Source organism: Ornithodoros turicata, chromosome 5 (genome assembly GCF_037126465.1).
Source record: "Ornithodoros turicata isolate Travis chromosome 5, ASM3712646v1, whole genome shotgun sequence".
NCBI classification, from domain to species: Eukaryota; Metazoa; Arthropoda; class Arachnida; order Ixodida; family Argasidae; genus Ornithodoros; species Ornithodoros turicata.
Genome location: NC_088205.1, coordinates 42,313,265 through 42,435,160, shown reverse-complemented (window position 1 = coordinate 42,435,160; position 121,896 = coordinate 42,313,265). Strand labels below are relative to the sequence as shown.

At 45.4% G+C, this 121,896-nt stretch overlaps 1 protein-coding gene and 1 long non-coding RNA gene across 3 annotated transcripts; both read left to right on the top strand.

Annotated features, from left to right (window-relative positions):
* The first annotated feature begins 1,690 nt into the window (after positions 1-1,690).
* LOC135395590 (uncharacterized) lies at positions 1,691-3,180 on the top strand. Its single transcript, XR_010423197.1, has 2 exons — positions 1,691-1,927; positions 2,625-3,180. It is a non-coding gene; the product is annotated as an uncharacterized LOC135395590 (long non-coding RNA).
* A 9,348-nt stretch (positions 3,181-12,528) lies between these two features.
* On the top strand, positions 12,529-84,485 carry LOC135395589 (uncharacterized). 2 transcript variants are annotated; one of them, XR_010423196.1, is made up of 7 exons: positions 12,529-12,718; positions 33,880-34,017; positions 35,984-36,061; positions 36,217-36,350; positions 67,867-68,080; positions 79,763-79,842; positions 84,141-84,485. XR_010423196.1 is itself a non-coding variant. In XM_064626703.1 (6 exons), the coding sequence occupies exons 1-6, from the start codon at positions 12,686-12,688 to the stop codon at positions 84,243-84,245; spliced, it is 702 nt and encodes a 233-aa protein (XP_064482773.1). In that variant the 5' UTR covers positions 12,529-12,685; the 3' UTR covers positions 84,246-84,485. The 2 variants fall into 2 exon arrangements, 1 of the variants encoding a protein (XP_064482773.1); XM_064626703.1 differs by lacking the exon at positions 79,763-79,842.
* The last annotated feature ends 37,411 nt before the right edge of the window (positions 84,486-121,896 follow it).

The window sequence follows — 121,896 nt, the reverse complement described above, 5'->3', positions numbered from 1 at the left end:
CAGCTGTAGGACTCGAACCCACAACTGGATTATCTTTCATCGTAAATTGGGCAGTTCTTGGATTAAAATGGAAGGGAAAATCTGTATAGTACAGCAGGACGTCTCATGCAGACTAGTACCATTGCGTCGCAAGCACACTTGCGCACGTTACTCGAAAAAGGTAATTATTTACCGTCACTATTATTTTGGTAGCAAAAGTAATTTTTTACCGTTACAAATTACTCGGCCAAAATTGTAATAAAGTAACGGCTAAAAAGTAACGCGTTACTTTGACCGTTACTTTCGATAATAATAAGTAATTTATTTAGTGATTGTTGATTATATTTGCTCGAGATGCTCCGGACTGCTTTTGTGCGTCAATCGTAAAATCTGATGGTACCCCAATGCGGCCATGGTTAAACATGATATTCACATTTAGCGAATTTCAGTTTTTTTACAACATGTTACGAAAGTTCCATGTTATGAGTCTCTAGGAATTCATGGAACAACTTATTTTTCCTCTTGTTATTTTTATATAGTGAAGGATTACCCAATGCTTTCGTATTCTTCAAGTACGTGGTCCTTCGGTGGCAAGAGGGAAGGTCTTGTCATGACACTCAAACACATGTATATAAAGGGTTTATGTAGGATATTTGGATCATGCTCTGAGTAAAAGTCATCCCATCTTAAATGATATATTTTTGCGTGAAAATCATTCTTCATTTACGATTCTGAATGTTCCAGGGCGCACATGATGTCTTATTCACTACAGATTGTGACCATACCCAGAAAACAGGCAACTGATCACTTTAAGTGTGGAAAATACAAGGGAGTAAAGCACACGTGTCATCTCATCGTCGGGTTCTTCACTTGTTCATGGACTTCCATGGCTCCGGACGCTTTAATTCTTTCTCGTATTTTCATCCTTCCTTCATCATCTAGATATACTGTCCCACGTGCAATGGGGTAGGGTGCCGCACCACCGCGGTAAAACACCCCATCTCATCATCATCTACCGTTGTTGTTGTGCGCATCTCACCATCGTCTTTTTATGTGTGTGTGTGTGTGTGCAGTTAGGAATGCACTAGTCTTGCAAAGTATTGGACTCTGGCCGGGTTGGTAGATTAATCAAACTAAAGCTACCAAACGATACAATAATTTATAAAATATTCGGAGCTTTCAAAACAGGTTTATATCCAAGTCACCTAAAATGAAAGGCGGATATATAGTATTGGCTATATGACCTGATATATATCTGATATGTCATATCTGAAGTTCGTTGGTTAACTACGTAAAACCCGAAAGTTAGCCGTACGCAACTTCTGTTTTTAGTAATAATAAGGCGCTAAAGTAAACATTACAAACCGCTATATACGCCAGTATCAATTCGTCCTATTTATTAGTCGACTTAAACGTAACTAGAAATTAATTTACTAGACACCCATCGAGCGAAGTTTAATAGGCCAACATTTCCGCGCACATCGTGTGTGACTTCTACTTTGAACAAACCGAGCACTTCCGTTGGTCCGTTAAAGTGAATGATTAAAAGCTCACGCAGACGGGATTTGGTTCCACGCTCTTGCAATTATTATTGTATACGCATAACAAGGAAAAGGCAACTAAACAATGGTAGGCTTATCGGTGGCCAGGGTGTCCAATGTATCTGTTAGCGCCGTTTATCAGACAACTTTATCACACGGACTAAGTAAGCCCTGTTAACTCACTCTGGCGTCCTTGTGAGTCAAGCGTATGACATCAGAACACATTGCTCATGTTTATCTCGCAAAGAGTTGTCAAATTATCAAGACAGACTTTCCGTTGCGCCGTGTGATGCTCCACTGACCAAGTTAGTGATCTTCGGCCAGCTATATAACATCATCTGACTTGCGAATACGAAGCACATACGAACCTTGAGCGGGAACCGGGCCGAGGAATCATGGCTCGACTGGTACGTACTTTCACTCCGCACGCAAATTATTTCATTATTTTAGGAAGGAAGGTTTATCTGCCCTAACGGCTGATTGAGGAGGCTAACCATGTCGTAATTTATTTGTGAACCTTATAAAGCAGACGAGGTAGAAGGAAGTGATAACTAGGAAAATGTAACGCTATGTCACGGAGATAAATATACTGCGAAAATAATCTATTCTTGGGATATTTGAGACGTTTCTGTATTCTTGTCGGTCCTGTCTCCCCCATAGGCGTTGCGTCCATCTAATTTTCACAAGGCAAAGCAGTTCTATTGCAACAACGCACAAAAGTAGGAAAATAGAAGGAAAGCGCGTCCTCAACGCACAGAAAATAAACTTGTGATATAGATTAAAAAGGGACTGCGAAACTCAGCCGTTTTATTCGTTACGGGCAACGAGTTCTGTCCAAATCACCGAAACTACTGTTATCGTCAACGTGACTCAAATGCAAGCTATTTCTGAATCTCCACGTAGGAACTGAACTATGAGTACAATTTGACGCATTATTAGGGGAAGGAGCATGTCTGCAGACATGCTTGCGATTTCTTATTTGCGACAACTAGGGTACGTTAATTTTTATGCTGCTTATCGGGTATTGAGCTGTATATTAATGAATCGGACACCAGTTATACATTTCTGACAAAGCTCACTGCTTTCTCAACTTATTTTGCTCAGCTTCATCCGAGCGCCTTCCTGGCTTGCCTCCTTGCATACTTGATCGCCCCAGCATCCAGTCAGCGGTTGAATCTTCAGGACACGCTTCGTGGTTTGTTTTCGAAGCCTGGTGGTAACCCAGACAACGACGTGATCGGTGGAAGAGCGAAAGTTCACGACGACCACCTGCCAGATATCGTGCCTCGTAACCATATGCCGTCGTCGTCGAGGGGTATGCTGCCGGCTCATCTGAGTGCATACCCCAGGAGCAACACGTATCCTCGTAACCTTCCCTTTGGATATTACAACTACGGGTACCCTCTCGGAATGCCGGTTTATTTGGATGCTCCACAACTTGTTTACAGACGGGAACAAAACCACAGAGGTTTTCGGGAACATCATTATTCGGACGCCATGAACAGAGCTCCTCATTCGACGAGCATACCACCCAAAGGACGTTTAAGTGGAGAGGATCGGGTTATTGAAGCATTGGATTTGTTCAAGACGCTGAGGACCATCGCAAGTGCTTAAATATACGGACCACGGGGTTTAAATAAATTTGTACGTAATAAATGCAGTTGCTGTTACCTTGCATGTATAGCATGTGACAATCAGAAATAGAAATAATGGAGTTATGCAATTGGGAGAATTTTCCTTCTCTGCACTTGAGACTTGGCATATGATACGAAGCGGACGGCTGTATTGTTGATGTGCGAGGCATAAAAAAAAGAAGTAAAAAAAAGAAGAGCAAAGGAGACCGCATGCCTAGAAGCGGCACGTTTGGCATGCTACTTTTTGGTGTGCGTCCTATAATTAACAATTTTGGAGGACATTATGCAATATTAAATTGCCTATTCGAAGGCCACTTTGCTCCCTGTTGCGTATCTCAAATGATTCCTGAGAGTAGACTTGCAGGTGGGTGAGTCAGCCTACATATCGAACTTGAAAAAGCACGCCATCAACTGAGCGGTCACTAAGGGCCAGTTCTCACTTGGCGACGCCCGATGCGACGTCGTGAGCGGGCGGTGGAAGTAGAGGCGCATTTCCGCCGCCCCGTCAGAGCGCACGATTTTCATGTTCACACCACAGTGGCATTCCGTTGTCAAAAGCAGACGAAAAATCAGGAGGCGTGGCATTTCTGTGTCACCTGACTGGTCGCCGGTATGTCGTCCTCGGCAGCTCTCGCCGACGTCGTGAAAGAAGTTCGGCATGGCAATTTGTTTGGCTCTCGTCTCTCCTGTCTCAACGCCGGAAATGCACATCTATTTCCGCCGTCGTGAGCTGGCGGCGGAAATAGACGCGCATTTCCGGCGTTGGGAGAAGAGAGACGAGAGCCAAAAAAATTAAAATGCCGGTCTCTTTCTTTGTCGTGCCTTGACGGAGCGGCGGAAATGCGCCTCTACCTCCGCCGTCCGTTCACGACGTGGCGTCGGGCGTTGCCAAGTGAGAGCTGACCCTAAAGCGACATCTATGTATATAGCCCCAAAATATTGCTACGTGCTTGTCTCGACTGCAGGGGCCGTTTGCATAAAACAAAAGGGAGATGAGTGCGATCTCGCGGTGAGTTCGTATACTCATGTGAGTAAAATCTCAGAACCATTTTGAGACAGTTCTCGTCTCTATACACACATGTCACTGTTTTCATTTTCCACACATAGTACTTTCTTCGGGTAGCACTCCTATCCCAGTTCGTGAAGTCGTTGTGAAGTCGTTCTCCAAGTGCCACGTACATATGCTACGTACAAAGTTAGAGTATTGGACTATAGCATGTCGGTGAGGTGCAGCCTGGTTATGTCTGAAGCGCGACTCAGTGCAATGTATACTAATTTTTGCGGATGCCTCTTGGCATAGAAGTACAAGACTTTTCATATGTGCCTCCCTGTGATTTGTGAATGGTGATGGCGCTCGACTGCACAACGGGTGGCATGTGACTCTGCGCCTTTCGATAAGTATCCAGTTTCCCTGAATATCTCTGTTGAGCGCCCGTAACTGCCGCAATTCCAGGTAAAACCAGGTTCCAGGTTACATTCCAGGCGCAAGTTTGGAGCCAAGCTCATCGAACTGCAACCAGATGCATTCCAGCTTTCCTAGCGTGCCCTTCTTCTTCGCTTTCCTCCTCGCGCCCTCTTTACTCTCGCATTACGCATCCCCGCTGCTTTCCTCCTGACGCTCTCCCGTACTTTCATCCTGCGCCTCGCTCCTCGTTCGCTGTGCCGGTTACAACGCAGACGCTACTCAACGTAGGAACGGGTGCCTAAAGGCTGATTCACACTGCTGCGTTTACGGTGGCGGTGGTGCTCGTGAAAGGTGCGTGTTACGTCCGCTGACAGCGAATCATAGCAGCGGAATATCCTTGCGGATGGAACGAAGGTACACGTAAGACGCTGTACACAGCCATAAACGCAGTAATGTGAATCAGCCTTAAGAGCTGCGCTGAAAGAGATCCTATCAATAAATCACCAGATGCGAGTTTGCAGTCGTCCGTGTCACTATAAATTGCTCGTCCTAACCACCCTGTTGTCGTCGTCTATTCTGCTGCAAAAATGTCTAAATATCTATCCAGGAAGAGGAGTTTGGTAAATCTGCCCTTGGCACAGAGACGGGTAAGGTAGATGAATTTGCAGTTATCAGTAGCAGCGTGGATTTGTTTGTAACAAATGGGTTCAGTTAGTCAATAAGAAGCTTTACTACTTGGTTCACAAAGTATCAAAAAACCAGCGGCATGGCCGAGTGGGCTAAGGCGTCCGCTCGTTGGTGGTAACCAAGGTCGTGCTGTAGACTGGGAGGTGGTGGGTTCGAATCCTACCGCCGGCTGTGCTGTCTGAGGTTTTTCCTGGGTTTTCCGAATACTTTCCAGACGAATGTCGGCACAGTTCCCCCTGAAGTCGGCCCAGGACGCATAATAATCCCCCTGTCCCCCACTCCTTCCTGCTATCCTCTCTCCGTCTGTTCACATCTGTACGCCGCTCATAGCCACAGTTGCTTCGCGGCGCTAACACGCAATCAAAAAAAAAGTATCAAAAGGTAGCTGAACCCTCCGCACGGACACGGTACTGCTGTCACCGTGTTTGTACCTCGCTGTTTATTTGTTGTTGTTAGTCAATCGTAGTGCGTCAGAATTAAAACTTGCTTTCTATGCCGCAGGCAACGGGAGAACTGTTGCATGCAACGATACTCATCATGATTCATCATGATATTCATCTGGTGACACATCACATCTCGTGGCCCCAGGGAGCTCTCTTCTTGCCCAGAATTACTTTTCACAGACTCAATATACAGTAGATTGAATATCAGCAGTATGTTCCCAGCAAACCATCAATATCCCACAGACCTCCCAAATTCGTCTGACACGTCACAGATGTCACGTGTATCCTCACAACGTCCGCTGTATATCCACAATGAGACGTCACAAATATCCCCTAGTGAATATTCTGTGGATATACTACGAATATCACAACTGTGACATTTATTTACATTACAGTAAAGATTTCTTGTGTCAATAGCAACCATTTCCATCATTCCATCAGAATTTCATTCCTTTTCCATCAAAATGTTATAAACTATCTTTAACTAAATAACTTCTCACTTCAGACATGTCTAACACAACAAATAAAAAGCTCTCACAGAATAAGCTGCCAGTCAACAGCGACTGTTGATTTAACGTAAAATATACGTTGTGTAGTGTTGACTAATGTTGAACAAAATTGTATGTAGATAGATAGTACTGAATCAACGCTGTTTCAACTGTACCTGGTCAATGGTGGATTGTGAACATAGAGAACAACGTTGATTTTCCAAGAGCCACTCTAGTTACGCAGCAAATATTTGCGTGGATTCTACATTGTACCCTCAACATCTTGTCAAACTTTATCACGAATGGGGATTATTATGATTATTATCATCTTATTACGCGTCTTATCAGTGTCACCCTGTATTGTTAATTATCAGCCTATTTATCATATATCATATTTTGTACTATTAGAAACAGTTTTTTTTTTACAGTGCACGTAACATCGGTGTACTTGGTTTGTGTTCAATAAACAAGAGTTCGTTGATACGATTGTTCTCTATTGCAGTGTACTATTTCCCTAGAATAAGTAAAAATTGCAAAAAAGCAACAAAATACAATAATAATAATAATACGTCCTGTATATGTCCTCTATATGACCAAATATCCCTGAGAGACATTCCTGGAACCTTGCCAGGACCAGCAAATGCGGAAGACATACGGGTTTTCTGTCTGTCCCAGAGACGTCAACGGGCTATTCAGCCTAGTCCCTGGGATATCCTAAAACCCCAAGTGGGATATCTTGTGGACGTTTCTGAGACATATATTTTTTACTGGGTTAAGTCTAGAGTCATTGTATGCTCGTCCTAACCCTGTTAGGCCGCAGAGGAGCCACTTTATCATTTACTGCAATGTGATTTTAACTACTTGTCCAAACGTGCACAAAAATATTTTTTCCACCTTGTGCTTAATTGATAATCTAGTCATCCTATGTTGCTCCTGTATATGTTTGTGTGTCTGCTGTGCTAGTCCTAAGTTGCTATTGCCATATTAACTTTCTGTCAATATTGCTATTTGGACTCTCTGTATTGAACTCTGGTCTGTGTTGTTGTGAACTGAGTGCCTGTAATAAACTAAATTTCGCGGAACTTTTGCATTTAGTATGGATTTAGCGACTGCGCTAGGCAGAAGCAAACCGAGGGGAGGTGAGGTGAGAAAGGGCAGGTGAGGAGGGTGGCGAGGGTAGACCCCGAAGAGGGGAAGGAGGCTAAAATAGACGTCACGCAAAGCGCAGCTGCGTGGCGTCTACCGAGCCATGTATGACGTCATGCTTCATGTTACGTCACGCGTGTCTTCTAGAGTGGTTTCTAAGCAGAGGCATCGAATTTGCCACTTGGAGGCTTCTATTAAAGGGACAACAGAAGACACATTTTTAAGAGATAGGCTCTTTCTTGGAACGTGATTATTTCCACGTAGCTCGTTAGACGATGAAGAAAGCACATAGTTCCAGGTTGGCTAGCATAGCTCCACCCACGGAGATGCTTAGGGATATATCGGATATTCATGTTCATATCACGGGATATGATATGTTATGGCAACAAATGAAGCATGCTGGCAACTTCATGTCCGAGACGTGCATACTTCAGTGGTTTCAACTCTATATAGGCCAGTTCCATCTCAAATCGAACAATCCGGTACACTTGATGTCTCGAATGAACCGGAAAAAATATATGTTGAAGCCATCGGTGAGTTAGGAGAAATAAACGCTCTCGGAATTCTCTGCGCTGCGCGGTTCGGGAAATAGGAGAGAAGGAAAAAACTGCCTCTCATCAGACGATGTCGTCGCGCGCATGTTTGAGCGTTCCCTACAAGGCTATTTCTTGTCGCATTGTAGTAATATCTTGCTCTGGCTTTAGATCACTTAGGGCACTATAGGCTCCTGCGTCGGCAGTGCTGTGTCGCTTTTTGTTTCTCTGCAAAAAAATATCAAAGTTGACTCAAAGCGCCGAAAAGCACTATATTGACTGCAACTTCGCGGTCGATGTGAAAAACGGATAAGATTGAGCTTTATGCCGTTCCATTTGTCATTCATGCGGCTGTCGAATTATATATAATTTGTTGCTCTACTCTGTCAGGAACGTAAGCGATACTTCTTTATGTAGCACCATACCACCAAAAAATGACGAATTTCGGAAGCCTTTATCTAAAAAACGCCACCAAAATCTTGCCTCGAAAATGTTATATGTCGTAGATAGTCCCTTAGACTATGCACAGAAGAAAAATCAGAAGTCGGACTTGATCGGTAGGCGCACTGTGAATTTTTTGCCGGCACTATACGCGGAGCACATCCAAGCGGTGGCACCGTGTCCCGCGTTGCAAAATCGAATTTTCCAAAGGGACTTTCAACTTCTGTCTTTACATAAAAATTAAGCCGTTCTGAGCGTTTCCGTTCATAACAGTGTTGTATTCGCTGAATGTAGACTGTGGAACAGCCAGATGTGCTCACATTTTTTGCGGGATGACACACATGCATCGCAAGTGCTGGGAGCCCGTGAAGAACAGAATACTTTTACACCTTTGTAAGAGGTATATCTATTCAGGGTGATTATAAACAAGCATATTTACTGTACACGTTATGTCAGGAGAGACGCAGCTACTTCCAGCATTGTTTAAAACATTTCCTTTCCTACGGCCCCATGACCTCGGACGGCGGAGATCGCACAGAAGAAAGTGTCGTTGTGTAGTATCACACTCAAGGCTAATTCATGGTGTCTTTTGTGAAGCTTGCCGAAACAATCCGACTGGCGCCGCTGTCCAATATGTTCTTCGGTTCGACATGCTGCGACCATGGGAAGGTCCTAATCGGATTTATTCCCGGAAGATACCTTGCACAAAGTTTCGCATCATCCTCGACTACAGAAGCGCACGCGGTGCCCCTATACAGAGTATGTGAATACATCTGCATTACTGTACTGTGTCGTCCTGGCATCACACCTACCTCAATGGCCTCTTCGTTGTACAGCGCTGACCGAGTGTATTGCGCTGACTACCGCCTCCTACACAAGAAAAAAGTGCTTCGGACAAAGGACTTTCGCTTTGTTTCGGAGATCGGCGTGGCTGCCATAAAGAATGTGGTTCCAGCGGATCAAGCCGAAGGCGTAACAGAATTGGCGCAACTGTGCAGAAGCTGCTTCAAATACTTCGCAGCAAAAGTGGCTGAACCACGGCACGCAGCAATGTCGCCCACATTTGAAGGAAGCTCAGAGGGTGAGCAGTTTGTGCACCACCCCGACGTGGTCGAAGAAATCAATGTCTATATATCATCTGAAGCCATTAACGTCACACCGCTAAAGCCAAGAAGGAAGTCGGTGGAGGCGTATGCACAGCGTAAACTCTCCGAAATACGTGAAGAAGTGGGCAGAAAGACAGGCCGTAACCTGGGGGCCGCTTTCGGTGTCGCCTTGCCAGGAACATCTAGGTATGTATGTATGTGTGTATGTATGTAAGGTGTATGTCAACTAAGGTGTGAAGTAGGAGTTCTTATTCTGAGTTTAATATATTTTCTTTTAACAACATCCAGGAGTAACTGCGAGGATTGCAGCGAGTTAGCACGTAACGTGAGAAGAGCCTATCAAGAAAGCGCGTCGTTTCAAGAGCGTTGCCGCATTTTGACGCTGCTGCCCACATCCTGGCCTGACATGAAAATCCTGGACGCCATCCCAGAAGCTACACGGTACATGGTGCTCAAGTCTAAGAAGCTTCGCTTGGGCAAGCACGTATGGGCGTCACCTGACCCGTACCAAGGGCACCCACTCAGCGAGGAGAACTTGAGCGCGGCTGTTGAGTTCTTTACGAACGATGAGCTCGACTGCTCTGTTCAGAGCCCCCGACCCAGGGATGTAGTGCAAGTGCGCGAAGGAGGAACGAAAGTAAGCAAAACAAAGCGCTACATGACTCGTTCTAGCCGTGAGACCTACCAACTCTTTCAAGCAGCCCATCCGGACATCAAGCTAAGCAGAACAAAATTCTATTCTTTGCGCCCCAAATGGGTTAGCACTAGCCATGCAGAGAGGAATGTGTTTGTACGTACTGTACTAACTTTGATATGTGCGTGGTGGTAATAAACAACGCTTCTGATGCCGTGATAACGGCGGACTACCTCATGAGACTGTGCCTATGTCCAGCGCCTCGCAGCTGTTACTTCGTCAGTGAGTGTAAAGCATGTCCTGGCAAGGAAGCCCTTACCGCCGACAGCGTACAACTTGCCGACAAATTTGATCACTTTGAGGTGGCGGTTTGGGAGTCCGGAGGGCTTCTTAAGAAACTTCTGCCCGTCGAGGGCTTTGTGGATCTAATTAGACGCTGTACAATGTGTTACATAGGCCAGGATTATGTAAGAGGATTACAGTGCCAAGCTATTCGGAAAGAGAAATTGTGCGTGAAGCCAAGAAGCCTTGTCTTCCACTTCGACTTCGCCGAAAACTGGACTGTTATCCTGCCCAACGAGGTCCAGAGCTACCATTGGAAGAAAACTCAAATATCTATATTCACATGCGTAGTCACGGCTTCAACGGGAGGCACTCATAGCTACGCAGTTGTCAGCGACGACACACACCACGATACCGCAGCAGCTTTGCTTGCAATACGAAGGATTGACAGCTTCATGGACGAGACCGGCCCCATTTAAGGTAGCGTAGTCTACGTCACCGATGGAGCCAGCGCGCACTTCAAGAATCGCTTTCAGCTGCACGAAATGACGAATAATACTGCACTCACAAGATGGCTATTTTCAGCACCGGGCCATGGAAAGAATGCGTGCGATGGCATTGGAGGAGTCGTTAAGCATGCCGCAACCATTCATAACCTGCGTTCACCGGCGACCCAGGCGATTCAAAATGCGTCTGACTTGGTGCGCGTCTTGTCGGCGAAGCTGCACAGGGTATCCCTCCTTCACCTGCCGCGCGGCGACGTAGAGAAGTTCAGAAGGACTAAAGAAAAGCAATGGAAATCCGTGCCAGAAATCCTGTGAGAGGGCTCCGTTCGTCTTTCCTTTGGGAAAAATCTGACAAGAACCTGCCATCAAAAGTATAACATTAAGGAAAGTGGCACCTACAACAGCCTAAAGCAGTTCATGACACGAGCGCTCTCATCCACCTGGAATGCTCTGCATATCTTACGTTACCTTTTAACCTTCGTTACCTTGTCTTCTTCGCAGTCAATTTGCTTTTATTCTGTGTGCTGTAAATATGATTCTATATGATCACCGTGGACAAATATACCTCTTACAAAGACGCAAAAGTATTCAAAAACATTCTGTTCTTCACGGGCTCCCAGCACTTGCAATGCATGTGTGTCATCCCACAAAAAATGTGAGCACATCTGGCTGCTCCACAATCTACATTCAGGGTATACAACACTGTTATGAATGGAAACGCTCAGAACGGCTTTAAACGATAGCAATTAATTTCCATGTAAAGGCAGAAGTTGAAAGTCCGTTTGGAAAATTCGATTTTGCAACGCGAGACACGGTGCCACCGCTTGGATGTGCTCCGTGTATAGTGCCGGCAAAAAATTCAAAGTGCGCCTACTGATCAAGTCCGACCTCTGATTTTTCTTCTGTGCATAGTCTAAGGGACTATCTACGACATATAACATTTTCGAGGAAAGTTTTTGGTGGGATTTTTTAGATAAAGGCTTCCGAAATTCGTCATTTTTCGGTGGTATGGTGCTACATAAAGAAGTATCGCTTACGTTCCTGACAGAGTAGAGCAACAAATTATATATAATTCGATAGCCGTATGAATGACAAATTGAACGGCATAAAGCTCAATCTTATCCGTTTTTCACATCGGCCGCAAAGTTGCAGTGAATATGGTGCTTTTCGGCGCTTTGAGTCAACTTTGATATCTTTTTGCAGAGAAACAAAAAGCGACACAGCACTGCCGACGCAGGAGCCTATTGTGCCCTAGGTGGTCTAAAGCCAGAGCAAGATATTACTACAATGCGACAAGAAATAGCCTTGTAGGGAACGCTCAAACATGTGCGCGACGACATCGTCTGATGAGAAGCATTTTTTTCCTCCTCTCCTATTTCCCGAACCGCGCAGCGCAGATAATTTCGAAACCGTTTATTTCTCCTAACTCACCGATGGCTTCAACATATATTTTTTTCTCGTTCATTCGAGACATCAAGTGTACCGGATTGTTCGATTTGAGATGGAACTAGCCTATACTGAGTGGAGTGTTGAACCCCTCTGCCTGGTCACACAGCTATTTGAAGGATTGTTCGCGGCCCCACTCATTCATATGTGGTAGTTGCTTTGTTATGCAATACAGACGTCTGTGTTTCACTTCGTCAGTATGTTGATCTGGCTACAGAAGAAAGACGACGAGGTAAATAGGTCAATAGTGAACACAATCGATATCGCCGCATATATTGAGGGTGATGCCGGTGATCAGGTAGGGGCAGGGGCGACGATGCTCGATGACAGCTCAGACACTGACGGCTTCGAGGACATCGAGCTGCACACCCCACGGGACACCGAGCTATCTATGCCTTCACCCATTGCAATGCCATGGCTGTCCAAGTGCATGGGCGTCTTTCACAGGTGGGTAACGATTTAATGGTGGGTGTGCAGTGTTGCCAACAGTAACATGTACAAGAGGGAAAAAAAAAACTAAAGGGCATAAGCCAGTCATACTGAAGGAAAGAGTAAAGTGGAGTAGTGAGACTGCTGAAGAGGATGCTGACAAGGATAAGCGTATCTTAAAGCAGCATGGAAGTGCTCGTTAGAGATACCTAAGCTCCTGTGTCTAGGATACATATACGTACAAAAAACGCGATCCTGGCATTCAAGAAAATATTCTTTCTCACGGGTCAGAAAAGCCATTCCCTCAGCATATCCATTTATGACGTCATCTGATGCGCCCAACAGTGAGACGCACGCGTTCTTTTGTCTTGTAGTTTTATCCGGTCAATGTACGTAGCTCCCCGTGGGCAGGTCCCGTTGCTCTCTCATTGCAGTTGAAGTCGTTGGAGAGGGGAAAGTACCGCGATCGTTTTCACGTTACCATCGCCGTCGTCCAGTGTTCAGTTTAGAGAGTTTAGAGTCTCTAAATCTCGGAAAGTGCCGCAATCGCCGGACTCACGCAGGCAAACCCATGCTGCCACAGCCATACTTGGTCCACACTGGAAAGGGAAAACGATTGCACCATCCAATAAAAGTGCTCACATCAGTCTACGTCCCGCACGCAAGCATGGAGTTCCCAACCGCTGTGCGCACTCTTCTAGACTATTTTTATCACGAAGTACTCGCTCCTCCTCCAAAGGAAATATTTTGCGTGAGTGTTCTTGATGTTAGTAACAACAACAACAACAACTTTATTGTGAGGTGATGGATGGGGAGTTTCATCGCCAGGGGGAATATACCTTACCCCATTGCTGGTGGTATATTATATTTATATATATTATTATATGGTGGTATATTGCTGGTGGTTAGTATATTTACATCATGTATGTATGTTTATGTATACGTATATGTTGGAAGTGCGCTCTAGGCTTCTCTAAGGTGCTTTAAGTTCATGGCCATTCAGTCGGCCTGGAGCAGTGGAGGGGATGTCTGCATGTAGCGAAGACCATAAAAACGGAGGAAGGAATACTGTAAGTCATGCATAGCCAGTACGTGAGGCTGAAGAATAGTCACAACAGGAATCCAAGAAAGAAGGATTACTCAATGAGCTCCTATTAGGATGGATGAGACAGGTTAGATCAGGGGCCTCATTCAAACTCAAACCGACTTGGGTGCCTTTGCGTGCCGCATTGACCTTAGACTACATCATGGAGGGCCAAACAAAGAAGAAATGATCGTCCTGATATCATATAATACCATAAAATCCAATGTATAGTAAGGACAAGTATTTCTTGACTGATTATGATGTCTTATAGGCTCTTGGAGCATCTGTGTGGTGTGTTTGTTCTTAGATGGCGCTCGCCTCGGCTCATTTGCCTATCTGTACAACCGACGGCTCGCTAAGGTTGTTTCACGAAGCTTGGTCAAGGCTACTGGTAACCTGCGCTTGCTGCATGAAGACGGGCACTGAAAAAAAAAGAAAAAAAAACGAGCTCGATGTTCTGCGGCATTGAAATTATCAATTTACGCACTGTGTTATCGCCATTTAATTATAGCTCAACCTGAAAAGGACATACAAAAAGCACATTTGGAATATTTCAAAGGCAATTTTCGATACGTAGGAAGCCATAGCAAATATGCAAATTAAGCAACATCGCGCGAATCAAAATTATCAAATGCATATCAGATATCGCAACTTTACATCATTATTAGGAAAACTTTTGGTGCTAGGAAAAAGTTTCTCCCGGGCCCCTCCATGTGGGTGAACAGTGTGAGAGCAACATGTGGATCAAGCTGCTACCAGTCATCTGTTCGATGCTATTCCAAGTGGCTGTCCTCAAAGTGCACCTAAAATGATGCACATTACTTGTAAGCCAAGCACGCAACAGCTTTCACTTACAAACACGAAGAAAGAAAAGCCCCATCGGTTGAAATATTTCCAACAAGCGTCCAGGCTATCGGTGTCTACGCTGTTGTTTCACTGTTTCACATATAGTCAGGAAATTACCTTTCCTTTACATTACCTTACAAAGCCGGCTTTTCTCGTTTGATCAGCAAGGCGCGAACCACACTATTAGTAGTATGGGATGGACTCTCACAGTCCACAACTGACAACTGGCCTTAAACACGATTTAATTAGCAATTAGAGCAAATTGGGACCCCCCACAGTAATTGGGATCATCCTGTGAGTCATCACACTAATTTGGGAGCATCTAACTCGTGTTCAGGCCAGTTGTGAGTAGTGGGCAATGAGAGTCCATAAAAAAAGAAAAAAACAATAGATAGAGATAGAGTGGAGGGAAGGAGTTTAGTTGAAGATCAACGACGCCATCTTGAAGAAAGTGGTCCGGAACGGCCGCTGACCATCGCTGGGTGACGGAGCACAGAGGCAGGTTGGAAAGCATCACAGCTGTGACCACTGGTTCTGGACATCCTGTGACGTCAGCTGTGACGTCATCATGGCATGTCTGGGCAGGTTAGGACAGCTCTGGGATGCAAGGAGAGAAACACTCATAATACAGATGCTGTGAAAGCAAGAGTAAATATGCTAACCATCAATAGCTAACAACAAAAAGAATTAGTTACACAACAAATGAGCCCACCACAACAGCAGTCACGGGGAGCGCAGAAGGATGCGACTGCTCCATCCGACAGCCAGGCACAGAACTGAATCGCAGTGTTTTTTTCTCCTCTATAAAGTCACGCATCTGCACCCCCCTAGCTTAGAGTGAGCACCTCCACTTTCTCAACAAATTTCATGACAAAATTATTAAGAATCACGCTAGTGCTACTATCGTTCCCAAGGCAGCTTTTACGGAAGATAGAAAATGGCGGGGATGCCTGGACAACAGCAACCAGCGCCCGACATACATGGGCATGAAAGCCGCAAACAAAGCGGAGACAAAGTTATCATGTGCGAAAAAATTGGTTACACAACAAATCAGCCCACCACAACAGCAGTCACAGGAGCGCAGAACGATACGTCCATTTCATCCGAGAGCCATGCACAGAACTGAATTGTAATGCTTTTTTCTCCTCTATAAAGTCATGCATCTGTCCCTCTTGCGGTTACTTTCTGAACTGATTTAACCGCAAAATTATTAAGAATCGTTCTAGCACTATTTCCATCCAAATCAAGGGTGCGGCTGCACTAGCTTATCGTCAAGACAAGAACGATCAACATAAATCTTTCTCATCCAAAAAAGAAAAAATACAAAGCTAGATGCGTCAACAGAGGAAAGCATGCAGGTCGGGGCATGTCAGGAGATTGGTCAGCGAGCGCTGTTACACGAGGAAAACTCGCACGAGCGCTGGGCAGCAGAGGAAAGCAAACACAAAAAAACACTTGAACAGAGTGAAAAAGACACTCACCATCATCGGAGGATATTCACGTACACTGCATTCCCTCATTGTAAATCCACTCGTCACAAAATCTACCACAATCGTCACACACCATTCACCAGTGACGAACCACACATCCGCACCTCATCCGAGGCAAACGGAACCCCACCGAAGCTACGCTCTTCCACTAACGGCCAACGCAATTGCTAGGAACAGAATTAACGCTTCCACACCCGCCAGTGTCCAAGAGAGAAGTGAATCCTTGTGCCCTCTGCAGGCTTTGCTCATTGGTCGTGACGTCATCCTATTGTCTCAGGGCTACACTGTTTTTTCCACTAATGTCCAACCCATCTTCTCTGGACAGGGTCCACCTGAAACAATAGAGTCGCGGTATGACGTCATCACCCAGGCATGCAGTTGCGTGGCTCAAGGATGCGTACGCTCTAGACAGGGGACCTGTTATTTATTGAATCACTATCCCACAATTATTTCCTTTATTCTACTATAATGATTGCATAAGAAAGAGAAAAAGTATTGCAGAAAAACACCACACATGAGAGGTGATTGTAGGACTTAAGCATTTCGTTCCCAAAGTCTTACTAAATGAGACTTACGAATACTGGAAAAAACAAAATATCCTGTCAAGTAACACCATCAATGGCTACATACAACGAGCTAATCGAGACATGTCTGTCCCATCCGAGAGCCAGGCAGATAACTGAATAATGACGCTTTGTTCCTCCTGAATAAAGCCACACACCTGTCCCCCTTGCGGCTACTCTCTGAACTAAACGAATAGCAAAATTATTAAGAATCGTTCTAGCTCTACTCCCATTCATGGCAGCGCTATCGACGTGACAGTGCTTCAACTAGAATGTTCCTTGTCAAAAAGAAAAAAAATACAGCACTACATGTAGAAGGAAAGCATGACAGAACAGGTCTGGGCATGTCAGGACATTGCTTAACGACCACTGTCACGCCAGAAAAAATCGCATGTTTGTCAGACAAAAAAAGGGAAAAGCGCAGAGAAACACTTGAACAAAGCAGAAAACCAGCATCAAACTATTTCTAAACACACACACACACACTTCTCTTGTTCAAAAACAATGCTCATCGTAAATTCGTCCAGGAAAAAGCACTCCATCGACCAACTTCCCATTTTTCTATTGCTACACTTTTTCTCCACTAACGGGCAATGCATTGCTACAGATACCTGAAACACTGCGTGATGTCATCACATCGTGTCTGAAGAAGGCAGTGGCAAAGACAAACCCTCCTATTATATATTGAATCACAAGATTATTTCCTTTGTCCAACTCTTAATGATATTCACTCTTTCATTAAAATTCAATAAAAAAGCACTATGGATGAATCTTGATCTTCGCGATTTTCACTCAAAGGCTTATCATGTACTTTCAATCATTAGAATCACAACACAGTAAACTACCACTGCTATTTAAAATAATAATTGTGACCCTGGACCACTCAACATTATCACCAGGCTTATGTAATACATGACGCGCAACCTTTTCTACGCTCATATACTCGTTATCTGAGGCAACACCTGCGAGCAAAAAGGCGCGAAAGCCTGGCGGCAAAGTTCCATTCGCGCACGACAGAGCACAAGACAGAACGCCTTTATGGGAACAGATATATGACATGATTGCATTCCTACTATAATAATTATTTTCATTCTTGCTAGTTTAGAAAAACTATTACAAAACTATAATTTTAGGAGTCTTAAAATTCTACTTTCTATGCAAACTAGAATTGCCCTATTAATTGGATCACTATCAATCAAGCGCTCCAAGTCTTTCTCTCTCCCCATTTTAGCCTACCGGATCCTGTTATGCAGTGAAACAGCCTCTTATCCAAAATAATTAATTTACACTGAGGGTGGTGTGCTAGGAATTTCTGTCCTGCACTCAGATGCAAGCATTTCTGCATGCAAACAGCTTACTTCTTCAACATACCGAGGTCCTAATGACATCTAACAAACTCACTTCTCATGAATTCATCTTTACAAAGCGGCTTTCTTCTGCATAAAAGCAGTGAAATGAGGAAAGAGCAGCGAAAAATTGCACGCACTTGTGCTGGAATTGCTATGGCTTCAAAAACCAAAGCATATGCTAATAAACTAAGGAAAGACACTCATTTCTGGTATCAGCTAATTCTTGCATAATGCTACATACGTAGCCGCATTGTCCCTTCGTAAAGAAAGCACAGGACAAGGGTATACAAATTTCCTTAAGCAAGCAGGGAAAAGGCTTAAGACCTCAGGAATAATCGCAGAGTCACCGTACATCACTACGAAACTCAACGGCTACCACAAGACAACAACAAGATACTAGCGGCGGGTAAAATTGCAACACTGCTAAACAAGTTCAGACAAGCCATGATGACGTCACAAATCAAGAAAAAAGCACACACACACACACAGACAGCAGCTCAGGAATGCACAAGGAGATGAGCTTTATAGGAATTTCTACTCCACACTCAGATACCACCATTTCTGCACAAATACTTATAAATGCAAACAGCTTACTCCATCAACATATCGAGCAAAGTGAATTCTGACACTCAACAACATATAACAAAAAACAAACAAATTCAATTCTCATGAACTCTCCTTTGCCAAGCGGCTTTCTTCTGCTCTACCTGGGTGCTGACTGTTTACCTAATCTACATTCTGAGTAAAAGCAGTGAAAGAAGAAAAGAGCCGCGAAAAATTACACGCAATTGTGCTCCAATAGCTGTAACTGTAAGAAACCGTAGTGCACGCTAATAAACTGAGAAAAAGGCACTCACTTCTGCTATCAGAAAATTATTGCATAATGGGATACACACAGCTGCGTTGTCCCTGCGTAAAGAAAGCACAGGACAAAGGTATATAGGTACACAAAACGAACAGGGAAAGTCGCTTCTACTGGGGCAGCATAATGCGATATACGCTGAATTTTTACGAGTGAAAATTGCAAGGCACTGCTAAGCAATTACACACACACATAGGACAGCGCATACAACACACGATGGGGAAAATGCTTAACACAGAGCGCTCAGGAATAATCACAGCGTTACTGCACATCGCTATGAAGCTCAACGGCTAACACAAGACAATAACAACAAGATATTAGCGAAGGGTAGAAACTGCAAAAAGAAAGACACTACTGAACAAGTCTAGACATGCGACATCGAATGCGAAACACTGGTCATCAAGGGAAAAGGTCTGTGCCTGCGGCAGGAAATCATAGAGCATACACAAGTTCATTTTTCTATTTCGCGTAAGCTAAACGCGGTCTGCTTGGAAAACGACACACACATTTTCTTAGGGAGAGGAATTTCTAATCCGTGCTCAGGTACCAGCGTTTTTGCTCAAATACTCATAACTGCAAAATTAAGCACTGCTTACTTCATCAACATATCGAGCACCCAATGAAATCTAACAAACAAACAGCCCCACTTCCACTGATAGAACACTATTCAGCTTTACCAAGCCAAAGCACTCCTACACTTCTACTGATAGAATAGGAGCTAAAGACTTGAACCACACGATAAGAACGAAGCACACCGCTTCAGGAAGGCATGTGCACTCAGCAACAATCAACGCTCAGCAACTCAACGCAATCAGCAGCCACTGCACGCAATCAGCAACCACTCAAGCATCCAAGCACTCAACATTCACATCTCATCACTGGAACCCGCCTGGATCGCAGCGCTCTTGTTCCCGCCATCCCGCTGCTGCTGCATCAACAGCCGCAAGCACAAGCCGTGTGTCCAGTCATCCACCGTCCACGAGTCGTCCTCATTCTCCTCTTCATGGTATCGACGCGAGCTTCAATCCCATGCACCGCTCCGCGTCTGGGGGGGGGAGTGATGTGGCGGCCCGTGGACGACGATGTCGACGTGCCTCTGCTGCCACGCGCTACGACGCTGGCACGGCAGTTCTACCGGCACCGTCCTAGCGTGAGGCCACGTCCATCTGCCCGCTGGGACATTCCATCATCGCCGGTCAGGACTCATGTAGGGGAACACCACCTCCTCTACAGGCATATCAAATGCAGCGCAACAGGATCCGCATGCAGAACTCATAAAATAGCCTGCCCAAAACAAGCTATAACTTCACCAGGGTCGCGTGGCCATTCCATTAAAAACGCTCGTCATATCCATGAGATTACAATGCAAATGCAATAACAATTATTTTTTAAACCACTATTTCACGCAATAGTACATAAATGTATCACTCGTGTCACACGAAAAGGCAAACACAAAGCACTTACTTGTCAAGTGGGATCCCTGGTTCAGAAAAGTGCGTGCGTGCACACACACAGACACACACTCACATTTTTTGTTTAGACTTTGTTTAGACCTTGTGTTTGCGTTTGTTGTGCCAACTAAAAATGTGAGTATGCAGTGCTTAATTTTGCAGTTATGGCTATTTGAGCAAAAACGCTGGTACCTGAGCACGGATTAGAAATTCATATATTTCTCTGCTCCCTAAGATAATTTGTGCATCGTTTTCCAAGCAGACAGCGTTTAGTTTACGCGAAACAGAAAAATGAACTTGTGTATGCTCTATGATTTCCTGCCGCAGGCTTAGGCCTTTTGCCCGATGACGAGTGTTTCGCATTCGATGTCGCATGTCTAGACTTGTTCAGTAGTGTCTTTCTTGCTGCAGTTTCTAGCCTTCGCTAATATCTTGCTGTTGTCGTCTTGTGTTAGCCGTTGAGCTTCGCAGAATGTGCGGTAACGCTGCGATTATTCCTGAGCGCTCCATCTTAAGCCTTTTCGCCGTCGTGTGTTGTATGCGCTGTCCTATGTGTGTGTGTGTAATTGCTTAGCAGTATCTTGCAATTTTCACGCGTAAAAATTCAGCGTATATCGCATTATGCTGCCCCAGTAGAAGCGATTTTCCCTGTTCGTTTTCTGTATACCTTTCTCCTGTGCTTTCTTTACGCAGGGACAATGCAGATGTGTGTATCGCATTATGCAATAATTTTCTGATAGCAGAAGTGAGTGCCTTTTTCTCAGTTTTTTAGCGTGCGGTACGGTTTCTTGCAGTTACAGCTATTGGAGCACAAATGCGTGTAATTTTTCGCGGCTCTTTTCTTCTTTCACTGCTTTTACTCAGAATGTAGATGAGGGGAAACAGTCAGCACCTAGGTAGAGCAGAAGAAAGCCGCTTGGCAAAGGAGAGTTCATGAGAATTGAATTTGTTTGTTTTTTGTTATGTGTTGTTGAGTGTCAGTATTCACTTCCTCGATATGTTGATGGAGTAAGCTGTTTACATTTATAAGTATTTGTGCAGAAATGCTGGTATCTGAGTGTGGAGTAGAAATTCCTATAAAGCACGTCTCCTTGTGCATTCCTGAGCTGCTGTCTGTGTGTGTGCTTTTTTTTCTGATTTGTGACGTCATCATGGCATGTAGGAGCATGTTTATGGAGGAGAAAAAAGCATTACGATTCAGTTCTGTGCCTGGCTGTCGGATGGAGCTGACGCATCGTTCTGCGCTCCCTGTGACTCCTGTTGTGGTGGGCTGATTTGTTGTGTAACTAATTCTTTTGCACATGGTAACTTTGTCCCCCCCTTTTTTACGATTTTCATGCCCGTGCATGTCGGACGCTGGTTGCTGTTGTCCAGGCATCCACGCCATTTTATATCTTCTGCAAAAGCCGCCTTGAAAACGAGAGTAGCGCTGGCGTGATTCTTAATAATTTTGTCATGAGATTAGTTGAGAAAGTAACCGCTAGGGGGTGCAGATGCGGGACTTTATAGAGGAGAAAACAGCATTACGAGTCAGTTCTCTGCCTGGCTGTCGGATGGAGCAGTTGCATCATTCTGCGCTCCCCGTGACTGCTGTTGTGGTGGGCTGCTTTGCTTCCGTGCCTGATTCTTCTTGTTTTAGCTATTGATGGTTAGCATATTTACTCTTGCTTTCACACTAGTCCTCTGTATTATGAGTGTTTTCTCCTTGCATGTCCTGAGCTGTCCTAACCTGCCCAGACATGCCATGATGACATCACAGCTGACGTCACAGGATGTCCGGATGTGCTGGTCACTGTGTTGCTTTGCAACCTGCCTCTGTGCTCCGTCGCCCAGCGATGATCAGCGGCCGTCCTGGACAGCTTTCTTCAAGATGAGCGTCATCTATCTTAAACTAAACTCTTTCTCTCCGCTCTATTTCTATATATTTCTTTTATTTTCTACCTATTTTTTTATTTTTTATGGACTGTCTCGCTTATCCGGAGTTCAGATATTCGGAAACCTCGTTATCCGGACTACATTATCGGGAACGAACCTGCTACCATTGGATTTTGTCTCGGTTATCTGGAATTCATTATCCTGATCCAGACAGCAAGTACGGGGAACAATCCTCCAGGACCCATGTTATTCTGATTCGCTTATCCGGAAAACTGTCAACGTCCTCTGTCCCTGGTATGTGCTGTGTTCGAATTATTCCGGAAAAGGGTCACATCTCACAGGGCCATTCTGTAGTGTTTGACCTTCTTTTCTTCTGAGGTCACTCCTTTTTGGTGCGTGCGGGCACAAGGAGATAGTAGACGATAAGCGAAAGAGGTGTGCTGCACCCATGGAGCGCAAGAAATCCACACGTGAATGTGAACGTCAAAGTCCAGGCCGTCTGAAAGCATCGCCTGTCTTTTTGCCTCTGCCAAGGGCATTTGCAAGAAGACAAAAACATATGCGCAGGACCAACTTTCTCAGACATCGCCCTTTATTGAACAGCGGGGTGACGCAGCTGGTGCCGTGGCTGTGACGAAAATAGTGTCACACGCGTGCCTGCTAATTTCAAGAAGCTCACTACGCACGAATTTTTCAAGTACCGATCTTTTCCTTGTTTTCTTTCCTGGAGCTATAAAGAGCTGTCCCAAATTTTTCGGGTTTCCCCGGAAGTATGCTTGGTCCGGTTATCCGGAAATTCGTTATCCGGACGAAAAGGGACGACTCCCGAGGTGTCCGGATAATCGAGACATGACTGTAGATGCTCCTCAATTAGTGTGATGACTCACTGGATGATCCTAATTACTGTGGGGAGTCCCAAATTGCTCTAATTGCTAATTAAATCGTGGTTAAGGCCAGTTGTAAGTTGTGTGCTGTGAGAGTCCATCCCATACTACTATACTATTAACTCGGTACCCTTTATTGTAACCAGGGTGTCGAACCGCAAAAAATACGGGTTCGGTTCCAGTTCGCATTGCTTGGATTTCGTTTCGGTTCAGTTCCGGTTTGGCCGCGCAAAAAATCGAACCGGTTTGCAAACCTTAAATCTTAAACCTGTTTGCAAACCGGTTCGCAGCCCGGAACCGGTTCAACGCTCCCGTTTTATATCTCCCATAAGACTGCTTTTATCAAGAAATGCATGGCTAGTTGCTTATTGCCGTTGTCTGTATTGACGTTTTTAGTGGCCAGATACTCCGTTTAGCGAGAGGAAGGAGAAATGACTGAACACTTGCAAATAGCGTCCAAGTTGATGAAGCGCTGTCTTGCTACTATCTGTTCCCAAAATCGCTTTTTTACACGACAGCGCCAGCAAGATATACTTAAAGGAAGCCAAATACGATAGACAGCATTTTACATAGACGACGATACTCAGCCGGCACACTGCCTTCGCAGTGTGAATCGATGTGAAACCCTACTGAAGGATGTCGAAAATAAGTTTGCCAGCTTCGCTCTGTCCGAGCTCACAGCAGTGTACCGTTAATCCACAACACAAATGCAATGTGTCACAACACAATTGCACTACCAGTAAGCAGGACTATATTTATTTTTCAAACCACCACCAATCATAAAGGCACCGTTCTGTATATGCTCCTTCGCCACGTCTCATGCTTCTGGCTTGTTTAATATTGACTGCTCACGTGTAAAGAAAAATCTTGAGCGTATTCGTCCTATAGAGCTACGCAACTGCAAACCACTAATATCCCATGGATGTCCAGAATAGGTCGCGAACGTCTCGAATATCGCAATGTTGTCCGCACGTCCAGTGGACATCCATGATATGATCGCAAATCCGTCGCAGACGTTCCAAAATTTCAACATCCTATGAATTCACTGTTTTAATCATGAATAAAAGAATTCTTTATTTAGCATTACGTACAGTGAATTTCTTCCTCGATCCTTGTGTTATGCGTGAGTACATGTGCAGCAGTAGTGATAGAATTCTGTGTTGGAACATAGATATTTCTGGACGTTTCTGTGGTCGAGAAAGGGAATGTGCATCACACACTCTTCTGAGAATCGCCGATATATTCCTGACAACTTTTTCAGACCAACTCTCTGATCGTTTTGTACACAAAATGACTCCGTAAGTCCAGTCTTCGTTCGTAAAAGTCCCATTTGCACTTAACCACTAAAACCTTGAGTTCATTCGGGTTTGCTTTACTATGAAGACGTCGATAGTGCCATATGCGTCGATTATGTGATCGCAGAATGTGTTGGTAGGTTTATTACATACGAGTGCACAAAAAATGTTATCAGTTTCCACCGCTTACCTAACGCTTTATTAAGCAAGGAGGCGCAAGCTACGGCCACCACAATCCACTCTACCGCTTTGGAGCGGGATGTACGATGTGCATACATTGGTGCTCGTGGTTGTGCTTCTTGAAGAATCCATCTCCGTTTGTGCCAAACAAGAATGAATCCTGCAGCAAACAATGTTCTTCTCGCAGTTGTGTGTAAAACAAACTAGGAATTGTAATCCGAAACTTTGGGCCTAATGAACGTCCCCGCAATCCTGCTTCCATATTTTCAAAATGCTTACGTGAAGCATAGTGTGTTATTTGTTGTCCCAGGCGAAAATCTGGACTGGTCCCAGAATGGTTCCAGTTGAATCTGGACTGGTTCCAGTTGGATGTTTGGTGGTCCCGGAATGGTTCCAGTTGAATGTTGATGGTCCCAGCTGGATTCCCAAGTGGGGTGGCTGGTTCCACTTTGGTGACATCAGTGGTACCACTCTGGTCTCAGATGGTTCCAGAAGTTCCAGCTGGAGCCTCACAGGTACCATTTTGTTCCCAGAATGGTCGCTGAGACTCCAAGTTGGGCAGCTTCCCAGCTTCCCCCTTTGAGATTTCATCTTGTCCACACTTGCCATGTTTTGTTTGATATATTACTCTGATCTATTTTAGCACAGGCATGGTCTCTTTTTATTGCTGTTTATCCAGGTGCGCGCGTCTGCGAATGTTGTAACTCCAATTCGTGCACATTCTCATCTGAGGTGAATATCACAACATATTAAGTACCAGGGAAATGTAAAAAAATACATCTCAACAACAACAAAAATTAAGCTAAATATTAGAAGAAAGACAACAACAAAAAAAGAAAATGTAATTGCAGAGGCTGATGCAATGTGAAGACGCCACGGCAATTCAAACTTGAAACGGCGAGAGCCGAGAGGGAGAGGAGAGAGCGAGAGGCGAGCGACGGAGCGAGAGTGGCAGGTGGCAGTTAGAACCGGTTAGAACTTTGAACTTGGACGCGTCGCGGCAAGTTGGTTTTGTCTTCAGTAACGGTCGCAAGGATGGTGATGGTGTATCTCCTGTGCAGTATTTACGTGTGTTTCAGTGCGCTTTGTAAGACAATGCGATGATAATGGCTCCTGTGCAACACAATGTCGATTTCCTGGAAGAGTTTTGACGCCAAAGAATACGTAAACGGCGTAGAGGCAAGAACGCACTGTGAAACGCCAATCGGACCGCACGTCGCGAATGTTTGCAGGTATGAGTGATCACCGTGATGTTTTGATTACTATTAATTAGATGTTTCATTTTAGAAACTTCGGAGGAACTTGAAGAGAAACAGGATAAGAAGATTCCGAACGTACGGTGAAGAGGAATGGGGTGTATGTCGCGACCTGCATGGAAAACAGGAGTGTTGTGTCATCTTCTCTAAGAAAATACAAGATGTGAGGTGGCCAACGAACGAAAGCTCCCTGTGGTCCGTGAGTGCATCGCACTGTCAGGCATATGCTTTGTCTAGACACAGTGAGTGATCAGACTTATACTACGTGGTATGTAAATGTAGAGATGTATTGATTATTTCTTTCTGCTCAGTGTATGCTTTTAGCAGAATAAACGGTAATTACTTGAGCAATATGTGCATTTCTACGCATTATTTTCGGTCATGCATTCAGTGGTCCCAGCTGCTAAGTGGCCGGATCCCGGACCACTTAGCAGAGGGGACCATTGGGTCAATTCCACTGGTTCCACTTCAAGTGGGACCATCGTGAAGCTGGTTCCACTTTCAACTGGTCCCAGTCACTAAGTGGTCCCACACTCAAAGTGGGACCTGTCCAATAAACCACTTTGAAGTGGTCCCACTCCAGATATTTTCCTGGGGTGTTATTGCAACACAACGCTTTATTGCAACAAAAGTGGACGGGAACGGGAAGTGAATCGGGAACAGGGCCATTCTCGTTCCGAGCGGACAGTGAGAAGCATTTCACATGACAGGATTTGAGTTTGTGCACCCCCAGCCCAGCAAACCAGAGACGTCCCCTGAACATCAATGTGATATCCTGACTCGGAGGTTGGAACGTCCCAGGGAACACGCCAGAAATCCCATAGACATCATCTGTACGTCCAGGGGACAAAAAAAATCTTCCCCTGTTGCACATTCCACGGACATCCCACAAACGTACAGTAGACGTCCGTGGGATATTGACAGCTTTGAGATCGAGACGACGCATGGATGTTTATTGGGAGCTTGAAGTTGCTTTTATCATCTTCAAACCATATTTTGAAACATTTTGCGAGAGTTGGGGGTGTGTGTGTGCGTAGGGGGCTGGTGTCGGCACCATTAACGGCCCCGTAACTATAGAGAGTGGCCACCACATAACTATTTCATTCCCTGTTGCCCCACTGTACCCGTTTCTGGTAATTCCCATAACCGACACAGAGCGCGGTGGTTTAAATAAAGCAAACAGAGAAATGGAAAAGCTCACAGTCCAAAAAGCTTCAAAAGGTACTAGCATTCCCTTTCCAAGAGAAAACAAATACTATATTGCTTGTCGCGCGAACTTCCGCGAATTCGAGGGTACTCCTCGCCTCTGAAACAAAACGGATGGTGAGCTGTCTAAGTATAATCCGATTATGCACAAAAACAACAGTGAAGTGACGAGTTGCGTGGTGTATTAACTCTGCAACAAGGTAACGTCTGTGTTTCTTACTGCTCTTGGTCTGAGACACTCAGTATAGGTTCATCGAAAGTCAAATTTGAGAGTGCCACAGAATTCCGCATCTCTGCATGCGGAATTCTGTGGCACTCTCAAATTTGACTTTCGATTATACTTAGACAGCTCACCATCCGTTTTGTTTCAGAGGCGAGGAGTACCCTCGAATTCGCGGAAGTTCGCGCGACAAGCAATATAGTATTTGTTTTCTCTTGGAAAGGGAATGCTAGTACCTTTTGAAGCTTTTTGGACTGTGAGCTTTTCCATTTCTCTGTTTGCTTTATTTAAACCACCGCGCTCTGTGTCGGTTATGGGAATTACCAGAAACGGGTACAGTGGGGCAACAGGGAATGAAATAGTTATGTGGTGGCCAGTCTCTATAGTTACGAGTCCGTTAATGGTGCCGACACCAGCCCCCTACACACACACACACACACACACCAACGCTCGCAAAATGTTTCAAAATATGATTTGAAGATGATAAAAGCAACTTCAAGCTCCCAATAAACATCCATGCGTCGTTTCGATCTCAAAGCTGCCAATATCCCACGGACGTCCACTGTACGTTTGTGGGATGTCTGTGGAATGTGCAACAGGGGGAGATTTTTTTGTCCCCTGGACGTACAGATGATGTCTATGGGATTTGTGGCGTGTTCCCTGGGACGTTCCAACCTCCGAGACAGGATATGACATGGATTTTCAGGGGACGTCCTGGAGACGTCCAAAATGTGTCGCAGACGTCGAGACATCTTATGTACGTCCCATGGATATTTTTGATTGGATTAAAACTATGTCGCAGATGTCACAACTGTAGCTATGTTCCATGGACGTCACATAGACGTCCAGAATGTCTCCTCAAAATATTTTAGTTGTTGGGGATATCCAATACATCGAGATTTGGATATTCTGAGGCGATCGCATCACGAACCAAAAAGTATGTGCAAACCGGGGCTGAATTACGTTTATCGGAAACAAAGAGCGGTCCTGTGCAAGATTGCAAGATTTCGTTCCTTCCAGAACTGACCGTCTATGTTACGTTGAGCACTCATTGAGAAAGAGGCAGAGATACGGAATTCTGTGGCACTCTCCAAATTTGACTTTGGATGAACCTACTGAGTGTCTCATACCAAGAGCAGTAAGAAACAGAGTCATTACCTTGTTGCAGAATTAATACACCACGCAACTCCTCACTTGACTGCTGTTTTTGTACGTAATCGCATTATACTTAGGCAGCTCACCCTCCGTCTTGTTTCGGAAGTGAGCAGTACCTTCGCATTCGCGGAAGTTCGCGCGACAAGCAATATATAGTATTTGCTTGCTCTTGGAAAGAAAATGCTAGTACCTTTCGAAGATTTTTGGACTGTGAGCTTTTCCATTTCTCTGTTTGCTTTATTTAAACCGCCGCGCTTTGTGTTCTTTATGGGAAAATTTCAGAAACAGGCATATAGGAGAAACGGGGAACGAAATAGTTATGTGGTGGCCACTCTCTATATTTACGGGTCCGTTAATGGTGCCGACACCAGCCCACCCAAGACTCCTACAAAATGTTTCAAGATATCCATGCTTCAGTATATTGTATTAGTAGGAAATTTGAGTAAGGCTCTGCAGCTAGTTAGCTTTGAAGATGATGAATGCAACTTCAAGCTTCCAATAAACGTCCATGCGGCGTCTCGATCTCAAAGCTGTCAATATCCCATGGGCGTCTACTGTACGTTTGCGGGATGTTCGTGGAATGTGCAACAGGGGAAGATTTTTTTGTCCCCTGGACGTACAGCTGATGTCTATGGGATTTCTGACATGCTCCCTGGGACGTTCAGACCTCCGAGTCAGGACATCACATGGATGTTCAGTGGACGTCTCTGGTTTACTGGGCCGTAACTATGTTAGAAAATGTTATACGATACACTGCAAAAAATCATGTGTGTGGTAGAATAAAAGATATGTTACAGCATATTCTTGTTGCATTTTGGGTGAATGTCAGCATAAACCACTATAAATATTCCAAACGATATTAACAAGAAACATGCAAACGGGGATATCCTCTGAACGTCCGAATATCCCGTCGCGATATTTATAGGACGTTCCTGAGACGTACAAAAGCGAGTTTTTTGCTAGTCCTATGGATGTACAAAAGACTTCTACGGGCTCTCTGGGCAAATCCCCTGGATATCCGAACCTCCACGCCGGGATGTTACTGGGATATCGCTGGGATATCTGTGGTTTGATGCCTTTCAGAAAAAAGACCAGTTCCTAGCAGAGGACGGCCATATCGTCTGCTTGGAAACAAAGCGTTTGACAAGCTTACTCATAGCACCTCCTCTCTGAAGAGCAGACATCGCAGCGCGTACGTGGGTCTCTATCCGCGGCGCTCACAAGGACAACTGCGCTTCAAGGTGTTGAAAAAGACGCTGAAGGCATACTTACTTTACGTCCTCATTTGTCTGCTAGGTGAGGATTGCTAAATCCATTTTATGGAGTCCAGTGTGTCCTCGTTTGGGGGTTAAGACACTTGAACTCTTATGCTGACGTTTATGTCCGAACCGTGTCGTTGCGAGCCGGTTACCGATGTTGTTGTTTTTTCGGTTCTATTCCGGTTCGGGTTCAACAGTGTCATGAAAAATTTCGGTTCGGGTTCAGTTCTGGCAAAAATAACGGTTCGGGTTCGGTTCGACACCCTGATTGTGACTTTTAGCGACGTGTAACCTCTATATGGACGTAGATTTTAAATTATCATAGAGGTTACACGTTCGACCTCTATTTAGAGGTTAAAAACGACCTCTAACTTGACATTGTAGAAGCAATAGAACTTACTTCTGAGTTCAACCCAAATCCAATCGTCGTAACTTATAAATGTACCCTTTATGCACTCTTAATCTGGTTCCCTCTAACATTACTTTCAAACGCAAGTTGTAAAATACAAGTTATTAATGCGTTAGCATTAAAGTCCTCGCTAGGCAAGAATCGCCTCGGGGTCTGTCTGTGGCCACGGCGCGGCGCGCGTGCGCGGTGAGTGCAGAGTGAAGGAGAGGGCGCGACGTCGCACGTGGCGCCGGCGCGTCTGCAGTGCTATGCAGTGCCAGTGTTGCTACATCTATAGATTTGTATGGAGATCTCCGGATTTTCGGCAACATCTACCGATCTACAGAGTATTTTTGAAATCTACAGATTTTTTGACTCCATAATATAACAAGCTTGAGCATGGGCTACACAAAATACATGAACATACACAACGATCGTTGTGCATGTTCCTGTATGTTCCCATGCTGAGGCTTGTTTCATCAAGGATTTCATGCACCATGCAGCTAGCCTGCGTTTACGGTATGTCGTCAGATTTTTGAACAATCGTTAAAAAGTTGTGAGGAGAAGCCCAATTCACGATGCGCAACTCTTTTAATTTTAATTTCTTATTTTTAATTTCATATTTGCTGCATGGTGTGCGTGTTAATAAATGATTATCAGTATTATCTTTTATAGTTTGTATCACTCGTGGCACGGAAGCTGTTCGTACTTAATCACACGATGTAGATAGTAATCATCATGGTTCGATCGCTTATGCATTGATTTGTCTGATGATGATGTTTTTTTTCTTATTCTTGCTGCCTCCACTGGAAGCAAATCGATCTCGCGCATTCGGCGCGCATTGGCGCCGACCAGCACCGACGAACAGATAGTGGTGGTATGCTATTTCAGAGCGGTTTGCCTGCCGATTTGTTGCTCGGTTCTTCCCACAGAGCAGAGCCGGCGCCGGGATTTGAACCCGGTAGAGCCAATCCATTCTGCGCAGCTCCAAAATAACTTTTACCCCCATATTATTTGTTGTTTCGATGCAAAAAGCGAAATAGAAAATGGCAGACGATGAAATGCACGAACTCCTGGCCTAAAATCGATGTTAATTAAGCAAATTATATGTTTTACTGCCATCTACAGATTTTTGCGGAAATCTCCATACTTTTGAATAAGTGATCTCCATAACTTTCCTCCGACGGGTGTGGCAACAGTGAGTGCAACTGTGGTTGTCGACTGGTTTGGACGTGTCTGCGTGGGCACGCCATTGGTTATGAAAGCTGTGCGAAGGAATAACCCCTACTAAGCAAGCTAGCAAGCAAGCGGCAGCAAAAGAAGACTGACGCTGCGAGACGGCGCCGCCAAGCTGAATCGGAGGAAGCCCGAAAGCTCGTTTAGCTGCGAATGCTGTCTTGCGTTAGCGTTGTGTAGGATCGTGTGAACGGTTGTGTAGCGTTTGTGAAGGGTCGTTGAAGGGTTTTGTAGCGTTGTGAAGGGGAGTTCCCAAAGGGGTTTTCAAGTTTTAATGGTAATGCATTTCCGTCGAATCCACCAATGGATCGACCATGTTTTTTGTGCTCGATGTAAAAGTTACAGCCCATTCAAAGGTTACGTACGTGTGCTGCCTTCTTATAGGTTACATTGTGAGAGAAACAAACAGTGGCACAACCCATAAGGACGGCGTTACACTTTGGAAAATTTATTAGCGTTACTTATAAAAGCGAAAGTCCGACTGTCCGAGACGGGAAGAACTGGTCCGTCGTTTAGGAAGAAAATCTACTAAGTTGCTTCCCACAGAACCAGTAACTGCCCCTGGACATCCGACAAGGATCCGAGCATCCGCAGCCTAACGTGAACATACATTGAAGGCCTCCTGGACGCGTTAGTTGGGATGGTCCAAGGCGTATACGCAGCAGACGTCCCACATATATCACCCTGTGGACACCATGCGCACCCCATCCGCACTGTGTCTATAAAGAGCCGTTTGAGCACCCCTTTTCGCTCTTCACCCTCCGCCTCTTTCTTCTCTCCCGCTCTGCCGTCTGACTGCGTCGCCGCCAAAGGAGAAATCTGCGCAGAAGGCTTGTTTTTTCGCAACGCGCGGAAGAGAAAGTCACGTGATGCCATAGCCCATTGTGCGGATGATTTCAAACGCCGCTGGAGAGGCTGGAGGAACATGGCGGCTCTGCAATGGCGTGGAGTAATACGGTAATTTTCAAGGCGAACAGCACCAGTACAGCTTGAATTTTGTGAAGAGTTAGGTGCATATACCTTGCAAGTAACGGATTATCCATCGGAGGCCACTATCTATGGCCGAAACAGGTAAATGACCTTAGTTTGTTAGCGCTCGCGTTTTAGACTCCTTTGTTTTTCAAGTCGCTTTAGCCCACTGTCCAGTGAAAAAAAATCTAACGATCCTAGCTGAGCTTGTGATACAGGAATATTAGCGCGTGCGTGCTAGTTTTATTTTGTGATCCACTCACTGTGTTCTTGATGTTCTTTCAGACTTAAACGGCTATACCGCTCACATCGGCCATTCATTGCTGTGTGCGTCTCAGCGTCTCCCAGAGAGTGTGGGATGTTTTTTCTGTGAGCAGTCTTGGAATTATATACGGTCTTATGCGTTACAGGTAAGAATGCTAGGTAAACGGGAAGTATTGCCGAACGGTCGTATGCGTACGTGCAAAAGGCACAGACCGATGACGCTTGTATTATTTCTGTCGTTTCTATCAGTGTGCCTCAGCGGCAGAACTTGGCCAGTGAGTTCCAAAGGCCGGAAGACACAGAAAGGAACAATATAAAGAGACCGGTAGCCATTCATAAGCCATGATGGAGCGTGATTATACAGTTGCGTCGATTCCATGCAAGATTCCAACTAACGTTACGGCGAGCAACATGGACGTTTTTTTTTCTTGTTTACATGACATGGCGATATTGTAATCACGATCTGTATGAACGTGAATGATTTGGATATGGCACCTTGTCACGTTCTTTCATTATTTATACTGCTTATGTGCCGACAGGCATGTGCGAATGCACATGTAAATAAAGTCCACATAGAAATAAAGTATTTTGGGTGCACACTTGAGTCCTTGTGTTTATCTCATGATTACAATTACGATATTTCCATAGGCGCGCGATACCTATGGGGCCGGAATAGAGATCCTCCACAGGTCCCTCGAAGATCCGCATCGGCGGTCCTGCGACGTCCATTTCGCATAATTTTCTCTTGATTAGCACGGTAGTACGGGCGTACTTAAAACGTTGCCGGGAGCAAATGTGTACGTTCGGGAGACGTACCCAACATCCACAACCCGACGTTCGCTGGATGTTGGTGGGCGGTTAATGGTTCTGTGGGTTAGTGCATGCATTAATAATTTCCATGTGATTAATAACTCATAGTCCTTTCATGGTTTAATAAGATAAATGTGTAACAGGTCAATAAGGAAACAGAGTGAACTCAAATAGACGAGTTCAGAAAATCCCAGTGCTCTTTGCGCACGCATTGCATCCTGGGCGCTTGCTGAGCGGGGGAACAAAGAATAATCCTTCACATTTCGCTTTCGCTGACCTTGACACGTCGTGGACAATGGACCGGCAGGGGAGAAATCGGAACAGTTTGGAGGCCACCTGTTTCTTTGGTATTAGTAAACTCCCACAGTTCAAAGCGGCGCTAAGGGACTAACTCTGGGATTTTCTGAACTCATCTATGGAGTGCAGTGATTACAAAATATACGCTCTACAACCATTTTAAACTGCATAAGTATAGTGATCCACGCGAGGGTTCAACTTGCTAATTATCACGTCATTTACCTGGCGTATGGAGGTCAGCAGGCGGCGGTTGAACGGCAGGTGGCGGTTGGCAACAGCGTGTATCAGAAAAAGCGGGAGGAGTGTTTCGCTTGCTGCGCGGTGTCTCGCCGCCTTGACATCCGTTGCATTGGAAACAACGGAATTGAAAGTGGCATTGTAAGTAACTTTTCGTATTTACTAGTAGTTTCTTGCGTAGATTGCTCTCATGTTAGCGTAATGTTGCATGGATGAATCATGCAGGTGCATATGATGTCACTGACGTACACCGACATTCGAAGTGTCACACGGGGGCCAGTACCGTGTATGGCAGAGGGAGTATGGCCATTAGGAGGAGCCTAAAAAAGAGGCTCGACCTGTCAATCAATCTTAGGTGCATTTCATTGGTTACCGTTTTCCATGGGAGCTGCCATGACACAAAATTTTATCCAAGATGGAGGATGGTGCGTGGAACGGCGAAGCGGAGATTTCGTGACAAAAAATGTTCACAGACTACTTTAATTTCATACTGTGAGTATATATCCTCATGTACGCATCTGCAAAATCATTCTCAACTTTCGCTCCGCCGTCATTATTTACGCGAAAATGGGATGTTTCGTCGCTAACGTTAGGCCTAGTTAAGACCGTGATACCAAGAAAATAGCAAGAAGGACGACCCTTATACGTAGGATTTTGCATTATATAATTGCATTTTATTTATACGTACATCTCTGCTCATTTTTGATTCGATCTACTTACATTACATGGTTTAAAACTTCATACCGGCAGTTGTACGAAGAAGCGGTTGTACCGCTCTCCTGGCCAATCACTTCTGCCAGCAACCATTTCTGCAATTCTGAGCCTTCCCAACATGCCTCTCTCCATGCAGATGGCGTTGATAAAACTGGGCGCAAAATCCATTGTTTTGGTCTGTCACCAGTGATATCCGTTTCAATCCGAATCAAACGAGTTTCTCCAAAACGGTGGCACCCAGTAAATAAGGGTGAGGTATAAGTACTGGATGGATGTAATAATAGGCAACTGTATTTCGACCTGTGATTGGCTAGATACCTCAAAAAGTGGGTGGAGCCTCAGGTATAGGCAGGTCCCAGTAATTGCCAGACTCCCTTTGGCATATACGGCACTGACGGGAGCGTATGCATGAACGACGCCTGTGATTGTCATGCATTTATGGAAGAAATGGACGAAAATGGGCATGCACTGAAAGTATCTTGTCATTGTGACCAAAGGCGCCGACTGCGGGGGGGGGGGGCTTTGGGGGCCTGAGCGCCCCCGACACTTTCCCAAGGGGGTCCAGGCCCCCTCCGGGAAGTCTACCCAGCTGACACTCAAGACGAGAGTTTCGTGGAATATCTTAAGAATCGTGTGTTTCATGCGAGTGATCATGAAAATCCTGTAAAAATTTGCCTCACAACGTCGCAACACGGAATTCCCAACACCCTGCCTGACCTCTGTGCATGAAAGGGGGGGGGGAGGGACGTTGTACCCCGGCCCCCTCCGGCAGATTGAAAACTCTCCGCCTATGATTGTGACCAAGCACCAGCCAAGCATGTAGCACTGACTGAAATAGGTTTGTAACGCGAGGAACGCGTATCAGCAGTTAGCTTTATGTATGCGTTGAGCAGGTGTTGACGTTTGATTAGGAAACTTCTGCATGCATTCGCTTTAATGATCCCAAAGGCACATCATAATTGCGGCTCCTTCTTCCTCATCCTGGACTAGACGTTCGTTCTTTTCCCTGTCGCCATTGTTTAAGTCGATTCCTAACCAGTTATTTTAACGGTCGCTTATTTGTCGTTTTTTTTTGCGAAGTTTGCTGTATCATTGCACTGAAATATAGGTTATTATCACTTGGTTTCCTGTCCCTACATGACAGAATCCCGGAAGGGAGGATAAGCGAGGTGCGCGTTCCACATGAGACTTGTGTAACTGTTAACATGTGGCGCTTCGCAGGTCGTTGTGAATTTGAAACGTCAAGAGCAAAGTATTTTTAACGTTACAATTGCATTTGGTGCAGTAGCACAGAAAGTGGATATACCAAAAGCACCCGATATATTCAAAGCCCTGCACCTTGTGCAGAATATTGCCGTAAAAAAGAAAAAAAGAAAAAGTTAATTCATCGCAGGTGACCCACAGCGCAGCTCCACTGGTTCCAACTTCGATGGACACAGCCATGAGTTTCCTGACAATATTGTGGCAGATGGTAAGGAAATAGTGTGCGCGCGTGTAGAAATAAAAAATCTGCGTGCCCCCTTTTCACGCTGGGGTTTATATTTGGGCATCTTGTGCCGCACAAGTACATACGAACAGTCCAGAACAAAAGACAGCAGCAACCCAGGTCCTGCCTATATTCCACAGAAGCTCAGCGAGACAGCAGCAGTCCAGTTCCAGTCCATGACTCTGCAGGGGCTCAGAGAGAAAGCAGCAACCCACGTCCTTCCCACGACTCTTCGGAAGCTCGGGATTCATCACAAACCCAGACAGCCAGCCATGTACGAACCCATATTTGCCAACATTTCCAGCGCTTACGTGATGTGCTACTCAATGTGCTGAGTCTAGCTTTCTCCCTTGTGGAGAAACATTTGAAACCATCCAAAGATACATACACCATTTTAATTTTTGTATTCAGTTAAGCACATGAGTACAGGATGACGACAGCCAGCCAACGGAATGTATAAGTGAGCTTCCTGAGGAGATGGAAAGAGCAGATCAAAGTCCGTACAGTTCATTGAAAAAGTTTGGTTATTTATGCCGAAAACTAGAGGGCCGCCACAGGTGCTTTAAGGTGGTTGTCAGACTGTGTCAGCTCGGCGCAAACGTAAAATCGGTTTCCCTTGGACCTTGGTGCACCGATGCCACTGCCGTCGTCAAAAGGAGGCTGGAGACGCTGGAGGCTGGAGGAGGCTGGAGACGATTATAACGCGAGGATATGGCCTCGAAATAACAGCAATGTCATGGTAATTCTTGTCGCTCGGTCTCGGGAGACTCTCTTCGGCTGTAGTTCGAGACACACGAGCTGCGCTTCACGGTGAACGTCATATGTCACGTGAGCAGTTCGCTCGCCTGCATCTCTTCTGCGCGCTGGGTATTCTCCTATAGCTACGGAGAGATGTGGATATGTGCTCGTAGTTTTATACGCGTAGTATGGCAAGGCATACGGGAATGTACTGTGCTGCTTGCACTTGGCGTGTCTGGACAACCATTGAATTTGATCGTATCTTCACGAATCCTGTATTTTCTTCTCATCTTATTTTGCATTTCCGGATGTTTCAGACTGACGTCAGATGGCGAATTAAATGTCATTTAGTAAAGTAATATTTGTGTTACATAATTATCATTTACGGTTGACACATGCCAAACGAGCATTAACTGACATTCCTGGCCAGTGACGTTCATACCAATAACCACAATCATTTCGCATACCATAGGGTGGATGACAGGTCACATAATACCCCAACAATACACAAGCAGTTCTCTACGTCAAGAGAAGACGTTACTCAGGCCATCGTTCAATCCTTGTTCCCCTGTATCGCAGCAGGATGGAGATCGCTTCGGCTCTTCCGAGATCGCGCTCGCTCGCTTCAGGGTGCCGCAACCAGGGTGTCGAACCGAAACGTTTTTCGTTCCGGTTTTCCTTCCGGTTACATCATAAACGATCCGGTACCGGTTCAGCTCCGGAGCAAAAAAATAACGTTTCATACCGGTTTTTAACCGGTTCCGCTTCTGCTGGGAATATTCATCCCCACAAATAAAAAATCAACGTTACAAAATGTAAACGCGTTTATTCCGCATACATGGTATTTAATATTAATAGACAGCTGTGAAATTGGTAGCTCCTGGTTCCTGTAGGCTACTGTCTGTTCAAATGGGCTTTCTCCTTTCTTGAAGCGCATGCTACAGACGGGCTTGTTTGTCGTGATGTCATACGTACTTTCGAAAGTACTTAGTACATAGTACTTTCTTGCTGGGTTGGAGCGATCGCGTCCCATCCGAATGTCTGTTGCTACTGTCTAGCCAGCAGGCACCACCGCACGAGTACGACGCAAATCGAGGAACACCCACTCTCACAAACGCCCTCGACGGCTCCGTTTTATTTTCTTCGTGTTCAGTCCACAAAAGAGTTGCCACTTCGCACGGGCTTGCCCTCGCGTATACGTAAATGTATTCAACTTAGCTTCTCTCAAACAAGGGACGCGTTGCGCGACATTACCGATGAAGAAGCCGTTATGCAGCCCCCTTGGGTCGCTGTTTAGTTGAGGAAAGTTTGGGGGATCAAATTAAAACGAACACTACGGCACATTGCTAGAGAGTCACATGTACCTCTAAGTCTGTGTGCGTGCGCGAACGATAAACCATTACAAGAGGAGCCTAAGGGTCATAGTATGCCGACATACATTCCACCGTAACCGTAACCCTCGTATAGTATCCATGACATGACTTCAGAGCACACGACGTCTGTTTCATTCGCCTATCCGTAGTCCAAACCGACGTTTTTTCTTTGACCGAAAACCGTTAAATATATTTTTCGGTTTCCCTCCTGAGCGAAAAAAACGTATACGGTTTCAATTCCGTTCCGGTTCGCACCAAAATAGCGGTTTTTTTCGGTTTTCGGTTCCGGTTTTCGGTTCGCTCCGACTCCCTGGCCGCAACCATGAACAGCCTTATCATGCTTATGAAACAATTACTTGTGAACACTAGCAAATAATACTTACAGTATACCAGAAAATAATATCTACAGAAACGTAAAACAGTGAATAAAGCTAAGCGAACGTAGAGCGGAAGCAAAATACAATGCGATCCTCCTTGCTACAGGCTGCCATTCCTTAGAATGGACGCGCTGTTCCCCCTTTACTTAAAAATATACTGCTGCGATGGAGGTGAAGAAGAATTTAAAAAAAATTACAAATTAAAAAGAAAGAAAAAAATTTAAAGAAGGATTGCTCTGAGTAACATTTTCACTTGACGCAGAGAGCTGCTTCTGTATTGTTGGGGTATCATGTAACTTGTCTCCCACCTTTTTTGTGATAGGATGATTACCGGTATGAACATCACTGGCCAGGAATGTCAGTTAGTGCTCGTCTGACATGTGTCAACCATAACGGACAGTTATGTAACACAAATATCAGTTTACTAAATGACATTTAATTCGCCATCTGACAGGGGTAGCAGCCAGCCGAAAATTCCAAATAAGATGAGAAGAAAATACAGTATTCGTGACCCAGATAACACACAACTTTGTAGGGACATCCCAAACATGTCCCAACATCCGCAGTCCCAGAGTCCCAGAGGCGATGTATCTCGTACATTGGTAGGATGTGCGTTTGAAACGCAGCATTTGAAATCCGCGAAATCGCCCTGTGGATGCCAAATTTGGACGTTCGGCGATGAGCAGTACGGAAAGCAGTGGGAAGGAGGCCACTCGGGCGTCCATTGTGATGCGTGTCTGTGAGACTGCTACGGAACTGTCGTTAGCAATGGCAAGCAAAAGTAAGTATATTTAAACTTTCCGCACTCTTGAACTGCATTGTTATGTGACTACTTTTGCTGGTGCAGGCTCATCGTGACCACGTCAGTCAGATGCAGCTGAAACACAAAGCGCGTCTCCCGCTTTGCTCTTTGCAGACGAGGTGACGTGTTCGGATTATATGTGCCCAGGCTGCATAGTCTTGAGAGGTACTTCACTATGAAGAAATGTAGACAAACATTTCACCGTCACTTACGGAAGGCGGTGCAAGGAAACTTATCAGAAATTAATGTGCCCTCACTTGCTGCTTTTACTTCCTCCAAAACGTGCCCTTCCAACATGAAATGCGTTCTGTGTCCGTTGAGAACACAGCTGCGCCAGATAACATTTTCGCGGTTTCTAGTCTATTACCCTTTCACAACGTTGACACCGTGTTGAGTGAAACATCTACGGAATCGATTTGTCAGAACCAAGAATACGAGGGAGACGCTTCCCCACCCAGTGTTCCTCCGCAAGCTAACTTTGAATAGCAGTAGTAAAGGGCCTTGTCGAGGCTACGGCCGGTCCACTCAGCAACCTGGACCCCTGACCCCTGCCCTGAGACCTGCGCGTATTTTTCCCTGCGCGGCGCGTGTGCGGAGGGTTGTCCACATGATTATCGGCGGGGGAGGGCTGCGTTCGCGCTTACAATCTCACATTTTTCAGCCTGGGCAGACTTCTTTGGCCGACTTTACATATTTTTCCGATACAACAGGTGAGCGGTTTACATGCAGAGACATGCAAAGAAGGGCCATACACAAAAAAAGGACAAGTGAAAATATATTTATTAATGCCATTCAAGTTGAGATATATTTATTAAAGCCAATAGTGCTGGGAATTGTACCAATTGTTTTGCCAATCAGGTGAAGGAGAAAAACCCAGCCGAAAAACATTCACCACCTGTAACAGGGCGGTGCTCGGGTGGAGGGTTGCTGTGGTGGGCGGAGCGTGACCGGAGGGCTGCGTGCGCGCTTACCATTCACCCTGGGCTGACTTCTTCCACCATTTTCCTACTTGGACCGAATTCCTTCCCGCGACAGGTGGGCGGTGCTCGGGTGGAGGGCTGCTGTGGTGGCCGGAGCGTGACCGGGCTGCGTGCGCGTGGGGCGTGAGGGCTGCGTGCGCGCTTACCCTTCACCCTGGGCTGACTTCTTTCACCATTTTCCTACTTGGGCCGACTTCCTTCCCGCGACAGGTGGGCGGCGCTCGAGTGGAGGGCTGCTGTTGTGGGCGTCGCGTGGCCGGAGGACTGCGTGCGCATTTACCATTCAGCCTGGGCCGCCGACTTTCGTCATTTTTCAGCCTGAGTCGACTTGAATTTTAACTTTTCCAGCTACAACAGGTGTGCAGTAGGCTGTTTACATGCAAAGGATAGCCATACACAAAAGTACAAGTGAAGATATATTTATTAAAGTCATTAGGTATTATGTTATGACTCTGCGTGAATGGGAAAAACTTAGCCAAAAATATGAAATAGAAGGAACACAATACACGGAGCAAAGAATATACTTATTACAGGTATCCCAAACATGTCCCAACATCCTCAGTCCCAGAGTCCCAGAGGCGATGTATCTCGTACATTGGTAGGATGTGCGTTTGAAACGCAGCATTTGAAATCCGCGAAATCGCCCTGTGGATGCCAAATTTGGACGTTCGGCGATGAGCAGTACGGAAAGCAGTGGGAAGGAGGCCACTCGGGCGTCCATTGTGATGCGTGTCTGTGAGACTGCTACGGAACTGTCGTTAGCAGTGGCAAGCAAAAGTAAGTATATTTAAACTTTCCGCACTCTTGAACTGCATTGTTATGTGACTACTTTTGCTGGTGCAGGCTCATCGTGACCACGTCAGTCAGATGCAGCTGAAACACAAAGCGCGTCTCCCGCTTTACTCTTTGCAGACGATGTGACGTGTTCGGATTATATGTGCCCAGGCTGCATAGTCTTGAGAGGTACTTCACTATGAAGAAATGTAGACAAACATTTCACCGTCACTTACTGTGGTGGCGCTGGTGCATGGGAGCGCGGAAGAAGGACGAAGAGAAGCGGCGGAGGCAGTTCCTTGCAGGTGCAGCTCGAGAGAGGGTGCAGACTGGCTTCGCTGGAAAAGAACTGGACCGAAACTTCTGGCTCGAACCGCAGACCTGGCAGACACCGGCCCTTGGTGGACTACAACCTACACTGCACTTCCCACTCTATCCCAGCTGCCGCCTCACTGTCACGTCGTACGAGGGTTCTCCATCATCCCGGGCAGGTCGGACGACATCCCTGGCCGCCAATACCTCCAAGGGAGTAAAATCACGTTTGAAACCCTCTGTTGTGCCTGTGTCTCGATTTTTCCCACTATGCTCCCCACACCAGGTGTAGGCCAGCTCACCGCGAGGTGAACGGGCTCATTCACCACACTTACGGAAGGCGGTGCAAGGAAACTTATCAGCAATTAATGTGCCCTCACTTGCTGCTTTTACTTCCTCCAAGACGTGCCCTTCCAACATGAAATGCGTTCTGTGTTCGTTGAGAACACAGCTGCGCCAGATAACATTTTCGCGGTTTCTAGTCCATTACCCTTTCACAACGTTGACACCGTGTTGAGTGAAACACCTACGGAATCGATTTGTCAGAACCAAGAATACGAGGGAGACGCTTCCCCACCCAGTGTTCCTCCGCAAGCTAACTTTGAAGAGCAGTAGTAAAGGGCCTTGTCGAGGCTACGGCCGGTCCACTCAGCAACCTGGACCCCTGACCCCTGCCCTGAGACCTGCGCGTATTTTTCCCTGCGCGGCGCGTGTGCGGAGGGTTGTCCACGTGATTATCGGCGGGGGAGGGCTGCGTGCGCGCTTACAATCTCACATTTTTCAGCCTGGGCAGACTTCTTTGGCCGACTGTACACATTTTACCGATACAACAGGTGAGCGGTTTACATGCAGAGGCATGCAAAGAAGGGTCATACACAAAAAAAGGACAAGTGAAAATATATTTATTAATGCCATTCAAGTTGAGATATATTTATTAAAGCCAATAGTGCTGGGAATTGTACCAATTGTTTTGCCAATCAGGTGAAAGAGAAAAACCCAGCCGAAAAACATTCACCACCTGTAACAGGGCGGTGCTCGGGTGGAGGGTTGCTGTGGTGGGCGGAGCGTGACCGGAGAGCTGCGTGCGCGCTTACCATTCACCCAGGGCTGACTTCTTCCACCATTTTCCTACTTCGGCCGAATTCCTTCCCGCGACAGGTGGGCGGTGCTCAGGTGGAGGGCTGCTGTGGTGGGCGGAGCGTGATCGGAGGGCTGCGTGCGCGCTTACACTTCACCCTGGGCTGACTTCTTTCACCATTTTCCTACTTGGGCCGACTTCCTTCCCGCGACAGGTGGGCGGCGCTCGAGTGGAGGGCTGCTGTTGTGGACGTCGCGTGGCCGGAGGACTGCGTGCGCATTTACCATTCAGCCTGGGCCGCCGACTTTCGTCATTTTTCAGCCTGAGTCGACTTGAATCGTAACTTTTCCAGCTACAACAGGTGTGCAGTAGGCTGTTTACATGCAAAGGATAGCCATACACAAAAGCACAAGTGAAGATATATTTATTAAAGTCATTAGGTATTATGTTATGACTCTGCGTGAATGGGAAAAACTTAGCCAAAAATATAAAATAGAAGGAACACAATACACGGAACAAAGAATATACTTATTACAGGTATGATACATTAGCATTGAATAGGTATCACAAATCAAACACAATATTTTTATTAACAGTAATCACAAGTTTTCAATGAATCAGAAGTGATAACACACTTAATCAAAGAAGATATTCTTAATCAATATGATTATAAAGAAAATTACAAATTGTATTATAAAACGTCTAATATTCCTCTACGTGAGAACCATCAGTGCAATAGCGGGAAGTTCTGATAGTTGTATGCAGTTAAATGTGAACAGCACAGACCCTGGAAGACTATGGGACACGAACACAAAAGGAAATAAAATCTATACCACCATAAAGAAGATATTCCTAATCAAACAACAGAGTAACCTATCATTCAGAAAATCAGAAGAAAAAATCAAACTCATCAGAAAATAGATATGTTAAAGATGAACTTCACCACATAGCACGCTCCTAGCCAACAAACAGAACAAAGAACGACGCGAACACAAGAGGAAATAAAATCTATACAACTACAAAGAAGATATTCCAAATCAAAACAACAGAGTGATCTATCATTCAGAAAATCAGAAGAACAAATCAAACTCATCAGAAAATAGACATGTTAAAAATGAACTTCACCACATAGCACGCTCCTAGCCAACAAACAGAACAAAGAACGACACGAACACAAGAGGAAATAAAATCTATACCACCACAAAGAAGATATTCCTAATCAAAACAACAGATTAATCTATCATTCAGAAAATCAGAAGAAAAAATCAAACTCATCAGAAAATAGACATGTTAAAGTGAACTTCAACACATAGCACACTCCTAGCCAACAAACAGAACAAAGAACGACGCGAACACAAGAGGAAATAAAATCTATACAATTACAAAGAAGATATTCCAAATCAAAACAACAGAGTAATCTATCATTCAGAAAATCAGAAGAAAAAATCAAACTCATCAGAAAATAGACATGTTAAAAATGAACTTTACCACATAGCACGCTCCTAGCCAACAAACAGAACTAATGATATCTGCCCTGATTTGTTGAAGACGGGTGCCAATAGATGTATGGAAGAACACGGAACACGAACGACAAGAACGACACGAGGAAATAAAATCTATACCACTACAAAGAAGATATTCTTAATCAATACGATTACAATCAAATTACAAGTTATATTATAAAAAGTCTGAGACGTGAGAACCATCTTTGCAATAGCGTGAATATCTGTCATAACATTTCGAGCGCAATAGGGAATCTCAGTTTCATATTCCAACATTACTCAACTTTTAGTTTCTTATTAAGTGAACAGCATAGACGTGAGGAAATAACGAGAAACAACACAATCAACAGCTACAATTAATAGAGAGCCAAAACCTGCGCACCATCCAACACATACAGGGTTATTCTAGCAAACGTTACACATTTCAATCGCACCGTAAAAATAGAAGACTAGGTTTGGCCCATCCCAAACTTTGCAGACTGATAGCCATTTATCTGAAGTTTCATTCGAATTTTTTGTAAGCGCTATAGTCATGTAGAAATAAAATTAAAAATAAAGCAAAATCTCGCCCCATGCATTTTCAATGGCCTATCCCACACAAACACCGCCATTTTGCTTGTGTCTGCTCCACGTTCACATCACTTCACACAGGTAGCGCTGCCTACAACGATCTGACAGGCTAATTCTGACGCTATGCACCAATCCTCATGTTCCAGTCTTGTTCCATATGCTGGTGCCACCTGTGTGTGGTGAAATGAAAATGAAGCGCACACAGCAGAAAATGTCGGCTTTTGAGTGAGATAGGCCATAGAAAATGCATGGAGTGAAATTTTGCTTGATTTTTAATTTTTCTTCTACAGGACCATAATGCCCACAAAAAATTCCAACAAAACTTCAGACAAATGGCTACGAGTCTGCAAAGTTTGGTGTTGGATAAACCCAGTCTTCTATTTTTACGATGCGATCAAAATGTGTAACGTTTGTGAGACTAACCCTGTAGAGAAATAATAGCTAATCAAACCATCAAAGGCGAAATAGCACAGATTTAACAATATAGCACAGACTTAACGCTGAAGAATAGAGGAACACGCGGCGACACGTAAACAACAACAGAGGAAAATAATCTATCATTGAACCATCATAAAATCGACCAATATACAATTTTCATTCTAACAAACACTACGAACCTTGATGGAGGTATCCAAGACGTATAAAATATGCACTGTTTTCACTCTTTTCCTCAAAGCCAGGAGACTTTATGTCTCTATCTATGTGACCATAGCACCGCACATGCTTTATCACTCAAAGGGTTAGGGGCTTTATTACTTCGTCCAGCAAACGGGACGCTCTAGAGGTCAGATAAGAGAGTTCAAAGGCGATATATTTTATTGTGCAGCGCAAATAGATGTCGATATCAATCGCTGGGGTCACTATCTTTTCGCATCCGTTCCCTGAAACGGAAATCTTTCGACAAAGTGGTTGACAAGTCGGCTAAGTTTGTAGAGATGCGATATTGTTATTGAAGATGTAGAGAAAGTCCAAATTATTAATTAGTAGCAACGATTTAATTACATCAATTTTCGTAATATCTTGCAATAGAAATTTCTAATGAACCACACAGAAATATCAAATGTGAAATGCAACTCAGAGTTATGAGGCATTCCAATCTTAGAGATACTTACTTATGTCAATCCAGTGGACAACTGAAGCAAATGCAAGACAATAATTATTTCAGGCAGTAAGTTCACAACTCATAGAGTATCAGATGAGTGAATACTTGAAACAAAGTCAAAACAATAATTCTCACGACAGGTGGAGATTATAGCATTCTAAACCAGATAATAAAATTTTAATCAATAAAATAAACATAGATATGCTTTTAATTAAGTGTAGATGTGCACTTGAAAACTGAAGAGACAATTGCTCTACATTGAAAAGATGGACCGATTTTGTACTCGATACCATAAGTCATGGGAAGATGTGATAAAAAACTACTTCGAAAAGGAGGAGCCGCGAAACGATTTCATTATCGCTGCATTTCAATACGTCCTAGACATGGTTGTATATTCGGGGATATGGTACAAACTACAGAACTGAAGGTGCAAGAATTTATATGCCGAATCTACAATACTTATAAAAATATCTGCACATCAGCGTCGGAAGGGCCACTAGGATTGATGGCGGAGTTTTTGAGATTTGCTAACGAAGAATTGAAATACACTAGACCAGATGTAATTGTAATCATTGCAATGGGCATTGCATTCATCAAGAAAGCAGTCGGATCAAATTATCATATACAAGCGGTCTATATCGCACGTTTCATTACGGATTTGATGAAATTACACATATCTGAGATGGAAAGTACATAAAATCTTATCACGTGATATGTTCCAATACCACGGCAACGCAATTATTTTCTTCTACCAGTCTCTGCAACGATGTCGAATCAACAGAAGTTCAATATTGTCGTGCAAGGTCTGATGTATTATCACCTGTTGAAACTCAACAAACATATCAATTGTGGTGGACCACCGGACGATTTTCATCTAATACTCTCTTGTACGCCATTCAAGAATCTTCATACAAAGAAAGGAAACATCAATAAGAGACTGTGCAAGTTCATCGCGACAAAGTGCAAGTTGTTGAAGCAATACAAACAAGGCGACAACATAGCGCCTGCGTTAATCAACGCTGGATTCAAGCGCCCAATAATCAGAATAAACTATTTAATGTCTTCGGAATTCATCAAAGAAGACAACAAACGAAAACTTCAGAGTTTGAAATAGAACTATAATTTATAAGAAATAAACAAGTGTATAACTGAAACAATAAATATAATATTTGTCATCATTATAATGAATTCTGCGCATCACAATGAAAACATCATTATAATGAATTCTGCGCATCACAATGAAAACACCTTATGATTAGATTGAAGATCGCTAAGGAAACGAATATTCCACAATTTGTGTAAGAATTCTCATATGGAATGAGACCTGACGACCAAATAGGTTTTACTCGACTACACTCTGTAAAAGTTTATCACCCAAAGGATAGAATTGCCGGAGATGGATCGGTCATTGAAATTTAGAGACATGATACATCAGTCTATGATTACAAAAAAAAAAGATCACGAATCTCATGTGAAAACTTATCATATTTCTCAATCAGTTGCATTAGCCTAGACATAGTAAAAGAAGAAGAAAAGGCGTCTTTGACAAGCAACTCGATTGGAGTACGGAACAAATAAATAAATATTTTTGTCAGCACAGTTGTCCATTTGTATGACTGGATAGGAAAAAAATGAGCCGTCCAAGATATGGCAAAACGGGAAATAAGGCAAGATAACTGATCGCGGCGGGATAACTCAAAGCGTTCGCGACACACTGTCATAGACTTTTACAATCGCATTCGGGTTCAGTGCCTGGGAGATAATACGAAGCCTTCGCGAAAAGCGAATCTATTATCAGATGCCACAATGCAAGCGAAAGATTTTACGAGCATGACGTGCAGGCCAAGTCTACATTTCTAATCACATAGTCTTCGTAACACACGGCACACAAACGTATATGAAATAATTTCCAAGTGGCAGTCAGATCGAAGTCGTCGAAGACGTTTCGGCAACACGCCGGGCCGCGTTTCCCTAATGCCGTACCCGAAACCGAACGCGATTCTGCGCCCGACGCGTTAACGCGGTACCGTACGCGAGCGTGTTGCTTTTTCCGGAAACGGATTCGTCGACGCGGGTGACCCTTTCTTCGAGTCTTAAGTAAATTTTCGTTCGGAAAATATTCGTAACTTTTAATATCCACGACATAAAGAATTCGCATTATGTTATAGTGTATACAGAAAATATCAATCCATTCGATTAAATTCTCTGTCATCATGAAAGAGTGCTCGTCAAAGTGAGCGACCTAAAGCTTGCGTATTGTGAAATTACACATTCTACAACACTGATCATAACTCGCAACATCCGTTCAAATTGTAATTAAACTCTTACTGATGTGTGGTAGTCACCACATCTCCTGAATGTGAACCGATAAATTTTAGCAATTAATCCACAATCAAATATCTTGTATAATATGTGTGAGTATATGCACAACTTTTTAATCTATATCCTTAGAAAAATGCAAGAAATAGCGTGCAGTTTCGACTTTGAAAATTTAAATAAGAAAATGATCTTTAGTGTGGAATTTGCGTTTTACAATGTTATGAGCTAAAGACTTATAAAATTAAAGTATGGCCTTTCCATTTGTAGTGCCCGGATGCTATGACACTATGATAGTTTTTCTGTATGGTTACGGGAAATCTCTAGTATATTTTGTGAATTGGATCTACGTTTATGTGTGACCTGCGCGATCTGTTTATTATAATTAATATAACATATCTTCCATTGTGTTTATGCATAACGCTCGTGTTCATTGTATATTGGTTAAGCACTTCTGATGGCTGTTGTGTGATCCGCTGCTCCCAAAATCTGATTGCCACTTGGAAATTATTTCATATACGTTTGTGTGCCGTGTGTTACGAAGACTATGTGATTAGAAATGTAGACTTGGCCTGCACGTCATGCTCGTAAAATCTTTGGCTTGCATTGTGGCATCTGATAATAGATTCGCTTTTCGCGAAGGCTTCGTATTATCTCCCAGGCACTGAACCCGAATGCGATTGTAAATGTCTATGACAGTGTGTCGCGAACGCTTTGAGTTATCCCGCCGCGATCAGTTATCTTGCCTTATTTCCCGTTTTGCCATATCTTGGACGGCTCATTTTTTTCCTATCCAGTCATACAAATGGACAACTGTGCTGACAAAAATATTTATTTATTTGTTCCGTACTCCAATCGAGTTGCTTGTCAAAGACGCCTTTTCTTCTTCTTTTACTATGTCTAGGCTAGTGCAACTGATTGAGAAATATGATAAGTTTCCACATGAGATTAGTGATCCTTTTTTTTTTGTAATCATAGACTGATGTATCATGTCTCTAAATTTCAATGACCGATCCATCTCCGGCAATTCTATCCTTCGGGTGATGAACTTGTACAGAGTGTAGTCGAGTAAAACCTATTTGGTGGTCGGGTCTCATTCCATATGAGAATTCTTACACAAATTGTGGAATATTCGTTTCCTTAGCGATCTTCAATCTAATCATAAGGTGTTTTCATTGTGATGCGCAGAATTCATTATAATGATGACAAAGATTACATTTATTGTTTCAGTTATACACTTGTTTATTTCGATAAATTATAGTTCTATTTCAAACTCTGAAGTTTTCGTTTGTTGTCTTCTTTGATAAATTCCGAAGACATTAAATAGTTTATTCTGATTATTGGGCGCTTGAATCCAGCGTTGATTAACGCAGGCGCTATGTTGTCGCCTTGTTTGTATTGCTTCAACAACTTGCACTTTGTCGCGATGAACTTACACAGTCTCTTATTTATGTTTCCTTTCTTTGTATGAAGATTCTTGAATGGCGCACAAGACAGTATTAGATGAAAATCGTCAGGTGGTCCACCACAATTGATATGTTTGTTGTGTTTCAACAGGTGATAATACATCAGACCTTGCACGACAATATTGAACTTCTGTTGATTCGACATCGTTGCAGAGACTGGTAGAAGAAAATAATTGCGTTGCCGTGGTATTGGAACATACCACGTGTAAAGATTTTATGTACTTTCCATCTCAGATATGTGTAATTTCAACAAATCCGTAATGAAACGTGCGATATAGACCGCTTGTATATGATAATTTATCCGACTGCTTTCTTGATGAATGCAATGCCCATTGCAATGATTACAACTACATCTGGTCTAGTGTATGTCAATTCTTCGTTAGCAAATCTCAAAACCTCCGCCATCAATCCTAGTGGCCCTTCCGACGTTGATGTGCAGATATTTTTATAAGTATTGTAGATTCGGCATATAAATTCTTGCACCTTCAGTTCTGTAGTTTGTACCATATCCCCGAATACGACCATGTCTAGGACGTATTGAAAGGCAGCGATAATGAAATCGTTTCGCGGCTCCTCCTTTTCGAAGCAGTTTTTTATCACATCTTCCCATGACTTATGGTATCGAGTACAAAATCGGTCCATCTTTTCAATGTAGAGCAATTGTCTCTTCTGTTTTCAAGTGCACATCTACACTTAATTAAAAGCATATCTATGTTTATTTTATTGATTAAAATTTTATTATCTGGTTTAGAATGCTATAATCTCCACCTGTCGTGAGAATTATTGTTTTGACTTTGTTTCAAGTATTCACTCATCTGATACTCTATGAGTTGTGAACTTACTGCCTGAAATAATTATTGTCTTGCATTTGCTTCAATTGTTCACTCGATTGACATAAGTAAGTATCTCTAAGATTGGAATGCCTCATAACTCTGAGTTGCATTTCACATTTGATATTTCTGTGTGGTTCATTAGGAATTTCTATTGCAAGATATTACGAAAATTGATTTAATTAAATCGTTGCTACCAATTAATAATTTGGACTTTCTCTACATCTTCAATAACGATATCGCATCTCTACAAACTTAGCCGACTTGTCAACCCCTTTGTCGAAAGATTTCCGTTTCAGGGAAAGGATGCGAAAAGATAGTGACCCCAACGATTGATATCGACATCTATTTGCGCTGCACAATAAAATATATCGCCTTTGAACTCTCTTATCTGACCTCTAGAGCGTCCCGTTTGCTGGACGAAGTAATAAAGCCCCTAACCCTTTGAGTGATAAAGCATGCGCGGTGCTATGGTCACATAGATAGAGACATAAAGTCTCCCGGCTTTGAGGACAAGAGTGAAAACAGTGCATATTTTATACGTCTTGGATACCTCCATCAAGGTTCGTAGTGTTTGTTAGAATGAAAATTGTATATTGGTCGATTTTATGATGGTTCAATGATAGATTATTTTCCTCTGTTGTTGTTTACGTGTCGCCGCGTGTTCCTCTATTCTTCAGCGTTAAGTCTGTGCTATATTGTTAAGTCTGTGCTATTTCGCCTTTGATAGTTTGATTAGCTATTATTTCTCTATGTGTTGGATGGTGCGCAGGTTTTGGCTCTCTATTAATTGTAACTGTTGATTGTGTTGTTTCTCGTTATTTCCTTACGTCTATGCTGTTCACTTAATAAGAAATTAAAAGTTGAGTAATGTTGGAATATGAAACTGAGATTCCCTATTGCGCTCGAAATGTTATGACAGATATTCACGCTATTGCAAGGATGGTTCTCACGTCTCAGACTTTTTATAATATAACTTGTAATTTGATTGTAATCGTATTGATTAAGAATATCTTCTTTGTAGTGGTATAGATTTTATTTCCTCGTGTCGTTCTTGTCGTTCGTGTTTCGTGGTCTTCCATACATCTATTGGCACCCGTCTTCAACAAATCAGGGCAGATATCATTAGTTCTGTTTGTTGGCTAGGAGCGTGCTATGTGGTGAAGTTCATTTTTAACATGTCTATTTTCTGATGAGTTTGATTTTTTCTTCTGATTTTCTGAATGATAGATTACTCTGTTGTTTTGATTAGGAATATCTTCTTTGTAGTGGTATAGATTTTATTGCATCTTGTGTTCGTGTCGTTCTTTGTTCTGTTTGTTGGCTAGGAGCGTGCTATGTGGTGAAGTTCATTTTTAACATGTCTATTTTCTGATGAGTTTGATTTTTTCTTCTGATTTTCTGAATGATAGATTACTCTGTTGTTTTGATTTGGAATATCTTCTTTGTAATTGTATAGATTTTATTTCCTCTTGTGTTCGCGTCGTTCTTTGTTCTGTTTGTTGGCTAGGAGTGTGCTATGTGTTGAAGTTCACTTTAACATGTCTATTTTCTGATGAGTTTGATTTTTTCTTCTGATTTTCTGAATGATAGATTACTCTGTTGTTTTGATTAGGAATATCTTCTTTGTGGTGGTATAGATTTTATTTCCTCTTGTGTTCGTGTCGTTCTTTGTTCTGTTTGTTGGCTAGGAGCGTGCTATGTGGTGAAGTTCATTTTTAACATGTCTATTTTCTGATGAGTTTGATTTTTTCTTCAGATTTTCTGAATGATAGGTTACTGTGTTGTTTGATTAGGAATATCTTCTTTGTGGTGGTATAGATTTTATTTCCTCTTGTGTTCGTGTCGTTCTTGTCGTTCGTGTTCCGTGGTCTTCCATACATCTATTGGCAGCTGTCTTCAACAAATCAGGGTAGATATCATCAGATCTGGTTGTTGGCTAGGAGCGTGCTATGTGGTGAAGTTCATTTTTAACATGTCTATTTTCTGATGAGTTTGACGTTTTCTTCTTCTGATTTTCTGAATGATAGATTACTATGTTGTTTTGATTAATCAATGTAGTGGTATAGATTTTATTTCCTCTTGTGTTCGTGTCCCATAGTCTTCCAGGGTCTGTGCTGTTCACATTTAACTGCATACAACTATCAGAACTTCCCGCTATTGCACTGATGGTTCTCACGTATAGGAATATTAGACGTTTTATAATACAATTTGTAATTTTGTTTATAATCATATTGATTAAGAGTATCTTCTTTGATTAAGTGTGTTATCACTTCTGATTCATTGAGAACTTGTGATTACTGTTAATAAAAATATTGTGTTTGATTTGTGATACCTATTCAATGCTAATGTATCATACCTGTAATAAGTATATTCTTTGTTCCGTGTATTGTGTTCCTTCTATTTCATATTTTTGGCTAAGTTTTTCCCATTCACGCAGAGTCATAACATAATTCCTAATGACTTTAATAAATATATTTTCACTTGTACTTTTGTGTATGGCTATCCTTTGCATGTAAACAGCCTACTGCACACCTGTTGTAGATGGAAAAATTACGATTCAAGTCGACTCAGGCTGAAAAATTACGAAAGTCGGCGGCCCAGGCTGAATGGTAAATGCGCACGCAGTCCTCCGGCCACGCGACGCCCACAACAGCAGCCCTCCACTCGAGCGCCGCCCACCTGTCGCGGGAAGGAAGTCGGCCCAAGTGGGAAAATGGTGAAAGAAGTCAGCCCAGGGTGAAGGGTAAGCGTGCACGCAGCCCTCCGGTCACGCTCCGCCCACCACAGCAGCCCTCCACCCGAGCACCGCCGACCTGTCGCGGGAAGGAATTCGGCCCAAGTAGGAAAATGGTGGAAGTAGTCAGCCCAGGGTGAATGGTAAGCGCGCATGCAGCCCTCCGGTCACGCTCCGCCCACCACAGCAACCCTCCACCCGAGCACCGCCCTGTTACAGGTGGTGAATGTTTTTCGGCTGGGTTTTTCTCCTTCACCTGATTGGCAAAACAATTGGTACAATTCCCAGCACTATTGGCTTTAATAAATATATCTCAACTTGAATGGCATTAATAAATATATTTTCACTTGTCCTTTTTTGTGTATGACCCTTCTTTGCATGTCTCTGCATGTAAACCGCTCACCTGTTGTATCGGAAAAATATGTGAAGTCGGCCAAAGAAGTCTGCCCAGGCTGAAAAATGTGAGACGGTAAGCGCGCACGCAGCCCTCCCCCGCCGATAATCACGTGGACAACCCTCCGCACACGCGCCGCGCAGGGAACAATACGCGCAGGGCTCAGGGCAGGGGTCAGGGGTCCAGGTTGATGAGTGGACCGGCCGTAGCCTGGACAAGGCCCTTTGCTACTAAGAGCGGCCAAGATTGTGGGCGCTTGCATCGTATGTGTCACATGTAGATCTGACAAAGCTGTTGAAATAGCTGAAGACGCAGCCGCCATTTATCGATCTCCCAGCTTGTGCAAGGGCGTTACTACGAACCCCACGTGTTGCATCCGGTGTGGAAGGAATCGAAGATGGAAAATATTGCCATTTCGGTTTGGCCAGAGGTGCGCACTGGAAGGATTAAGTCAAATACTATACGAAATTGCGATAATTATGAACGTCAATGAACTTCCGCTGACAAAAGATCAGTTTTGGCCTATACTATGCCACATCATGTTTGAGAGCAGGTTTCGCGTTCTTGTGATACATCTCCCATTTGGGGCATCGTTGCATATTCACCTATACATTTAACTCTCTTTGTATGGTTGTCTTGCAGTGAGCCGTATTCGCTCCATGTCTACTTCTGCTCTTCCTTCGGCTGCCCAGACCAGAAGCGCAGTCGAACTGCCCTACATCCTGTACCAGGAACATTCCACTTTGTACTCTTTCGTTAGTTTGGACTCTTTTGTTTGTTGTTTGGTTTGGACAATTTCCTTCCACACTCCCTTGGCCAGGCGAGGAACGAGACAGCGACGACGTAACTTTCAACCGTTTACTGACACTAAACGGTGCAAGTAAACGGTTGAAAGTTGCGTCGTCGCTGTCTCGTTCCTTTCTTGTGTCGCCTGGCCAAGGGATATGCACCAACCGGCCCCATACACTATGTGTCTTCCACACTCACTGAATTTTTTGTTTGAATTTTTGATATAGTCTACGGGCTTGTGGTATGTCTTGCATTTATAACATTGTTGCATATTCACCTGTGCATTTCATTTCCTCTGTATGAATAGTTGAGTTATAGTGGATATGTATGAGAGATATAGTGGATAATATATGAGTTTTAGTGGATCCTACATTACCGCATTTGCGTACGCAAGAGGTAGCGTTGCTGGTTCTGTGCACGCGCAAAACATAGACAGAGCTTCGCGCATTGCGCAGAACCACCACGTTATTCCTTATGTACGCAAAGGCGATAGCGTACGGTGCATTAAAACTTTCTGTTGAATTGCAGTCAGCCGTATTCGCCATACATCCACATCTGCCTCTGCTTCCGCTCCTTCCTCAGCTATCCAAGCTAGAAATGCGCCTCTACGAGGTAACATAATAAAATTTCAGATAAAATTTTCAGTACCTGTCGTTACTTACAACATCCTATTTGGACTTTTCTACTGTCTTTTCTTGCTGCAAGTTGCATTATCAAAGTCCGACGCTGCGTTGTGATGCAGAAGGGATTTCATGAATGTTGCTGTTGCATACTATAATGCTTATACTTGCTTATATTGAGCTCAAACTTCTGCTACCTCACCATTTGACCCTTTTCGGGTTGGGAACCTGTTTACAGTTTTTACAGAGGGCAGTTTTAGCAATCTATTTGGAGCTTTAAATTTCTTTAGAAGCGGCAGCTGCTAACCCCTCATTTGAATTTTTTAGTGTCACAGGGAACAGTTATAACCCCGTACAAGTGTTTGTATCTGTTCGAACTGTGATATTTTATTAGCTTCATAGCATTAATAGTCAACGTGCTGGATGATGACAGATGTAACTCAAAGGAACAATAAAATGTTGTCATGTTTACTCAAGGTGCGTGCATGTTGCTTGCAGTGCTTATAATACATTATATAGCTTAAAAAGTGGAAAGAACAGCACTAAAGGGGGGACGGCACGAGGGGAAGGGGCTTCTCAGCGATATCCCATTCATGTCTGACGCACATCCCTCGGGGACATCCACAGGATCTCCCTGAAACATTTCTCGGTGTCTCATGTTTTCATTTTTGTGACAAATTTAGGCTGTGTTTGGAACATGCCTGGAATGTCCGCAATATCCCCAGTGTGACATCCCAGCAACATTTATCGGACCATTTCGTGTTGTCTCGGGAAGATCAGATCAAATTTGAGATAATTCAAAAAAATCTGCAACGCATTCACGTATGCATTGCAGTACCACGCGTAAAACACATTTACTTCACTAAATAGAGCACATTCCACATCTGTTCGTAATCCACCGGTGAAAAGAAATTAACTGTCTAACTGATGACGAATAGCAGTGTACAGATTAAGAATGGAACGTCATATAATTAATATTTATTAGACAATAAAAATATTAATTCCATGATGCTTCATTCTTAATGTGTACATTGCTATCTCTCCGTAGCTAGGAGAATCCTCACGCGTAAAAAGATGGAAGGGATACAGGCGAGCGACCTGCTCACGTGACATATGACGTTCGCCGTGAGGCGGATCCCGTGTGACTCGAACTACGGCCGAAAAGAGACAGATTGAAGCGTTCTTTTTGCCCTTCCCCTCAACACGAGGAAGAAAGAGGCGTTCTTTCTCCCTCGTGCGATAATCGCCTCCAGCGTTCTTTTGAAAACGGCAGCGCACGGAGGGAAACTGATTTTGCATATGCACCGAGCTTCTATCTCCAATAATTAAAAAAGCTAATTAACGAAACCTAATTATTACATCGACTTAGGAGGAGGTATGTGTCCTCGTAAAGTGTGGCTTTTGTGGACAACCGGAAGTTTGGTTTAAACCGGAAGTGGATACCTGGAAGTCAAGTATGGACCTGAAAAGGCGGTTAATGCTAACGCATTTCTCTCTCATTTACCGCTAAATCGCAGGTGATATTTTTTCTGTTTTGTTTGCAAAGTAACCTTTATAAAAGGTACTGCTGTGCTGCTCAAAAGTTGCTGTGTTCTAGCCGCGAATTCAATACGAGAGTTTCGGATGAGTGTGCGTTACGTTATGGTGTCTGTGCTTCTGTGTGAACTGTGGATCGTGTTCAGAGTTATGAAGAAAGCACGGGATTGAACTACTGGAAGTTAGAACGTGAAGAAAAAACAATGTACAAGTTTCCGGCGATGCAGAATCAAAAATAACAAAGATGGTTAAGAGCATCAACTGTTTACTATATACATAAAAACAAGACTTTCGTGCAGTAGGCTGCACTTCTTCAGGTTTGAGGACCTTCAGGTTTGAGGACTTGTAACAGGTCCTCAAACCTGAAGAAGTGCAGCCTACTGCACGAAAGTCTTGTTTTTATGTATATAGTAAACAGTTGATGCTCTTAACCGACTTTGTTATTTTTGATACTGGAAGTTAATCAGGGTATTTGTAGCGTATGTTCACTACAACGTTCCCAAGGTTACTTTTTGGCTGGACAGTCTAGCAACACTGATCGCAGCGTCTGTCTGACTGTTCAACCGATTCAACACAATTATGTTACGTGTGTGTTACTTCCGTTCTTTGCTTCATCCATTGTCATCCTTGTGTTTTACTTCTTCATGTGCCTCTGATTTACCATAGTCACGTCACTGACGTGTCATTCTCAGATATTGAACAGGAATACGAACGTTTTCGGCGTACTGAGAGGGAGTCTCAACAACGTGAGGTCTGTAAAGAGTACCTCGTATAGAAACTGAATGACGTTCACCACAGCTGCCCCACCCTCTCGCTGGCGCTGCATGTAGTGATCAGCAATGGGTGCCTCAAGATGAATTACCTATAGCCACATGTTGCAGACGGCAGTTTGCGTTCTGTACTGATGAAAGCTGATTTTCAGCGACACTTGTTGTGTAGGTAGCGTCTCCGAAGAGGCAGGCGTCTTATATAGAGGCAGCCATGCCTGGTCAAGCTGTAACTTTTACGTCTGTGTGGCGGGTAGGAGACAGTAACCTCTATTTATAGGTGATCTGTGTAACGTTTATAGAGGGTATTGCCCATAGGTTACACGGTAACTTCTGAAATAGAGGGTAACTAGACGGTACTACACTCTTTAAATGGTAACTTCTAGTAGAGGTAAATTATGTATATGATTTTTTTTACCTCTAAAAGTAAAGGGTATAGGATGACCTCTAACTAGCGTAACCGATCATTGACACGGCATCGCACAACGTCGCGCAATACCGAGATTTGGTCGGCTGTCGAGATCGAAATATGCCGGAAATACACTGAAATTAATTATCAAATCTGTTATTTCTTTGCACTGTGCGCGGTAAAGTTTGTACCCAGAGATTTATGAAATAGGGTTTGACTGCTTCGTCTCGGGCATACTGGCAATGCCACTCAGCACCAGGAAGAAACTAGAGGCATTTTACCAGAGGCAGTTAAGCACACGAGTACAGGAAATCGAGTGCCAGCCAACGGAATGCATAAGTGAGCTTCCGGAGGAGATGGAACGATCCCACCCTCACATTCAACGTCTGCCAACCAAAGTAATCGAGGTCGATTCCTTTGACGAGAATAGGACCCGCACTTTTAAAAATGAACTTCGCCGCATAACACGCTCCTAGCCAACCATCATCTCGATTGATATCGTTTGTTGATTTGTTGAAAACTGGAGGCGTACGCCTTTTTTGTGACACTTATGCTGTTCATAATTGTCACAAAAAAGGCGTACTCCTCCCGTTTTCAACAAATCGGGGCAGATAACGATATCATTACAAATGATGGTTGGCTAGGAGCGTGCTATGCGGGGAAGTTCATTTCTAAGAGTGCAGGACTCACAAATTTGGGCCTTTCTAATTGAGCTTTTGTTCGATTGAGGATTTATATGATGTTTCAAGCCTAACATTGCATTTAAGCGGGTATATTCGTAGGACGTCCTTTGGACGACATTGTGTTGTTGTTTTTTTTCGGGGGGGGGGGGGGGGGTGCGTACGGAATGTGGGAACATCGTTTTGGTAACGTATTGCCAACCAGCACATGTAACATGATACAGAAAGTGTCTCACCTAACGTGTCATAAAATTATATTTAAAGCTATACTTGTGTGAACGATATGGGATAAACTCTATCTGAATAAAGTACCAATTTGGGCGTGTTGGTCGCACATGATAAAAACACTAAGAACAAAACAGCCTATCTTCCTCGCTTTGTTATTTAGGTATTTGGAGGCCAAAGTTGTTGAGTGGAAAGGAAGAATGTTCATTCGAAAAGAGGGCATTTGTATTGGGTCTAGGATTGCTCCGATATTAAGTAGTGTTGTCTTAGGGTCGTGCGAGAAATATAGAAATATAGAAAAGGATAGTTCAAACAATGGAATAATTAAAAAGGCATTTAGATACGTGGATGATTACCTGGTGTTTGTCGAAAAATTGGACCACAAGGATCTTGTTCTGGATCTTTCAAAGGAACTCAGATAGGTTATGTTTTACAGCTGAAGTACCTACCGAATAAAAAATACAGTTTCTAGACTTAGAGTTAAGCGTAGGAGACAAAGAGATTTGTTGGGAGTATAAGCAGAGGGTGGAAAAGCCTGTCTTGCCGTTCAAAACAAATCAATCAAAAACGGTAAAAGCAGCTACTCTGGTAGGCGAGTTAAAAAATTCTTTAAACCGGTCGTGTCAACATAGAATCAATAGTAGTTTCGCACGTCAAATTGATAGGTTCAAAAAGGCGGGCTATCCCAGCAGTTTTATTTACGATGTTGTCTGTAGGATGTTTAGTGAAGTTACGAGAAGGAAGAAAAAGGAAAAGGTGGAAGATTACAAAAGGATTGGCGTGTCTAGATATATACACAGAGTGTCCCACCGGGTAAAAAAAAAAATGCTGGACAATTTGGGGTTAAAGTTGTGTTTCGCAAAAGCAATTGCTTTGGTTCACTTGCAAAGAGGTTGAACTACACAAAAAAGGGTTGTAAGATAAAGCATAAGGAAAAGTTCACGGATTGTAAAGAAAGTGTTGTGTATAAAATTCCTCTGACCTGTGGAAAAGTATATATTGGGCAGACTGCCAGATGTGTCAACACAAGACTGCGTGAGCACAAGAATACAAAAAAATGCAGAACACAGTTCTTTAGTTCTTTAAACATTTAAAGACATGTAATAATTGTGCAGCCATGTATCAGAAAACTCAGATTTTAACGAAATGTAGGGGTAGGGGAGCGTTACTGTTTGAGGAAGCGGGGCAGATCAGGTTGTTTGCTGATAATTGTATAAGTTCATGTTCAGTATTTTACTGTGATAAGATACATGCATTTCTCGAAAACACGAGCTAAACACGTGTGTTTGAGTGGAGCGACGTGGCGCTGAAGTGTTGAGTAAGGTGTTGGATTATTAAACATTTGTTGAAAGTGCAGTGCGTCCGTCCTGTTTTGTTCTTAGTGTTTTTAGCACTGGTTTTAGTGATTTTAAACTCTATTTACCTTAGGGGAGATTTTGCCATTACTTCTGGGCACTTTTATCAAATTTAATTCGCGAAATATTGAATTTTCCAAATTGAACACCGAAATTTCCCAAGTCAACTTCACGTTTTCTTGACAGAAACAGAAAGCGGATGCAGGATTTACCCCACACTAAAGCAAAATGCATTATTTACTACAACGGTAGTACGCTACGACAGTACGTCCCTGCGCATGAGAGAAAGAAAAGGTTGGAGAAAGCACGGTGACAAAGCGTGTGACCACTCAGAAAGCAGCAATAAACGATTTCAGAAATTGCATGGATGGCCCGCCAGAGAGCGCCGTATTGCGAATGCCCCACCGCACCTTGGGATTTAGTTTTCATGAGACAGACGGAAGAAGAAGAGCGCAAACGGTTTCGGTATGGCGGGCTATAGTTTCGGTTTTCCCTCCTTCCTTCGAGCAGCAGGCAGGCAGGCAAGCACGAATGCAAACCATTTCCCACGACGCATTGCGCGATGCGCGTGACTTGGGCGACGGAGGGCCCCCGTGCGGAGCACAAGGGCAATATCTGAAATCGCCTATTAGGGGGTATTCGCAGACGGGCCACAACACTATGGCGAAAAAGATGAAGCAACGTGGACCTCACATGCAGTTGTTGTGGTACCTTATTAATGCGTTAGCATTACAGTCATGGCTACGCAAGAATCGGGACATGGTCTGTCTGTAGCCACGGCGCGGAGCGTATTCGCAGTTGGTGGAGAGGGAGAAGGCGCGCGGAGTGCGACGCGGCCACGGCGCCGGCGCGTCGGCACTCGGCACATTGCAGCCAGGCCCCCACAGCTCCCCGTCTTCGCAGCTCTAAAAAAATGTTTCCACGTCATAACCATGTGGTATTACTGCGTCAGACATCATAGTTGATAACCATTTGTCGCAGAACATTGCGCGTTCCGCGATTGGTTGGCAAAGTTTCGAAATGGCATTCTTTGGCGGGCAGGTGGTCTGGCGGAGTGGGGGGGGGGGGGGAGTAATGTAGGGGGAAGGTGCGGTCAGCCTGCTCTGAAGTCGCAGCTCGGTGCACCCAGTGGAGGGGGAAGGGGGAAAGAGGGAGGGGAGAGATGATGGTGGCACAGGAGAGGGAGGGGCTTGCTAACCCTTTTGCTCTGGGATTTGGGTAGTTCAAGAGGACTACCCATCACAGAAAACATGCGAGCATCCCTCAGTAGTCTTCATTGGGATGGTCCCTGTATCAAGGTAACCGCCATGATTATAGACCTCTCCCTGTTTGTGAACAAATGATGTCCTAGTGTTCGACAGCGCCACCAATTTGGTTTGAATTGAACTGCGCTCGAAGCTAGGCGCGAACAAGGTCGCGCTGGAAAGCCACGGTCTTGAGGGGATTACGATGTTCCATGAAAGGGACGCGACCTTCGGTCCTACTTTTCTTTCAATAGGAAGCAGCGAACAAGTGGCCATTCGTGGAATCCAGCCCTTCCCTCCGATTTGTTTCGGTTTTGGTCTGGCCACCAACGTCATGATGACATTTCTCGGGTAGAGGTCAATTGGCGAAGTTGCCCCATTCTGTCTGAGCCGGTCTGGCGGGCTGTTACGAGAAGAGAAGTGTGGCAGCGTCTGGACGATGTCGGTTGACAGCACCGTATTTGTTGAAAGAGAAGTGCGTTCCCGGATTTGTTCGTGCGTCAAAGTGACTCTGTGCGTGTTATGATGTCTCCCGACACAAGTATGCTACGAGCAGTCACAGTCTCGACAGTTCAGAACTGGAATACAATGGTGAGCTGACGTCTGAGGAACACTTTTGAGCGCCGTCATATTTTCGAATGCAGTGACAACGTAGACAGGATCGGTGTCGGTGCGACACAAGCATTTCCCGTCCTGTTGGAACCTTTGATGCACTGCAAGCAACGATAAGAACATGTTCACCGTGAAATTGCATGCACTCATGTGAGCGTCGCTCGCTTCTAGGAGTAGACTGTGTGTGCGTTTTGCAAGTTCGAACTTTGTTTGATTGCAGTCAACGGACTTAACGCTTTGGGCTTTGTACGCACAGTGAATATTTGTGTCGATACGATGTACCAAATAAATGGGTATTTTGTCAAAAATTTGACTTAGTTGTTTTGGAATACGGAATAATAAGCGCCAGGCATAAAAACAAGTAAAAGTAGAAGCCGATGGTAGCCAGGACCGGCCAGAAGGCGCGCCAAACTGAGACGCTCCTGATTGGTCGAATTCTATATATTACAATTCATTTTAATTGGTTGCATGCCCAGTGTTACCTGAATTATCTCAAACTATGGGCTTCATGGGGAGCTGTGGGGGCCTGGTGCAGCTGTGGTGGTCGACAGGTTCAGACGTGTCTGCGTGGGTGCGCCTTGGGTTACGAAAGCTGTGCGAAGTAGCGGCGGCGAAAGAAGGCTGCGAAACTGCGGCGCCATGCTGAATCGGAGTAAGCACGGAAGGCTCGTCCGGCTCGTTTGGTTGCGAATGCTGTCTTGCGTTAGCGTTGCGTAGGGTCGTGTGAAGAGTTGTGTAGCGTTGTGAAGGGGAGTCCCCAAAGGGTTTTCAAGTTTTAATGCTAACGCATTTCTGTCGGATCCACCGATGGGTCGACCATGATTTTTTTTAGAGCCCAGCCAGTGAGACCATTCTACATGCATGAGGGGAAAGGGAAAAGCTGAGGGACTGCGCGAAAGGCTGACCTACTTTCATAGCGTATAGACGAAAAAAATAAAAGCGAAAACTGTCCTTTCGCGGCACGCAAATTGGCGGCCGCGCTCAGATGCGAGGAGGCCAATTACCTGCCCTTTTACTTTTACACCGTTAGCTGTATGAGGCTTTCTCAAGGACGGCGTCTGTCGTGCCTTCCGCCTCGGCGCGCCATTGGTTAGCGCAGCAGAAAATCAGAGAGCGCATGAAAAGATGTCAGGAGTCACGCTGCGTCGTTGACAAAAGTCCTTGCCGATAAAACTGCAGCTGTGCCGCATATAGAAGTACAAGTACAGTCAGTGTATCACACGCTATGTGGCGTCCACGAAGAGTGCGTACGGCGTCTGCAGATAGGGAGTGGAGGGCTCGATACGCCGCTGTAAAGCGCAAACGGTATAGCACACCGAGGGGACAAGCAACGAGACGCGCATTGGCTGCACGACGACAACATGGCCCAGAAGTGAGGGAACGCAAACTTCGCTATCCTACGACCCATCAGAACTACAAGATATCGCGTCCCGACCCCACGTCTTCCCCCGATTTCGGGATTCCACAAGCTTTTCGATTTCAGTGCATGAACAGGTGTACACAAAACTGACGCTGAATTTTAGTTTGACAATTGCATGCCCAAGATTCGCAGACACAAACGTAAAGCGTGCTTCGCCTGCATTACACCCATGGACGCAATGCTTAAGAAACGTATTATTTCATTCTGGGGCAAAAAGTCGACACTTTTCACTGGTGCCACACTGGATCCTATGAGATCCATATACAAAGAATTTTGCTGAAAAAGAATTATCCGTATACCTGTAAAGGCTTTTGGTCCCCCGGCGTTTGAAATCTTACACATTGTACTCAATCAGACAGAAGCAGTATTCGCGCTCCATCGTGATTTCAAAGTCTTATATATCAAAAGCTATCCGCTTTAGGTGATCCGCCACTGCAGTTTCACATATAGGGGGACCGTGTTTGGAACCTGACGCGAATGTCATGGTATGTAGCGAGCAAAATTATTCCTGACGGCATGAAAGTGCGACTGTCGCGGGTAGGAAAGCCAACTGTATGTTTGAGCCTGTGTAAATGGGAGGAGGAGTGAAACTCGAATGTGTGTGTGTGTGTGGGGGGGAATTGTCAAAGTTCAGCGCCCATTCTACTCTGAGAATGAGCACCGGAAGACGGGTTTGACAAACACATCTTCAAAATAAGGGTGTGCTTTCACTGCCAAAAGGACTGAAGAACATTATTGGTGACTTCTGCTTTAGAAAAAGAAAAGACAACGCTGCAGATACTGCGTTCCTCTAATGTTCCCGTTTCGGGAGATCGAACGCATCCTTGTTCTTCTTCTCCATGTTTTTAGTCTTTATGCATTGTACTTATGGTGGTAAAAAGATGTACAAAAATATTTATGGCTGTAGTGTATCCAGACATGTACAAAATACCGGACAAAAGTATTTAAAATAGAGGACAAAATACTCGAAACTGAAAGTAATTTGAGTAGAGTACTAAATACCCTGAGAAGTAGTTAAGATACTCTTTAAAGTACTTTAGTATTTGCACTAAGTGAAACGCGTATTCTGAACGTGACCTTCATCCGCCATACTTAAGCATATATTTTATTTGCAAGGTCTTGGTGTCACGTGATGTTTGGTGAACTTTGGTGAATTCAAGTAAACATTGGTGATATGTTCTGACCCCAAGCCTCGTAATTCCTCCTGTATGTCAGCGCGGGTCTTTCAACTTCTGGCGCGTGTTTATTGCTTTGGCGACCAAGGAAATAAATGCCGGGATTCTCTTGTACCTAATCCCCTGTTAATTCACCTGGCAATATGAATAGGAACCGTTTTCTGACGAAGAGGTCGGGCTATTGACAAGCATGCCCAATAGTGGGACCAGCCTTTTGTACAGGAGGATAAATGACAGATGCGCGAATTAAACAAAATTATTTTGAGCACTGAGTAGTAAATACTAAAAAAGTATTTTAAATACTTCAAACATACTTGTCGCAAAACGTATTGAGTAGAGTACCAAAAACCGGAGAAAGTATCTAAAATACTGTATATTGAGCACGTACTCAAGATACGTACAAGTCTGAATGTATCGTTATTGCCAAGTGATCTGTCCGCCGATGATTCCCTTTTAATCTTTACCTCAGGTAAAGATTAAAAGGGAATCAAAAATTAGGACCTCCTGCAACTGCGCATAAAGTTGCAGAGCGCACAAGACAGGCCAGTCTTTCATGTCCAATGTGGACACTTTTTGGGGTGCCCTGGTTTTGACGTAATTAAAGGATTAGGACACGCCACTATATTCTGCCATGAAGCCAACACGGCGAACATAAGTTTCCCAGGAAAAAAAGTGTGACGGTCTCGAGCTACCAATCTACTTGTGGACAATCGAGGAACCTTCTGCCGTCACGCCTAGATGTGGACACTTTTTTCAAACCCTCAGTACTAATGCATATTTTATGGAAAGCAGACGGAATGTATAGCTTCAATGGAGGGCATCGAGTTCGCAGGTTAAGCCAACTTTAAGAGTAGGTGTCCCGCAATTCGGGGAATGTATCCATGACCGGCATATTTTTTGCACAGTCGGCAAGCGTTAATATGACATCGTCACTTCATGACCACTTTTCTGGGGCACCGTTTGTTCCCAGTGGAGGTCCTGTGTATAGGCCCCTAGTTATTATGACAACTAGATAATTCGACTGTAACCAACATTTCCGTGGACGAACTGAAGAGCACACGTGTGTTTTCAATGTTGAGTGAAGAGTATGTTGAGTGAGTGCTCGCGCTGTTGGTAGGAGATAGATGCCAACTCTGTCGGCACATTAACAACTCCTAGTGGTCCAACAGGGATCTTAGCGGTCCGACAAATGCTGTCCCAGAGCCCGTCAGGTGGACCGAATGGCGCCACAAAAAGGCCTAGTGGTACCACAGAGCCCCTAACGGCCCAACAAAGGGTATCTAACTACCCATCATGTGCTCAGTGGTCCCGCAGGAGAACCGAATGGTATGTCAACGAGGCTCTGCGGTCGAACATGTGATGCCATGTTGTAGACCAGGTGCCCCTAACTGGACATGAGATATATAGAATAGCATATAATCGCCAAACCACTCCATGCAGGACGCCAACTGCAGAACTGCAAAAGCTAAGATGGAACCTGCGTCCTGTCCTGTCCTGGTCTTGTCCTTTAGTGCTTCCTTGTGTCAAAATTTCTAACTGTTATAAAAAATGAGCAACGCTGTAGCCGACATTCTTCCAGTATTCAATATGGCAGCTCGCATTGTCCTGACAGGCCGATAGACCTCCGACAGTCAGGCTACTAATTTTTTATGTCGTCTTATTACGACTCAGAATATTCTAATATTTCTTCACGATTCAGTCGTTTGTGATGTCACCCCCATAAAACTTGCCTAAAACTGATCAGCTCTCAGAGACTCAAGCTGCGAACGCCTCAGCGTGTAAAGGCGATTGAGCATCGCGCGACTCTCGCAGCCTATAAAAGGTAGTGAACGCGAAAAGGACGACACAACCAACAGCACGGACTGACGAACAAGATTTTTATTGACAGACCTGCTTCTTAAATAACCTGAGCCAGCACAGCCCTCTTCTGCAAGGTTCCCCTTTTACACCCTCAATTCTGCCTAGTAACTTTATCGTTTCGAAAGCACAGTACTTATCAAGAGTCCCTCCTGTTAGCAATTCCTGAGTCCTGTACTTTCAGAAAGATAAAGACACCAGGCAGGCTTGGAGGTGCAAAAGGGGTAACCTTGCAGAAGAGGGCGTTGCTGGCTCAGGTTATTTAGGAGGCAGGCCTGTCAATAAAAATCTTGTTCGTCAGTCTGTGCTGTGTGTTGTATCGTCCTTTTGTATGTTTTGCGGCACGGGGTTTTTTATCGCTTTTAAAGTATGGAATACCGAAGACCCCAATTTTTTACTATTTTCTATACAAGGGCACTTGCCATGCGCGAGTACCATAAGCATCCATAAAACGACTGGGAACTTCATAGGTGAACATCGCTTTCCGTATATCCGCCGAGTGTCGCGTGTCGGCAGTTTCAAAAATTTTCCTTGTGTTGACGGAATTCTCTGATGGAATGGAGTGCTGCGAGAGGGAAAAAAACGCGCGATTGCACTGCAGAAGATTGATTCTCGGTGGACCTGCAGAATGCATAAACCAAAATGAGTAAGAACCTAAGACGTTGTGGTAGTCTTGAGTTAGTACATCAAGCCATTACTCACTTCAGTGTTGCGTGTGTGAGTAAGTTAAATAAATTTAGACACCTCACCCCTTCTGTTTAACCGCGGCAGCAAACAGGGCTATGGGATTCGCCAAATCACGGAAGACAAGCTATGAGTATAGTATATGTGCTGTCTGCGTCCACTTCCACTTTGATGCCAAAGGAAATGGACACTGCTATCCTAAATGAGGCTCTGGTCCTTCACTTTTGGAGAGGGTTTATTTTATTTTTTACATTTTCTGTTCGCTTCTTGAAATTCTGCCCACGTTGTATACTTTGGAAGTCTTGGTAACGAAAGGAAGAATAGAAAGAAGAGAAATTAAATTGGGGGTGTCATGAGAGGAGTCGGGAAAAAGACAGAAAGAAACAAATTTTGTTTTTAATTTGTTTTTGATTTTGTGGAGCTCCCATCAGGCCATTAGACCCTTTGGTCCTAATGGTCCCATCAAACCGCTAAACCGTTAGTCATCCGAAATTACGATAGGCCTATTGGCCTAATGGTTCCATTAGGATTGGCTTTGATGGATTTTTCGTAGAAGAAAGTAAAAAGAAAAAGAAGAGAAACTGTTTTGCCAGCCTCTGGATTTCAGATTCGGCCTTTTGCTGTGTGCCGCATTTCGTGTTTTCATGTCGTGGAAAGTAGTGGCAGCGGAGGCCACAGAGTTCGCCGCTACCCGAGTTTGTGGTGCGAATACTTTTTCCGATACCAATTTAAAATGTAGCAGGACCGCTACTCACCTCTGAAACAATTAGCCGTTGCAGAAAGTAAGCTACTATGCCGCAGTGTAAACTCAGGTACTAGTCACACGGACCGACATAACTACGTCAAGTCGGGAGATTGGGTCTCCAAGGTCGTGCTCATTGCTGCTTTTCAGGACGTTTCGCTAGATTTACTTTCGCAATGATAAGACACCATGCAGCGAAAATATTGTGCATGGTGGCCTGATTATTTGCATTAGCATAGCTAGGGTATTATTTCACGTTAGGAAGCTCTTCCTAGGGATATGAAGAAGAACCATGACGTATTAAGTGTAGATGTTTGTATTCAGGTTCGTGAGTTTGCTGAGCGCACTGTGGCGGAACTTGGTACCTTCAATATGTAAGCCTTGGTACCCAAAGAAAGCAATCCATCGTCTCTCGCCTCGTCCAGCCATTGTGTCGGAGCACGCTCAAGTGGCATTCAAGGAGTGGGCATCGCACATGACTGGTTACGAGAGCACATCTCTGCAGAAGCAGCTTTTCGCTTCACCTAGCACAGACATGGTAAGAGGTGCTGATCCAGATAGGAATATAATAGTGATTTAGCAGGTTCGCACGATATTCCAGGGTGCGTGCTCTAGCTGAATCCGAAAAATCATTCACTGGTCGAATCCTCTAAGGCACTTGCAGGCCTCGTGGCTGTCGTTCAGAAATATGATTTTGTTGGCTGTAAGCGGATGACGGCTAGCCCTGGGTGCTCGTTGAACAAGACGAGCAATGGAAAATCCCATCCAGAGAGTGCTAGTTGCAGGAATGCAGATTACCTTACTAGCTAAGCATGCCAGCCACGGTAGCTCGTTTTTATTTTTCTCCCAAAGTTCTAGAAGATCATTCACTTGCGATCATGGCTCGATAGAATGTGACGCACTGCACAGATTTGATTTGTCTGACTGTACTGGGAACTTGGGTGTCGAACCGTACCCGAACCGTAATTTTCATGACACTGTTGAACCCGAACCGGAGCAAAACCGAAAAAAATAGCAGCGGTAACCGGTTCGCAACAAAACGGTTCGGACATAAAAGAAGTCAGCATAAGAGTTCGAGTGCCTCTCAATCCCCGAACGAGGACACTTTGGTTTCCATATCATGGATTTCGCAAATTTTCACCTAGCAGTCAAAGCTGGACGTAGCAGGACGTATAGTAAGTATGATTTCAGCATCTTTTTTAACACGTTGAAGCGCAGTTGTCCTTATGAGCGCCGCGGCTAGCACCACGCTGTGGCGTCTGGGAGGAGGTGCCACGCGGAGGAATGAAGCAGGAATGGTGTAGGCCAGTTGTGTAGCTCTATAGGACGAATATGTGATTAAGCCAACGCCCAACATTTCCCTTTACACGTGAGCAGTAAAGTCAGAAACATGACAAGTGGAGAAAAAGCGCACGCAAAACGGTGCCTGTTTGATTGGACGTTGTTTGAAAAGTAAATGTAGTTCTCCTTCTCTACTGGTAGTGCAATGGTGTCGTGACCCATTGCTTTTGTGTTGTGGATCAACTGGTACACTGCTGTGAGCTTGGACAGAGCAAGGCTTGCAGACTTATTTTCCACATGCTTCAATACGGTTTCAGATCGATTCACGCTGCGAATGCAGTGTGCCGGCAAGTACCGTCGTCAATGTAAAATGCTTTCCATCTTATTAGGCCTCCCTTAAGTGTATCTTGCTGGCACTGTGCGTGTGAAAAAAAGGTATTTTGGGGAACAGAAAGTAGCAGGACTACACCGCTTCAACATCGTGGACGCTATTTGCAAGTGTTCGTCCATTTCTCCTTTCTCTCGCTAAAGGGAGTACCTGACCACTAAAAACGCCCATGCCAGGGATGTGCAGTAGTTAACTACTTGTAGTTAAACTACTGCATGATAGTTAAAAAGTAGTTAGAAGCTACTTGCATAAATGGTAGATACAATTCCTCGTTAAACGTATTTTTTTAGTTGACTAAGTCTGAGAATTTCTTCATCTTGGGAATAACACACACTGTGCGCCCGACGCAGGCAGCAAAAGCTCATTCAACATTGTCATTCAGGGAGAGCATTGCATAACGCACTGCAATGCTCAGCACAGGTGCACAGACACGCATGCTTTGCCTGCCACACGCGCGCGAAGCGCGTGGGAAGAAATGGGGTTTCGACGGCGAGTCAGGAGAGTATCCAACGTGCTGCAACAAGACCGTCAGCTGTCGGAGCATAGGTCAAATAGGTTGAATTAGACTGGTTAGACGCGGAATGGAGACATTCGTTGTCAAGTTTCGGTACAGAAATGCTATGGTAGATGAGCAGAAAGTATGTCTTTTGTGTTAATCAGTACATAACGTCATCGGTACATAACGATCGACGCACAGAGCACATACAAAAATCTGATGCCCCCTCCGTCGTCAGATTGGAGGCCATGACTGTATCATTGCTTGACATATCACTACATCAGTATTGAGGGGCACGTGCTGTGCTATGATTGTTCCGAGTGTGGGAGATCCCTGTCTTCACGCTCCCCATGCACACAAGCGCTATTTCTACGCCTCAGCGATCATGGGTATAACGACGCGCACAAAATGTCAGAGTAGTTACAACTACATCCTAGTAGGTGCAAAGTAGTTTTAACTAGTGCGGCTGTGATGTAGTTACATTAGTAGTTAAACTGCAATTTGATGCAGAAATTATATTAAAACTACTAAAAATGTAGTTACAGGACATCTCTGCTCAATGCAAACAACAACAGTGAGCTATTAGCCACGCATTTTCTCATGAAAGCAGTTTTATGGGAGATAGAAAATGGAAGCGTTGAACCGGTTCGGGGTTGCGAACCGGTTTGTGGACCGGTTCGATTTTTGGCGTGGCCGAACCGGAACTGAACTGGAACAAAATCCAAGCAACGCTAAACCGAACCCGTATTTTTTGCGGTTCGACACCCTGCTGGGAACTTGATGCGTTCACCCATGGTTGTCATCCTCTTAAAGCTCAGCTACGCCGATTTTCGAGTGTTACAGAATGGAACGATACATGCTCATAAAACGTATGCGTCAGGGAACACTGATTATGCGTGTAAAGTAGTTATCCGAAACTCTTCGCGGTTTTCTAGAAAAGTGAATTTTTAGTTTCACCGCCATTCCGACTTGTGGCTCGCGAACCCTGTGTCGACGTCACACTTGAAGTCGGAGATGTTTCGGCTTGGCATGACATTTGGCTTGGTTTCTTCCGCCGAGCCGGCCTGGATGGTCTGCTGTGCTTCGTGTTATTTCGTCCGTCTTGTCCCCCCCTCCCCACCACACACACAGACACTGGGGTTTTACCACTTTTAAATGTCTACCTTCCTCCAGTTCGAAGACTTTCTCGTTCCTGACTTTCCGCTAACGGGTATTGCAACACCTCCACCGACCTGACATGCTAGCGAGCCGTCCTTGCTTTTCTTCGTGTCTTTGCGCAACCTGGGATTTGTAGCACAGTGTCGAACCAAACCGGAACCGAAAACCGGAATTAACCGTTATTTTTAGTTGGAACATGAACCGGAACTGAACCGTAATTGCTGGCGCCATCTTGGTGCTCAACCGGAACGGAACCGATCTAAAAATTTCGGTTACCGGTTCGCTTCGCGTTGGTGTGTGCCGCCTGTTATGTATCCCATCGTCTGGTGGCGACATCCGTTTTATGTGACATAATACTCGAGACCTGGCGGTCCATTCGGTAGCGCGGGACATACAAGGCAAAAAGTGAAGTAAGTTGTTCCCTCGCCGCCGCTTATAGAAGAAACATGTTTTGTCATTCCTACCTTCGAAAGTTTGCTGCAGCAACGCATTGTAACAACATCATGTGGACCACTAAAAACGTAGCCAAAGAACAGTGGCGTAGCCAGACCTCCAATATGGAGGGGAGGGGGGCACGGTACGACCCCCCTGATCCCGGTTGCGCCAATTAACACACACATACCTGTGTATACAGCAAGGTGAGATATGCAAATCTAGAATGTTTGAACGTTAAAAATGCGATTATGTACATAGAGGCTTTCATGGGCGGGGATGCCGCGTCACGCCATTGGAAGTAGTTTGAAACCTCATCATTTCAAAACTATTCAATAATGTTGCTTAGATAGGTAGACGCCAGAAAGAGCAAGAACTTTCGCGATCGTCACGCTGGATCTCCCTGCCCCTCCCATGTATACAGGGTGTTTCACCTAACGTGATAAAAAATTCTGACTGGCGATATACTCGCCGGAGGATTGTGGGACTTTCCGCAATTACCTTCTGGAAACTTTTGCCACCATTGAGGAAGGCTTTAGACAATTTTAAATTGCGGGAAATGTATTTTTTTTTTTTTTGCAATGGAACTTTGGAAATTGCCAAGCGAAGCTCACTTATTTCCACGGATAACCACAGACCCAACAAAAAGTATGCACAGTATCGCAACAGAAATAGTCGAAAAAATAGTAAAATTTCCGATTTAGCCCCACCTGCTTTATTGTCACAAAGAAGAGCGCACGGAAGATGAAGGGAGAAGAGGAAGTGTTCCCGCCTCATGTCTCACCTTTCTTTCCCCCGCTTTGACCGTGATGCTGGTGACAACCGTCTTGTCAGAAAGAAAACAAAACAACCGTCTTATCACAAAGATGGCAAAACAAATGAAGGCGGGGACACTTCTTCCTCTAGACGCACATTTCGCGCGCGCTTCTCAAGCGAAATCAAGCAGGCGAGGCTAAAGCGTAATTTTTACAAATTTTTTTCCCGACTATTGGGTCTGCGGTTATCCGTGGAGGACTTCATATTTCTGTAAAAAAAGTGAAGTTCGCTTGGCAAATTTCCCGCAATTAAACATTGTCAAAGCCTTCTTAAATGGTGGCAAAAGTTTCCAGAAGGTAATTGCCGAAAGTCCCACAATCTGAAAAAACGGAACCCGAGGACAAAGGAGGGACGACACGACACGTTCTCGAACACAGCAAACCCTTTAATGACAAGAATCACCTACGTGCACAACAACTTCTGAATTGGTGGCGACGGGGCAACCGACGCCACACTTACACAATTTCCCCTCGTGACAATCTCTTTGTATTCTTTTAACAGTCCTTTGCAAAGAGATTGTCACGAGGGGAAATTGTGTAAGTGTGGCGTCGGTTGCCCCCTCGCTACCGATTCGGAAGTTGTTGGGCACGTAGGTGATTCTTGTCATTAAAGGGTTTGCTGTGTTCGAGAACGTGTCGTGTCGTCCCTCCTCTGTCCCTTTCTCGGGTTCCGTTTTTTCGCTATGTACCAGCTGGCCTGCACCTTTGCCCTTTTCCCACAATCTTCCGGCGAGTACGTCGCCAGCTAGAATTTTTTATCACTTTAGGTGAAACACCCTGTATATAGTTTTGTTGTAATCGGATATGCATGATTTGCGTGGGTCCGCCCGTGGTAGGTAGGGGGGGGGGGGCTCGATCCCCCTAGCCCCCCTGTGGCTACGCCACTGCCAAAGAACCACTATGTTCAATAAGGCTGCACTGCATTGCTGCTGCAAGTGTGTGTCACAGCAGTTCTGTCCTTACATTTGCGACTTGCAAGTGTCCTTTCCCGGCGCCGAAAACAGCGGTTGCGGTGTGTGCGGCGCTCTTCTATTTAGGGTGGGTGCAGATAAAGTAGTCCCACATTTTCGCACATAGCGCGTTCCCTGCATACCGTACGAACTTCCGGTGGCGCAGGACGGTGCATTTATGCGGTGCAAATCGAGCAAAAAAAATTGTGGTAACCAAACTCTGCGCACTCAAATCGTTAGCAACGTGAACTTCGCTCCGTGTATTTCCAATGGGACATTGCAGTGTAGCACAGTTGCATCGCCCTACTGCTGGGGGTGCCACCTACACAGAAACAAAACGAGATCTGGTACGCCTAGCGGTAGCTAGACAGAACTGTGCCGTGATCGCCATATTGACTTCTGCATAGGAAGATCGGGATGCACGGAGAGCAACCGGTTTGCGTGGATAACTTTTTTGGAGTTGGGTTACTACGAGTTTTTTGTGCGTTTGTACCGGATAAATACGTCACCCCGCGCCCCCGGAAGTTCATGCTGTAAGCAGGGAACGCCATACGTGCAAAAATGTGGGGCTACTTTATCTGCACCCACCCTGTAATTTGGATTTTAGAGGTGTAAAGTGTAGACGCTGGCCGAAGTTGTGCCAGTCTGTCAGAACGGAGACGCAAAGATGGCGAAAGGATGTTAGTGGGTCAACCTAGCGACGCCCAAGGAGGGAAGTTTTGAGACTTCGGGGGGGGCGTTGGAAGATTCATTTTAGATATAGTGACCAGTTCATTTGCCCTATGAAGATGCAACATTAAAAAATTCCAGAAGCTAGGTGTGGCTCTGACATCCTTTGTCCTGATGTCCTTTGTCCACGTTCAGATGTCATCCTGACATCTGAAGCATAAGGTACCAACACATATTTCATGCTCTAGTCAGTAGTCACACGGACGTTCCACTTCCAGATGACGTGTTAGCGTTATAATATAGGCATATCGTTTTATTTTAGTTTTATTTCTTCGCAATTTAAATCATATCCTGTTGGTAAAAAAAAAGAAAAAATAACGCATAAAAGACGTAACTATGAGATCTTGTATCATTTTTAGTGGCTACCTATGATTTTGTAGCATATTAGAACCTCGAACCGGTTCCCAACTGGTTTACAGCCTCTGAACCGGTTAATCGAACCGATAAATGTGAACTAAGGAGCTGAACCGGAATCGAACCTTTATGGCCGAACCCGAACCCGAAACAAACCGAAAAACGTTTCGGTTCGGCGCTCTGTCGCACCACTTAGGGATTCATCGCTGATGTCATGCTGTCGTCTGCGCTGGGTCGCAGGGTGCCTGTCTGGCTTGGCAAATCTATGAAGGAATGGAACCTTGTAAAGCACCGTGCACCTTGGCTTCAAGGTACTTCACGGAACGAGTCCATCTAAGATGAATGTGGATGCCGGAAATTCGGTAGAAACGTGCAGACTCATGCTTCTTGGTACTCACCAGCAAAAGGAAATTTGCCCTTGCGCGTGGACTACCGTTTGATGCATTTTTCTGGTGCTGAATATCAGATCGTGATTTTTCTGCTATCCAAAGCACACGTCATCTGCGCACACAGAAAATGGGGCTTTTTGAGGAACTATCGCTTTCTTGCTAGCCTTCAGAACATTAAACAGTGTCCGACTGAGGATGCTTCCGTGAGGCACTCATCAGGGAACACCATAGCTCAGGCCTTGTTCACTGGATGTGCTGACTGAAACGGTTCGGTACGTACGAAAGCCTGGGAGCCAGCAATAGAGTAGACCTAACACGCCAAATGTTCGGAAGTTTGGCGTTCGAGTGGACTTCAAGTGGACTTCGAGTGGAGTTCAAGTGGAAATGTTCGTGTGCGCGCTTAATTAAAAAGGAAGAAGAAAGAAAGGAGCACTAGTCACAGGGTCCGTCGAAGAGCGCGAGCACACGGGACTGTAGGCACTAGAATGAAGAACTGGATCCACAGACCTTAGTGTCAGCGAACTCTAGCTACTTCCTGCGGAACCGCTCTCTGTCTTTCTGGCCACCAATGGAGACGGTTGTAAACCGTCCCATCCATCATCTTTCTCGACTTCCCACTTAGTGTAGACAGTTGGCCTGGTTGGTTTTCAGACATAGCGGGAGACGAAGAGCGAAAACAGAATACACCAGACACTCCACGCCAAACTCACAGGTCGAAAATAACATAAAGCTGGGCTAGTTAGAAACAGTAACGTTAAATACCCGAATTCCACAGGAAACGAAAATATCAAGAGAGAGAGAGAGAAGAAATAAATCCATGACGGCAAAACCCAGTCTAGGAACGACGACACACAGACGATGTCTCAAACTCAGCTGAAGTTCAATACAAAACCGAACATGTTTAAGGAGCAGCCGTAGGACTGCGGTCCTCACTGTGAGGCGATTCATTATTCCATTTCCCACATCAGCACCAGCAATGGGGTATACTATACGTATCGCCCCTGGCGATGAAACCCCCAATCATCATCATCGAATCAAGTTGTTGTTTTGAGGAGCACAAGCAAGGCCAGGGAAGAAAAGAGAAAAATCTCTCTATAGGCTGAAGACGAACGACGGCTTTATTCACACAGTTCCCAGCAGAGGCACAGATTAGAAGAGTCTCCCTCAAAAGCCGCCGGGTCTGGTCAGTCTCAAAGCCTTCACGGAGGCCAGCTGCCTAGTTGACCTCTGTAAAGGCTTTTGAAACTGAAGAGAACACAGAGCTGATGCTGTGGTCGGACAATGTTCATTCCAGAAACAAGCGTAACTGCGCAAGCGAGGAAGACCAGCTCTACTGATGGCAACCTAACCAATGTCATCGTTGAAACAGCAACATAACAATGTTCTCAGTCAAACATTCTGTGTGGTAGGAAAATTTAATACTGCGTGGAACGGTCAGTACATAGTCAGCGCCCCGAGAACAATATTTACAATCTATGAGCTATGAGGCTATGAGGTGAGTGGGGAGAATTGGAATATGCACTATTTACACTCGATGGAGCATGAGACGAGTGATGGGAAATGAAAGAGAGCCCCCTTGCACAGAAAGCGAAGGGTGGAACCGCCACCGCTGTAGAAATTCGTCGCCGCCGAGTGCAAAGAGCTCTCCTTGTAAGCTATTAGTAACGAGAATGCGCAGTTGTCGAACCAGCAGGAAAATGGGAGTGTTCCGCCGCCGTTGAGCGACAGCCTTGAAACGGGCCTTCCACAACACTGCAGCGCCGCACGCGGTGACTAGCACACTCAGCCTGTTAGGGCGCCTTTGGTCACACCGCACGGGACAGAGCACATTCGTGCAAAGCCTAACCAAGGTCCAGAAGATGCGGGAAATGCGGCACTCAAATAGCACATAGTAGTTCGTTTCTGCACGGCCGCAGTACGGGCAGGCCTCAGTTGACGTGATGTCCCACGCATGCAGCCGGTCGCGTGTGGGGAGTATCCGCCAGGCAAAGGACCAAATGATGTCGCGCGGTTGAACAGGAAGCCACTGGCCGACGAACGATGTCCAAGAGATGCCTGAAGCATAGTCCACCCGCCTTCTAAGGCTCTCAGTGAATGCGGCAGAGTCCAGCAAAACTAGTTTGGCCATCGCTGAAGGCGAAGTGGATAGCAGACTGGAAGCAGCAGGGAGCAGAGACGAGATCTTCTGATAGTAAGCCCGAACCGCCGCATGAAATCGGTGAGGAGTTGCACGGTAGCCATGTTGGAGAGCGTCCCACCAGAGGCCGAGCAAGACTTTAGTTGGACTGTCCGCTGCGTCGAGAATTCGCAGTGTGGTGCTGAGCGCAATGCCCCGGCTCATCAGCCCAACATCGGGCAGGTTGACTCCGCCAGCAGACTCCGGGAACGAAAGCATGGTGCGTGAAACTTGCAAACGACGAAACTTACAGTGAGACGAAAGTTGCGAGCTTATGATGGATCATAACGTTTTGGCGCCTTTCGAGTTCTCTCCGAGCGAGTTGATCGAACGATAGCAACATCAGGGGCACCGAGGGATGGTCTCGCTGTTGTGACGGGAAGACTGCATCTGTCGAAATCGCGTCTTGCTGCAGAAGCTCCAACTGGACTGGAAGTGATGACTCGGCGTCTGTTCCCGTGGACGTGGTCTATGGGCATTAACATTCGGGGCCGAAGCTGGTTTTGATGCAGACAAGAGCCACGGGTCTGCTGAATTCTTGCCGGCTTCCATTTATCGCCCTCTCCGAAATGTCTCATTCACATGGGCTATCCAACATTTAGGGTGGATGTGCGTTGATGCGCCCTTTCGTGAGCATCCGTGGAGAGATGGGGCACCTTTCCAGGTAGCCAGTTTTGAACACGGCCACACATAATTCTTCCCATTAGCAGCATGGCGGGTGTAAGACCGCATTTCAGCGAAGTACGCCTATACTGATGTAGAATGCGAGCAAGCCGTGTCCGCAGAGTCCCCTGTACGTTCTTCTTCAATGATGTCTTTACCGTCCGTACTCCTCGTTCAGCGAGTCCGTTAGACTGAAAGTGGTTCGGAGCGGTACAGAGGTATGTGTTGAATGCTGTTACGAAGTATGAACTCGCGGAACCCTTCGGTGGAGAACTGTAGCCCATTATCTGAGACCAGGGTCCTTGGAAGTCAAAATCTGCTAAATACAGTGCGCAGCACTTCAACAGTGGTGGCTGTCATGGTTGTCTTCATCGGAATTGCTTCTATCCACTTGCTAAAAAGTCCACAATCAGCAGGAGGAGATGGCCTTCTATGGGTTCAGCAAAGTCCACATGAACGCGAGACCGACTTTCCCCTGCACGTGGTCAACTCGATGGAGGTTGTGCTCGAAGCTCTACCCTCGCTCAAGTCTTACATGCCTTTGCCATGCGCGCAATCTGAGCATCGAGGTCCGTATACCAATAAGATGCTCGAGCTTGAACTTTCATGGTAGCCACCCCCTGATGCGTCTTATACAACTGCGACCGCAAGGTGTGTCGTGCCGCTTCAGGAATGATGGCCCGACATCTCCAGTACCCGTGACTTTGGGTGAGTTCAACGAACGAAGTATGACCGCAAGTAGTCTTGATCTTGACTCAGTCTCAGTGGCAAGGCCTCGTTGATACACCACTTTACCAGCTTTAGATAAACATGGATCGAGCGACGTAAGGTGTGCGAGCTGCCCTGCCGAAAGAATGCCGTCGTTGATATGTTCAGTCAAAAGAACGTACTCCTGGGTACCTCACAGACGTGCGTTCTGTTTGCATCAGCAGCGACAGGCATGCTAGGCATACGGCTTAACGCGTCACGTTGCTCTTACCTGATGTGAATTCTATGGAATACGGGTACGTACTCAGGAGCAACGCTGAGCGCTGTATGCGGGCTGCAGCAGTCGCGGGTACTGTTTTATTGACATGAAACGGCCCAGTTAGTGGCTTGTGAACCACAAGCCACTTCACTTTGGTAACGGATCACAAGCTGTGATCAGTTACAAAGTGAAGTGCGAACAGTGCGAAACAGAACCCAACAGGACGTTCGTTCCCAGCTATTCGGTGTGACAATACGGCTCCTATTCCGATCTGTCACGCGTCATACTCCAGACGGATCGGCAGCTCCGGATCGTAATGAACCAACAACTCTGCTTTCCGAAGGGGGTCTTTGACGCTCAAAATCACGCTGCCTAACATCCGTCCCACTCCACGGAACGTCTTTCTTCAAGAGCTCATACAATGGGGCCAATAAAGTTGCTACCCCTGAGAGGAAGCGATGATAGTGCATCCCGGGAACGACTTCAGCTCAGTAACCGAGGTTACAGGCGGCACCGCTATCACCGCCTCAATGTTCTCCCCCTTCGGGTCAACCAACGTCATCGTCCAAACAACAACATAACATTCTTCTCACTCAGAACAGAAACTGGCTCGGCTGCTGGGACACAGCATCGAACACAGCGTCGAAAAGTGGACGTTTCACTGAACGCCGCTTCATCGAATCAGTGATCGCCGTTTCATGGAATCGCTTTTTGTTTCGTCCGAAATATTTTATTTGTTACAGACGCATTCGAGTTCCCTCTGAAAAACTGAATCGAAGCCAGTTTCCCCTGTTTACAAAGAAAACGCCATCAGTTGCTACCATGAAGCAGGTTTCCCGTTCATGGGGCTTGTATGCTGAGATAATGACAGTATAATGTAAAGGTAACGCAAATGCTATGAGCCCAATAGAAAGAATGCGCAACGAAATGAAAGCAAGGTATACAAAGAGGGTGGACCTGATTCAACTGAAGTGTTTTTGGAGCGTTGCGGACAATTACTCACCGTCGAAGCGCCGAAGCCGAACAATAACAGTTCGCTCAACTAGTTGGGACTAGTAGTCCCACCATGAGAAACATACTTTTTTGTACCACCATACTGAAAATGGCAATTTTTTTATGCTTAAATTTACGGCAATAATATTTTTATTGCAATAAAATGCGTAAAATGTAAAGGACATATCTATGGCTTTGTACTACGCAACAATACATGTATGTAAGATAAGGACATACATGTATCAATTCATGAAATAGCGTAATAATTTCTTTTCATAATCTGGTCTCTTGCTGGCGTATGCTGGCGAACCCAATCACTTTTAGGAAACTTTATGACGTACTCGTACCGTCAGGAAGCTCCGTTTTCCCATCTCACAGCTAACGACTTCAATGAACAATACCTAGATATAAGCTGTTTTCTCCGTTTAGGGGCCTGGCGACGCCTGAACCTAACTCTTTCGGAGACCATCCATGAGGCAGTCACCGTCCAAGTGAAACAAAGATTAAATGTAATTACCATATTGATGTTACAAAGAGAGTCGTTCTGCACCTGGACAATGTGAACTGTGCGGTATAGACCTTTGTATTTTCCTGATATTTTCGGACAGCGCGCTATATTATGGGTCCCAGACCGCTAATACACATATTCCAGGGAACATCTAATGATTTTCATAATGTGAAAGCGTAAAAGTGTACGTAAAAATAACCAAAAAGTTCGTGTGTAAAAGTGTTCGTGCCGCCCCTCTGAGTGCCCAGAGTCAGTACATTATGGAGTTCATCCACCAGCTGTCCTGCATATACGCCATCCTGTCATCTAATGATTTACATGCTGTTAATTTCTTTCGTTGCTCCAAAGCGAAATTTAATTTTTCACAACCAAAATCGCAGAGTAGTTTTAGAACGCATGCGTTTAATATGGCTATCCAGTGTTGGATCGTTACTAATAATGACACCAGAGCAGTGGCGTAACCAGACCTCCAAGGTAGGGAGGACGAAAACGCCTCACCCCGCTGGTCTCGAGTGCGTCAACACACACATACCTGTGCATACAGCTAGATGAGAGACAAAAATCTAGAATATGCGATTACATATGGGCTGTCATGACCGCGTCACGAGATTGTGAGTAGTTTGAAACGCTCATAATTTGACAACTATTCAAGAATGCTGCTTTGATTTGCGCCAGAAACTGCAAAAACTTTCGCGATCGCCACTACCCCCCCCCCCTTTCTCTGCCCCCGCCACTGCCCCCCACGGATTTCCATGACTTGCGTCGGACGGCACGAGGCAGGTCAGCACCATCTAGATAGAGAATGCCTCTCGATAGCTCCTGACGTCACCACATCTCGTCGGTCGGGAATACAAAAAGGTGTCCGCTTGTTGTGGTTGTGTTCGGCAGAGATGCCATTGCAGCATTTGTGCTCATAACTTACGAAATAATTGAGTACACAACGGCGAGCCGAGACAGTTTTTGTTGTGACGGCTGTCCAGAACAGGGGCGGATCCAGACCCTCGGTTTGGGAGGCGGGCGGTTTCTTTGTCGGAGCGCGTAGTGGGGGATGCGAGAGAGCGAAATTCAACGCATAAACTGACGCCCCCCCCCCCCTCCCCCAACTGGTCCAGAATGTGGAGAACTTAGGTGAGTGAACCACATTCAGGAGCTGCTGAAATGAGGAACCCCTCTTTTCCTTTTCTTGTTCAAGGGTGGTGATTGACTCCATCACATCATGTTGCAAAGCATTATCTTCAGTCCTCGTTTTATTTTCCTTCTCATGTGCCTCTTGTAATGTGCTTTCAGTAGACAAATAACTGGGGCAGGCGGTGAACATATACATGAACCAGAGGTGGGCAAAACTCCTCACGGTCTTTGCCCTCACCTCGATTTTCCTGGACGGAGCTTTGTCCTCACCTCACCTCACCTCAACTACTTTTCGGAGAAGTTCCCTCACCTCACCTCACCTCAAAAAAAATTCAGATAATTTTCCTCGCCTGCCCTCACCTCAAATAATTTTTCAGAAAATTTTCCTCTCCTAACCTCACCTCAAAACATTATCAGAAAAATTTCCCTCACCTCACCCCAGCCTTGCATAAAAAAATTTTCCCTCACCTCACCTCACCTCAAATTCCGTGAGGTGAGGGGGTTCAAGGCGCCCTCACCTCACTTGCAGTTAGGAGGGTGCCCCTCCCTGCTCAAGGTCGACGCTTCTCACTTCTCACACGAAAGTACGGAGCGTAAAGCAAGTATCGAGACTAAAGCATTCTCTGCTTCAGCGGTAGATTGTGACTTTAGGTGTTTGTGGCGCAAACGCAACAGAGGCCAGAAAGCGCCACGACTGCGGTGAGTACCTGATGAATGGCGATGATAGCTAAAATTATTTACGGATCGTGTCCTACGCATTATATCATGGCCGCTCGCCATCAGCTAGTGGGATGGCAGGTGCATTGCTAATTGTCTCGTTCACCGCCTTCGCATGGCATCCGATAGGTTGAGCGCTACAGTGGTGGTCGAATCGAAGCGCAGCTTTGTGAATCATAATCGTATGAGTGTCACGTCATCACTGCACCCAATGTCGTGCCCATATTGCCCCCTACTTTTTGTGGGATGTGCAGCCAGAGTCTAGACCCATCGTCAGGACTCAGGACCAGCCAATAAGCAGCGATTATTGATAGTGAAGTGCAACGACTCGCGTCGTTCGGTTTACAACAGTCACTGAAAAAACAAATAAAGTAAAGAAGACAGCCCTAACAACTACCTTTTGCCAACTTGCCTCATATCACCTAAAAATTTTCGGACAAATTTTCCCTTTTCTTCTCTGGACACACGAAAAAAAGTCCTCACCTCACATGAAAAAGGAATCCTCACCTCAGAAAATTTTAACAAAATTTCCCTCACCTCACCTCAAAAATTTTTCAGAAAATGTATCTCATCCCACCTCACCTCAGCCTTTCTGGAGAAAAAATTTCCTCACCTCACCTCACCTCAAAAAGTTTTTCAAAAATTTTTCCTCACCTCAAAATTATTTCAGAAAATTTCCCTCACCTCAGCGTCTTCTAGGAAGATTTTTCCTCGCCTCACCTCACCTCAACCATTGCTCCAAAAGATGCTCCTCACCTCACTTCACCTCAAATTCCGTGAGGTGAGGGTGAGGGAACTCTCACCCTCACAAGCCCTCACGAGGGTGCCCACCTCTGTACATGACACACCATCAAGAGTCAGTCTTGGGACCTTCAGTCGGACTAGACTTCCTTTCCTGTCTCGCGGTCAACATAGCTTGATGTTTTTGTGATTGGTTCTGTCTTAAAATGAGGCTCGGAAACCTATGTAGAAATGTTGAGTTTTTACAACTAAGGCCTCGTGTGCAGTGCTGTACTTCATGAAGTGTGTGCGTCTCCTTATTCTTCTTTATTCTATTGGCAAGGTCGAGTGGTAGTTGAACAAAAAAGAAAATCTCATGGATACAGTTGACAGCTTTTATGATTACTTTTGTCCTTGAGGCCTTCTGAAGGATTAAAATTCCCCCGTTCCGGATCCGTGTCATAATTGCTATGGCGCTCGGGCTCGTCGCTCAAGCATGCTACATCGCTAAAAAGCTCATTCAGTCATAAATTAATCACGCACGTAGTGGGACGCGGGCATCAAGCAATGTAAAATCTCGCGGCGCCGACAGCAGCCGGACAAGACAGTGTGACGTCACGGCGCGGGAGATGGAAGCATGGAGATGCCTTCTCCTATCTAGGTGGTGTTGGACGGGTAGGGAGGGGGCTCGAGCTCCCCTACGCCCCCCCCCCCCCCCCAGGCTACGTCGCTGCACCAGAGTATTTTGAATAATCAACATTGTTCAATAGCTTACACCGTAGACTTCAGTCTATTCTCGAAATGCCCGAATTGTTTTTGTTGCCTGGCACCTGGCAATAGATAGTTTGATCAGAACTAATTATCATCTACCATTCTACACTCTTAGAAATGAACTTCACCGCATAGCACGCTCCTAGCCAACCATCACCTCGAATGATGCCCTCCGTTTTCAACAAATGTGTGTGTTTTCAACAAATCCAGAACAAGTGTGTAGGCACCACTGGGTTATCAAGACCGCTCCTCATGTTTTGTTTGCTCTGATATGGATCTGACTGACGAGTAAAATAGACATTCATATGGAAACAGCCACACAGTAATATACTCTATCGACTACCCACACTAGATCGTAGCAATGGTCGGGAACACCGCTATCAAACTGTTCAATTGAATCGGCAACGACTGTTAAATATCAAAGTTATCGTGCGGAAACTCGAACATTTTCTGCTAACTAAGGACCATGAAGAAACGTACCTGCATGTCTTGTAGTACAAGCCAAATGATGTGCCACAAGCCAAATTGAGTGAAGCGGCCAAGAAGGAGTACCTATACTTGCAGTGATGGAGTTACATGGTCAATGCAGGAAGAAAGAGGGAGTAAGCGACTGACAGGGGGAGTGAAAATGTGGGAAGTTATTTCCCCATTACTTCTTTTTTTCTGAGAGTGTACTTATTGGCCTCCAGACATTTGTGGCCAAATAAAATGGTGAAATTTGTTTATTAAAATTCCACCAGCGCTCGTGGTTTTAAGCGAGAAGCTAAAAATAACTAAATATAACTTAAGCGAGATAAATAGCTTTTTTGATAGCAAGACATTAGGACGCGGCCCTGGGGCCCGTACGATATACGAGACCATTGTGCCTGTGAATAAAATTTATCGACGACGCTCCCTCGCATGATCAATTTTGGTGAGCTGTAGCTACACCAACGAACGTGTTTTGTTTTCCTCTTTTTGCAGGCGTCGGAAAGGCTGGTAAGGGAGACTGCTTTCATGGTGCCACCCCAACGAGTGCACAACTCCATCAAAACAGCTTCCTCTCGAATCGGCGTCAAGGGCTTTTAATCCATACCTGTGCGCCTGACCAACCACTGCGTGTTATGGGACTAATGAAAAGCACAAGCTTGATTGTCCAACATTTCATCTATACCGCACAATACTGTCACGCACAGAAGTCGTTTCCATTTATTTGTCAGCAACGAAAGCTTTCTTAAAGCGAGTAAAAATACTCATTTTGGCAATCTAACAGCACGCACTCTCAATGAAAAAAATACTAAAAATGAAGTAAATATATATAATTATCAATATTAGGTTTTGCTTATTTATTCGCTTGGGCATATAAATTATACACTGCATCGAATGTTATGAAAGTTGTGAATGTTGTGTGTGTCATTTCCTCGTGGAAAAGCGTTATAAAACAACTTGAGAAGATTAGCGATCCGGGGTCCCTTCGGTTCCCTTCCGCTACTTCTCAGGAAGTTGCTGGACACCTATAGGTTCTTGCCATTGTTGCTGTGTTTGAGATTGTGTCGTCTTCTGTTTTTCTTCCATGTCTCGGGTTTCACTGTTGTAATTATGCACCAGCTCGCCTGCGCCGTTCTGCCATTATAAAATGCACTTGCAGCTGAAAAGCGCGGGCTGAGCGGCAGACGAAGAAGTATCTGTAGCACCTGTCCTGTCGTCGTCTTCTCTCTGTCCCTGTTCTCAGTACTAGTACATCATGCCATATCAGCACGAACATACCCGGTTTTTAACCTTGAAGTATTCGCCTGTCCGACTACTTATAGAGGCGCTCGCGTCGTCCTCAATGGCGGAGAAAAGAATGATTGCCGATGAATAAACCGCCCTGCTTCATGCCATCTTTCGCCCTGCTTCATGCCATCTTCCACGAGACACGCTTCAAAAATTGTACAAATACCACAGGCATAGAGCAACCTGCAGGCGGCGCTTTGGGTCTTGCGCCCTCTGCGGGACGTTTCATCAGCGGCTGTAGGAGCCAGGACGGCCGGGACTCAGGAACTAATGGGAGAACAGCTGACAGCTAATTGCTCGGAAGCCTTGTTTAGTTTTTGACGACAAGGCTTTTGTGCGTCACAGACCAAGATAAACAATCGCAGCCATAAAGTGACGCTTCACTTAAGTATCGTAGCTTTTTACTATCGTAACTCCGCCCGGTTAAACGCGAATAAAAGTAGGAAACCGGCCGGCGTTTTCAGCATGACTATTGCGTGGCTCTATTTTCATGCCGACCAGGGCCCGCTTGCACGAAACACTTCTCGGGACAGTCCTCAGCGCTCGCCTTCCTCAAGTATTTCCGTCCTGAACTGAGGAATTTATCGGATGCAGCAGAAAGTGGCTTGCACGAACGCTTTGAGAGATGCCCTAATTTGAGTGGATTATAGCTAGGAACTTCCGGCAGGCTAGTATTGGTGGAACGAACTTCAAAAGCTTCTCCCCGGAAAACATGCGTCATTTCGCGTTTAGACCAACCAGCGATCGCGCTGAACGGGACTGTCGTCTGCTTCTGGTATCGCCCCATGGAATTTTGCAAATCCACAATAGCGAGCGATTGTTTTATTTTCGCTCTTATACACGTATAAGATGGTGGTGTTTGTATTTTTTGCAATAAATGAGCCTCACATTACATACTGTCTCTTTCTGTGTGTCTTAGGACGGATAATTTGCCTCAAATGCGATCGCCGCCGCCGCTATTCATCAGTTGCGGCGATTACTCCGACTCACATCATGAAGAACGGAAATTAAAAAAAGAGAGAGAAAAAAAATGTTTGCCATAGCGATACCAAGAAATAACTTTTTCACAAATACTGCTGAGAAATGCGTTAACCGCAATATGACCTGAAACATTGGATCAAGTACGTGAAAATGCGCGCTATTAGTAAGCAGACGATCATGAGGTATTTCCGCGCTTCTTTAGCATTTTTGGAAATGGAAAGTGCTCCAGCAAAAAAGCGCCGAGCCTCTACGTGGAGCGATGAGGAAAGACTAGGGTTTCTTCAAGAGGTGATAGAGAGGAGGACTGTTCTCAGGGGCAAGTTCAGTACATTCCTAACGAAAAAGGATAAAAAGGCAGCTTGGCAACAAATAGCGGATGTGCGCAATGCACGCCACCCGATTACACTACGAACGCTTCCAGAGCTAAAAAAACGAAAAAAAAAAAACAACAACAGTGGGACAACTTGTGCACAAGGCAATGAACTACTTTCTCGGAGTTCAGGAGGCAGTCACTCCAAACTGGTAAGTAGCAATCAGGCTTTATTATATACATTAGTTTTATATTGGGTTTTCTTTTGTACCTGTTTCTCATTTGCAGTGAACGTGGAATAAAGACATACACACAGCCTTACATCACAATCAATCTGTACGAGGAGCATGACCTCCACCACTGGAGTTATGAAGTGTATCAAGAACTTCGCGTAACATATAGTAGGAAGAAACGTAGGGCAAACACAGCAGAAGCCTCACACCACACAGTTGCGTACCTACAATTGAATGATGAGAGTGGAAGAATGAGAATGGGACCCAATTTGCTAGCTCCCTTTATCGTCCTTTTGTTTCGCACACAAGTGCTCCAGTGACAGCTGTACGATATATCCTTGCCAAAACATATTTAGCGTCATTTGACACCTCAACCACATACCACAATATAAGGTACACTACTTAGCTTTCGATCTACAAGGGCACACTTGAGCACATGTGTTCACATTTGTTTTTGTGCTACAACTTTCTGAGCTGCTGATTACAGGTCGAGGAGGCAATGTCTCGCAGCCGTCTGCAGTCACACAGGCTGTGATCGATATTATTGGAGAAGACCCCAGTATCACTGGGGTTGAACGAGGCATATGCTTCCTTCAACCGGGCAGCCGTGAGTAAGCCGTGGACATGGACAACCGTAAGTGGGTAATGGACAGTCGTGGGTGGGTATTGTGCACTAATAAGACTGCCACGTGAAAACTTGTCAACAAGGCACGTCTCACATTGCGTTTGACTGTAATGTGTTGTCTAGGGGAAAACAAACACTCCTGACAAGGTGGAGCAGCTGCGAAAGAGCACGACAAAGAGAATTTCAAGGATCAAGACAGCATCTGACTGGCTCACTAATTTACAACGAGGCACTCCATACCACACGTACAGTGTGCAGAACATTGAAAGTGGGGGGATAAGGGAATGGCTATGTTATTTGTAAAATGGTTATTCGAAGGGGTTGTTTCATTATACACGCCATGTGATGCCACATCCCTTGCTGTGAAACTTGAAATGCAGCCTCATGTGTCTCTCAACTGAAGACTAACATACCTCACCTTGTGGTCGCACCCTCAGCTCCCAGCACTCCTCCTTGGACTTTTCCGACGCCCTGCATCTCCCTGTCGGTGCCTGGGCTAACAGGGAAGAAAGGCAACGTCGCTGCATGCGTGACGAAGCAGCTCGCTCTCGATATGATGAGCTCGTGTTATGAGACTTCCATCGCAGTTTTCACGGACGGCTCAACCACGAGGGGAAGTTCGTCGTCTGCCTTTGTCATTCCCTCCGAGTCAATTTCAGATGGCCATTATCTCTCGCGTAAAACATCGTCAACATGCGCTGAGCTTTATGTATTCTTTTCTCCTTGCGGAAAATTACTGACAGCCCCGTTCGTGCCTGGGTCGTTTTTACGGATTTCAGATCTGCGCTGCAGTGTGTGGCAACTATGGGACTTCGCGGCTTCCTCAGTCCTGTGGTCATTGAAATCCTACAAGTATACAAGAAAGCAAGTGCACAGGGCCACTGTATCGCCTTCCAGTGGATCCCGGGTCATGTGGGCATCAGCGGAAACGAGGACGCAGATCGAACAGCCGCAGGCGCGCACCAGTACACCCGGCGTGTCCCCATCATCTTGTCTCGGGGAGGGATCGCCGTTACCTCGTCTCAAGCCTCACTGGCCCCATGATGCAGTCTCAATGGCAACATGACATCATCACCCACTCTCTGCTTTACTCCGTTGACCCAACATTGTCCCTTACTCTCCCCCGCCGAATGCCGCGTTCCTTTACCACAGTCTTCCACCGCATGAGACTTAATATGGCTTTTACACCGGCTTTCAAATACCTCCTCGGTGTCGGTGCATCCAGCAACTGTTCCACGTGTGGTGTGCGCGGTGACCTCCATCACGTCCTCCTGGTCTGCGGACAGTACGATCGCGAGCGCGCCCTCATGGAAACTGCTCTCCAACGCGTCGATCAACGCCAGTTCGACTTAGCCAAAATTCTTGGGCCATGGTCGGACCCCTCACATCTGATGCATGGCCTACGAGCTGTTGCTGAGTCCCTCTCCAGCATTGGAGTAATGGATGAACTGTAATAGGACACCTTTCCATCATCATCACTTTCTCATCCCTTCCACAAGCGGAATGGGGCAGTGTACCGCCATAACGGCGGAGAATGACCCACCACATCATAATCCCATTTATGTGTGTGTGTGTGTGCTTGTGGGAAAGTGTCCCACATGGTTACAGATATGATTCTTGCAGCGCGATAGGAGCCTTTCCGACCGCTTTAAAGGGCTGCTGTGCTGCGTTCTTCGGGAATTCGCTGCCAACACTGGCGATGTTCCTGTTGGACAGTTTGCGACATGGTTACAGTTGGGTTGGGCCGGTAGTTGGGTCGCTGGTACCATGTCACCAAGTAATCAGTCAGCTTAGTACACTTCAGCTGTGTTCCGAGCGCGACATAGACGAAATTGCCGAAAACGTGCACACCAGCCCTTTGAAGTGCACCCTGCCGGTAGTTGTGTCGCTGGCACTATATCACCAAGTAATTAGCTTAGGACGCCTCGCTTTGTTCCCAGCGCGACACAGACGAAAATGTCAAAAACGTGCACACCAGCCCTTTAAAGTGCACCCTGCCGGTAGTTGTGTCGTGGTACTACGAGGGGGGTTCAAGTCGAACCGGGACTTTCTGTCTCCTGAGTGTACAAATGGCTCGCGCTACTTCTTTTCCGTCATTTTCATACGCACCAGGCCTCCGCGTTCACCACGTGGTGGTCCAAAGTTTGTGCAAAACAAAAGACACGTGCTAGACAAGATGGCCGACAACGAGGTGAGCGCGCACATCGAACAGCGAATTCTCATGAAGTTTCTCGCGAATGAATGCGTAAAGTCATCTGAAATTCACAGAAGACTTCAGGCTCAGTATGGCCACGATACACTTAGCCGCAGCAAAGCGTTTGAGTGGTGCAAACGGTTCCGAGACGGCCGTACATCAGTGCAGGACGATCCCGGCCGGGACGGCTCAGAGCCAAGTGTCAGAGTTCCTGAGAACATCCAACTTCTGGAGCGCCTGATCCTCAAAGACCGACGGATAACATGTCTCGATATCAATAGTGTCTATAGTGCGATCAATAGTGCATATTACTGCCAGGTTCTCAGGGATGTGCATAAGGCGCTGAAGCAAAAGCGGCCGGGCCTATCACCAAAGGAGTACTCCTCCTACAGGACAATGCACGCCGGCATACCGCGCATCTCACGACACATCCCCCTTACAGTCCAGGCCTCTCCCCCAGCGATTTCCATCTCTTCGGGCCACTGAAGGCGTTCCTTGGGGGCCGCCACTTCAGCTGCGACGACGAGGTCAAGAATGTGGTCCGATCATGGCTGCTACGCGCCGGTAAGGATTTCTACGCTGCTTGCATCTGTAGCAGTGCAGCACCTTCATCCACATCGCTACTGGTGCGAGGCACCATCTCACGAGCACAATCATTAAAGCATCAGTTGCGCTCTCGCCACTATCCGAACAGGTTGTCGTTCTTTAGAGCTCCCAACATTGGTGACCCGAACGTCGAACGTAAGGATCGAACATCATCCTTACCCGTAATGTCCGTCGACCATCAAGCCCACCCGCCGCCTCCATCGAACCCATCCTTATCTGCAGTGGCTGTCAAGTTACCACAATTTTTTGACCGCAACCCGGCCGTGTGTTTTATCCAAGCGGAGGCGCAATTTCATCTCGCTGGCGTAACATCACAACTGACGAAATTTTACCACGTCACCTCCGCCCTCACCCCAACTGCGGCCGATGAGGTCTACGACGTCCTCGCCAACCACACCTCGCCAACCACACCTCGCGACCAGCTCAAGCAAGCCCTCCTGCAACGCACCACCTCCTCCAGCCGGTCCCGCCTTCAAGAACTGCTATCCGCTGAAGAGCTGGGAGACCGCCGCCCCACACAGCTACTTCGCCGAATGCTTGGCGACAATTCCGCTACCATGGACGACGTTCTTCTCCGTGAATTATTTTTACAACATCTGCCACAGAACGTCCAAATGGTTCTGGCAACAGCCCGTCGTCGTCTCAAGACCGCCCTCAAGGCCAATGGCAGTTCGTGCTAGACCGAAGTGCTGCCTCTCGTGCTCCTGTCGCTTCGTGCGACCGTTAAAGAAGATTTGGGCTGCACGCCGGCGGAAATGGTTTACGGCGCCACGCTCCGTATTCCCGGTGACTTTTCCCGGCTCCAGCCAATCCTCCCCTCGCTGACCTGACCTCCTACGTCGACCGCTTGCGCAACACTATGGGCCAACTTCGCCCTCAACCTTCGCGACCTTGCACACGACCCTCCTTCCAGCACCCACTTCTTGAGTCCGCCACCCATGTATTTGTCCGGCATGATGGCACCCGCAAGCCTCTGCAACATCCCTATGATGGACCATTCCGTGTCATCAAGCGCTCTCAGAAGCACTTCACGCTTCAGCTCGGAAACCGTCAGGACACAGTGTCCATCGACCGTTTGAAGCCGGCATTCTTGGATGAGCCGGGAGATTCCCCTTCCTCTTTCGCGTCGGTTTCTGCCCCAACCTCAGGAGTTGTCTCCCCCGTCGAGCTTCCCTGCTCACCGTCTCCCAGTCCCGCCACCTCAGCCACTACTCGCTCACCTCGCCACGTCCGCTGGGCCCTTCCCCTTCCCACCGCTTGCCCATGACTGTCGACCGCTTCGCTAAGGGGAGGGCCATGTAGCAGTGCAGCACCTTCATCCACATCGCTACTGGTGCGAGGCACCATCTCACGAGCACAATCATTAAAGCATCAGTTGGGCTCTCGCCACTAACCGAACAGGTTGTCGTTCTTTAGAGCTCCCAACACATCTAAGCCCTCGTGAAACGCTGGGACAAGTGCATTAGTGCAGTTGCAGATTACGTTGAAAAATAAAAGAGATTGCTCGTCTGTAAGTTCATTTTACTTTTGTGAAAAATGAAAAGTCCCGGTTTGACTTGAACACCCCTCGTATATCACGAAGCAATTCGCTTAAGACGCTTCGCTGTGTTCCCAGCGCGACATAGGCGAAATTGCCAAAAACGTGCACACCAGCCCTTTAAAGTGCACCCTGCAGGTAGTCGTGTCGCTGGCACCACATCACCAAGTAATTAGCTTAAGGACGCTTCGCTATGCTCCAAGCGCGACAGACGCAATTGCCATAAACGTTCACACCAGCCCTTTAAAGTGCACCTTTCCGGTAGTTGGGTCGCTGAGTTGAAGGCTTCTGATGGAAAAATCGTGAGGGCTTTGAATCCAGCCAAGGCTGGTGAGGGCAGCACTCCAAAGTGGGGGTGTGAGGGTGAGGACCAGTAAAGGCACGCATTTGAGGGCCGTGAAGGTGAGGGAGAGTGAAGGCATGCGCTTGTGAGGGACGTGAGGGTGAGTGAAGGTGAGCAGTCGTGAGGGCGAGTGAGGGCATGTGCCCGTGAGGGCGGTGAGGGTGAGGGCGAGTGAGGGCATGTGCTTGTGAGGGCGGTGAGGGTGAAGGCGAGTGAGGGCTTGCGCTTGTGAGGGTCGTGAGGGTGAGGGCGAGTGAGGGCTTGCGCTTGTGACGGCCGTGAGGGTGAGGGCGTGTGAGGTTTCACCAAAATGCTCACCTATTCCAAAGAGACGATGGGGCAACCAAGTTGTCGAAAGTGGCGGTGGAGTAGGGTTGAGAGAGATAACGGTTGCAGGGTAATAGGTAGTGCTTAATGTCGGCTTCCACGCAACAAGCTGTGCAATTGGGGGAGTTTGTCTGGTGCATTTTATACAGTGGTGGGGGTGTGCGTGCAACATTCATTCGGAGACGATGGATGAGTGACTCTTAAGCTCTATTGCAACGACAGGCAATAATAAAGTCCTGCAGAGGGTCAATGAGACGTAAGAAGTGATCATATGAGGTAGAGTGGCATCATCGCTTAGGGCACCTGGACCCCGAAGCAGTGAAAACGTTAGTCCCAACATTTTGCAAATGGGTTCCGGGTGCACCAGTTGCATGATGGCTAGTTCCCACATACAGCGCCTTGCTCTATAGCGCTGGAAAACAGCGCTGTTTTTCCTTCTCGCACTGCTAGACACCACTAGAACAGAGCGCTGTACAAAGTTGAGCTCCTGTCAACATTTCTACCGCCAATTTCTAGTGCCAATTCCTCTTGGCTAATCACGATGCTCCACCTGGCTGTCGCAACGATGACGTCGCGGAAGCCGTGGGTCGCTTTGCTTCCGCCCATCCGAACAGTACGGCAGCAGAGCGAAGATGGCTGCCGGTTTTCCGTGCTTGTTCGTCCTCGCTGATTTCTCTACGACAAGTCATCACCTAATTTAAGGATACTCGAATAAATCACAACCGGCGAGGCGAAATTGGCCAGGAATTGGGAGTGACAGATGGGTTTAGAGAAAAACTGGCGTGGGAGGATGCATGTGTCTGTCGCGGAGCCTCGGCAGGAGCACGTTTTAGGATCCTTCTTGATCCCGGAAACGAAATATCTCCCGGACTTAGAAGCGTCGTCGTGGCTGAACACGCCGTTGCCACAGCAAAAGAGCAGAAGCAGGTTAGTCTGCCAATGCATGGCAATCACAGCATCGACACGGTCGCAGATCGTGCTTGCTACTTACGGATACAATTTGCGGACCCGAGCAGGAATGCACTATGCGCTCGGATGTTGTGAGAACGGCAAGCGGAAAAACAGCGCTAGGTTTCAAGCACTTTTCTCTAGCGCTATAGAGCGACGCGCTGTATGTGGGAACTGGCCATAAAGGGCAAGTTGAATAAGCAATCGTTTCCTAAAGACAGCTCACCGCGACCTGAAGACGTCCTTCATCTCGTTCACACGGATGTCTGTGGGCCTATGAGAAATTTGATCCCAAGCAAGAACAGGTATTTCCTAGCATTCATCGACGATCTTTCAAGATGCATGACCCGGTGCCTGATGCACTCTAAAATTCAGGCAAGTAAGTAAAGGAAGTACAATTGAAATATTCGAGACGTCATTTCTGCTTGTATTCCCCACATTCCACAATAACTTATGTAGCCCTCCCTAACGTACCTCATTCGACACGTGGGCATATAAAGTCGATGAAAGAATTATGAAAGAAGGAAGTCACTGAAAAGGTTCGCCAGCTGTAGGTCTCGAACCCACATCATCTGGATCTCTGGACCGGTAGTCTAGAAGATGTGGGTTCGAATCCTACAGCTGACTACCCCCCCCCCCCCCACCAGTGACTTCCTTCTTTCATCGTTAATTTCTTAGGCACTTGAGGCTTTGTATGTATTTGTCCTTGCTATGTGTTCCAGCCTCAGAACATCAATTGCCATCATATAAAGTCGATACCCAAACGGGTCAAGGAGATCTCCATCTACGGACAAACACAACACATATAGAGCCTCCAAGTGCCTAAGGGACAAGTCAACAGCTAATTCACGAGAAAATCATGAATAGAAACTCTTGTTGTCATCTGCTTCAGCCAATTGGCGCCGACGATTTTAAACACAGGCTTGCAATGGCTATAGGTGCCGGCCGCTATCTTTTGTTTACTCTCGGTGCTGGTGAGTTATCCTGCGCTCGCCTCAAGAGCGAACACTAGTGCAGCCTCAGTCACGTGTTGGACAGAACCTGCGCCGTGGGCTGTGTTGGTGGAATTTCCGCGGTTTTGGTACGTATATTGGTTCGTGTGTTATTTTCGGCGTTGCAGATCTGCGTATATTCAGTGCCTCACTGCAAAACGTATGCAATCGAAAAGGTGTGAGCTTTCATTTGTACACGACTCACGCGAAACTGAGAAAGTAATGGCTTGTCCTTCTTCCGTGCGTCACCACCTGCACCGCCTTAGTGACGCCAATGGGCATGCGTGCGGTCCACGATGCCATAAAAGGACATATGTCAACATGATAGAAACAGCGAAATCAAAGGGACGTTGCCCTTTAACCTTTGTTCCTTGGCTCGCATGCATAAAGTGGTACCCATTTCCCGTGAACGTTACATATTTGAGCGCTTAGCTCTTTCAACGATTAAATGCTCTATTGGCGCCGAGAAGTTTGGGAGTCACCCCCTGGTGTTCACTGAACGAACTGTGTCGTGGGGATGTTCCAGGGCAGTATCCGCACATTGCATTGCGTATACGGCATTGCGCTTGTATTAGGCTGTCCAGCGTTGATATTCCATGGTAATGCATGACGAAAACGACATATGTGTTCCAAGTAAGTCTCATTTTCATTCCGATATGACAGTTATTACTGTAAGTAACTGAAACGAAACCGAAACGAGGGTCCCCACCAAGAGGCGGCACAGTGGCGCCCCATGAGGGTGTCGCCGCCATATATCTTGGTTCCTTACGTTCTCTAGGTTAAATGTCGTCATCACGCTTCTCTATTTGAGCTCAGACCCTTGTTTTCGACATTTATGCTGACAGTTTAGATTTCTGGACATTTTAGACACATACGTACCCTCCTTCAGGTGGGTCAAGCTGCCGTAAAATCAGCGTCAAACAGCGGAGGCTGCCATCTTGTGGAACGCAGTAGCCAGACCCGAAAACCAGAAGTTCGCCAATTACGGCGGCACAAAACGCCGCTTTGTCTCTTTGTCATATTTCCTTAAACAAACGAATTTTTTGAAAAATGATGCAGCAAACAGGTAAAAGTTAGCAATAACCAACCCATATTGCCTTCGACATTCTTAGCGATTGTTGTAACGCTCGCATTGTAACACATGCACAGGTTAGAATGATAGTTTCGGTTTCGTGGTTGCGGGTTTTGGCGTGCTACATACCTTTCATATGCAGGCACATCTGGAACTATATGTTGAGCCAAAGTCTGTCTGAAATGTTTTTGATATATCTGCAAAGGAGGGGGAGGATGGAACGTTCAACACTCCGAATTACAATACTGCTAAGGGTAAAACCAAATTGATAAATGCAGACGTCCAAAGATCACGAAATGCCACCACACCTCGATGGCATAATCCTGATGTGAAGCCTCCATGGACCAGAGGAGAAGGCATAGCAAAAAAAGAAAAACAAGACGTCTACCAAAATGTTACATATCAATGACTTGATGCTTCCTCTTTTCCTCTATCGTGATTGCTCAAGCAGCTCAGTTCTAAGGTACAGCAGTGACGAACTCTCACCCTCTTCCTGCACCAAAACGAGTAGCCTACACTAAGCGTATATTGGTATGATGGTTGACCACAGTGGGAAGAGCATATTTCTGCTTATGGAAAGCAGGCTCGATATAGCTTATCCCTCCGGATTGGAGAAAATCTTCTTCACTGTGATGGGCATACATACAGGCAAAGCGCAAATGTTGCTTTGCAACCACTTGTCATCTGTGCATTTTAGATTTTCGCATAGAGACAACGCTTTGGAAGTGCACAAGTGAGATATTTTACTGAAGGCACAGTGCGCATGATTTCAAAGTTCCTCGGAAGGACGTGCCATTCAGACACAGGTAACGATCATGATACATGACAGAGCTCATGCGAGATATGTTGTACATGTCCATACATAAACACATTTTACTCCAAAGCAATAAGTGGTTACGTCCAGCACAGTAATGCCACTATGTGTGCACACATTTTGTGTATGCAATGGCGGTGTTCCACATTTCACTTCTATCAAGTAGGAAGCATTTGAGTGGAAAAAGCAACAAGCATACGGGTGGGTGAATATGAATTTTGCAGATATTAGTAACGTGTAATACAAACCACTTACTTATCTTTTACAGCTGCACAGATTTCTTAATTGTATGCATGCCTCAACTCATGTGAAAGCGAAGCAAACAAAATTTGTAAAGAAATCTATAATCAGTGATCTACAACAAAGTAATCTTCATTTGTGCATATGCTTTGTGAACGTAATCACTGTTTCACATCCTACGTCTAATATAGTTAAAAACGATAAACCCCCTGTGCAGGAAAAGACGGGAACGGAACACAAAAAAGGTGAGGACACCACACTGAACTGCCAACCAAAGAATTTTTATTTTGTGAAACGAAGCCTTAAATACATAGGACATACATACTCCTCTCCCCCTTTATTCCCTCTCATGTTGGACTTCCTGTTTACACCACAAAGATAATCCAAATAAATACAGGGGTTACTGACACAGTTACTACATGCTTTTTTGATCTCATGCGCCTCTCGAAAGAGAAGGCTACTTTGTTTTTTACAGCTGAACAAAATTTTTGTTTTTTGGAATTCTGCCTGACATCCCACACATAATGTAAAAAAACCCGAGACTAGGGAACACGAAGGGACAGACACAAACACGATGTCTTTTCACACAAGTCACACACGTCAAACACAAAGTCACGTTTGTGTCTGTCCCTTCGTGTTCCCTAGTCTTGGGGTTTTTACATTATGCATCATCTTCACCAGCTCGCTTGCTTCCTAGCCATTTTTTCATTGTCATATCCACATGTCAATAAGTGGTCCCCCACTGCACCGTATCTATTAGAGGTATTAGTTGAATGTTCTTTTAAACGAGTGTTCATGCACCTTTCAATTACAAACAATTGAAAAAACCCCAGTGCTTTATCAATCAGCCAAAACACTCGCTCTGTTTATGCACCTTAATGATTCCCCGATATATACGTTATCACACTTTCGTGGTATAGAGTAAACTATATGAATACGGCATTCTGCAACTTCCTTCCCGTGACCACCAACCAGGCCAAGTTTTAACCATTTTCATGTTATATCTAGTCAATCAGGCTTTCTGTTAATTCATGTGAATCACCAACTAATCCTTTTCCATGTTCCGTCAATATACTTGCATATGTTGAGAAATGAAAGGTATATGCTACGTCTGAATATGAATGTCATCAGACTGGACGGTGGGAAAGGTCCTTTACGATACAGCTAACACAAACAGTCCTAAATCCCCTTTCTTTGAGTGTGGAAGGGGATGACGTGAACAATACGGTAGCAAAAAGAGGTGCATGAGAGCGGTTCCACTTCCAAACCAGACTTTTAAGAGAAAAGTTACATGGTGGTTGAAATTGATTCATGGAGTACTTGCGAGGGATTCGAAGTGGTTATGCAACTTGCCTTATCAAATATAACCGATTACCAAATATATATTTGCGGATAAATCCAGTCTACCATTATCATACACTGTGTGTTATTATTCCACAACTCAGTTGCAAAAAAATATTTGTAGTTACGAATAGCGTTTGAAACAATTTCCACTGGCAAACCTTCGCAACATAGCTTTCAGGGTCGTTGCTGAAGAAAATTGTTTCACAAAGCACTTGCGACAGAAAACAATCTTCACTTGCGAAAGCGAAAACGAAGCTGCCTACTTCATGTACTGCTGTTCATTGGCAATCACAAAACATAATCTGCGCACTAACGAATAAGTGTTCTAGCCAACATACGCAGGACGACGCGCATGAATGTACAAATGTAGTCACTTCTTCGCGCAATGTTGTCGTAGAGAGATGCGCCGTAGAGTTTCGCTGGGCACCTTCTTCTACATCACCCAAAGCAGCCTCAGCTGGCTGGCGAGCATCACAATATTTAACGAACATCACAGTCCACAGACGCAACTGCACAGAACTCATAGGATCGTACGTCCGCAGTGATTGGAAATACCGTGAACACATCCACACACCCATTGAGGAGCGACGGCAGCCATAACTCACGCTGGATTGGATAAGGATTGAAGTGGCTATTTTGAGAAATAGCATGCTCGGTGCACATCGTTTGCAGATAATTCCTACTTCGGTACAAATCTAGGTGGCAGATTTTGCGATGTTGGCAACAACCGTCCCACAAGATGGCGATCCCCGTTGTTTTACGCAGGGAATGGGCCGAAATACATGGCAAGATGGCGACTTTGACCCACCTGCCCTCCTTACTGAAGGTCGTGCACACACGAAGGCGCACATACATACTTCTTCTAGCGCCATCTAGGAGAAGCGCGTGGACTGTAATTTTGGATGTACATCTTGTCGTTTTGGGACTTCTACAATAGACCCTTCCAGAAAGCCCAGCAACAATGAACCGAAACTATGCGGCGACGCCATACAAGGTACGCAGGCCACACGCGGGCGGCCACGGTGTATCGTACAGTACGGACAGACGCACGGACTTGACGAAAATCAGTCGTCTTTTCTCAGGAGATGACAACGCTCCCAGCGAATGGCTGGGAGACCGATCTCTCCAGGTTGCCACCGCTGACAATGGACTGTTTACGTGCATATCACGAAGAGAGATGATCGACAGAGCGGCACATGGTGCTCGTCACCATTTCTTGGTAGAATCGTACGTTGACACGGAAGCGATAAAGGCAAACTATTCGCAGGAACCGTAAGTGCAAATAATCTTTCATATCTGTCAGTTTCGGAAATTAGCAAAGAATTAGAGCGCTTGATTCGTTGCTTCAGTTAACACGGAAGGATCTCCGTCGCTTGCGTTGGTTTTAAGCTTGCTTTTGCATACTTTGCATCTTATTCTTCACTTTGGGAATCTCCTACCTCAAAGCCAAGTGCTATCGAAGCAAAAAAAAAAAAGACTGCGCACCCTTACAATGTTCGAGCTACTCCACATATCAATGGAAACATCGTCGACGGCAACTGCGAGAGGCCAGCTGGTCTGGGGTCGTGCAGCCACGTTTTGGGGTTACTTCGGACTGTCGTTTTGTTGCAAGAAAAGGGCTTCAGTGAAGCACCTGGTCAAGTGTTTCTCACAGACTTTCCACAACGCTGGGCATGCCCAAGAATTCGGGACAAAACGTAAAGTAGGCTTCACCTGTTCATGTCCCCATAGAGCCATTATACATTAGGAATCTAAAAGCGCGTGCAACACATTCCGCTGACAGCACTCTGCAGTCGTTCGCTAGTGGGATATTGCCTGTGGCACGTTGAAGCTTTCAATGCAATTTTTTACGGTGAATTCGGGGATCTTCTCGGTTGCATTTAGGCTTTTTCAACATGTAAAGTAGGCTTCATTTGCTGCACTGAAGCGTTGGCGTCAAGCCCAGCAGCATCATATGCGCCATGTATTGGAAACACCTCGTTCGTGAGAAGTTTGAGAGCCCTACGGGGAATCGGAATTTTGTGCAGTATTAGCGAAATAGTCTATAAAGTGGAAAAGTTTGCAAAAGCCAAAGTGCACTCAAGTAACTTTCTATTGCCTTACTGCAGGCGCGGTCTCGTAAAATGCGCCAAGGGCACCTACAACGTACGAACTAGCGTCTACAAACAAGTAATTTTGCGCTACAATAAATCTGCTATACGTAGTGTGAATGTTGGCGCGGCTTTGCCCATCACTTAGGAGAAAATTTCTGAAAGCGCGACGGTACAGGGAGCTTACAGATACGCTAATATAGAAGCAAGGAACTTGCGCTATCATGCATCCACACACGTTGATGTTGAATTATGAAACAGGTATAGCTATTCCGACACTCGGATAATGCGCGAAGACTGTGTTTGCGTAGATTTATACATTTTTAGGATCTTTGTAACACCCGAGCATAATGTGTTGCTGAGTGAAACCTTGGACATCACGTCTCTACAAACGCAAAATCCTCTTCAACGAACAGAGGATAATTTTCGCTGTCCTTAACTCACGTTACCACTGCAGAAATATAGCCGTCGTCGAAAAAGCCAGACAGCGGCGAGACCAGAATCACGCACCTGCCGGTTAATTGTCCTACCGTGTTCATGTTGAGGCTATTTGCCTGTTCGAGTCTCAGGGCCGTATTCCCAACCAACCCTGAGGGCTCCCTATGTAAGCGCTAACCCTGAGGGAGAGGAATTTCGTTTCCCAAAGCACCCGTATCCGCAAGGGGCGCCTAAGGGCGCGCGCCAGCCAGATGAGCTCGGGAGCTCCCTGTACGCTCCCTGAGGGACGCTCGCCCCGAAACAAACATGGCGGACATATGCGATTTCAAAGGTCACATCGAGCGATCCAAGCGTGACCCTTAAAGTGTTGCTCCTGTACTGACGGTGCGACGAATTCGGGACTGGGAAGACCACCTTCAGCGGTACGACGAATGTGAATTCAAAGAAAGATGCCGTTTATGGAAGCCGTCTGTTCATGAACTCTACCGACTACTGGACGTCAGAGCATGAACAACCGTGGCTGCCCTTTTCCACCCACCCAGCAATTGTTACGATGTTGCCTTTGTAGTACAAATAATATCCGCATTACGCAACAGTTGTACAAATTGTGCTTATCTATGCGGTAGACGGAATCAATAATAACAAAGACGGTTAAGAGCATCAACTGTTTACTATATACATAAAAACAAGACTTTCGTGCAGTAGGCTGCACTTCTTCAGGTTTGAGGCAGTTTGAGAAGTGCAGCCTACTGCACGAAAGTCTTGTTTTTATGTATATAGTAAACAGTTGATGCTCTTAACCGTCTTTGTTATTTTTGATTCTGCATCGCCGGAAGCTTGTACATTGTTTTTTCTTCACGTTCTACGGTATACGGAAGTTCAGATGTGGCATCACCTGCACTGCCCTCTCCGATATTGGGTCGCAGGAGAAGTTTGCCGCCCCGCCGCCGGTTCCCCACCAAGATTGCACATCTGCCGCTTTGTCCTTTTTTGCTTTGGCTTTTATGTTTTCTAAAAGCCCCTTTAATTGCCCTACGGTCCTTTCAGACGCTATTCCCTCGGCGTCAAACTCCATGGATAACTGCGCCCAGGCTTTCGCTTTCGCGCCATAGTGATGCGCTGTCGGATTATTGTTTTTTTTTTACCCCCTTTACGCTTCTCAACCGGTTCTAGAAGCGTTTCGGAACTACGTTGAAAGGAACTGGAATGATGTCAGTCACGTGAGTGTAACAGACAGTGACTCATCATCTTCTTTGGTGATATCTTCAATAGCTTGCAACCCTCGACGATGCTTGGTCGGATGGCTGTTGATCTACCGTGGACTACAGTTTGTACAGGTGTTGAACCGCCCTTCTAAGTATCGCTTGGTTAGCCGTTCTCAGCAGGCAGTCCCTAACCCTTCCATCCGAGCTTGGGAAGACATTTTCTATGATTCCATTTTCAACTGCAACCTGGTACGGTTAGGATCTTCTATGAGAACAACGTCCCCTACCTTCACATCTGTTGCTCTTAGACCTTTTGAGTGGTGCGCCGACCGCAACTCTCCAAGGTATTCCTTGTTCCATCTGTCCCATACCAGGTGAATATATTCTTGACGTCTCTTTCACGTTTTTCGGACGAAGTTCAAAAACTGGGTCGCATCCGATAACACTTCTGTCGAAGGAACAGAGTGCGCTGATGGGCGTGCAGTCAGACGCCTTCCAGTTAACATGGCCGCCGGAGTTAGAGGTACGGACTATATGTGTTCGTTATACACAAATGTTATAGGTCTGGAGTTTATTACGGCTTCCACTTCGGTAAGAAGAGTCTGCATCTCTACGAAGTCTATTACGCTTTTTGAGAGGGTCTTACTAATAGCTGACTTCACCGACCGTACTAAGCGCTCATAGAAGCCGCCCCACCATGTGGCTCGTTCAGCGACAAATTTCCACTGAATCGCTCTTGCAGAAGAATAGTCTTGAATCAGTGGATCCCTTAACATGCTCCAAGTGGCTCGAAGTTCTTTTGCCACGCTCTTGAATGTCTTTGCATTATCGCTATATACTGTTTGGCAGATTCCCCGTCGCGCTGTAAACCTATGGAATGAAAAAAACGACGAAGTGCTCGCGCCAAGCGGACGTGTGTCTATCGAGCTACGGAATTTTTCTGCAACGATTCTTACGAAAGGCAAGCTTTGCACCTCAATCCATCACACCGAGTCACACCTCGGACTCCTTCGCTCGGGCTTCGGGTTCGGGTCGCTACAGCAGCAATGAACGGCCAACGCTCCCAGCATACAACCTCAATAGAGCCGCCTGACAGAAGTGCTGCTCACCCTAGGCACTCTGAACCCCCCACAAAACGGCCCCGTGATGAAAATGATGAGTTCGAGAGGCAGAATCCTAATCACGAGGACCCAAACCTGGATTCTGAAGAAACAGTAGTGAACTTTGAAATCGACGACGACCCAACACCGTTCCAGGTGGTTTCATACAAGAAGAACCGTCTCACGGGCATTCCTGTGGTCTTTAAACCAAAAGACCCAACCCAGCCCAGCCCAAACCGTAGACCCCAATACAATTGCAACAGACATCATGAAAGGAACTCAGGAGAAAATCATTTCTCACAGAATTAACAAAGATGGAAGCTTGGTTATTAATGTCGCATCTGAAGCCTCAGCCACAAGCTTGCTCCAAATTGACAAAGTCGCCACTGTCGCAGTCGAAGCGTTTGTGCCATCATCATATCTTCAGACTATGGGGAGAATATGTAAAGTCCCCATGCAGTACTCTGAAGAGCGACTAAAAGCTTATCTGAGCTCTTACGGTATCATAACCGTGAAGCGAGAAGTCTTATTCATCCGAGCTGACGACGGCACATCCAGCCCTCTGGAAAAAGACAGCGTGATCCTTACGTTCCAACCAGGACAACCCCTTCCAGCGGAAGTAAGGCTGGGTTTTACCAGTTATGCGGTAAATAAATACGTCACACCCCCAACCCAATGTTTCCGCTGCCAACGTTTTGGACACATTGCTCGGCACTGCAGGAATGAAGAACGGTGCAAGATCTGTTCGGGGTCGCATGATTATAAGGTATGCTCTGCGAGGCGAGAACCGAAGTGCGCAAATTGCGGTCTCGCACATACAGCAACCTACGGCGCATGCCGAATAGCTAAAGCGGCTGCAGCCGCGCAGGTGCAAAGAGTGACTCTCGGTCGCTCTAACACTAGCAAATTGGCTCCACCGAACCCAGAATTCGTGAGGGCCGTCGAGCAAGAGGTTCTCCAGCCCACTACCTCGAAACCACCAAAGCAAAACTTAACGAAGAAGGAAGTATCAGCAAAGTCGAAGGGATCTAACACATATGCCAATGTAGCTGCCTCTAAATCTCACGTAAGCTTGAAACATCTCGAGGAGTCCTTCCCTGAGCCCTCCGACAGGAAGACCACTTCAGCGTACAATACCAGGTCGAAAGAGTCCTTACATCGGGCTCCTAGACAAACCGCAAAAGATAACTGTAGCAGATCGTCATCAGAAGTACTAGATATTATCGTGCCCTTGCTGTTTGCTGTCTTACGCGCAATTCTACGAGACCACCCGACCTCCCGGGATCTTCCAGAGGTACAAGCTATACTAGCAATGGAGGCAGTCCTACACCAGGATCACCTGCGTCGACGGCTGAATGAACCTCCACATGACTAAAGCAATCAAGTCTGCTACTATTTTTCAATGGAATTGTAACAGTTTACAGCAGAAAATGGGAGATTTTCGTAACTTCATTTTCCGTCATCGTTTCCCAATATTGGCCTTGAGTGAACCTAGAGTCGATGACGGCTTCAAACTGTCAGGCTACGAGGTGCACTCCTCCCGTCGACCCAATAGCCAGAGTAGAGCCATGTTGTGCGTGCGAAAGAACATACCGTGTGCCCTCATACGGGTGTCGACAAATGAAAATTTCGAATACGTCACGTGCCGCGTTCGACTCAAGAGCACCTACGTTACTGTGACCAGTGCGTATGTAGCGTCGAACGTAAGGGTTACCGAGGAACAGATTAGAGGCCTACTTGCTGGCGTTCCTGCACCGGTCATTGTTTGCGGGGATATGAACGCCCACAGTGTACTGTGGGGCAGCCAGCACACTGACGCTCGTGGGCGAATATTTGAAAGTGTAGTGACTGACCTTGACCTCACTGTTCTCAACGACGGGTCATCAACGTTTTTTCGCGGCCTGCGTTGCCACAGCTGTATAGATGTCACCCTATGCTCCACTGAAATTGCTCATCGTATTGAGTGGGGCACGCATACTGACTCATTGGGGAGTGACCATATGCCTGTGCTCATTGAGCACCGTCCTTCAGGGTCACTGAAAAAACGGCGACGCGTGAATGTAACGGACTGGTCGCGTTATGAACTCCAATCAGCTCGTGACATCGCCCGCGCAGCTACAGATACAGCTGAAGATTTTGCAGCTGCGGTGAAAAAAACCGCGGAATCTGCGTCGAAAGCTATCACGGTGCCCAATACCTACACACGCGTCGATGCAGAATACGAAAGGCTTCGTGCGATTCGACGCAGAGCGGAAAGGAGATTCCGACGATCCGGAAACCCAGACGACTATCGGGAATCATGCTGGCTACAGCGTATAATACGGCGTCACCTACAAAGATTATCTCGGCAACAGTGGCGGTCTTTCTGTTCCACACTTTCGCCATTCACACCCATGACGCGTGTATGGCAGGTAGTCCGGTCGCTTGGGGCAGCAAACTCGCAATCTTACCCTTTCCGGGCTCTGGCTATTCATCACGATACTGATGAGAGGTCTACCGCAAATGAATTTTGCAAACTGTTTACTAGGCCATCTTTATCATCCACGACAACTGCATATCATGTATCAGTGGGAAATGCCAAACGGAGTACTGTGCTGACCGATAACGCGCGATGTGCGGCCTTGGATGCTGATTTCAGCCTAGCAGAACTTGACGCCGCTTCAAGTTCAAGAAGATGTAAATCGTCGCCAGGTCCCGACGGCGTTACCTACAAGCATATAGGTAGCCTACACATCAACGCTCAGAAGACTTTATTATGTCTAATCAATAAGAGCTGGAATGAGGGCAAACTTCCTGCGATATGGAAAATATCCATAGTAGTGCCCTTGCTGAAACCGGGGAAATCTCCCAGGGATATGGCATCCTTCAGGCCAATTAGCTTGTCGAGCTGCGTGTGTAAGGTAATGGAAAAGATGGTGCTAAGTCGAGTGGAATGGGTCATCGAGACACAAAAGCTGCTTCCAGAATGCATGTCTGGCTTCCGAAAGGGCAGGTGCACTATGGACAGCGTACTAGACCTGGTGACCTCCGTAGAACATGAACGCGCGCAAGGTCGCACGACAGCGGCGGCATTTTTAGACATCAAAAGGGCGTACGGCACGGTCAGTTACAGCCACGTCCTATATGATCTGTATAGCCTAGGAATACAAGGTTGGTCTCTACGGTGGATCGCAGACTACCTTGCAGGAAGGTCAGTGTATGTGCAAACCGAAGACGGGAATAGTGACAGTCATGGCCTATCAAGCGGGGTGCCACAGGGCGGCGTGTTGAGTCCCCTGCTGTTCAACGTGGTCATGGCAAACCTACCGCAACGGTTGCCGAAGAACGTGCACATTAGTATGTACGCCGACGACATCTGTATATGGTGCTCTGGTGTGCAGATGCCCGCATTGCGGCAGCGTCTTCAAAATGCCTTAGATTGTACGGTCTCCTTCTTAACGGAGAGGGGCGTGGACATATCAGTCGAGAAAACTGTATTTCTTCCATTCAGTCGAAAGAAAATGAAGACTTTTCAATTGAAGCTTGACGACCAGCCAGTAAGGAGAGTGTCTCATCACCGGTTTTTGGGAGTAATAATCGACTCGCAGCTCTCGTGGGCTGCGCACATTAAACACCTCAGGGAAAGAACTGACGTACGCATCAACATCCTACGGCGCATCAGCGGCTCCCGCTGGGGAATGTCGACAGCGTCTCTTCTCGCCGTACATAAGGCACTTATTCGGCAGATGATGGCCTACCATTTGCCCGTACTGCATGGAATAAGCGACACGTCAGAGAGGACACTCCAAAGCGTACTATCGAAAAGCTTAAAAGTCTGCCTCGGTGTACCTTGTGCAACGTCAAATGTCCTAACTACAGTAGAAGCCAGAGAACTTCCATTAGATGTACTAAGGACGCAGGAAACAGTGCGGCACTACGTTCGTCTATGCACGCGGCATCACAAACACCCCCTTGCAAGGAAGGTGGCACGTCGAAATTCGCAATTCATCAACGTGATAGCTCCATATCGCAGTGCTTCACCAAAAGCACAGTTGACATTAACGGCGGTCGATCCTCCGTGGACACTGCAACTTCCTCGTATCGCGCTGACTGTTCCTGGCGTATATCACCAAAAAGCTTCACTACCATCCCGAGTGTTGAAACAGTACTGTCTGTCTCTGATGGAGAGCCATCGTGCTAGGACCGCAATTTTCACAGACGGGTCGACGTCAACGTCTGGGTCTTCATCAGCGTTTGTTGTACCACAGCATAGTAGAGAAGGAATGGCAAGGCTTTCCCACAGAACATCGTCGACAGCTGCGGAATTGGTAGCCATGCAGCTTGCAATGCAGTATGTGGCCGCACGCCAGGAGCCTGCGCAATGGGTCATATATTGCGACTCAAAGGCCGGCCTCCAAGCCATAACATCATTCTTGGGAAGTGGCTGTATGGCGCCAATAGTACGGGACATTCTCATCGCATACAAGAAAGCAGTAGACACTGGCCACGACATACTGCTTCAGTGGATTCCTGGACATGTTGGCATGCGCGGTAATGAAGCTGCAGATGAGATGGCGGACATAGCGCACCTATCGTCAACGGAACACACGGTGATATATTCCACGTCAGATGTGAAGCACATGTTAAAATTGCTGACAGAAGACATTTGCAGAAGGCAATGGTTACAAGTCGACAGGCGGTCATCCTTAAAATAAGGTTAAAATCTGGGCGGGTTGGTATGACATCTTTTAAAATGGATAAAATACCCCAGTGCGAAGGTAAAACAATGGGACGAGACAAACACAGACAAAGGGACGACGCACAGCACTGACTGCAACCAAAAGAATTTATTTCCGTCACCATCTCCTTTTTATACCAATACCTTCTCTCCACACTAACTACAGCATCACGTGAGAATACATTCTACGCAAGAAAACATTCTATCTTATCAGACAAGGTTACTGATGGTACACTTATGCACGAATTCCCCAATTTCTTTATCGTTAAAGCTTCCAAGTATAGTAACGCCCCTTGTTTCTTGTTTTTATACAAAACTTTTGTGCTTTTTAAGTCGGGTTCACATCCATTACACTGTGCGAGGTGCCCACCTAATGTCGTTTCCATTCTTTTACTATTTTTGTTATGTTCTCTTAGTCTAGTGTTTAAGCACCGTGTTGTCTGTCCAACATATTTCTTCCCACATTTTAATGGAATACTATACACTACCCCTATAGCACATTTAACGTACGTTGTTTGATGTTCAACTTTACACCCGGTGTTCCGCTCCTTATTTACACTATTTAGTAGGGAATTAAGACCCCATCCCTTTCTAAACACGACATCTATCCCAAACTTCTTCGATAATTTCTTTAACCTATGCGATGCCTTATGCACATACTCAATGACAGCGAACTTATTCTTCTCCCTAGCCCTTTCTTGTTTTGATCCATTTATTAAACGTGTTAGTACACGACTCAATATGTCAGTGATAATTGCTTCCGGATAACCAGCCCTCTCAAGTCTATGTATTTGCGCAACACAACTCGCAAACATTCTGTGCTCACAGGATCTCTCTAGCGCGTTTTTTACAACATTTTGAGCTGTAGCATTTTTTACAGTTTTTGAACAACATGAATCAAAGGGCATCAAAGGTTTCTCTATTCTTTGCTTATATTCCCAACAAAATTTTTCCTGACAACAAGGATTATAAGGGATATAAGGGATTATAAGGTTTCAGAACAATGTAAAATGTTCAGTTCAACAGTTTCTTGAGTTGGTGAGAATATATCTTATGTCAACTTTGATTGAAGTGGAAGGGAAAGTTTATAGACAGAAGGAAGGCATATGTATCGGGTCAAGAATAGCTCCGATTTTGAGCTCCTTGGTGATGAGTAACATTGACAAGAATATTCAAACGGAATTAGATGTGAATAAGTGGCCTGTTCATGCTGTGTTTAGGTATGTGGATGATTATTTGATCATTCTGGATAAGGGCTTAGAATGTAACAGAGTGAAGGATATGTTTACCAGCAAAAGTAGGGGTCTCGAATTTACAGTGGAAGAGGCCAATGATAACTGCATACAGTTTTTGGATATTGAAATCACATGTTGTCAGGAAAAATTTTGTTGGGAATATAAGCAAAGAATAGAGAAACCTTTGATGCCCTTTGATTCATGTTGTTCAAAAACTGTAAAAAATGCTACAGCTCAAAATGTTGTAAAAAAACGCGCTAGAGAGATCCTGTGAGCACAGAATGTTTGCGAGTTGTGTTGCGCAAATACATAGACTTGAGAGGGCTGGTTATCCGGAAGCAATTATCACTGACATATTGAGTCGTGTACTAACACGTTTAATAAATGGATCAAAACAAGAAAGGGCTAGGGAGAAGAATAAGTTCGCTGTCATTGAGTATGTGCATAAGGCATCGCATAGGTTAAAGAAATTATCGAAGAAGTTTGGGATAGATGTCGTGTTTAGAAAGGGATGGGGTCTTAATTCCCTACTAAATAGTGTAAATAAGGAGCGGAACACCGGGTGTAAAGTTGAACATCAAACAACGTACGTTAAATGTGCTATAGGGGTAGTGTATAGTATTCCATTAAAATGTGGGAAGAAATATGTTGGACAGACAACACGGTGCTTAAACACTAGACTAAGAGAACATAACAAAAATAGTAAAAGAATGGAAACGACATTAGGTGGGCACCTCGCACAGTGTAATGGATGTGAACCCGACTTAAAAAGCACAAAAGTTTTGTATAAAAACAAGAAACAAGGGGCGTTACTATACTTGGACTTTAACGATAAAGAAATTGGGGAATTCGTGCATAAGTGTACCATCAGTAACCTTGTCTGATAAGATAGAATGTTTTCTTGCGTAGAATGTATTCTCACGTGATGCTGTAGTTAGTGTGGAGAGAAGGTATTGGTATAAAAAGGAGATGGTGACGGAAATAAATTCTTTTGGTTGCAGTCAGTGCTGTGCGTCGTCCCTTTGTCTGTGTTTGTCTCGTCCCATTGTTTTACCTTCGCACTGGGGTATTTTATCCATTTTAAAAGATGTCATACCAACCCGCCCAGATTTTAACCTTATTTCATATTCTTGCTAATTTTTCGGGCTTTAATGTGCAACGTCCCGTTAACAACGTCACGGAGGATATCATTACCTTCTCCAGGCTGCTACAGTGGTCATCCGACCTAGAATGTCAAGGTAGGCTGATTTCAGTCCATCTGAGGAAAGGCACCTTTCCGAGTTTTTTGAAGCCAAGTTTTGGACTATTGGGAGCTTCAAACGCTCACAAAAGAAGAGTTCTTCGAATGTGCAGATCCGAGATGTATCATCAAAGCAGACTAATGAAAACGGTTGGACTTAACTACGCCAGAAAAATTTGGGGACAAGAATATCAACATTCTCATGAATTCAATTACTTTTGGAAACTCAAAATGGAGGAGTTGGAAAGAAAGTGGAAGTGTATTATACCGACAAGGACCGGAAAAACCAAGGAAATGAATAGGGACAGCACAGGTGTTGTTGAATTACAGCGACGAAAGGTATCAGAGGGATCCAGAAGGGTCCTGGATAGAGGACCGAAGTTTTGTATGCCGATATCCACAGCTGCAACAGACCTGATTGACATGGCGTACCAAGTCAGTAAGAAAGTTCCGGATGCGCAGAAGATCACGCTCATGGATCATGCCGTGGATGCTCTTCGAGGATGTGTAAAGAAATCGCCTTTCAATCGGAGGTTGCCGAAAGTGATAAGCGAACTAAAAACCAGTGAACTGCACTTATTGGTAGCCGACAAGACTAGCAGATTCGTCGTCGTGGATTCTCAAGAATTTAAAGAAAAACAGCGGGAAGCATTGGAAAAAAACTTCTGTACCGTAAAGGGTAGACCAAGTAGGAATTTAAAATCAAAAGCTAAGAAATGGTTTGAAGAGTGTCAATGGGAAAAATTCTCGAATTTAGTAAAAAATGCTCAAAGCCAATACCTGGAAGTTTTTTATACCATAAAGCTCCATAAAGATGGATACCCGTTTAGAACAATAGTATCTGAGAGAAAAACTTGGCAGAGTGTTGTTAGTTCTTTCCTGCAGGAACACCTGGCTATGTTGAATATTGATGACCCCTTTGAGATAAAGAATTCTTCGGATGTTATAAAGCAGCTTAAGGATATGAACGCAAAGGGTAAATCAATAATATCATTAGATGTTAAGGACCTTTATTACAATCTTCCAACTGAAGTCATGTTCGAATGTATAGAAAGCTGTATTGAACGTTTTGGGATTATAAGGTTTCAGAACAATGTAAAATGTTCAGTTCAACAGTTTCTTGAGTTGGTGAGAATATATCTTATGTCAACTTTGATTGAAGTGGAAGGGAAAGTTTATAGACAGAAGGAAGGCATATGTATCGGGTCAAGAATAGCTCCGATTTTGAGCTCCTTGGTGATGAGTAACATTGACAAGAATATTCAAACGGAATTAGATGTGAATAAGTGGCCTGTTCATGCTGTGTTTAGGTATGTGGATGATTATTTGATCATTCTGGATAAGGGCTTAGAATGTAACAGAGTGAAGGATATGTTTACCAGCAAAAGTAGGGGTCTCGAATTTACAGTGGAAGAGGCCAATGATAACTGCATACAGTTTTTGGATATTGAAATCACATGTTGTCAGGAAAAATTTTGTTGGGAATATAAGCAAAGAATAGAGAAACCTTTGATGCCCTTTGATTCATGTTGTTCAAAAACTGTAAAAAATGCTACAGCTCAAAATGTTGTAAAAAACGCGCTAGAGAGATCCTGTGAGCACAGAATGTTTGCGAGTTGTGTTGCGCAAATACATAGACTTGAGAGGGCTGGTTATCCGGAAGCAATTATCACTGACATATTGAGTCGTGTACTAACACGTTTAATAAATGGATCAAAACAAGAAAGGGCTAGGGAGAAGAATAAGTTCGCTGTCATTGAGTATGTGCATAAGGCATCGCATAGGTTAAAGAAATTATCGAAGAAGTTTGGGATAGATGTCGTGTTTAGAAAGGGATGGGGTCTTAATTCCCTACTAAATAGTGTAAATAAGGAGCGGAACACCGGGTGTAAAGTTGAACATCAAACAACGTACGTTAAATGTGCTATAGGGGTAGTGTATAGTATTCCATTAAAATGTGGGAAGAAATATGTTGGACAGACAACACGGTGCTTAAACACTAGACTAAGAGAACATAACAAAAATAGTAAAAGAATGGAAACGACATTAGGTGGGCACCTCGCACAGTGTAATGGATGTGAACCCGACTTAAAAAGCACAAAAGTTTTGTATAAAAACAAGAAACAAGGGGCGTTACTATACTTGGAAGCTTTAACGATAAAGAAATTGGGGAATTCGTGCATAAGTGTACCATCAGTAACCTTGTCTGATAAGATAGAATGTTTTCTTGCGTAGAATGTATTCTCACGTGATGCTGTAGTTAGTGTGGAGAGAAGGTATTGGTATAAAAAGGAGATGGTGACGGAAATAAATTCTTTTGGTTGCAGTCAGTGCTGTGCGTCGTCCCTTTGTCTGTGTTTGTCTCGTCCCATTGTTTTACCTTCGCACTGGGGTATTTTATCCATTTTAAAAGATGTCATACCAACCCGCCCAGATTTTAACCTTATTTCATATTCTTGCTAATTTTTCGGGCTTTAATGTGCAACGTCCCGTTAACAACGTCACGGAGGATATCATTACCTTCTCCAGGCTGCTACAGTGGTCATCCGACCTAGAATGTCAAGGTAGGCTGATTTCAGTCCATCTGAGGAAAGGCACCTTTCCGAGTTTTTTGAAGCCAAGTTTTGGACTATTGGGAGCTTCAAACGCTCACAAAAGAAGAGTTCTTCGAATGTGCAGATCCGAGATGTATCATCAAAGCAGACTAATGAAAACGGTTGGACTTAACTACGCCAGAAAAATTTGGGGACAAGGATATCAACATTCTCATGAATTCAATTACTTTTGGAAACTCAAAATGGAGGAGTTGGAAAGAAAGTGGAAGTGTATTATACCGACAAGGACCGGAAAAACCAAGGAAATGAATAGGGACAGCACAGGTGTTGTTGAATTACAGCGACGAAAGGTATCAGAGGGATCCAGAAGGGTCCTGGATAGAGGACCGAAGTTTTGTATGCCGATATCCACAGCTGCAACAGACCTGATTGACATGGCGTACCAAGTCAGTAAGAAAGTTCCGGATGCGCAGAAGATCACGCTCATGGATCATGCCGTGGATGCTCTTCGAGGATGTGTAAAGAAATCGCCTTTCAATCGGAGGTTGCCGAAAGTGATAAGCGAACTAAAAACCAGTGAACTGCACTTATTGGTAGCCGACAAGACTAGCAGATTCGTCGTCGTGGATTCTCAAGAATTTAAAGAAAAACAGCGGGAAGCATTGGAAAAAAACTTCTGTACCGTAAAGGGTAGACCAAGTAGGAATTTAAAATCAAAAGCTAAGAAATGGTTTGAAGAGTGTCAATGGGAAAAATTCTCGAATTTAGTAAAAAATGCTCAAAGCCAATACCTGGAAGTTTTTTATACCATAAAGCTCCATAAAGATGGATACCCGTTTAGAACAATAGTATCTGAGAGAAAAACTTGGCAGAGTGTTGTTAGTTCTTTCCTGCAGGAACACCTGGCTATGTTGAATATTGATGACCCCTTTGAGATAAAGAATTCTTCGGATGTTATAAAGCAGCTTAAGGATATGAACGCAAAGGGTAAATCAATAATATCATTAGATGTTAAGGACCTTTATTACAATCTTCCAACTGAAGTCATGTTCGAATGTATAGAAAGCTGTATTGAACGTTTTGGGATTATAAGGTTTCAGAACAATGTAAAATGTTCAGTTCAACAGTTTCTTGAGTTGGTGAGAATATATCTTATGTCAACTTTGATTGAAGTGGAAGGGAAAGTTTATAGACAGAAGGAAGGCATATGTATCGGGTCAAGAATAGCTCCGATTTTGAGCTCCTTGGTGATGAGTAACATTGACAAGAATATTCAAACGGAATTAGATGTGAATAAGTGGCCTGTTCATGCTGTGTTTAGGTATGTGGATGATTATTTGATCATTCTGGATAAGGGCTTAGAATGTAACAGAGTGAAGGATATGTTTACCAGCAAAAGTAGGGGTCTCGAATTTACAGTGGAAGAGGCCAATGATAACTGCATACAGTTTTTGGATATTGAAATCACATGTTGTCAGGAAAAATTTTGTTGGGAATATAAGCAAAGAATAGAGAAACCTTTGATGCCCTTTGATTCATGTTGTTCAAAAACTGTAAAAAATGCTACAGCTCAAAATGTTGTAAAAAACGCGCTAGAGAGATCCTGTGAGCACAGAATGTTTGCGAGTTGTGTTGCGCAAATACATAGACTTGAGAGGGCTGGTTATCCGGAAGCAATTATCACTGACATATTGAGTCGTGTACTAACACGTTTAATAAATGGATCAAAACAAGAAAGGGCTAGGGAGAAGAATAAGTTCGCTGTCATTGAGTATGTGCATAAGGCATCGCATAGGTTAAAGAAATTATCGAAGAAGTTTGGGATAGATGTCGTGTTTAGAAAGGGATGGGGTCTTAATTCCCTACTAAATAGTGTAAATAAGGAGCGGAACACCGGGTGTAAAGTTGAACATCAAACAACGTACGTTAAATGTGCTATAGGGGTAGTGTATAGTATTCCATTAAAATGTGGGAAGAAATATGTTGGACAGACAACACGGTGCTTAAACACTAGACTAAGAGAACATAACAAAAATAGTAAAAGAATGGAAACGACATTAGGTGGGCACCTCGCACAGTGTAATGGATGTGAACCCGACTTAAAAAGCACAAAAGTTTTGTATAAAAACAAGAAACAAGGGGCGTTACTATACTTGGAAGCTTTAACGATAAAGAAATTGGGGAATTCGTGCATAAGTGTACCATCAGTAACCTTGTCTGATAAGATAGAATGTTTTCTTGCGTAGAATGTATTCTCACGTGATGCTGTAGTTAGTGTGGAGAGAAGGTATTGGTATAAAAAGGAGATGGTGACGGAAATAAATTCTTTTGGTTGCAGTCAGTGCTGTGCGTCGTCCCTTTGTCTGTGTTTGTCTCGTCCCATTGTTTTACCTTCGCACTGGGGTATTTTATCCATTTTAAAAGCGGTCATCCTTGCTTCATCAGATTGACCCGGATCTGAAATTCCGTGTTCCGTCCAGCATACCGCGACCTATACAAACACTCTTGCATCGGTTTCGCCTTAACGTTCCGTACGGTCAACAGTTTCTCCATAAAGTCGGCAGGGCTAGTTCAGCAAACTGTCCAGTGTGTGCATCTGTGGAAAACACGGAACACATCGTTATGCACTGCACAAGATATGCATCCCAAAGGGCTACATTGAAGTTTGCCCTAGACCGCTTGGACAATAGAACCTTCGATATAGTCAAGGTGCTGGGTGTATGGGAACCCGGGAAGAGAGATGCGGCATTGTCAGCGCTTGTCAAATTCATAGTGAGCAGTGAGATGGAATCTGTATTTTAGGACCGCATGCTAGGCATGTGTCGTCGAGTTCCCCGTTGCAGTTTTGTTTCTTGCACTTCAGCTCACTTGTAGGGGATGTAGCTACGCATATGCACGTACAGTTCGGTGATTGGGAGGGGTGATGTGTTTCTATTTTTAGCTTTTCACCTTTTCTTTTCTTTTCTTCCTTTCTTTCTCCTTTTCTCCTTTTCTTTCTTCTTGTGGGAGTAGCAGAATTCGTAAGTGACGAATTCAATATCTTCCGGGTTTTTTTCTATAATCAAACTCAAACTCAACCTACGGAATGCCTGCAAAAACTTGATGGCGGACATATCTTCATAGCGCTCGAGGTGCACTGCTCTAGTGACTGCACAGGTAAAGAGAACAATATACCCATTTTGGTAAGTATTCCTTCTTCGTTTCAGCGTCAGAGGTCCTGCGAAATCAACGTCTACGACTTGAAAGGGATGACACATAGCTATACGATCTCTTGGAAGTTGACAGTCTATTTGAACCATGCTTCTGGAATCGTTCTTCCTGCATGTGACGCAATTTTTGATCACTTGCTTGATCTGCTGCCGAATTATCCAGAACCTTTCTCTGACCTGGAGGAGCGTGTCGCGCACTCTAGAGTGAAGCACTTGACGATGCGCTGCTAAGATTAATAGTTTGGCGTAGTGCGAGTATGGTGGAATAAGGGTTGGGTGACCAGCCGCAAATGATTGCTGATTTTCGTTCATCCATCCACCCACTCTCAATATACTTTCCTCGTCCACGAAAGGCCCGAGGTCTCGTAGCGAAGATGCCTGAGGTATCGGCTTACTTTCCTGTACACATCTGATTACGTCACCGAATATTGAATGTTGAGTCTGCTTTATCCAATAATTTTCGGCTTTCGTCACTTCATTCGACGAAAGTGGTCCTACAAAATGAACTTTATTTGAATGATGATTAGTGGAGAGCTTCGTACCCTGGGCCACTACTCTAACAATTGCTTGCGGTAGTGTGGTGAAATGGAATAATGAGCCTTGTAAACTTGGCAGTATATTTATTTATGTGTCGCAAGTTGAAGACCCCAGTGTGGTGTCAGATAACGGAGGGGCGTGTAATTATACAAGACCGATCACCAAAAGGCCTTGCTTCACACTAGATTAAAATGTGATGCGATTGTAACATGACAAACGCCGCGTGGTGGAAGTATGATAGGTTCTCCTCACGAATTGTTGCCATGGTTTCGGTTACTTAAGTAACTGCATATCCAGTTAATATTAGCAGGATCAAATTTTAATGAGGCTAGTTTGGCCAGCAAGCGAGCATAAAGCACAGTGTCAAGAGCCCTCGCAAAATAAAAAATACTGCATCTATGTGAACCCAGGAATCAAGACAGTTTAAAATTCCGTGAACGAATTCCACTATGTTAGTTTTTCCTCCTGAATACCCTTTTTTAAAGCCATGCTGGAACTTAAAAAAAGAAATTGATAAACTCGCCATGGTTAACAACGTGCTAGTATATGGTGTGCTACATTAGTTTACAGGGAACCCTAAAAAGTGGAGCTGGTTAGTAGATAGAAGAAGCATCGCTGTCACCTCTTCTGAAGACAGGAATTAGCTTGAGACCTATGTCCTCGACTCAGACACATACAAAGCACCTTTCACACAGATTAATGCATCTTCGTTCCAGCACTTTCACCTTCAAGTGTTCATCACTGTTGAGTGGTCTGTGTCCGTTCTGAAAGAAAGTGATTGGTTTCAGTCCTCTTAATATTTCCAAGAACGAAAACAAACTTCACAGTGACTATTCTGCTGAAATGAGGAACTCCAGAACCAAAGCAAAAATATATCTGGCCATATCACAGTATCCAACTGAAACCTGGCACTTCAATTGAATAATGGCAGTTGAAGAAAAAGCAGAAACAATTGTTTGCATTGTGTGGGTGGTGTCGAGTTTGCCACACTAGGTGTTGAATAACAATGTACCCTAGCTATGCTATAGCACGAAAAGTACAATGACATACACACTCAATATGTGGTGGGGACATGTGAAACCAATATAACACATACTTACATTTTAAACTTTCGTGTAAAAGGCAGTCCAGGTCTGTCGGATTTGTCAGACTCGATACAAAGCCAGTAAGAACAGTGTGGAATGACTGTTTCATCTTTCGAAAGCAGAGTTGCAGCCACCACGACCCTCCGTCATCTCAATGCTTCAGAGCGGCATAGTCTAGTAAGAAGTCATCAGAAGTCGTCGTCGCATAAAGTATAACTGGGTTTATGAAGTGGAGGGTTCTGTGGGATGCATAAGAAAGCCATACGTGTTACACGACAGCTACCAGAATGATCGGATGCACTTGCATGGTCTTCAGTGCGTAGACTTGGAACTGAAAAATAAATCTACGAACCTTGTTTTAACTACTTTTCCGTCAGGACCGCACGAGAGCACACTTGGTTTCTTTAGATGAAGGTTCAAAGAATTCAACCTTAGCATTTGCAGTACATGATTAGGTCCCGATGCTCCTTTGAGATGCAGCAGACAGAATTTCGCTGAGGCGAGTGAGTGCAGTTGCAGTTCGTTGCTTCGCAGCAGATCAATGACATTACGCCGCAATGATAGGTGTTTCAGAATATGGCGGACAACTCCAACATCAACCCAATGACCCGAAAAATGCAGGATGAGCCGGGAATCACACAAGTTCGCAAGCGTTCGCAAGCTCGTCATATGGCAGCCACTACAGCTGACCGGATACGGAACGATACAGAACGCCGTGCACAGATTGAAAGGCTTGAAAGGCAATCGTAAAACCTACTGCAAGTGTTCAATGCAGGGTATATATTTTCTTTTTGAGACTCTGTAACAAAAAGATATTAACATATAAATGCCACTTCATGAGGGAATTGACAGTGTATTGCATGTCCACGTGACGCGTTTGAGCCATTTGTGGGTGTTGTCAGTGGCCCTCATGTTGACGCCATTTTGTTGGTGGCCCGGGATGGATATTCTATATAAACGTATGTTCTCTCAGTTTGACGCTAGACGTGCTGCACTCCGATGAAGTCGAATGTTTAAAATTCGAATTTAGAGAAAGCGTAGGGTTTTAATGCATGAATTTTCGCATGGAGAGTCCTTTTTGGGTGCTCTATCGACTGCAAGTACTAAAGAGCTCCCACAGCTTCTGGTCAGAGTCCCTTTAATGAAGATAGAATACGGCCCGAGGCAACGGCCGAAGGCCACTGGCCAGGACTCGAGAGCCCAGTGATGCAAGACGAGAAAGAACGTCCGTGACGCGAGCAGATCGGTTTTGCTGCCAAGCTCCTCGTGCCTCGATGATGAACATACAGGTAGTGCTGGCAGTGCTTGAGGTAATGCTGACGCTGGGTATGGTGGTCGTTGCAGTCCATAACACCTCCACCAGCTACGGATGAAGCCATGGTGAGAAGTCAAGGGTAACCGAAACGCGTAGGCGCTCGCCGTGGACGAGTGCTTCTTCGCAGGACAGCATCCGGCGCTAAGGGTCAGGCCCGGCTGCTGAACCTGGACCTATGTATGTCTTGCGTAGACGTCGATCGGTTTGAGAGTATCCTGCATCCCTTCCGCCGGATACGGTGCATACACCGTCCAGTCCCAATTCCCGTCGACTGCCTCGGTTCCTGCCGGAGAGGACCGCATGTGGTCGTCATGTCTTCTGGTACGCTGACCGTTTTCCGTCTCGACTTCGTAGGATCGTTTACCACTCTGACGGATGACCCTTGCCAGAATCCATTTGGAGTGTCCACTAAAGTTCCGTACGTGCACTTTGTTATGTTCGGCGAACGTTCGGTGCCAGTTGTCCTTATATTCCTCCTCCCTTGCCGATGAGTCTTCGTGCATCAGATCCAAAGGTGTGCTCAGATTCCTCCCAAACATGAGTTGGGCAGGTGTGTGCCCTGTGGTTGCATGCGGTGTTGAATGCTGGCGAAAGAGAAAACGTGGGAGCGGGCAAAGAACCGAACCCTCTTCGAGCTTCTTGAGCGCCTGTTTTGCTTCTGCCACCATACGCTCCGCATGACCATTTTTGGCGGGATGATAGGAGGCATTGGTAACATGCTTGATGCCATTGTTATCGAAAAAAATCCTGCATCTCGCCTGACACAAACGTCGTGCAATTATCAGTGGCGATGAGCTTGGGCAGACCGAAAGTGGCGAACAATGTACAAAAATCTGCCGTTGACGATGAGGCAAGTGGGGGTACTGGTCTCACTTCGACCCACTTTGTGGCGGCGTCGACAACGACCAGGTAGAAGTGACCATCGATGGGACCGACAAAGTCAGCATGGAGGACCGACCAGGGTTCTTGGGGTCTGGTCCATTGAGGAGGTGGTGCTGAAGGTGGGAGCCGCATATTTCTTTGGCATGTGCGACACCTGCGTGCGCAATCTTCAATGGCCTTGTCCAAACTTCGGCCACCAGAAATGAGACCTGGCGCACCTCTTCATGGCCACCATGCCTGGATGGTTTGCGTGGAGCATGGCCAGGACAGCCGGTCTTGCTTTGGGTGTGTAGCACAACCCTGTTACCCCAAAGTATACACATCCGCTGTAAGGATAGCTAGGTGAATCGTGATTTGTAAGGACGAAACGTAATGTCGTCCATCAACCTACGAATGTCATCGGTTTCAGCGTACTTGTAAACGCCCTGGAGCGTGCTGTCTTTTTTGGTGAGTGCGGCAATGTTTCTCGCGGTCAGAGGTGGACATTTGACGGCTTCTAGGAGTAGGGCATCAGCTGCTCGTCGACAGTATTTGAAGGGGGAGCCGACTGAGTGCGTCCGCGTTGGTGTTCCGTCGTCCTGGACGGTACACCAAACAGTAGTTGTACGCACTAAGAATCAAACATCATCTCAACATTCGTGGTGAAGTCGCTGGGATCAGCTTGGTGTTGCCCATGATTCCCAGGAGCGGTTTATGGTCGGTCACAATAGTCACTTCTCTGCCTGCGATGTACCCGTGAAAATGTAAAAGCCCGAAAACTATTGCAAGCCCTTCTTTGTCTAGTTGGGAATAGTTCCTTTTGGCTGGGCGTAGTGTTTTTGACACGAATGCCACCGGCGCTTCTTGGCGATCACCCGTTGACTGGGAAGATACAGCGCCGACACCATAAGGCGAAGCGTCGCAGGAGAGGATGAGAGGTTTTGACTCGTCGTAGTGTGCGAGCACAGTACTTGATAGCAACAAGGCCTTCAAATCTTGGAATGCTTTCCTCTCTTCGTCACCCAACGTCCACCTCGCATTCTTGTCGAGGAGACGGTGAAGTCTTTCAGCCACGGTGGATCGGTCGATGAGCCCTATGAACTCTTGGAGCTCCTCGTTTGTTGTAGGTTCTGGGGCATCAACGATAGCTCGTTTTTCTTCTTTTTTTCGTTTGTAGTATGAATTCCCTGGGCGTCAATCTCGTACCCCAGAATTTTGTACTCCAGTTCGTTGAGGTGAAAGTGATCCTTCTCCCGCTTCGCTTGCAGCCCAGCGTCCTTAAGCCGTTGAAGAACGTTCCTTAGTTCCGTCGTTCTGGAAGCCATCAGGACTACCAGGGAGTATGTAAGCTTCGTTGTGTCATCAGAAAACACCTCCAGCGCCTGGGCCGCAAAAGCTGGAAGTCATTCTGTTCCACGCTTTCCCCTTATACACATACTGAAAGAATATGGCAGACTATTAAGACTCCTAGAAGCCCTATCGCGCAAGAGGCTCCCTTCAGAGCTCTCGCGCTTCATTTGACGATCTCAGAAATTACAGCTGGTAATGAGTTCTGCCAGAGGCGGAGAGTTTTCATTTTCCCGGGGGGGGGGGGGGGGGGTAAGGGCGCACCGCGAAGTAAGTACTCTGGCGGGGGGGGGGGGATATGTTTATTAAGGCAAAACAAAGGAAAGGTAAGCCAGATGGATGTCGGCTTGTTATTCCAAAAAAAAAAGTGAAAGGGGGAAGACAAAAAAAGGCGAAGAAAAGAAGAAAGCAACGGAAAACAAAAAGAAGGAAAGAAAAGAAAAATGAAGAACACAAAACTAAAGCTGAAGAATCACACACTCCGGCGGGATCCTATGATGTATGGAGAACTGGTATAGAAATAAGAGGAAGGAAGAACAGAAAAACAAAACAAAAAGAAAAAACAGAGAGAACGTAAATAGTGACATTTGCACACTGACGCCTTTGAAAACCGAGTGCAAAAGGAACAAAATGCATTGAATCCTCGGTGTTTGACCCGAAATGCGTGCAATATAATGAATATGGTCAATGAAATGGAGCAGCGGGAGTTGAACCCGCTCCAACGGATATGCGTTCCGAAGATCCTACCGTTACACCTCGCAGCTGCTGGTACCTTTTCGACTGCTTCGTTTCATTGATCTGATTGCTTTGGGCGAAATTCAGGTTATGTGTTGTGTCATCCTCTGTGTTTCTTCGCCTCACCTTCTACTGTGATAATGAGTATGGTGGACGGATACATATTTTACAAATTGCAAGATGCATTTTTGAGGTTGGTGCCTCTTCGCTCTTTTGACCCGGTCGCGCCGAGCCCCAAAGGTTGGTGTCAGTCTCTTAGCGGGACTTCCCGGGGGAGGCGGCGCCCCCCTAGTTCATGTTCCGGGGGAGGGGGGCAAGGCCCCCCCCCCCCCGCAGTCGGCGCCTATGAGTTCTGCTGTCTCCTCACACGGCAATCTCTCACTCCAGGAAAGGATCTTCACCTTGGGCCGACGGGATTACGTATCAGGCCATAGCCTCCTTAGGGGATGCGTCGCTTGAAAAACTGCTGTGCTTTCTTAATGACTCCTGGGGAACTGGTGTCGTGCCTGACGTATGGAAAGCGGCTCGTGTTATCCAAGTTTTGAAGCCAGGGAAGTCGCCAAGAGAGCTGGTTTCATTTCGTCCCATTAGCCTCACCAGCTGCGCGTGGAAAGTAATGCAAAGGCGAATATTGAACCGCCTTGACTAGTTTCTGGAGCCGCGGACGCTCCAGGTTTCAGGACCTGGTTCCAGGAACATTCACGTTCAACCTGCCTGCGCCGCGGCGCA

What these genes read in the sequence shown, in the direction of transcription:
- LOC135395589 (XM_064626703.1), top strand. Translation starts at nt 12,686, where the DNA reads ATGGCTGTCCAAGTGCATGGGCGTCTTTCACAG. An exon ending in ACGGAATTGAAAGTGGCATT is followed by an intron (nt 34,018 to 35,983) that starts GTAAGTAACTTT and finishes AATTCATCGCAG; the next exon opens with GTGACCCACAGCGCAGCTCC. An exon ending in AAACCCAGACAGCCAGCCAT is followed by an intron (nt 36,351 to 67,866) that starts GTACGAACCCAT and finishes GTTTGTATTCAG; the next exon opens with GTTCGTGAGTTTGCTGAGCG.